Source organism: Lynx rufus, unplaced genomic scaffold (assembly GCF_022079265.1).
Source record: "Lynx rufus isolate CCGP_SWC_20201006 ecotype Redwood Valley unplaced genomic scaffold, mLynRuf1.p SCAF_10, whole genome shotgun sequence".
NCBI classification, from domain to species: domain Eukaryota; kingdom Metazoa; phylum Chordata; class Mammalia; order Carnivora; family Felidae; genus Lynx; species Lynx rufus.
Genome location: NW_025814824.1, coordinates 55117544 through 55261722, shown reverse-complemented (window position 1 = coordinate 55261722; position 144179 = coordinate 55117544). Strand labels below are relative to the sequence as shown.

At 40.2% G+C, this 144179-nt stretch overlaps 1 protein-coding gene, 1 long non-coding RNA gene and 1 pseudogene across 2 annotated transcripts; 2 read left to right on the top strand and 1 right to left on the bottom strand.

Annotated features, from left to right (window-relative positions):
- The first annotated feature begins 10189 nt into the window (after window positions 1-10189).
- On the top strand, window positions 10190-31629 carry LOC124525892 (uncharacterized). The gene is made up of 4 exons (XR_006965580.1): window positions 10190-10288; window positions 20852-21045; window positions 21609-21754; window positions 31596-31629. It is a non-coding gene; the product is annotated as an uncharacterized LOC124525892 (long non-coding RNA).
- A 23767-nt stretch (window positions 31630-55396) lies between these two features.
- LOC124524382 (microtubule-associated proteins 1A/1B light chain 3B-like) lies at window positions 55397-98695 on the top strand (annotated as a pseudogene).
- A 9117-nt stretch (window positions 98696-107812) lies between these two features.
- Window positions 107813-108520, bottom strand: TMEM215 (transmembrane protein 215). The gene has a single exon (XM_047100368.1). It carries the CDS (start codon window positions 108518-108520, stop codon window positions 107813-107815), a length of 708 nt encoding a protein of 235 aa, XP_046956324.1.
- Between the last annotated feature and the right edge of the window lie 35659 nt (window positions 108521-144179).

Genomic DNA, 144179 nt, shown 5'->3' with positions numbered 1-144179 from the left:
ATTTATAGATTGTTTTCTCTGAGATAGGTTTTCTTAGTACTGGTGTTTGTTTTTCCTTAAATGGAAGAATTCATCAGTGAAGCCAGCTGTATCTGGAGATTTTTCTGTGGAAAGATTTTTAAATGATTGATTTAGTGTCTTTAATAGCTACAGCTTTATTTGGATTTTATGTTTCTTCCTGCATCAGTTGTAGTCAGTCTTATTTTTTTAGGGATTCGTCCATTTCATCTAAACTTTCCAATTTATGGCACAGAGTTGTTCTAATATTCCATTGGTATCTCTTTGAGGTCTGTAGCTTCTGTGGTAAGGTCTCCATTTTAATTTTTGTTATTGGTATTCTGTGCCTTTTCTCATTTTTCTTGATTAGTTTTGCTAAATATAAAGTATCTTCAGTTTTATTAGTCTTGAAGGGAAATTCCTGAATTTTAGGCTTTCTTTCCTAGGCCTCCCCACTTAAGGGCCTTGGCTATTTAAGGCCTGATTTCTTCTGCAAGCCCTGACTCCTGTGTTTCCTCTCTATCTCCATGAGTACTGGCTTCTCTGCCTGTAGTATCTGTTCTTGGCCTGACTTCTCAGCTTTCCCACTCCCTGACCCACTATAACCCCTACCATGCTAAGAATCATCATTTGCTTGAGGGGGAAAGAGATAAATAGAATACTAGACTCACTTTATTAAGGGTTCCTTTTCTTTGGAACTTGGCCCTTTAAATGTTTACTTATTTTTGAGAGAAAGAGTGCACGTACACTGGAGGGGAGGTGGGGGGAGCCGAGAGAGTGGGGAGGGGAACAGAGAAAGGGGGGAGGGGACAGAGAATCTGAAGCTGAAAAGGGCTCCCACCTCACAGCAGAGAGTCTGATGTGGGCTCCAACTCACCACCCCTGAGCTGACCTGAGCTGAAGTGGGGCGTTCAACTGACTGAGTCACCCAGGTGCCCCTACTTTTTGTATCTATAGATTTGTTTATTCTAGACATTTCATATTAATGGAATCATAAAGTATATAGTCTTCTGTGACTGGCTTCTTTCACTTAGCATAATGTTTCAAGGTATATTCATGTTGTAGCATGTATCAGTATATTACGCCTGCAAATGGTCATAATCCTTTCCAAGTTTGAATCAACTTTCAATATTTTATTCTTTTTGTTTTCAATGTTGTGAAATATCTTTGAGAGTTCCTTTAACTTGAGGGTGTCTTTTGCTGATGTCACTTCCTCTGGTACCTCCTCATGCTTTTGTCACAGCCACTTTTATATGTGAGAGCATCTTAACTACCTGCCTTAACTAATCCTTGCAATCTGGGTCCAAATTTCACAGCAGCATCCTTATCTGTACTAGCCGCTTCATCAGATAGTTTAACATTAATCAATTTATGCCAACATCTGAAACAATGACAACAACCTTTACTGGCAGTAAAAGGTTCTTTTTCGGTCTCCCTGTAATTACATTTTTCTTTCAATCTGGCAGCTAACTTTAACACTTTGGCTTGAATGTGATCCGAACCGATCTGGATTATCTTTGATTGCAGCCTGCAATCCAAAGTAGACATGCTCCATTTCAACCGCGATTGGCTTTCTGCTTCTACTACCATTTAAACTGAAATGTGTTAGAGCAACTGTACGCTGTTTTTTATATTCATTGAATTTTGTCAACATAGTTTATATCATAGCTTCATGAAAGCCTAGATCTCATCTTATCTTTGCTTCTCTGTTGCCATTTTTTCAGATCTAATTGCATCCAACTTTCACTTCTAGCATTATCACTTTTTGTCTCTTTGTTGCCCTTTAATCCTTGTTATAAAATACTGTGTGAATTTATCACAGGGAGACAAGGAGGCACCACAACTGTACTCTTTACTGTCTGTGCAAGAAATGAATAACAAAGGTGTAGTGGTCAGTCACTGACAGACCTGGAAAGAAGTGATGTCATTGGTCACTGATCATGATACCCATCTGTTATATAGTGATTTGTGGGCTGAAGGTTAGTAGCAAAGTTTGCACTTTATGTGATTACTCACAATTAATATACGGTGTTAACTAAAATTTGAACTGTTTTGTTGAATTGTGTTCAACTGTTTTGTTGAATGGTTTAACTAAAGCATGGTAAATGAAATTTGTACATGTTGGAACAGTGCAAAGTGAGGGGTGCCTATAACATATTTCAATTAATCATGTATCTTTCAGCCTCATCTGCTTAATAAACTTGGGTCTCAAACTAACTCTGAATATTTTATTCTATTTGAGGCAGAATCTTGAGGCTCTACCATTCTCGCCTTTGAGTTTTAAAAATTATGGTAGCTGCGGGGTGCCTGGGTGGCTGTCAGTTAGTTAAGTGTCGTACTTCTGCTCGGGTCATGATCTTACAGTTCATGAGTTCAAGCCCCTCGTCAGGCTCTCTGCTGTCAGCACAGATCCTCTGTCCCCCTCTCTCTCTGCTCCTCTCTCTCTCTCTCAAAAGAAATAAACATTAAAAAAATTATGGCAGCTGCTCTGATCCCTGTGATTGTCTTCTCAAAATGTGGTCTCCTCTTTGCCTAATGAAGCCTTGAGCAGCTCTGCCTCTGGCACATGCCATTTCCTTTTGTGGACAAAACAGCAAAGCCTTCTCTGTCTCTGATGTCTCTTGTTCCCTGTCTGTTTCTCTACATTTTTGAGATTTAGAATTGCCCTCCAGAAATGCATGGCAGCCCTTACCTGGCTTTATAGCTCTTACCTTGCAGCCAGGATGAAAGTTTTGCCTTAGCACCCACAGTGTCAGCCAGCTCGACCCTGCCTCTCTAATGAATAACTCATAAACACTGAAAGCACTGTTTTCCCTGAAGAATGCCTCATGGTGGCTGTGACAACCTCTCTTTCAAACTTCAGGCCAACCTTTTATTTTCCCCTTTAAGAATCTACATTTCATGACATATCGGACAAAGGGCTAGTATCCAAAATCTATAAAGAGCTCACCAAACTCCACACCCAAAAAACAAATAATCCAGTGAAGAAGTGGGCAGAAAACATGAATAGACACTTCTCTAAAGAAGACATCCGATGGCCAACAGGCACGTGAAAAGATGCTCAACATCGCTCCTCATTAGGGAAATACAAATCAAAACCACACTCAGATACCACCTCACGCCAGTCAGAGTGGCCAAAATGAACAAATCAGGAGACTATAGATGCTAGAGAGGATGTGGAGAAACAGGAACCCTCTTGCACTGTTGGTGGGAATGCAAATTGGTGCAGCCACTCTGGATAACAGTGTGGAGGTTTCTCAAAAAATTAAAAATAGACCTACCCTATGACCCAGCAGTAGCACTGCTAGGAATTTACCCAAGGGATACAGGAGTACTGATGCATAGGGGCACTTGTACCCCAATGTTTATAGCAGCACTCTCAACAATAGCCAAATTGTGGAAACAGCCTAAATGTCCATCAACTGATGAATGGATAAAGAAATTGTGGTTTATATACACAATGGAGTACTACGTGACAATGAGAAAGAATGAAATATGGCCCTTTGTAGCAATGTGGATGGAACTGGAGAGTGTGATGCTAAGTGAAATAAGCCATACAGAGAAAGAAAGATCCCATATGTTTTCACTCTTATGTGGATCCTGAGAAACTTAACAGAAACCCATGGGGGAGGGGAAGGAAAAAAAAAGGGGGGCGGTTAGAGTGGGAGAGAGCCAAAGCATAAGAGACTCTTAAAAACTGAGAACAAACTGAGGGTCAATGGGGGTGGGAGGGAAGGGAGGGTAGGTGACAGGCATTGAAGAGGGCATCTTTTGGGATGAGCACTGGGTGTTGTATGGAAACCAATTTGACAATAAATTTCATATATTAAAAAAATAAAAATAAATGCAAAAAAAAAAAAGAATCTACATTTCAAAAACTCTTCTTTAGTAATTAACATGAGCTTCAAAGGCTCACAATGGAAAAAAAGTTTCCTGAAGAGGTTCTGTCTCTTTTTTCTCTTTGGAAACTTTGAGGCATTTTCAATGTGACAGAATAAGTTTTCAATGGAACCAGAGATTCCTTGTGGTTCTTTTGTGCCTCTGAGCACTTAGAACATGGCTAGGCACATAGAAAGCATCTAACAAATGTTTGTCACTTTATTTGTTGAAATGACAAGCTACAGGCATACTTTGATTTACATATGAATTTATTTCTGAAAATTAGTTTTTTGAGATTGGAAAGGGAGACATGATGCTGGATTGGCAGGAGGGGAAGAAAACTTGCTTTGAGATTGTTAAGGTGGATCTTCCTAGCAGTGACCAATTCAGACATCTTTCTGATCATGCTTTTGAAAATGAGTGGTTTGCAGGCAAAAATATCTTTTTTTTTAAGTCCATATTTTAAATGTTCGCTTAGATGTGATAGCTATCATTAGTGAAAAACTTTTGCAGTCAGAATAAAGGATTAATATTTAAAAAGGAAAGGCTATGAGACTTCGAAGAAGGTGTTATAACTTGTTCTCTCAAGGGGAAAAGCGTAAAGGCTAATGGAAATTTCTTCTGGAGATATACTTGTGGTCAGGCTGTCAAGTCCTGCTACTTATTGAAAGTTTGGGCGATTTTTCTTATCATTTTGTCTCATCTATGATAACTGTGAATCCAGTAGACACTTAAGTGTGTATGTAGTGAGGGTAGCCTTTTCACTTCTGCTATTATTTCTAAAACAGCCTAAAGGGCTGTTTGAAGGTACGGACCAAATCCACTGGGTAGTCTTGTCTTTGTTTCCAATAGCTCCTAGCAGAGAAGGCAACGTGGACACAGTGGGTATCTAGAAGTGTTCATGGGGACACTTGAGTGGCTCAGTTGGTTAAGCATCTGACTTTTGATTTTGACTCAGGTCATGCTCTCACCGTTCATGAAATCGAGGCCCAGGTGGGTGAAAACTTGATATATTGTGCCCCAAGCAAGACCCACAGCCAGTGACACAGTTACTGAGTCCCAGGGTCTCCTCCCTGACTAGTGCAACAGAGCTGCTTCTCTGAGGCCTGCTTTCCTGAGCTCACTCTCTCATTCACTGATACACGAAGTGTCTGTGAGGATATGAAGTAGACTTCTATCAACCCTTTGTGTGAGTCTTAGATGTACTCTGATCCCATCTTTATCTTGAATTTCACCAGACTGATCCTGCAAATTTATCAAGCAAAATGCACTATCTATGAACTAGATAGATGATTCCCCCAAAAGGCAATGGTAGTATTCCCAAGCCACTGCGGATCTTGGCATAGGTTAAAATGAGAATAGTGGCCTCTATACAAATTCTCTATAGCAGATCCTATCGCCAACAGGAGGACATTCTCTAAGCATCTGTACAAAAATTAGCCTGCCCCTTCACACAGTAATTCAGACAATGGGAATGTGTTCCAAGGGAGAAATGCAAAATAGGAAGAAAAGAAATATGTTCAAACATATCCATTGTCAAAGACATCCATGTCGTTTATAGTTCTTTATTTTTAAAGAATTTGAAATAACCTAATTGGGAATTGGGAAACTGATAAGTAAACTATTGTGTCAGCTCTATGCTATATTATATATCATTAAAATGATGTTTAAGAAAATTCTGTTGCACCATTGACAAAGGCTTATGATACAATATTAAGTTTATTTTTTTAAGGAGTATAGAAGGTTGTGTATATATTAAAATTACAACTTTTGGTGAAAAGTTCTTATGCCTGGAGTAAAAAAGTTGAAAGGAAAATCAGTCAAATGCTAGCAATTACCTTAGAATGATGAGACTATGGGTGATTTTTTTTCTTTTATCTCTTTTCAAATTTTCTTTTATTGTGATTATATTACTCTTATTATGAAATATATATAAAATTTAGACATCCAAACTACCTTAAAACTTATGAAACATATTAAACAGGTCTTTTTTTTCAATTTCATTTTTAATGTTTATTGATTTTTTGAGAGACAGAGAGACAGAGTGTGAGCAGAGGAGGGACACAGAGAGAGGGAGACACAGAATCTGAAGCAGGCTCCAGGCTCTGAGCTGTCAGCACAGCTGTGCTGTGACAGCTCAGAGCCCAACACAGGGTTCAAACTCACAAGCTGTGAGATCATGACCTGAGCCACCCAGGGGCCCCTAAACAGGTCTTTAAAATGTTATAAATAATAGACAATTAGATAGACAGTGATAGAGATCATGAGAAGCCTGTGTTCATGGAAGAATCTCTCCCTGGGAATCACTTGAAACAAAGAAGAGGGGTAAGAGACCAACGGCAGGGTAAGAAGTCCTGCAATAGTGGGTGGGGGCAAAAACAGATACATATGGAGCATTCTATTATTACAACCTTATTTCTCCTTGAACATTGTTAAGACCAAGGTATAGCAATGGACTGTGTTATTTAAAATCACTGCTTTTAGATTAGACAGTAGTCCAAATCTCTCTTCAAAGTAATTTCTCAACATAATCTCTCCTAAACCCCCAATGGTATCAAAGTGGCCCAGAAGTCCTTCCTGCCTCTCACCTCCCACCATAGACTTACTTCTGAGAACATTGAGAAATCTTAATATGTAAAATAAGAGATAATAGATCTTTTATCCTCTCTGACCATGCCTGATTCGATTCCTGATTTTTAAATGCCGTACCTACAACCCTAAAGTCCTGTCCATCTGTTGCGTTTCTGCCTGCCCCACTAAAGGCACCTATTTTACATATAGTCTTGAGACTTGACCCTATTCAGAGAAATTTAAATAGCTCTTGTATTCATTTTCTAGGGCTGTCATAACAAATACCACAGACTGGATGGCTTGAACAACAGAAATTTATTTCTTCACAGTTCTAGAAGCTAGAAGTTCAAGATCAACATGTCAGCTAGGTTAGTTTTATTCTGAAACCTCTCTCCTTGGCTTGCAGATGGCCATCTTTTTCTGGTGTTTTCACATGAAACTCCTCCATGCATGTTCATGTCCTAATCTCTTCTTATAAGAACATCAGTCATATTTGGATTAGGGCCCACCCATATGTCTTCATTTTTCCTTAAGTACATCTTTAAAAGGTCCTATATCCAAATACATTCACATTCTGAGGTGCTGGGGATTAGGATTTCAACATATGAATTAGGGGGTCACAGTTCAGCCTATAACTGCCCTGTAACCTGTTTTCTAGAAACTTTTCATCTGAAACATAAACTAACATAAATGAACAAAACCAAATTTAAAAAGCACTGAAATGTGATGCTTGGGGTGGAATTAGCACTGGTATTACTCGTTTTACCTTATACAGTCTGAATCATGTCATTAATCATGTTACAAAGGAGTTCGTAGAGTCATGACTTTGTGTTTCTGAATCTAGGCTCATGACGTGGTGCCATGAGCTCTCAGATCCTTTTTGTTGGGCCCTAAACTGATCTTGTAACTGACCTTTGATTCTCTCAGAGTGGATCTTGCAAACTGATAAAGAAAGCATGATTTAATTACTCTACACTTTAAGAAAAAATGTTTATTTATTTATTTTGAGAGAGAGAGATAGAGAAAGCACAAGAGCAGGGGAGGGGCAGAGAGAGAGATGGAGATAGAGAATCCCCAAGCAGGCTTCCCACTGTCAGCACAGAGTCCAACACGGGGTTCAGTCTCACTACTGTGAGATCATGACCTGAGCTGAAATCAAGAGTTAGACGCTTAACCCACTGAGCCACCCAGGCACTCTCTGGATAATCTTCTGATCATTGTTTGGCTTCTTTATTTTCTTAATAACCAGGATGGTGGCAGTGCATCATGTAACTAATTGGGTTTGCCTCTTTATTCCAGCAATGAGGAGGCTACTCAAGAAAGAACACAGGGACTCCTGCTCTACTCTGTGGGCTGACTTCACTCCCAATGCCATCTTGCTTTCTTAGTTTTATTTGCTCTTTGCCTTATGTTTTGTTTTGTTTAAAAATTTTTTTTTAATGTTTATTATTGAGAGACAGAGAGAGACAGAGCATGAGCATGGGAGGGGCAGAGAGAGGAGGAGACACAGAATTTGAAGCAGGCTCCAGGCTCTGAGCTGTTAGCACAGAGCCCGATGCAGGGCTCAAACTCACAAACCATGAGATCATGACCTGAGCCAAAGTTGGATGCTTAATCAGCTGAGCCACTCAGGCGCCCCTGCATTATGTTTTTATTTTGGATTTATCTTTTCTTGTAACATGTTTGCATATTTCTAAGCAGCTTAAAATTTGTTTCAGAATAAATCATGGTTTGAATGAAGAATGAGGGATTAGCTTTCTGGGTTTAGGAACTGGTCCAGTCCATTTAGTATTACCTTGTCACTGAGAGTTCACTCATCTTGGGTCCAGTATCTGCATTTGACGGATCCATAACTAGACAGTGGATCCTGATGATTCAGACTCAGTGCTATCCATGAGATCCTGTCATTAAAAAATCCAGCCCCTTCTCTACTTTGTGCCTTTTTACACTGGGAAGCACAGAGTTAGATCATATTTATTCAGGGGTTAAAAGCCCAGTTATGCTTCAGTATACTTATCCCATTTGTCTCTCCCATTTGTCTCTTCTGCCTCCTTATACATTTTACTTCTGTACTTTAAACCTATGGAAACTTTAGTTTTGATCTAAGCAGAAGACAAGATTTAGCTTTTAGCCTGGATTATTCAGCTAATTAATTATTACAATGTAATAGTTTAGAATTTTGGAACTGAGACCTTTTTTTTTTTTTAATTTTTTTTTTCAACGTTTTTATTTATTTTTGGGACAGAGAGAGACAGAGCATGAACGGGGGAGGGGCAGAGAGAGAGGGAGACACAGAATCGGAAACAGGCTCCAGGCTCCGAGCCATCAGCCCAGAGCCTGACGCGGGGCTCGAACTCACGGACCGCGAGATCGTGACCTGGCTGAAGTCGGACGCTTAACCGACTGCGCCACCCAGGCGCCCCGGAACTGAGCCCTTTTAACACTTAGTAACTCTTATATTGTTGACTTTCCCAGCATTAAAAAAAAAAAAAAAAATGAGTGTATCTCATCTTCCCTGAGGAAGTTCTTGTAGGTAGGAACCTCTTCATTTTTTTTTTTTTTTAATTTTTTTTTTTCAACGTTTATTTATTTTTGGGACAGAGAGAGAGACAGAGCATGAACGGGGGAGGGCCAGAGAGAGAGGGAGACACAGAATGGGAAACAGGCTCCAGGCTCTGAGCCATCAGCCCAGAGCCCGACGCGGGGCTCGAACTCACGGGCTGCGAGATCGTGACCTGGCTGAAGTCGGACGCTTAACCGACTGCGCCACCCAGGCGCCCCAACCTCTTCATTTTTGAAACCCTCACAAAACTGAAACTGAATCTTTGTACAAAGCAGGAGCTCAGCACATGTCTGCTGAATCAAATACTCTCACCTCCAAACAGGCTTGAGAAGTAAAGATGTCCAGGCACCCTACCCTAAGGAACAGAAAGCAATACTGCTAATAAATACATACATAAGATTGATAAACTTTACCAAAGACTCCACTCACTTACCAATGGCAAGGAAAGACCCACCCACTAGAGATGTCACACTCGGTTCAGGTGTAAATTCCATGTGCGATCAGAGGAGCTTTGTTAAATTTTAAGACTGAAAGGTATTTGTATGAAGAGTGTATGGATGGAGATTGTGCTTTCTTTTAATTTGGTAAATGTCATGTCTATTCAGCCTTTTGAAATTAAATTTCAGTTCTTTATATCAGTGAGAAACATCCAAAATATTGCACATATGGTGAGAATAAGAGCCAAGGCTTGTAGTCAAGGCAGACTAAGAGTTTTTGATTTGAGGTGAAAATATGATTTCTTTGGAAATCCCTTCTAATCCTCTGGTAGGCTTTCTTAATTTCCTCCAGTGACTCAAATATTTTGAGAGCATATGTAGGCCGAGCCATTGGAGCATTTAGAAATAATAACTGTACTTTGGGTATCCAGCTCATTACTGTGATATTCCTTGAGAACAAAGGACTCAGAAAAGGGATTAAAAAAAAAAAAGTGCATTTCATTCAGGTGCATTAGATCCTGACTAGGGAGCTAAAATAACCCATATTCAGGGCTCTTCAAAGTGATTATGCTCTGCATTTTCTGCAGAGTAGCTGTGATCAGGAGAACGGGGTTAAATAATCCCACCAATGATCATCTTTTTTCTCACTTGCTTTTTCTTGTACTTTCTTGTCATTATAATTGATGCTTTCTTGCCTGTATCTATTGTTAATAAAACAGCTTCTTTCTTTTGGTGAAGGGGAGAGGTTAGATATGTGGCCTCTGGATTCCTGATGATGGACAAATATTCACACATGCTGTCTACTGCTGGCAAAATAACCCAGTGAAACTGAACATCCAAGGTATGAGGCATCTGTGTTTGAACACACTGCACAGGACATGAAACTGTCAGCCACAGTCATATGGGAAATGAATTCTTTAATAAAATATAATGTTTTATACCTATGTGTAACCACTAATGGAGCAGTTGCTTTCATTAGAATGAAAAATAATTCTGAGGTAAGACTAGAGTATTAGCTGCACATGTGAAATCCATTCTCTGCTATTCATATTCAATTTTGTGTAGGAAAGAATTGAAGCCAGAAGGGTACAAAGTGCCACAGGAGGTCATTTAAGTGGTTAATTGATACAAACAAGGACTTCAATAGTAGAATCATCCCAAACTTTGTAAAAAGAAAGTACATGGCCATGAGAAAAGATGTTTTCTTGTCATCTTGTGACAAAAGAATGGTCCTTTTTAAAGATGTATAACACATTTTTGTTTTTCCATAATGATTCTAAATTCACTGGCCTTTTCTGTGACACTAGCAGCTATTTAAAATAAAGGTTTATCTCCTTCTTCAAGGCAAAGGTGATATTTTATCAACGAGAGAGAAAATATCTGCTTTTCAAAAGACCTCTTGCTATGGAGAAACATCTTGAAAATGGGTGTTTGGAAATGTTTCTATCATTATATGATTTTGTTGTTGAAAACAATGTGTCTCAACCACAAAAACCTTGACAGTTCTGTACTTCAAAAACCAGAATTTTCTAACTGGTATAAAAGTTTCCAGAAGAGAAAGTCAGTGGGTTTGATTAGTTTGTAAGAACTAATTGACATCAGAGATGCTGGGAATTTATGAGCCTAATTTCAACAAAAGCCTTTGCATAATTGGTGGTTGGGATTAAAAAAATCATAATTTTTTTTAAAAGTGAAAGCCAAACACTTATTTTTAAATGTTAATTAAATTATATTAAATGTTAATGTTTAATTTATTTTTGAAGGAGAGAGACACAGAGTGTGGGCGGGGGAGGGGCAGAGAGGGAAGGAGACACAGAATCTGAAGCAGGCTCCAGGCTCTGAGCTGTCAGCACAGAGCCCAACTCAGGGCTTGAACCCACAAACCACAAGATCATGACCTGACATGAAATCAGTTGCTTAACCGAGAGCCACCCAGGCACCCTGAAAAATCGTAATGTAGAAAGTGTCTTTTTATCCATTGGGATCTATTGTCATAAGAGTTAGGTTTTCAGCTATGCAGCCATTAAAACCAAGTATTATATGTGAACATAGGATCCAACATGAATTTTTGTGTCATAGAATTGAAGTTTCTTAAAACAATGAATAATAAATGAATATCATTCAAAAATTTTAAATATTTTATTAATAATTTTTAATAAAGAACAAAAAGGGGCACCTGGGTGGCTCAGTCGGTTAAGCGACCAACTTTGGCTCAGGTCATGATCTCACAGCTCTTGAGTTTGAGCCCCACATCAGGCTCAGTGCTGACACAGCTCAGAGCCTGGAGCCTGCTTTGGATTCTGTGTCTCCCTCTCTCTCTACCCCTCCCCTGTTCATGCTCTGTCTGTCTCTCAAATATAAGTAAACATGAAAAAAATTTTTTTAAATGAAAAGATTTTAAAATTAGTCATAAATTTAAAATATTAAAATATTTAAACTCATATAAAATGTTTGAAAGATTAAAATGTTACATTCATATAATTTATAAATATAATTGTGAATGTAATTTATAAATAAAAAATTATTTATGGAAAGTGTAGTTAAATATTTTTACTATTAGAGGTATGCAATCAAAAAAAGTTGAGAGATCACTGTTCTATACATATAACTGAGTCTCAATCCCAGATTCCCAGGAAAGAGATGATTGGTTTAGTTGGGTCAGATGTCCATCTCTGATCCAATCATCTGTGGCCCAGGGAGGAAGGTGGCATAATTACATACACATCCAGAATAGCTGGGTGGTCGGGAGTCCAGTCATAACAATTACAAGATTTTGTGGGGAAGCAACATTTATTATCACATGAAATATTGTCAAATTTGTCCCCTCTCATGTATCTATCTTGCTTAATACCAGTCTGACTCTTCTCACCTTACAACATATTTTCCCAGTCATTTTTACTGATGAATATTGTAAACTTTGACGGTGAAAATGCAAACTCAATGTAAATAGATTGTGAAGTGAAATTGTCACTTTTGCAACATTTAAGGATTTCATGAGGTTAAAGAAAATGATGTTGGAACATTGCTCAGATCACATACAAATGAAGTTTGGGAAAGTCAGATAAGTTAACAACTGAAGAGAAAACTAGTAAGGGTTATGACGTATGAGGTTATAGATGTTCAAAGCAAATGATATGAATAGCAAAGGTAGGTGTTGATATTGGTAAATTAATATGTCCTTAAGTATTCTGAGAAGTTATCCTCTTTATAATCTTACTACAAAAGTTGATCATGAAGTGAAGGAAATTATATAATGTTATTATACTCTTTTTGTTGGAAAAGTTATGTCTCCTAATATAAATATTTTAGTTGTTCAAACTCAAATATTTGAGTTCTTCAGACTTAGTATATAGTGTGCCAATTAGAACCTAATTAAAAAGTAAGATAAAACAAACTTATTTACTTAAATTTTAATTTTATTTATTGAAGATAAATCCCTAATCCAATGTTTCCCCCCGCTTATTTACTATGGGATTTTGAGGATCTGATGCTCAGTTTACCGGCTATAGGGCTGACCTCCTGAGAGCTGTGGGTGGGAAGTAGTGTTTTGTACCTACCCCTTTGCACCTTCTTTAGCTAATTGCTAATCATTTGCCAATTCATACCTAATCCATCTTGAACCCTAATCCTTCACGGTCTTTCTGGGTGTCTGATTTGTTGATGTGAAAAATTAATTTGAGCCAAGCTATTTATAAAAGACAACAACTCAAAAATTGCTCTTTTCTGAAAATAACTTTGTTCAAATAGTAGCCCTCAGTACCTAAAACCAAGAGGTGAAATAGGAGAGGTTTGGGGATTATAAACAGGGGGGCCTTTTCTGCCTCCTGTTGCCCTTTGCATAAAGACAGTTCCGCTGTCTCTTTATCTCTGCACTGTCAACTCCAATACCTTTGTGTGCCCCTGGGGTGGGATCTTTGCACACTCATGCCCACATTGACATTTTGGCCCTAACCATCCCAGAGACTAGGAATGGCAAATAGATTTCATCTCATGCGTCAGCTCCAATCCATCGAGAGTGACTCCTGGAGAGCTACAATGAAAAGTTTTCTGGGATCATGTCTGGTTCAGCAGGAAAGACTGTATCGATTAATTAATGATGTCTGCCCTGGTCACTGGAGGTGGGGTGGTAGCATACACACCCATTCTTCCTAACTTTGTCCTAGATTGTACCATGGCAGTGAATATTTCTGCACCATGTCACAGAGGTCATTTATTACCATTTAGTTCTTTAGTATTTACCAAGGCTCAGGGTTTACCATTAAGTTCTCATGACCCCCAGCAGGTCCTAGTGTGCATCTTGTGTATATGCCTATGACTGTGCATATAAGACTAGTAGCACCATCTTGATGTACACAGAATGGCCCATTATTTCTACTTATGCTAAATACAGTTGATTTCATTAAAGGGAGTCTTCCTTTCATTAGAGAGCACCAAGGTATGAAACTGTCAAGCATCATGCTCTAGATACAACGAATATTTCAGATTTGGTTCATCCTTTAAAACATACCCAGAGTAGACATTTCTGTGCAACTCAAGCTTATGGAAGATATTATCATTTTTTTACCCTTTCACTTCCAACATGATGAGCTTTTATACCTTCTGTACTGTCAGAGGAATTTGAGCAGCTTACAGAGTTAGAAGCTTCAGGAACAATTCTGTTAGGAAAAAAAAAAAAACAAACCTGGGGGGAAACAGTAAGGGCTATAGACCCTTATTTTAGCCAACACACACAAGAACATTAGGAAGTAAATTTTTGCTGTGGTTTTATTGGACTCTAGTTAGCTTCACCCCTGAGCCCCAAGGTCCCTATGGGAATGAGGTGTGCCTCATCAACATGTAATCTTTTTAAAGCCTGCACTCTCCTGGGACAGTCTCAGAACACTATTGTGGTTAAAATAATACAGTCCATCATTTAAAAATAATTTCCAAAGGTCTCAGCCCTTCTCTTGACTTTCTTGAACTCTGAAAGGGGAGATAAGGAGACCATAGTAATATATCTTTAACATCTCCTTTTCTCTTCCATCCATTTCCCTTATTCTGAAGCAGCTCCCCTATCTCCTTTACCTCACCCTCCCACCAACAGCCCTGCACCCACCCCACCAGTTCTTGCCCTTCTGCATCCTCACCAGCACCTTTCCTCTGCATTACAAGGTCCAAAAGAGCTTGCTTATTTATTTATGTATATATTTTTTTAACGTTTATTTATATTTGAGACAGACAAAGACAGAGCATGAATGGGGAAGAGTCAGAGAGAATCTGAAACAGACAATCTGAAACAGGCTCTGGGCCCTGAGCTGTCAGCACAGAGCCGGATGCAGGGCTCGACTCACGGACCGCGAGATCATGACCCGAGCTGAAGTTGGACGCTTAACCGACTGAGCCACCCGGGTGCCCCGAAAAGAGCTTATTTAGCCAAGCAGGACTGGGAGGTGAGGTGAGAAGGGTCAAGACAGAACTCTCTTAAGCATCAGAGGAAGAGAAAGGTTGAGAACCAACATACATGAACTATTTCCCTCTTATCATGTACTTAATGTACATTCCTTAGAAATTCACTGTCAGGTTGTCAAATCCTGGATGATGGGAAAGAAGGCTTGGATGACACCTTTCACACTGAGCACTCTATAGTCTTTCATACCTCTCACCCGGGTCTGCCTTTGGGATGCCATTGTTTCCTGCTATGTCTCTGAGGGTTAAGAGATACTGCTCTGCGTACCCACCAGTCTGCTCCTGAGATGATGGCCTGTTCCCCATTGGCATTGAGGGATGTCCCCTCTAGATGGCACCTTTTGAGACAGCTGTTCTTTCCTTTCTACTCCTCTATGTCCTCTTCCAAAGTGGGTCTTGAGTTGCACATTCATTTGGTAATTTAGCTCCAGAGTCTATTTTATTACAGTGTGAGGCAATTTGGGGGTACACAAGGGGGTAAATTACAGCTATAGAACCTTACTAAGTAGTCCATCACTTTTACAGTCTCTCCTTTGTGTCATTCCTAGAGCTGCCTTTAAGCCCAACTCTGACCTCACTTTACATGCAGCCTCTCAGGTGGATTTTAATGTTTTCTCTTCTACCTTCATTTCTACCTTCTTGACTGAGTCTTCCTTTTATTAGTCTTCCCAGGAGAATTTCCCTTTGCATGCTTTTCCTTGATCTCAAATCTTTTCTTTCTTTTTAAAAACAAAACATTTCCTCATTATATATGGAAGTCAAAGATGCATGCTCACCATGGAAATTAGGAAAATACAGAAAAGTGCAAAGATAAACCATCCACTGTCATAGAAATAACCATAAAGTTTGGTGAATTTACTTTGCTTTTATGTAATTGCAAATAAGCTGAATATTCAGATCTGTATTCTTTTTCCTTATCTTTTCTTCTGATTTAGTCTATAACAACCCCTAGCAAAGTCATGATGTTGTTACTGCTTTGTTATTTGTGTGTGCATGTTTGTGTATGTACATACATGCCCACATGCACACACACACACACACACACACACACACACACACCATAACTGGTGTCTTTGGGTCAGGTGCTGAACCCTGGGACACTCTACAACCTGACACACACAACATTATGTTTTGGCCTCCTTTTACTAGACAGTTATTTTGTTCTTACCTGTTCTGCCCCGCTTCTCAACCTTTATAGATATATGTGGATTCTGGTTGATTAAAGGAATTATTGGATGGTGTCCAAAGCCTAACTTAATATTGGCTAACAGATAATAAGAGGGTGGTCCACTTTTCAATAATTGTCTATTGATCCACTTCCTGTGATATTTGGAATTTCAGTTTCTACTCTCCTCAGTCTTAGCTCAATTGCTTATTCCTGAGTGCCTGCAGCCTCTATCAATTGCTAGGAAACAAGGTCTGAGCACCCAAGGAGAGTTTCCTGTTATTCTTTTGTAAAATGATGGCAAGGAGATTTGATAAAAGCTGAATGAATTTTTAGTCTAGGATGTTCTGTTCTTAAGCTATAATTGCTGTTTTCCATTTAACTCTCAAAGTGATTCTGTCAAACAAAAGAAACTTTAGTCTTCATGTGTGTATTATTATTATTTCCTAAAAAATTCTCCTTTAAATGTATGATTAAAAAAAGATCTCTGCATCATTAAAGGTGATTTTCTTTTGTCTTGGAACTGGTTTTATATGAATGTCAGGGGAAAGAGGCACTTTAAAAGTGAGCCATGTGGAATGTGCTTATTCCACAAAATGAGATACATTTGATTGCAATAAATATAAAAACCATGAAATAAACAATTAAAAAATAATTTTAGAATTTAAGAATGCTGAATCAAACTCTTGGTTATTAAGGTTTATTACCTAAATGCTGTCCATTTGATCTTCAAAATTTAAAATCACTGAGGTTAGCATAAGAGAGTAAGGATTAAATGGTATTTGGAGGGATTTAAGTTAGACATTAGAAGCTTTGCAGAATTCAGAGAAACCAGTATCCATGGTCACAGATGAGAGGAGCCTTATCTTGGGATCTGTTAATAAGTGAGTAGTCTGTCTCCTTGTTTTACCCTTAAGGAATCAACATTATAATTCAGGGACGTATCTTTCTAATCAATTATGTGCCCTGCAGGGGACTATGATTCTTGGTTTTGAGTACTTTAATCTGGTGAGAGATGTTATAAGATGAATGGAAAATAAATATGGTTTCATGAGTTACATTTTTCCTGCTGTCATATATACTCCAATGAGCTAAATTACCTCCACGTATTCAAGTGGAAAAATCAGGTTCAACATGTACTACACCGAATAGCCATAGGGTATTTATCGTCTATCATATTTTCTTCCTTTGCACAAGAGAAGCAACTTGAAGTTACTGATGGATATATGCTAGAGGTCCCCATAGATCATGGATATCCCAGGGCAACAATGCATGAACTGAAGTGAGAATCAGGTAGAAGGGTTGGAATGAAACTTGCTTCTACTCATTCCTTGCTTTATTGCTATTCAGTGGTGTTGGTCCGTGAGGGTATAGCTCTCTTTTTTGCCCATGTCAGAATTGGAAAGATGTAAGCTGCTCTCAAGCCTAAAAGTGTGCTGCTGAAAGTGGGTAAGGAAGCAGAATATCAGCAGGTCAGAAGGTGACTGAGTTCTGTGAGGATAGGGCCCAGGTAGGCCTTGTTCTTTGCTGTACCCCAAGTACCTAGCCTAGTTCTGTCACAGCACCGGCACTCCGTAAGTACAGTTGACCCCTTGAACAATGTGAGGGTTAGGGGCGCCAACCCTCCCCCCAGCTGAAAACCTGTGTATAACTTTTGACTTGCCCAAAACTTAACTACTAATAGCCTACTATTGACTGAAAGCCTTACCCATAACATGAAGAGTTTTAACATATTAACATATTTTAACACATATTTTATATATATAGTATATATATATAAAACACAAAATATATATAAAACACATTATATATAATTATGAAAAATTATATATAATTATATATAAATATATAAATATAAATATATATTTAAGTATAAATATATTATACTTAATATAATAAATTTATAGAAATAAATTATATTTAATAATAAATAAATATATAAATATATAAATATATAATTAGATATATATTTATATATATAAATTATATATATATAAATAATATATAATATAATTACATATAATGTGTTTTATATATATTATGTGTTTTATATATATATACACATTATATATATATATATGCTTATAGTAAAGAAAGCTAGAGAAGAAAAAGTTATTAAGAAAATCGTAAGGAGAATATACATTTACAATACTGTACTGTATGTATAAAAAAAAATCTGCATGTAAGTGGACCTGTGCCATTCAAACCTGTGTTGTTTCAAGGGTCAAGTTTACTATTGAATGACTAAAAGTGTTGATCACTCCATGACCAAACTTATCCCCTTCCTTGAGGGTCCTTGCTGAATCTCTGTGTAGAACCTTTAGAGATCTCTATATTAGAGCATTCAGTCTTTGCCTGGCCGACCAGAGGTGTGGCTCTACTGGCTGGCTTTGGGAATACAGACAGGGGACATCTGCAGATGGTTTTAGAGGAAGCCAGGGTCAAGAACCAATCTGATTTCACTACCAATCTGCAGGGCCTGGGTGAGAGGAAACTCAGGTTGGAGGCACAGAGATGGAGCAGTGGACTAAGATTGACTAGGAGACAACCCTGGACAGACTCTTGAAGTGGTAGATGGACAGGGGGCTTTCATGAGGCAAATTCATCCTCATCCAGGATACCCAAATTCTGAGGACATAGAGTATGTTTGGGTTGAAGCTTTTTACTCATGACTTCTTGATGTGCTCATCCCTGCCCCAATCCTCTCAGGAATTTGCTTTATTTCCTGCCTCAGGCAACAAGACCCAGGGAGTCCCCCAGGAATCCAAATAAAGTTCAGACTTTCCTTTCCCAAGCAGAGCAGCAAATTCTAGAATTGACTATGGCTTCAGCAGGTACCATCAAAATGTTGCTTCAGTAATTCTAGCTCCCCAGGACTCCCAGAAGGCTTGGGATTGAAGCCAACAGTCACAGGCTGAGCCCTCCAGGAAGCAGGTTTGTTGTTATTACTAACTCTTGGGATTCATAAGCTGATCCCCACAGCTTTTCCCCTTGGTGGCTTCTGAGGGCATGGGGGTAAAGACTTCATGCTAGATAGTCTTACCTTAGGCTCCGTGAAGGCAGCACTCACAGAACCTTTGAGCCTTTAAAGAATTGCCATTTTTGATGCCAAGTGTATCACTTGAATACAAGGAGTTTAACAGAATTAGCAGCAGTCTTCTTTGTCTGATGCAAGATGGTTTTTAACCTACAATATTTTTAGGATCCTGCCAGTGTATCCTCAGGCTCCTTGAGGCAATTAAACCAGGCCCATGGCAATATGCAGACTGCCTTGCCTACTTCACCAGAGTTTGAATTTTTTAAGAGCACTTTCTCATCCTGTCTGGAAGAGATGGGGTGCAGAGAGAGAAAGCTTCCAGTGGGGGTCCTTTTGAATTTTTAGTTACATACTATCTTTGGCTATAGGCCACGTTGGCAATGTTGTGACAGAGCCCAAGTACTCCCCAACAACTTCATTTTCATCCAAACCAGCAAGGTTCAACTCAGTGGGCAAATCCAGTAACTAGAAGAAACTACATAAACTGTTAAGCCATAAACTGTTAAGGGAGCAATCTTACTAAAAGGTACCTTGTTGACCCACATGGAGAAATTTTGGCAATGGAAGACTCAGGACCTTTTTAAGCTTTTCGTAGACCCTCCTAGAGACTTCATCACTTATGCCAAACATATTAAAATGTACCCACATCTCAATTAAATGTAAAAATTTCCATGAAGTATTGAAAGGATTTTTATAATTTTGCTTTTGAAATTATTTGCTTATGAATGACTTATTAAATTTACAGTTGACTATGTCTTATCACTCATTGTGCCTACTCAGAAATTCTTGTAAAACAAGAGAATCTAATCCACAATTTATTTGCATATGTAATGAAATTTTTTATGAATTATAAATTTAACAACAAAGTTGACATAATGTTACATTTTATAGGCAGTTAATTAAATGCTTATTAATTTCAGTTTGCTTTTCTGTAGCTTGGAGCCAATTCATTTTTTATTTTTTTTGCTATTTTGTTTTTATTTTTTACAGGCCCCTGGAAAGCTGTGGGCCTCAGGCACAGGACTTTTTGGTTCAACAGATAAAGTAGCCCTGAGGGAATGATTCTAATGTTTGGCTCAGAAATAAAGTTTTAAGGGTACCGGATTGTTGTTTCAAAGGTTAACTCTGTCACGTCAAAGAGGAATAAGACAAATTCTGTGGTACTCCATAGGATGGGAGTGAATAAATCTTCACAACAGCACATCAAAGAGGCTGTCCTAGGAGATATGGGACCTGGAAGTGTTCAGCATGAGCTGGAAGATCTTTTCATAGAGGCTGCGAGGATGGAGAGGGTCAAGGGGTTAGGGTCAGAGGATTTGACTTTAAGTCCCTGTGCCAGTCATTACCTGTGTGACTTTGAGCAAGTCACTTAATCTCTTTGTATTTTTGTTTCTTCATCTGTAAAAAGGAATAATATTTATTTCATCTGTTATTGTCCCTCACCTATTAAGTGGAGATGTATTCCTGCTTCACTTATCACAAAGGTTTGCTGAAGATCAAAATGAGATAATTTCAAACTTTTAGACAAGGTTATAAATTCTATACAAATGTTAAGCTTCATTCAAATGTTAGTTAGAATTATAAATCCAATTCTAGGATACAAATGGAACACCTAGTAGGATGGGAAGGAATCTTCAAAATGAGTCATTTAAAATTTGTTATTGCTACTGACAATAATCTTAGCATAAAAGTAGAAGAAGGGGTTCATGGATGGCTCAGTTGGTTAAACATCTGACTACTCTTGATTTCTGCTCAAGTAATGAAAATGCTAAAGAAAAATGCCAGGAACAGATTGCCAAGAGACGGAGGCTGTCTTCTCTGAGAATTTGTACCTGCAAGTCTGCATCCAGTGAAAGAATGAGATTTTTCTAAGAGTAACAAATAAGATCAGACATCAAAAAACAAAACAAAACTTAAAACACTTTGGAGAACCCAGTCCTACTTATATACGGTAAGTCAAAGCTCTATAAAGGTAACCTAATATGCACTTTGAGTTTTAGAAATGAAAAGATTAGAATTAACAGGATTAGAGCTAAAAGATACTGGACATTGAGACCCAAACTCTTATTTTATGCATAGAAAGATGATGTATAAAGTAATTGAGTGACTTGCAAAATGATTTCAACTTATTTAATACCCTGCCTGGTTTCATAAAGAATTTCAAGTGGATTATAAGAATAGGTACAATGAAATAGGAAAATCTAAAGTACAACCAATGCCGTGACCATGGAAAATAAGATGAAGTATAATGACCAAAGGAAAGGGAAAGTGGACTTATGGTGGTAATATATAACTTTCATAGAGTTATTAAAAATTAACAATAAGTTTGGCTGAGTTTGCTCGTTAGCCAAAGCAAAACTGGAAATCAAGCCAGTGATGGAACCAGCATCAGAACCCCACCTTAGACCGGTTTGTTTTTTGTTCCATTTAAAAATTGTTTTTTATTGAATTTATTTCTTTAGGTTTAAAAATATTTTTTGTTTGGCATTCTCTTTCTTCTCTCCATTGGTTCAGTTTGTGGGGATGGCCTTTGTGAGGAGAGTGAGAGCTGCTCCATGTGTCTAGCTGACTATGGGAAATGTCTACTTCCTGTAGATGACTGGGTGATGATTACCCTTCTAATCTGCTTGGTCTCTACTGCCTCTGCCTTGACCATTCTGGTAAGAATTAACCAACATCTCATGACAAGTTTTCCTTGGTTATTTGTTCTTTATGTCTATTATTCTCTGTCAGGATTTGATATCTATCTTCTCAGAGTTCCCTATTGTCAAGAGTCTTTGAAGTTATATAATCCATCCCCATTACTTAAAAATGAGGAAACTGAGATCCAAGTATGTGAAGTGTCTTGCCCAAGGCCACGTAGCAGCAACTAACCTTTACTGACTATCTACATATGTCTTATTTCTCACAGCAAACCCTGATAAGTAACTATGATCCTTTTTTACAGATGAAGAAAATGAAGCACAAAAGATGAAGTGCTTTGCCCAAGGTCACAAGAGTAATCAAGGGAGCTAGGATTTGAACCCAGTCTGTCTAGTTTCCAAGTTTATTTCTTTGTACAACCTCCCACCCAGGGTTGCCTCTTAAGATGATGACAGAGCTTGCATTGAATCCAGTTCTCTGAGTCTCATGCTCTTTCTGTCACATTTTAGAGAAGACAGTATTGGACCTTAAATTCCCCTTAGGCTGAAGAGGTGTGCAAGACTAGTCTTAGAATTTGGAAAGGTCTGCACTGAACTTGATTATCACTGAGCTTGATTATCACTGTCTGGCCCTGCTTTTTGGGGATTGTTTCTTTGGCCAATGGAATCAGTCTTTACAGAACTTTCTGTTTTTCAAATGGAGTCTTTGGTGGCCTAAAGCAAATGATTTATATGTATGGTTCTCAGCCATGCTATTAGGATGCACTGGTATGGGATAATGAATCATGAGGTGCCAGTAATTAATAATAGTTAAACTAATCTGAGACTGGTGCACCTAGGGATTGCAGAGTTGGCAGCTGGGGCTTCTTTGCCTCTCTCAGAGTCTCTGTGAAGGGACCAGGGCATGCAGTACATTCTGTATTGAGGGCATTGTAGCTAAATGGTCCCAATACTATATCTGCCTCAAGCAGTGAACTTTAATGAGTATATCTTTCCACATTGTGTAGAGCACTGTACTTTCCTATTCTTATTTTACAAAAGGCAGAATATGTCTAATGGGAGAGAGCAGAGCAAGTGATGTTAAAAGGACAACACATACACATATCTGTATCAATGATTGTCAGTTAATTGGTTCCTTGAATCTTTGTTGACACTTGATATTATGCAGATAAGGGGATAATCACCTCATGGTTCAGTCCAACATGGAATCCAGTTCAATGCATAACAGACCAGCAAATAATAATTACAAACAAATCAAAGCATTCTTGTTTTTCCTGAGAATGCAGGGCTTCTTAAAAATCCTATTTTTTCCATTTCAAAGTATCTCCCCAACACTGTAGCTGCTCCAAAGTTTCTTTTTTCTCCCAGTATAAGCTACTGCCCAGGTCTTTACCCAGCTGAACCTACATAAAGTTGCTTATCTCTTCATTCTCCCTTCTTTGTTCAGCTCTTCATTATATAGGTCAGTGTAGCTTTTTGGAAACTTTAATTTTCCTTCTCCCCCATTATCTTGGTTCTGTGCAATAAAGGTCTAGGAATGGATCAGGAAATTAAGGTAACTTCCTCCTTACATGGGAGTTGGGGGAGTGGTTTGGGGTTCTGGGGCTACTTCTGCATTTTTTTTGTCCCCTGACAAATCAACTTCACATGCATCCACTGTAGCAAATTTAACATCTCAAATTCTTACCAGCTCATGGTGAAATGCGTGGGCTCCTCCTGTCACTTGGTGTGTTATCTATAAAACTGACAACAAAACTATTATTAGGAAGTCTCAGTTACCCCCAAAACCTATATAGTATATTCTAAAAGTCAATGGTTTGGCATTTTCTATTGTTTTGGATTGTGGATGCTGATGTTTTCCTCCCTGGGATAGATAACAGAGCTTGTTGACCTGGAGGCAAAGTGTGTATGGGGGTGTGTGTGACAGGAATAGTTCTGTTATGCCCAGAATTCGTGATCCCCAAATACCGCCAGGGAGCCGAGTCTGATGTAAAAGCAAAAGAGCCTTTATTCGAGCTAGCTCGAGCTCAATCCCCTAACTGCACCGACGCAGCGGTGAGATACCAGGGAGAGAGCGAGTTTCAAAAGCACAAAGGTTTTACTGGGGCCTAGGGGCAGTTGGTGAGGTAATAGCTGTGGCCTCAGCCGATTGGCTGGGGAAGGGTCGTGGCCTCCGCCGATTTGCTGGGGAAGGGTTGGAGTCCTGTTACGCAGGTCGCTGGGCGTGTTTTGATCAGGAAGTTTGAACGGGTGAGCGGGAGGCTACTCAAGGGGAGGAGGCGTGGTCTAGGTGAAGGACACAGAACAGGATGGAGTCGGCCGGCGTAGTCCCGCCCTTTCAGTTCCTTGAAGCTTTAATAAGAGAATGGAAAGGAATTCACAAGATTGCTAAAGAACGATTATAGAGAAGTAGGGACAAATTAGGAGGAAGAATAGCAATAGCTTTTGAAGGGCTAGAAAACAGAATAGTTTATTTTGAAGCCGGAAAATACAATCTGTCAAAATGAAAGATTGTGATAAATCTGAAATAAAGTCATGTGATATTTAAAAATTATATTGAATTCTCAATTTTTTTGTTCTCATTTATATGGCTTTTTAATTTAAATCCTTCTTAAATCCATTGTGATTGACTATGCTAATGGATACTGATGAAGTTTTGGGGTGATGGGGGATTTGTGGGGTCTGGAGCTGACGACCAAGAAAGAATTCTTAAAGACGTCTTTGGTGCAAAAAGGTGATTTTATTAAAGCATGGGGACAGGACCCAATGGCAGGAAGAGCTGCACTGTAAGTGTGGGGGGTGACCGTTTTATGTCCGGGGAGATAAAGTCAAGAGGGAATTTGCCAAGAGGCTTTCACATGCTAAAGACTTACTGGAGGCCTAGCTGTTGTCAAGCTAAGGTTGTTTTTCCCTCTAGCAAGGCCTTAACATTGAGACAGCTGGGGAGTTCTTGGACTTGAGGCTATTGATGGGGTTGCCTTTTTCTGGTCAACTGGTGGAGACTCTTATCAGTTTAACCATTTGTTTTTTGTCCTTTCTTGTTTTTGGGTAGCCAGGAGTGTCCAAGGAATACCATACATGTCTCACCTGGGAGGGGGTGGGAGGGTGCTAGTTTGTATTTTGCCCTTGTACCATCATCTTATTGGTAGTCTTACTATTGCAAATGATGAATAATTAAGTATTGATTTTGTGCTGAATTTTACAGTTTTGATTAATTTTTACTGTAAAACATTTCAATCATATTTCAATTTTTTTTTTAGTTGTTTAGGTATCTTTTCTTTTGAAAAGTGGTTTCAAAAGATGTTTTTGGATAAAAGTTGGAGAGTAGATTTCACTCATATCACACAAAGTTTGTAAACAGCCAGAATCAGAGTTTTCCCCCCATGTCTCTCATAACTCATGTTCACAAATGTGGATCAAAATTGGCTGACATTAGAGTAGTTAGGATCTGACTGCCTAGGTTCATGCCATTTGGTTCTGATAGTCTGGTGCCTCTGGTTCTTAGGCCAAACTCACAGGGGTAACTGGAGATTACCATGATTTAGACAAAGAGGAGAGTTGGGCCAGTGAGTATTTAATTCACCTTCTGAGAAATGCTGACTGGTGGTTAAGATGAGCGAAAGATCACATTTATGTCACACTTCTAACTTTTGCAAGGACACTGTTGAAGGTTATAGATCTTGTTCTCTCTCTTTTTTAATAGTAACACACACAAAAAATAAAAAATAGAAAAAAAACCCCAGGAGAAATGGACAAAAGATAAAATCTCCCTTTGGAGGCTGATGAAAATTGTCAGATTAGATGGGCTCTTTGGGAATCATTACTTCTTATAATGCTCTGCAAATACCCAGAGAGCACAGGAAATCACATGTCAAGGTCACTCTGCTCAGCAGAAAATTTCCCTAATACCACATAATAATGAGCAAAACGAATGCAAATGAGGTTTTGACCACCAGCCCACCTCATTAGGACTATCTGTGCTCCAGCTCTACTTTTCCTACTTTTTCTGGGAGGTGTGTAGCCTTAGTTCAAAGGGCCCAGCACTTTTTTTTTTTTTTTTTTTTTTTTGGGCCCAGCACTTTTGACAATGATGGTTGGTGCTTTTCTGTTGAAATTCTGTTGGCTTAAGCAACCAGATTCAGGATTGGTGCCTCCAGGTTAGAGCTTCCCCTCTGTCCCTCGATCCACACCCCCACCCCAGTGGGTCTCCTCCCCCCGCCCTTCCCCAAAGGCAGATCAGATTTCCCCTTGGGATCATGGAAACCTGTTGTACCTAGAAAACCAAAACAGTGAGGGCTCTGACATTTCAGGCACAAATTCTGTCTTGATATTCAGAATGATCATGTCCCCAGTTATCTTTGGAAAGATAATCAGGCTCCTAGCTAAGGTGGAAGAAAAATACTATCCCAGATTCATATGCAAAACAGAGTGATTGGAGTGCCTCTAAAAGATAAACTAGTTGAGTTTTTACCAAGGAAAGTCATTAGTATTTCCAGGTTATTTTACCCTATATTCTTATGGACAAGAAAGGGAACTCATATTCAGTAGGTGACTACTTTGTACCAGGTGCTGTGCTAGATGCTTCATGTATGCATTTTAACCCATAGCACAATCCTATCAGAGGGTGTCATGGGGTATCATTGTCCCCTTTTAGAAAGAAGAAACTGAGGCTCAGAAGTTGTCACTTGCTCAGGAACTTACAGTTGGAGTTGTGGAGTTGAAATTCTAACCACCTCTGACCTTAAAGCCTTATTCTCTCTTAAGAGGTTCTTTCTGGAAAAAAATATAAATAAATAAATAAATAAATAAATAAATAAATAAATAAATAAATTTTAAAAAGTAAAAATTGTAAAATATACCATTGGTCACTTTGGTGCTGCCTGGTGTCCTTCCAGAGCTGTCTGTTTAGCTAGGAACTAACTCTTTAGGTAACAGTTGGAAACCTCACTGGAGTTATTGAAAGGGATGTTGGTTAATCAAATGTTTACTCTGTTGTAGAAGGTATTTGTGCATCTGATAAGGCAGTATGTGCCAGTAGTGGTTTGTGTATTGCCGATGAGAAATTAAAAACAAAAAAACAAAAAAACCCCACAAACTTTAACAGTTGTGTATTTATTTTAATACATATTAGAAAAACAATAGCCAGAAGGCAGCTTGTGATTTCATAGATATTGTTTAGACATGGTTAAAGAAAATAAATAAGCTATTTTACAGAAATACATGAAGTAGGTAATAGTGGCCCCAGATAAAAAATTGTGATGGTAGCATGTGTCTGATGATGTTTGGGAATCATCACAATTAGGAATGACCAAATAATGTTAATGTTTCTCCCAACACTGAGGGACAGTGAGCCTAAGTAGCCTGTGGTCACTGTGTAATTACCCAGAGATTATGTTCTACAGAATAGAATCCCTAACTAGCTTTGTCTGCTACCCAGCCCATTCTTGGGGCACCACATTCCACTGCCAGCTCATATGAAAGCAGGGAATTCAAATTAATTTGAGCCTTAGCCTATCCAAAATCTAATTATGCAGAAAAATGTAATACAACAAAAGTGAAAGAAAAGGATTTTTAGATGGCCCAACGTTTGGGATTCTGAGGATGATGGTTATTATAAATAACTGTATAAATGGCATCTGTTTGCCAAGAAACTGTACCTCTTTTTAATTCATTTTAGGCAGTGACAGAAAATTATTTGAACTCAGGTTCCAGTCCAGTCCCAGTTCCATCATCAACCAGGTGTGTGATCTTAGGGTGGGGGTGGGAGGCTTGTTTTTAAAGATACTTTCCCTCTCCAGAGATTTGTGAACAACAGGTCATACCTATGCTTCAGTGTGCTTTGATGACTTATTGGTTTTCAGAGAAGCCCTCTGATTTGAAAACAAATCAGGAACTCAGAGCTACATTTTGGGTAGCATCTGGGTAGGAGGCAGCTAAGAAATACTCAAGTTAGGATTGGGTTAGGCAGTAATGTTTAAATGATTTAGGAGACAGGAATATACGTTTACTGAACACTAAGTCTATTCAAGGCACTTTGTATCCTACCTCACTGAATCCTCAAAATCGTTTTTATGGATAAGGAGATTGAGACTAATACCAATATTGAACGATTACATTGTATACCTGAAACTAATATAATGTCATGTCAGTTATATCTCAATTAAAAAGAAGAAGAAAGAATGGGGGGTGGGAGGGAGGGGAGAGTGGGTGATGGGTATTGAGGAGTGCACCTGTTGGGAAAAAAAACATTAAAAAATTTTAAAATAAAAAAAAAAGAAAGAGAGAAAGAAAATTGAGACTCAGTTTAAGAAACTTGCATAAGGTCACCCATCTCCTAAATGGCAGACTTGAGACTGAATTCAAGTCTGATGGGTGGTAATCACTATGCTTTATTTCCTCTTAAGGTTTTAAATAGGCATGGGAGTGCAACCTGCAGATCTGGGTTCAGAATCCTGTAAGTTTAGTGCAGGGGACAAAAAGCAGTCAGCTGTGGAAGACCTTCTAAGCAGGCTGAACTCAACACTGGCAGAAAGGGGTGACTGATGAGGAAGAATAGATGGGTCATGTTTTTCCTGGTAGACTTGCTGGATTTAAGGGTCCATGGGCTCAGCACAGGCTTGGGGAACAAGTGCCTGTGCTCAGTCAAACTGGCACAGGTGGCAGCAGGAGAGCCTGGGGATCCAGGTATGATGTGACCAGACATCTGAGGTAAAGCCTAGATTGCAGATGGCAGAGTCTTGGGCCCAGAGGCCCCAGGGAGTCCACATCAGTCGAAGGCCTGCCCTGCTTGCTTCTTAGGAGAATTCTGCATGTGGGAGTGATTGGGATCTAGAGACCCTGGTTTGGTCTGAATGGCTTTCTAACTGATTGGCTATGGAAGGTGGCTTCATTCTTTCTCTATTTCTATCTCTTGGTTAAGAGCTCAGAATCCAAGTCACGTGGACCCAGAGTAAATTTTTCACTAGTTGTGTGATCTTAGGCAAGTTACTTACTTGCTATCAGCTTTAGTCTACTCAACAGTAAAATGAGGATAATAATGGTGTCTCTTTATAGGGTTGTTATGCAGATTAAATGAGATAATATAGGCAAAGCACAGTGACTGGCTCAATAAATGTAATTATTGTTCTTATTACATGATAATACTTATGTGGGATTAAGTCTTTCCACTACCCAGTGACTTGGACTATGTATAGCCAGATATTTCATTTTAATCAACAGTACCATACCATTATTTGAGTTTAATCATATGTCAGTTTGAGTCTAAGTTCATGTTCAGAATTCTTAAAGATTTGAGGAAATTATTATGATTATAAAATAGCCAAATCCCCCCCATTCTCCTAATCCACTTGTTCTCCTCCTCTGGACCATCTCACAGTTCAGAAATGGACAAGGCCTCCATTGCTCTGGGCTATGTCTCATCTCTTAGAGGACAAAGGCCTCCCCTTGTGTCTCCACATACAAATTGCCCTGCAGGCCCCTTCTTGTTGCCTGCCTGAATTTCCAGGGAGCATGGAGGGTTATTCATAGTGGCTCTGACCATGTGCCTGACGACATAGATATATTTTTAGTGTCTTCTCCCTAGAGTCTGGCTGAAAAGGTCATGCCTATCTTTTTATGCCTAATGTCAGCTTCTGAATAAACAGGGTGAACTCATTTCTGTTAAAAGGGCCCAAGCAATGTCAGGTTGTTGGTTCCCCCTAACCCATTTGGAATGTGATTTTGCTATTGACATGTAAGGAAAGTGCTTTGTAAACCCCAAAGCAGTTTATAGAAGTTCTTGTGAAGGAGGAGAGTGAGGGTGTCAAAGAGTGCCCTGGAGAGGAGGGGTTAGGTAAACTGAGGTAGCTACAGAGGGGCTGAACTAGGACCATTGAGAGATAAATATAGGGAGAGGTTTTGGGTACCATGTTTTCTACTTACCAGAGCTGTGTAGGTATGGAGCAGCACATTGACGGGGAGGGCGTCGCCCTTGCATGTATTCACTGAAGCAAAGACTGGAAGGCCTCAACCAGGATGTTGGTGGCTGGAGTCCTGTGAGAGCAGGTGATTGGATGAGATGGACTGAGGGCCCTTCCACTGCTGAGATTCAGTGATTCTGGAGCGCTGAGGGTGAGAGCTTTTCTGCATGTTGGGTCTGGACACTGAATAAAGTGGATACTAAAATAAATATATATATATATATAGTACAGCAGCCTTGAAAGTAAACCTATTTGTGGCCACATTTTCCTGACAGTGATTTTGTATTTCACTTTTCCCTTGTCTATTTGTTTTTTAATGGTTATTGGCTTATTTAGTTGTTTCTTTTTAAAGTTTATTTATTTATTTTGAGAGAGAGAGAGAGAGAGTGAGAATGCACATGTGCAAGTGTGGGAGGGACAGAGAGAGAGGGAGAGAGAATCCCAAGCAGCCTCCCCATCGCCAGCATACAGCCTGACATGGGACTTGATCTCACAAACTGTGAGATCATGACCTGGGTCGAAATCAAGGTTGGATGCTCAACTGACTGAGCCACCCAGGCACCCCTGGTTTATTTAGGTTTTAAAAAATTTCTTTCCTTAAGTCAATTTTGGTAAGTAATATTTTTATAAGAGTATCATTTAAAAATGTATTTGCATAAAGTTGTATATTTCTTATGATTTTTAGTATTTACTTCTTCTAGAGTTATGTCCTCTTTTTCATTTCTGGTATTTTTTTTTTTTACTTTTCTTCTATCTATCTATCTATTATCTACCTATCTATCTATATATCATATAATTGACATGTAACATTATATTATTTTTAGGTGTACAACATAGTAATTTGATATTTTTATATATTACAAAATGGTCACCACAAGTTTAACACCCATCACCTTGCATAGTTACAAACATTTTTTTCCTTATGATGAGACCTTTTAAAATCTACTCTCTTAGCAACTTTCAAATATGCAATATAGTATTATTAACTATAGACATCATGCTGTGTATTACGTCCCCGTAACTAATTTATTTTATAACTGGAAGTTTGTGTCTTTTGACCCCCTTCACTCCTATCCCCTATCCACTGTCTCTGGCAACCACAAATCTGATCTCTGTATCTATGAGCTTGTGTGTTTTTTGTTTTTAGATTCCACATATAAATGAAATCATACAGTATCTTTCTCTGACTTAATTTTACTTAGCCTAATGTCCTCGAGGTCCATCCACATTGTCGCAATGGCAAGATTTCCTTCTTTCTTATGGCCAAATAATAATCCAGTGTGTGTGTGGTGTGTGTGTGTGTACCAAATTTTCTTTATCCGTTCATCCATCAATGGACACTTAGGTTGTTTCCATATCTTGGATATTATAAATAATGCTACAAAGAACATGGAGGTGCCAATATCTTTTTGAGTTAGTGTTTTTCATTTTCTTTGGATAAATACTGAGAAGCGGAATTCCTGGATCATAGAGTAGTTCTATTTTTAAATTTTTGAGGAACATCCAACTGTTTTCCATAGTGGCCATACCAATTTACATTTGCACCAATTTATGTTCCCACCAACAGTGCTCAAGTGTTTTCTTTTCTCCACATCCTTGCCAACACTTATTTCTTGGCTTTTTGATACGAGCTGTTCTGACTGGTATGAGGTGGTATCTCACTGTGGTTTTGATTTGTATTTTCCTGATGATTAGTGATGTTGAACATCTTTTCATGTACCTTTTGGACCATATGTATGCCTTTGGAAAAATATCTGTTCATATCTTCTGCCCATTTTTTTAGTTGGATTGTTTGTGTGTTTTTGCTATTGAGTTGTATGAGTTCTATTTATATTTTGGATATGTAAGTCTTTTTTTTTTTTTAAATTTTTTTTTTCAACGTTTATTTATTTTTGGGACAGAGAGAGACAAAGCATGAACGGAGGAGGGGCAGAGAGAGAGGGAGACACAGAATCAGAAGCAGGCTCCAGGCTCTGAGCCATCAGCCCAGAGCCTGACGCGGGGCTCGAACTCACGGACCGCGAGATCGTGACCTGGCTGAAGTTGGACGCTTAACCGACTGCGCCACCCAGGCGCCCCATGGATATGTAAGTCTTATCAGATACATGATTTGCAAATATTTTTTCTCATTTAGTAGATTCCCTCTTCATTTTGTTGATGGTTTCCTTTGCTGTGTAGACCCATGTCTTATTTTAATCAGGAATTTCATTTGTCTGCTATAATGGTTAAGCAAAATAGGACTAGGGGTGCCTGGGTGGCTCAGTCGGTTAAGTATTCGACTTCAGCTCAGGTCATGATCTCACAGTTTGTGAGATTGAGCCCCACGTCTGGCTCTGTGCTGACAGCTCGGAGCCCGGAGCCTGCTTCAGATTCTGTGTCTCCCTCTCTCTCTGCCCCTCTCCTGCTCACACTCTGTTTCTGTCTCTCAAAAATAAATAAAGATAAAAAAAATTAAAAAAAAAAAAAGCAAAATAGGACTAAAATAAAATTATTTTCATTCTGCCCCCAATTTCAATAATAGATTCATTTCACTGGATCTTAACCTGTCAGATTCCTTTTGGCATATTAGAAAACTGAGGGGTAATTAAGTGACTTGCCTACATTTTATAGGGGATGAGCAGCAGGGCCCAGACCTAAACCTTCTGGCTCCTGATATATTGCTCTTTCTGGTAAACCAGATTGCTCCTGCTGTGGGCATTAAGAAAGCTATGAAAACCAGGGTACTGAGCTGAGCAGAAGTAACATACAGCCAAGAAGGCAGCCTTTAGGCATAAGCCCTTCCTCTCTGGTAAGTCGCTTGTATGTTGTAGATGCTCTGCAGATTTTTCTTGAATTAAACAAAGTAATCCTGTCAGTGCCTGGCACCAAGTTAGTACTCCATAAATGGTTATTGAATGAAAGCAACACAACCTTTAACGGCTTAATGGAATTAACCATCAAAGTTCAGGACACATGAAAATACCCATGGCTTATTTTCATATTTTCTACTCCTATAATTGTGGGTAGTTTCAGCCCTGGGATGGTAGCAAGGCTTCCTGCATGCTCTGAGGACTCTGGTCTTAACCTCCATTCTGGGCTTGAATGAAGATGAATTTTTCTTTTCTTTTTTTAAAAAAATGTTTATTTTGAGAGAGAAAGAGAGAGAGGGAGAGAGAGTGGGTAGGGGCAGAGAGAGAGGGAGAGAGACAATCTCAAGCAGGCTCCATGCTGTCCTCACAGAGCCTGATGCAGGGCTTGATCTAATGAACTGTGAGATCATGACCTGAGCCAAAATCAAGAGTGAGATGCTCAACTGACGGAGGCACCCAGGCGCCCTGAAGATGAATTTTTCTGAGGATGCTTCCTACAAACAAGGGTATTAAGCCCAATAAGAGCTCTGGTCATCCAGGTTGAGTCATTAGTAGACAACAAGCTGGCACTATCCCTGGCATGGGAGCCATGCAGTCTCCTTTTGTGATTAACCTACTGTAGCTTAGTGATGATCAGCAGAACTTCCAGTCCAGGGAGTGGCTAGACTCCAAACCCAGATCCTTGGAAGCTTCTAATTGGGCTCCACCTGTCAGGAGGTAATAGAGAGAGACTTACTGATATTTTTGAAGTGCAACTTTTTGATAAGGTAAATAGCATATCAGAGCTCTCTCATTTTGCAGCCCAGTCTACAGCAGGGTTATGAAAGGTATTTATAGCTTTCATAACTATGCTCTTACTCCTTCCTTATTACCAAATAATCCTCCTCTGATTTTGTCTGTGAATCACCCAGGACTTGGAGTCATTGTGATTGGCTATGAGAGGGGCTTCAGTCATCCTAAAGATTCCTGGATAGCTTGGGAGAAAATGATAGGATGTAAAAAAGCTGTTTTCTTCTACACACACACACACACACACACACACACACACACACACTTCTTGGTTTGGGGACTTGGTGAAAGAAGTGTTAGTAGATGGAATGATATTTAGATTTTTAGATTTTTATTTTGTGCCAGGAGTGCTAAGAAAAGATTACTGACGTCAAGTGAACAGTTCTAGGAGTAGAGTGAGTGGTCACAGCTAGAAGCTCTACCAGCCTTTGAAGATGCGGAGACATTTACATCCCTGTATCTCTCAGTGAGGGAGACAAGATGCCAGGCACAGAATAGTTTTGAGGAGCCCTGATTTTGCAGTTAGGCTAATTCAGTTCAAATTATGCCTCTGTTGCTCATTAAGTGGATGACATCAAAATCCCATAACTTTTGAGCTTTAGTTTTCACATTTGTTTTATAGGGCTGATGGTCTAAGTACTTCACTGGATTGTAGTATATTCTAAGTGTATAGATGGTGGCAACATTATTATGAATTCTAGTACTAACTAGCTGTGCAAACTTAAGCAAGTCTTAACTTGTTTGGGTCTCAGTTTCTATATTCAAAAGGCATTAGAGTAGATGATTCCTTATGTCAGTCAGTGTCCAGTCAGGAGATAGAAACCATGTCAGTTATTTTAACAGAGAAATTACTATAAGTAATTTTTAACCAGGTAGTAGAGAACTGGAAAAACAGTGAACACAGCAGTAGCAACTGCAGAAAGCAGCTATCACCCTTAAGTCTGGGGGAAGAGAGGGAAGAAGTTGAGACTGTTAAAACTTAGAAGGTTAGAGATAGAGACCATGCTTCTCAGTTCCAGTAGGTCCTGGTATTTCTGGGGAGGGGAGGGTGGTATAATGTGGCTGGTGCTGAGAAAATTGCAAACAGAATCTCTGTGCTATAGGAATAAGCTGCTGAGGACCTGCTGATCTAATGGGAAGCAGGCAGGAAGTCGTAGGCTAACCCTCCCTTTTTTAGGTCTTCCTCTAGCACACTGTTCCCCACAACCTCCGTTGGAAAAGCCTCACCGGAAGCAACTGGCAATAAAGAAGTGGGCGTGTGCAGGTCTCATCCCTAGCATCACAAAGCTGAATGTGAAAGGGTGGGCTTCGAGCTGAGAGGAATCAGCTTAATAACTGGTATAATCTTTTTTTTTTTAATTTTTAAAATGTTTTTATTTATTTTTGAGAGAGAGAGACAGAGTGAGTGGGAGAGGGGCAGAGAGAGAGAGGGAGACACAGAATCTGAAGCAGGCTCCAGGCACTGAGCCGTCAGCACAGAGCCCAACATAGGGCTTGAACTCACAAGCTGTGAGATCATGACCTGAGCCAAAGTCGGATGCTCAACCGACTGAGCTACCCAGGCATCCCACTGGTATAATCTTTAAGGTTTCTTCCAGGCTAGAGTCTGTGGGTCAGGTTCTGAAGCCCATGAAGAACTCTGTGGGTTCTTGGAGAGTCAACATGGTGTGGTAGAATGACAATGAGTTTTGTAGTTGTACAGATTTGGATTGGAAACCTATCTCTCTTACCAGCTATGGGATGTTGGGCAATTTACTTGGAATTTCTCTGAGCCTTGTTTCCTCCTCTGTAAAATGATGATATCAAAACCTATCTCACAGGGTTATTGTGATAACTAATAAGAATAAGCCTGTAAAGTGCCAGGTGGGGGTAGCTATTATTATTACTAAGGATACTTGTTTAATGAGTGTCGGCTGATTGGTTTGTTCCCTTTGTTGGTTGCACAAACTGATGTCACTGTTTCGTTTCTTCCACTCAGATGTGGCTTGCTGGGCCATGATGGGGAGCCTGGGCAGTGGGTCAGTGGGGCCAAGGAATCCTATGGTACCTGGGACCCCAGGGACAACATTTGTGTACTTGTAGGAAGCAGTACTTCACCCAGACTGGGATCTAGTAAGCTGGTTCCTGAGGGTGTGTTCAGTGTCAGGCAGGGACATGTACCCATTATTGTGCTAAGCTTGAGCTACAGCCGGTAGGCTCCTTGGATGCTATTCAAGTCAGTGGCAACAACTTGGTTTCCTAGGCAATAACTGCAGACTAGGAGAATCATTTACAATCTTTTCTTTCCAGTCATCATAGTTGATGTCCTCTTATTTTTTCTAGGTGAGCTCTTAGACTAGAAATACTAAAGAAATGTAGAATATTCATATTATTGATGCATTAATAACTAATATTTATTAAGGACCCACTTTGTGCCAACTATTGTGCAAGTCCCTTTATGTGCATTACCCCTAATCTTGAATCCTACAAGGTCATTTTTATTTCCCCAATGTTATCTGCAAGGAAGCTGAGGCACAGACTGGTAAATAAACTTGCCCATGGCTTTCAAAAAGTATAAAGTGGAGCCAAAATTAAAACCTAAGTTTCTTGGATTCTTTTTTTTAAGTTTTTATTTATTTTTTATTTTTTTTAATGTTTATTTCTTTATTTTGAGAAAGAGAGAGAGAGAGTATGTTCAGGGGGAGGGACAGAGAGGGAGAGAGTCCCAAGCAGGCTCCATGCTGAGCCCAATGCAGGGCTCCATCTCAACGAACCATGATATCATGACCTGAGCTGAAATCAAGAATCTGACACTTAACTGACTGAGCCACCCAAAACGCCCTGAAGTTTGTTGAATTCTAAGCACATTCCTTTACTATTAAGCCAGACATTTCCTAGTGCTGGTTAAAAGTAGCACAAATTTAACTTAGAAAATATCTGGATTTCTGGGCCACATAGTGGTAGATTACTCATTAGAGCCCCTAGTACACTTCCTTCCAACTTTCCATTGTAATAACAATTATAATGGTTTAATGGCATTTGATTAACAGCCCCTGATGCATCTTTACCTAGCTTCTCAAGAAAATACCTAAAAAACAAAAGGATGAATACTCAAAATGCAAATTCACAGTTTTGGTATGATTTAAATCTGCTATAGCGACTATTTTATTTGGTCACTGTTCTACCAATTATTGCAGGAGGAAGTCTATTTAAAAATATTCTCTTACCCCCATATAAGGCAGTCAGGCTTTTATAGTGAAACCACCTAAAAGGTACCTCTCTGACAAATTTTTCCCTTAAGATTTCTAAGTAATTTTGAGATTGTCTGCTACAAGCATCACAGGCATTATGATTAAGTAGTACCATTTCTCAGAAAGCCCAGCACTTATCATAACCATCCAACCCATTCTAACAGGTCTCAGATAAGTGTAGTTAGCATGGGGTTAGCTAGATTCTGCTTGATGTGAAAAAAGCTTCTGAAAATACAGATTTCCAAAAGTTGTAGGAACAGTAAAGGTGGAGTGAGAAAAACCATTCATGGACTACCTTTGTTTCACCTTACATAAAAGGGCAGAACTGCTTGCCTCAGAGAAGGGTGGAAGGTGCATTGTTCTCCCATTGCCTGGTCCCTGCCTCAGAGGCCTCAGGGCCATGCTAACAAAACAATTTTCAGTTACCTTTGGAAAAATCAACAGATAAGAATATCCAGGGACATTAAAAAAATAGTAGCAATGGGGAGCAATTTTTGCTCTTGGGGTCCTGGGTGGCTCAGTTGGTTGGGTGTCCAACTTTGGCTCAGTCATGATCTTGCAGTCGGTGAGTTCGAGCCCTGCAGCCTGGAGCCTGCTTCGGATTCTGTGTCTCCCTGTCTCTCTGCCCCTCCCCTGCTCATGCTCTCTCTCTCTCAAAAATAAATAAACATTAAAAATTAAAAAAAAAGAAAGCCAAAGATATTAAAACATGAACCTAGTGTGCTCCAGTGAAAATTGGGATAAAGATAAAATTTGAATTGGGATCACCAAATGAGTAGAGTATATCCCCCTATCAGTGACCCCAAATATTTTTAAATTATTCCACTGTATGGTGTGTAGAATATTTTAATACATGTCAATCTAATTGGATCTTCCCAGGAGGATCAAATGCATTAGATATTTTCATCTTTTTTTTTTTTTAATTTTTTTTTTCAACGTTTTTATTTATTTTTGGGACAGAGAGAGACAGAGCATGAACGGGGGAGGGGCAGAGAGAGAGGGAGACACAGAATCGGAAACAGGCTCCAGGCTCCGAGCCATCAGCCCAGAGCCTGACGCGGGGCTCGAACTCACGGACCGCGAGATCGTGACCTGGCTGAAGTCGGACGCTTAACCGACTGCGCCACCCAGGCGCCCCGATATTTTCATCTTTTAATGCAGACAAATCTATAAATATTTTCCTTTTGAGTTTATCCATTATTTTGGAGTTTATCCCAAGCTTATAAACTCCTTTCTAAAAATTTATGTCACTTTGAGTTTTTATGATGGATTATTTAAAGTATCTAGAATTAATTTAGTAAATAGAATGAGGTGAGGCTATAATTTAATTTTTCTCATACAACTAGTTTATTATTCCAGTGCAACTTACTGAATAATTCCATCTTCCTTTACTGGACTGTTATACAGTCGTTGTCTGCTGTTAACAGATGGCCCTTTCATCCTATGGAATGGATTAGAAGCTTCAGCCTTGGGGAGTGAACCACTGTTTTTGAACCTCTGGCTCTTGGGTTAACGTTTCTCCATAGCTGTGGTTTTCAGGGCTATGGTTTTGCAGAGCTATGGTCTTTGCAGAAAAGACCTCCAATGCAGAGTGGAGGTGCCTCTTCCATTGTCAGAAACTCTTAAATTGGCAAATCTTCCTTATCCTGAATGCCAGTGGATCTTCCTGAAACTTCTACTCACTGGGCCTTATGCTGAATCTAACCCATCCTCAGCTGCCATGTCACCCAGTGGGTGCTTTCTATGTGTCATTTTTTTTTTAAATTTTAATGTTTATTTGAGAGAGAGAGAGAGACAGAGACAGAGACAGAGACAGAACATGAGCAGGGGAGGGGCAGGCAGAGAGAGGGGACACAGAATCCAAAGCAGACTCTAGGCTCTGAGCGGTCAGTACAGAGACCGACATGGGGCTTGAACTCACAAACTGTGAGATTATGACCTGAGCTGAAGTTGGATGCTTAACTGACGGAGCCACCCATGCATTCCTCTATGTGTCGTTTCTACTCCTTATGTCCAACTACTTACCTCATTTGATGAATAGACATTATTACTCAAGTTTGCAGAGGACTGGGATTCAGAGAGGTTTATCAACTTCCTTGAGATCACAGAGCCAGTAAGTGGCTCAGTCAGAATTTATGCTCCTTTCCAACTAACTCAAAAGCCTATAATTTTACCACTACACCATGCTCCATGCTATTTTTTAAAAACATTTTTCTTTATGGTAGTAAAATATACACGGCATAAAATGTGCCATTTTAACCATTTGTAAGTGTAAAGCTCAGTGGTATTAAGTATATTCCAATTGTTGTGTAATCATCAGCTATTTTTTAAGCATTTAAAGACAGCAGGGGCATCCATGTCTATTCACAGTGGGCCACAAGATCATTAATTAAGGCAATGGCTTGGTGAATAGTTATTTGGATGTGACTCAAATGCTCATCCGCATTTTGGAACTTTATTTATATTTATTATCTTCTGTCAGGAATCATAGTTCCCAACTTCAGGAAATTAAACAAGAATATCTCACTATTATGTTGTTAATTACATTCAGCTTTAATTACAATTGCTAAGTGATCCCAGCCTACTAGTTTGACATCTGGGTGTAGCAGGCATACCACAGCAGTGGCAGACAGGTAAATGAACTCATGTGGGTTACCTAATTGGACAAATTAGTGGTGCTAAAGACCTCAGATGGTCCACTTTGGCCACTGCAGCATGCTGGATTTCTGTGAAGGATGGGTATCAGGATTCCTCTAAATTTTCTCTGACCAGGATGAACATCCTTGTTTTTACTTGTACAACACAGAGTCCAAAGCCTTTTCCTGAGTGTACCACTTTCCAGCCTGTTGACTAACATTTCTTTCCAAGTGTGGTTTCTGGAATGGAACCTATCACTTCTATCCTGATCCTGCCTGTGCAGAGCGGAACACACCTGCCTAACTCTGGACAACAGGTCTCCATCCATGCCACCTCCTCCCTGTTGGTGGCTTCATGTTGCTGGCTTATGTTAAGCTTATAGTTAGTTCAAATTCCAAACCTTCTTCGTATATATTATTGTGATACTAGACCTCCCTACCTATGTCCTTGTGAGTTGGCCTTTTGGACTCAAGGATAAGACTTTATTTTATCAAGGGTGGAAAATATGTGCAATGCCCGCCCATGCATGTGGACCTTGTTTACATCCAAGGATCTTTTTTTTTTTTTTTGACAGAGAGAGAGAAGGTGCATTCCACCCTGGGGGGGGGGGGAGAGGCAGAGGGAGGGGGAGAGAGAATCCTAAACAGGCTTTATGCCTAGCATAGAGCCTGATGTAGGGCTTAATCTCACCACTGTGAGTTCATGACCTGAGCCAAAATCAAGAATCAGATGTTTAACCAACTGAGCCACCTGAAGATCTTTTTATTAGCACTTTTTCCCCTGAACCTGATAGGCCTCAGAATTCAATTTATTTTTTCATGATTCTCAAAGGGTTTATTGGGGTTTCTTGGGTTAGGAAAAGGAGAAGGACTCTTTTTGCCCCAGATAAGGTGAGTTCTTCCTCAGGCATCCTCTATCTGGTCTCAGAATCCTTTGTGTTTAAAGACACCATTGTGTCTAAACCAAATGCTTCAGTTAGTAATTACTAATCATCTCTCAGTGTTGGTACACAGGTATGAACCTAATAGTCCTTCTTACTTTGTGTGGATTCATATTATGTTGTATTTCATATTTAACCCATCATGGCAGATGATAAATCAGGGAACATTTAGGAATACAAGACTAAGGTGATGACCAATGTAATAGAGCTTGATAGAATTAATATCACAAATGTGTGGAAGACTAGAACATTGATTGCAGCAAAACTATAATAGTATTTATTTATTTATTTATACATTTCTATCCAAGTTAGCATATAGTACAATAATGATTTCAGGAGTAGAATCCAGTGATCCATCCCCTATGTATAACACCCAGTGCTCATCCCAGCAAGTGTCCTCTTTTTTTAAAATATTTTTTCTTTTCTTTTAATTTTTTTTTTTTTATAATTTACATCCAAATTAGTTAGCATATAGTGTAACAATGATTTCAGGAGTAGATTCCTCAGTGCCCCTTACCCATTTAGCCCATCCCCCCTCCACAACCCCTCCAGTAACCCTCAGTTTGTTCTCCATATTTATGAGTCTCTTCTGTTTTGTTCCCCTTCCTGTTTTTATATTATTTTTGTTTCCCTTCCCTGATGTTCATCTGTTTTTTCTCTTAAAGTCCTCATATGAGTGAAGTCATATGATTTTTGTCTTTCTCTGACTGACTAATTTCACTTAGCATAATACCCTCCAGTTCCATCCACGTAGTTGCAAATGGCAAGATTTCATTCTGTTTGATTGCCGAGTAATACTCCATTACACACATCTTCTTTATCCATTCATCCATTGATGGACATTTGGGCTCTTTCCATACTTTGGCTATTGTTGATAGTGCTGCTATAAACATGGGGGTGCATGTGTCCCTTCGAAACAGCACACCTGCATCCCTTGTATAAATGCCTAGTAGTGCAATTGCTGGGTCGTAGGGTAATTCTATTTTTAGTTTTTGAGGAATCTCCATACTGTTTTCCAGAGTGGCTGCACCAGCTTGCATTCCCACAACAATGCAAAAGAGATCCTCTTTTTCCACATCCTCGCCAACATCTGTTGTTGCCTGAATTGTTAATGTTAGCCATCCTGACAGGTGTAAGGTGGTATCTCATTGTGGTTTTGATTTGTATTTCCCTGATGATGAGTGAAGTTGAGCATTTTTTCATGTGTCAGTTGACCATCTGGATGTCTTCTTTGGAGAAGTGTCTTTTCATGTCTTTTGCCCATTTCTTCACTAGATTATTTGTTTTTTGGGTGTTGAGTTTGAGAAGTTCTTTATAGATTCTGGATACTATCCCTTTATCTGATATGTCACTTGCAAATATCTTCTCCCATTCTGTCTGTTGCCTTTTAGTTTTGCTGAATGTTTCCTTTGCTGTGCAGAAACTTTTTATATTGATGAGGTCCCAATAGTTCATTTTTGCTTTTGATTCCCTTGCCTCCAGAGACGTGTTGAGTAAGAAGTTGCTGCGGCCAAGATCAAAGAGGTTTATGCCTGCTTTCTCCTCAAGGATTTTGATGGCTTCCTGTCTTACATTTAGGTTTTTCATCCATTTTGAGTTTATTTTTGTGAATGGTGTAAGAAAGTGGTCCAGGTTCATTGTTCTGCATGTCGCTGTCCAGTTTTCCCAGCACCACTTGCTGAAGAGACTGTCTTTATTCCATTGGATATTCTTTCCTGCTTTGTCAAAGATTAGTTGGACATATGTTTGTGGGTCCATTTCCGGGTTCTCTATTGTGTTCCATTGACCTGAGTGTCTGTTCTTGTGCCAGTACCATACTGTCTTGATGACTACAGCTTTGTAGTATAGCTTGAAGTCTGGGATTGTGATGCCTCCTGCTTTGGTTTTCTTTTTCAAGATTGCTTTGGCTATTCAGGGTCTTTTCTGGTTCCATAAGATTTTAGGATTATTTGTTCTAGCTCTGTGAAGAATCCTGGTGTTACTTTGATAGGGATTGCATTGAATATGTAGATTGCTTTGGGTAGTATTGACATTTTAACAATATCTGTTCTTCGTATCCAGGAGCATGGAATCTTTTTCCATTTTTTTGTATGTCTTCTTCAATTTCTTTCATAAGCTTTCTTTTTTTTTTTTTTTTTTTAATTTTTTTTTTCAACATTTATTTTATTTTTGGGACAGAGAGAGACAGAGCATGAATGGGGGAGGGGCAGAGAGAGAGGGAGACACAGAATCGGAAACAGGCTCCAGGCTCTGAGCCATCAGCCCAGAGCCCGACGCGGGGCTCGAACTCCCGGACCGCGAGATCGTGACCTGGCTGAAGTCGGACGCTTAACCGACTGCGCCACCCAGGCGCCCCTCTTTCATAAGCTTTCTATAGTTTTCAGTGTCAGTAGATTTTTCACCTCTTTGGTTAGATTTATTCCTAGGTATTTAATGGTTTTTGGTGCAACAGTAAATGGGATCGATTCCTTGATTTCTCTTTCTGTCGCTTCATTGTTCATGTATAGGAATGCAACCAATTTCTGTGCATTGATTTTATATCCTGCAACTTTTCTGAATTCATGAATCAGTTCTAGCAGTTTTTTGGTGGAATCTTTCGGGTTTTCCATATGTGTACGTTTGACCTCCTCCTGGCTGATTTGGATGCCTTTTATTTCTTTGTGTTGTCTGATTGCAGAGGCTAAAACTTCCAATGGTGAGAGTGGACATCCCTGTTTTGTTCATGACCTTAGGGGGAAAGCTGTCAGTTTTTCCCCATTGAGGATGATATTAGTGTTGGGTCATTCATATATGCCTTTTATGATCTCCAGGTATGCTCCTTCTATCCCTACTTCTTGAAGGTTTTTATCAAGAAAGGATGCTGTATTTTGTCAAATGCTTTCTCTGCATCTATTGAGAGGATCATATGGTTCTTGTCCTTTCTTTTATTGATGTGATGAATCACATTAATTGTTTTGCGGATATTGAACTAGCCCTGCATCCCAGGTATAAATCCCACTTGGTTGTGGTGAATAATTTTTTAATGTATTGTTGGATCCGGTTGGCTAATATCTTGTTGAGGATTCTTGCATCCACGTTCATCAGGGAAATTGGTCTATAGTTCTGCTTTTTAGTGGGGTCTCTGTCTGGTTTTGGAATCAAGGTAATGCTGGCTTCATAGAAAGAGTTTGGAAGTTTTCCTTCCATTTCTACTTTTTGGAACAGTTTCAAGAGAATAGGTGTTAACTCTTCCTTAAATGTTTGGTAGGATTCCCCTGAAAGCCATCTGGCCTTGAACTCTTGTTTCTTGGGAAATTTTTGATTACTAATTTGATTTCCTTACTGGTTATGGGTCTGTTCAAATTTTCTATTTCTTCCTGTTTCAGTTTTGGTAGTGTAGGTTTCTAGGAATTTGTCCATTTCTTCCATATTGCCCATTTTGTTGGCGTATAATTGCTCATAATATTCTCTTATTATTGTTTTTATTTCTGCTGTGTTGGTTGTGATCTCTCCTCTTTCATTCTTGATTTTATTTATTTGGGTCCTTTCCTTTTTTGTTGTGATCAAACTGGCTAGTGGTTTATCAATTTTGTTAATTCTTTCAAAGAACCAGCTTCTAGTTTCATTGATCTGTTCTACTGTTTTTTTTTTTTTTTTTTTTTGGTTTTGGTGGCATTAGTTTTTGCTCCAATCTTTATCATTTCCTGTCTTCTGCTGGTTTTGGTTTTTATTTGCTGTTCTTTTTCCAGCTCTTTAAGGCATAAGGTTAGGTTGTGTATCTGAGATCTTTCTTCCTTCTTTAGGAAGGCCTGGATTGCTATATACTTTCCTTTTATGACCGCCTTTGCTGCGTCCCAGAGGTTTTGGGTTGTGGTGTTATCATTGTCATTAACTTCCATATACTTTTTAATTTCTTCTTTAACTGCTTGGTTAGTCCATTCATTCTTTAGTAGGATGTTCTTTAGTCTCCAAGTATTTGTTACCTTTCCAAATTTTTTCTTGTGGTTGATTTCGAGTTTCATAGTGTTGTGGTTTGAAAATATGCACGGTATGATCTCGATCTTTTTGTACTTGCTGAGGGCTGATTTGTGTCCCAGTATATGGTCTATTCTGGAGAACGTTGCATGTGTACTGGAGAAGAATGTATATTCTGCTGCTTTAGGATGAAACGTTCTGAATATATCTGTTAAGTCCATCTGGTCTAGTGTGTCATTCAAAGCCATTGTTTCCTTGTTGATTTTTTGATTAGATGATCTGTCTGTTACTGTGAGTGGGTGTTGAAGTCTCCTACTATTATGGCATTACTATTGATGAGTTTATGTTTGTGATAATTGATTTATATATTTGGATGTTCCACATTTGGTGCATAAATGTTTACAATTGTTAGGTCTTCTTGGTGGACACACCCCTTGATTATGATATAATGTCCTTCTGCATCTCTTGATACAGTCTTTATTTTAGAGTCTAGATTGTCTGATATAAGTTTGGCTACTCTGGCTTTCTTTTGTTGACCATTAGCATGATAGATGGTTTTCCATCCCCTTACTTTCAATCTGAAGGTGTCTTTAGGTCTAAAGTGGGTCTCTTGTAAACAGCATATAGATGGATCTTGTTTTCTTATCCATTCTGTTACCCTATGTCTTTTAGTTGGAGCATTGAGTCCATTGACGTCTAGAGTGAGTACTGAAAGATGTGAATTTATTGCCATTATGATGCTTGTAGAGTTGGAGTTTCTGGTGGTGTTCTCTGGACCTTTCTAAATTTTTTTTTTAATGTTTATTTATTTTTGAGAGAGACAGAGACAGAATGCGAGTGGGTTAGGGGCAGAGAGAGAGGGAGACACAGAAGCAGAAGCAGAAGCAGGTTCCAGGCTCTGAGCTGTCAGCACAGAGCCCGATGCAGGGCTCGAACTCACAAGCCGTGAGATCATGACCTGAGTCGAAGTCAGACGCCCAGCCGACTGAGCCACCCAGGCGCCCCTCTCTGGTCCTTTCTAATCTTTGTTGCTTTTTGTATATATATATATATATGTATATATATATATATATATATTTTTTTTTTTTTTCATCTTTTCTCCCCTCAGAGAGTCCCCCTTAAAATTTCTTGCAGGGCTGGTTTAGTGGTCACAAACTCCTTTAATTTTTGTTTGTCGGGAAACTTTTGATCTCTCCTTCTATTTTGAATGACAGCCTTTCTGGACAAAGAATTCTTGGGTGCATATTTTTCTGATTTAGCACATTGAATATATCCTGCCACTCCTTTCTGGCCTGCCAAGTTTCTGTGGATAAGGCTGTTGCAAACCTGATCTATCTTCCCTTGTAGGTTAGGGACTTTTTTCCCCTTGATGCTTTCATGATCCTCTCCTTGCCTGAGAATTTGTGAATTTGACTATCATGTACCTTGATGGTCGGTTTTGTTGAACCTAATGGGGGTCCTCTGTGCTTCCTGGATTTTGATGTCTGCGTCTTTCCCCAGGTTAGGAAAGTTTTCCGCTATGATATACTCATATAACCCTTTAACTCCTATTTCTCTCTGTTCCTTTTCTGGGACCCCTATGACTCTGATGTTGTTCCTTTTTAATGAGTCACTGATTTCTCTAATTCTTAAGTCATGCTCTTTTGCCTTAATCTTTCTCTTTTTTTCTGCTTCATTATTCTCCATAAGTTTGTCCTCTATATCACTGATTCTCTGTTCTGCCTCATCCATCCTTGCCACCATGGAATCCATCCGTGATTGCAGCTCAGTTATAACATATTTTATTTCATCCTGACTAGTTTTACTTCTTTTATCTCCACAGAAAGGGATTCTAGTCTATTTTTGACTCCAACTAATATTCTTATTATTGTGATTCTAAATTCTGGTTCAGACATCTTGCTTGTATCTGTGTTGGTTAAATCCCTGGCTGTCATTTATTTGTGGTCTTTCTTTTGGGGTTAATTCCTTCATTTCATCATTTTGAAGGGAGAAAAGAAATTAATAATGTAGAAAAATTAAAATTAAAATATTAAAATTTAAAAAATATTAAAATTAAAAAATTAAAAACACACATAAAAAATCGAATAAATGATGCTAGATCCTAGGTGTGTTTTGGCCTGGGTAAACAAAAATTAAAGGAAAACATTTTTAATAAAAATTGAAAATAAAAATGAATTTTTTCTCTTTCTGTATTCAAGAAAAAAAAAGGAGTGAAAAAGAGAAAAAAAAATTGGATAGATGGACCTGTTGATAGATTGAAATACGACTGAAATTACCTCATTTTCCCCTAGAAGTCAGATTATGAAGTGCTTTATAGTCCATAAACTAAGCAGGTGGTGAGACTTGTGTTCTTGAAGAGTGAGGTTGGCCCAGTTGGGCGGGGCTTAGTGTAATGGCTCCATTCTCCACTAGATGGCGCTGCTAGCCTACTGGGGTGGATTGTTGTGGCGCTCATAGGTGCGTATGCTCATGCGCGGGAGCAGTGAACATGGCGTCACCCAGGTACCCAGTCTCTAGTATTGGAACTCTGCTTTTCCTGATCAGCAGTCATGCACCCATACTCTGTCTTCAGCTTTCGTCCAGTTCCCACTTTTTCACTGTCTGTGACCAAGCTCCAGGCAGCACCTCTCTCCTGAGTTTTGTCTCAGATGTGGCTGTTTTCCCCGGCTCCTTACTTCTGAAGGACTGCGACTTTACCCATTCTGCCCCTCTGCAGGAGGGTCTCACCGATCAATGGCCGAATGTCAGCTGCACCCAGGAACGCTTACTGGACCCTGCTGCTGCTGATGCCCTGAGCCTGTGGCCAGGTGCCAGCCCGCCCGAGAAAGTTTACGAGATAGTGTAGCAGCAGCGTTTCAGGGATTATTTGAAAATCACAACACACATCTGGCACCAGGCTTCACCCTTGATGACCTTGTTCCAGCACTAGCAAATGAGGCCGTTCTCTGGGGTCTGCTGGGCCTCAACAGTCTCTACCAAATGTTGTTCCAGCAGTGGAACCGCTTTTCTGTGTGTGGCCTAAGAACCTCCCAGACCCCACTGTGCTCCTGGGGATTCGCCCTTCCCACCAGAGCACCACCAGGTATTGAGCTGCAGAGTTGCAGACTCTGTGCTCCCCCTGTTTACAGTCTTAATGGAATTTAAACTCTCTCCTTTCTCCCTTTTTAGTTTAGTTCCTGCAGCTGTTTCCAATTTTCCCACTTTCTCTCCAGCTGCTTTTGGGGAGGGGTGCTTTTCCTGTATTCTCTCCACCGTCTCTGTCCTCTCTCCACCCGCAAAAGCGGCTCCCTGCCTGCTGCGGCTTCTCGCTTCCCAAGTTCACCTCTCTGTGCCATGTACCTGCTGAATTCTGTGGCTTAGGTTGTGCAGATTGTTGTGTTAATCCTCACATCAGTTTTCTAGGTGTGCAGGATGGTTTAGTGTTGGGCTGGCTGTATTTCATGGATGCGAGACACACAAAAAACTTCCATGCTGTTCTGTCATCTTGGCTCCCCCCCAAGTGTCCTCTTTAATGTCACCCATTAAGCCCATCCCTCCACCCCAAAACCCCTCCAGCACCCCTCAGTTCTCTGTATTTAAGAGTCTCTTATTTATTTATTTATTTATTTATTTATTTATTTATTTAATGTTTATTTAGTCTTAGAGAGAGAGACAGAGTATGAGCGGGGGAGGGACAGAGAGAGAGGGAGACACAGAATCTGAAGCAGGCTCCAGGCTCTGAGCTGTCAGCAAAGAGCTTGATGCGGGGCTCGAACTCATAGATCATGAGATCATGACCTGAGCCGAAGTTGGTCACTCAACCAACTGAGCCACCCAGGCGCCCCAAGAGTCTCTTCTCTTTTGTCCCCCTCTGTATTATTTTTGCTTCCCTCCCTTATGTACATCTGTTTTGTATCTTAAATTTCACATATGAGTGGAGTCATATGATATTTGTCTTTCTGTGACTAATTTCACTTAGCATAATACACTCTAGTTTCATCCACGTTGTTGCAAATGGGAAGAATTCATTCTTTTTAGTGCCGAGTAATACTCCATTGTGTATATATACCACATCTTCTTTATCCATTCATCCATTGATGGACATTTGGGCTCTTTCTAGACTTTGGCTATTGTTGATAGTGCTGCTATAAACATGGGGGTGCATGTGCCCCTTCAAAACAGCACACCTACATACTTTGGATAAATGCCTAGTAGTGCAATTGCTGGGTCATAGGGTAGTTCTATTTTTAGTTTTTTGAGGAACCTCCATACTGTTTTCCAGAGTGGCTGTACCGTGGCTGTACCAGTTTGCATTCCCACCAGCTAGTTCAAAAGGATTCTTCTTTCTCCACATCTTCACCAACATCTGTTGTTGCCTGAGTTGTTAATTTTAGGCACTCTGATCAGTGTGAGGTGGTATCTGAGTGTGGTTTTGATTTGTATTTCCCTGATGATGAGTGATGTTGAGCATTTTTTCATGTGTGTGTTGACCATCTGGATGTGTTCTTTGGAAAAGTGTCTTTTCATGTCTTCTGCCCATTTTTTCACTGCATTATTTGTTTTTTGGAATAGCTTTTATTATTTAAAAAGCCTTCATTATTTTTAACATATCTAAGGACTTATTTTATTTATTTAGTTTTTGAGAGTGAACGAGTGGGGAAGAGGGGCAGAGGGAGAGAGAGAAAAAGAATCTTAATCACACTCCATGCTCAGTGCAGAGCCTGACGTGGGGCTTGATCCCACAACCCTGGGATCACAAGCTGAGCTGAAATCAAGAGTCAGAAGGTTAACAGACTGAGCCACCCAGGTGTCTTTAAGGTCTTATCTTGTCAACAGGTTATGCCAGAAATTTAGTCAATTTGCAAAAGTCATGATTGCATTTCCCCTCAGTAATTTAGCTTCTTTTTAATCCCTGCCACTCCTCCCTACTCTGTATAGTTGACTTTAGATTCAGGAGAAGTTAGGGGAATAGGCACACTGCTTTTTCCACTTTTCTTACTCCCAAGACTAATGGGAAAATATGTTTGTCTTTGTTTCCCTCTTCAAATAAAGAAAAGTAGGGATCACATGGGGAGACACTGGGTTGGGATGACATTGGCAGTTTTGCAGAACAGTCCTGACAGTGAAACTCATCTTTTCCGTACAAAGTAGCCTGCACATCTGGCATTCACATACTGATCAAATCCTAATGTTTCACCTTTGCAAGGGGCTCTGTGGCTTGCCAGGTTCAACAAACCAAAGCATCACTGACTTCTTATATGTATATAAAAAGCAAATTGTGAATTATAAAGCAGTGCAAAAATGATCTTCTTTTAGTACACCATCGTTGTTTTAGTACACCGTCGTTCTTTAAAAATATCTCATCTTGCATCTTGCAGGAAACAGGGTTTCCTATGTGCCCTTGACTTGGGGCCATTCTTATGTTGATAGAGGATATTTTCAGAACCTGGTTTCTGAGAACTCTCAATTGTTAGATGTTCAGGTTGGTATTCACCTGTTCTTCTCTTTCTGATTCTGACTAATGGGGAACACACATAAGGAATGAGAGTCAGAGGGACAAGTACCACTTGTTTCATAGGTAGACAAGCTCCTGATATCCACAGTAAACTTTGGCAAAATCTGGATTGGAGAACCTGACTCTGGTGTGAAGTTGAAGTGCATGGTCTACCACTCAGCCCAAATCTCAGTCATTAGATTCACGTACTCAGCCACATGACAGAGTGAGTCAGTGAGCAAAGGCCTGCAGAGAAGATATAAAGTCACTTATCTAAGCATCTGCATAGCAGGATCAAAAGCCTGCCACATTCACCCCGTCAAGGGGTTGAACAAGATGAGTGGCAGACTTGACCCACCTACGAAGGACTGCCCAGAGGTGCTTGCCATGTGGAGCAGAAATGGAACAGTGGTCTTTGATACAGTAATGCTGCCCACCAGTAATTGCAGCACACACTGTGTAACCCGTCAGATAGTCCACTCAGTCAGTGGAAAGTGAATCAGGGGTGGGAAAGTCTAGAACATTCTATTCAATCCTCCTAAAAGAGGGGAAAGGGGATGGAAGTCCCTTCAGCTACCAGCTGATACAACAAGCCTAAATATTCCTCTCCTCAACAGTATCAGTTTTGAAAAGTAATGTTCTCGTGCTATCCCTTAGAAGATGTTTCATTTGTGATCTAATCCAAGGATTAATGATTGGGGAAACAAACTTTAAGCTGAAAAGATGGTGAAAATTTTGATTGGAGAAAAATGTTATGTTTGGAAAACTCCCCAGGGAACATCTGTATGTCAATCCTTGGTTTATGCAAAGCAGCATGTGTGCCTCTGTGCTGATGGTGCAAATGTAGTAATTAACCACACAGAAATGCCAGCCACAACTGGGATTTGGGGAGAACCTTCTTCCTCTCCAGGAGTGGGGGGTTGGGGACTCCAACTTAAAGAGAAACAAATGTATGAGAGACAGGTGTGGGAAGACTGAAAAGTCTGTGACTACCTGGCTTGAGAAAATTGCCTTTGTTTCCAAAGCAACGTTTTTGGTAAAAACAAAACTTTCCTCAATTTGAGAATTTTCTCTTTGTTTTTGTATTTTCTATTGGAATACACTATGGCAATGTTAAAAAACCATGAATGAATTTTGGAAATTGCAGAATCAGGCTTAGCATCTGGTCTCTTATCTATGGGGGGCCTTGGCCAATTTACTTAATTTCTCTGAGCCTCAGTTTCCTCCTTTAGAATGGAGATAATCATACCTAACAGTCAGGGTTGTTGTGCAGATTAGAGATATTAAAGGTACAGTACCTGGCCCAGAAAGAATTGTGATGATGATGGTATATATTTTTTATAAATACTTAATTTTGCATCGCAACAGGTGGATTTGCAAGCTTTATTTGTATACAACACCAAATCCAGGAGGATATTTGTTCTTTTATGTGCTCAGAAATACTAGATCAGATTTTAAAGTGGGAATTAGGAGACCATGTTCCAGATAAATCCTTTCTGGTTTGTGTTATTGATTTTCCCAGAGAATTAGATCATCCAAACGTTTGCAGATTCATTGAAGTCTGCATTACAGTGCCAGATATGGTTATTGTGACAAAATACTGCCCAAAGGGAAGGTTGGTGGATGTTCTGCTCAACAATGACATTCCTGTCAACTGGAGTTTCCAGTAAGAGCCAGGCATTTGAGTGGTAGGAAACATAAACTAGTGAAATTCTACAACAAACCCTATTTCCATCATTATTCCCAAGGATCTACTGTCATCTGAATGCATTATCTTGAAGGAGGATTTATGTTATGTCTTGGGGCATGGATGGGAATGGGTGGGTCATTATATCTAGACAGGGAGGGGTAGGAAGGATTTTGAACTAGGCGCATCCAATGGTGTTAGAAAAGATGTAGCTGGAGATGCTAGTAGCAAATCCTGTTTCGTATCTAAAGAGTACATCTACAAGCAAGAGCGAGGAGTCTTTCCAAGTAGTAGGCACATTCTAGGTCTAATTAATTTACCTAACAACTACTGTGCTGGACACTTAAGGCTACAAAAATAAATAAGAAATATTCCCTGCCTTCAAGAACATCTTGTTCTGGTGGGAAAGACAAATAAGCCGAGTTACAGAACAGTTGATAGAAGTCTTAAGAGTGTCATGTGCATGGGAGTAGCATCTAGTCCAGATTGGGTATGGGGAATGGGCCATGTGGAGATGAGCTGAGAAAGAGTACAAGTTTGCTAGGAAAAAGGGCCAACAGAGGTAATTGCAAAGAGAGGGAATAGTGTGTGTGTAAAATCTAAGAGAAGATGGTCCCATCTAGGATTGTTAATAGGTTAGTATGGCCAGAGCTCTGAGATGAGGGCAGAGGTGAGTGGTAGGAGTGGTGAGAAATGAGACAAGAAAGATAAGTAGGTAGTCCTGAAATGGGCCAAAGTAAATAAGATAATTTAGTATATGAAAAAAAAAATGGAGTTTCAAATAAGTGAAGAAAGGAGAGATTGTTGGAATAAAGGATTCAGGATTACTGTCTAACCATTTGGCAAAAATAATATTAGACCCCCAGTGCACACCTTTAACCAAAATTAATTTGGGGTTAGCTTTAATTTTCTGTATGAAAACTGAAACTTTAAAAGTACTAGAAGAAGGGGTGCCTGGATGGCTCAGTTGGTTAAGCGTCTGACTTTGGCCCAGGTCATGATCTCAGGTCATGATCTCTGCTGTCAGCACAGAGCCTGCTTTGGATCCCCTGTCCCCCTCTCTCTGCCCCTCCATGGCTTGTACTGTCCTTCTCTCTTTCTCTCAAAAAAAGAAAAAAGTACTAGAAGGAAGCACTTTTATGTGATTATATAATACCATAGTGAAAATTAACAGGCATATGAGTAATTGGGAAAAGTATTTCTAATATATCTCTTACTAAGTATAACTAACAAAAGGTTGATATCCATAGACTCGTGGATACCAGCAATGTAAATAGCATAACACATAACTTCTTGTCTGTTAATTATAGATAAGTCTATGAACATTTACATTTATTTTAAAACATGATATGTACATGTGAATCAGATTTATTTGGAAGAAATATTCACCATTTTCTGGATAATTATAGCATTCACAAATATGGGTATAGCTGACCTTATCTGAAATATTATCCCCACTGTCCCTGAAAACAGTAGCTCTGCAATCTGTGTGGATTTTTAATTTGCTCTAGATGAGGGATTTCACATCAAAATGACCTGTGTGTCTTTTTGCAGGTATGCCATCATTTTGATTGCCTCATGAAGTGACCCAAGCTTGGGTAAGATTCTACTGAACATATTTTCAAGTGAACAATCAGGGAATTTGCTTCTCTGTTGCTCAGCAATGAACAGTGTATCCTACCCTAGCAGAGAACAATGTTGTGTCTGATTTGCTCATATATATAAGAAAGAATAAGATGAATACTGTCTGTCTATCTATCTATCTATCTATCTATCTATGTATGTTTGAATAGCTTATGGTTTTGAAAAAGCACTGAACAAAAATTCCATACTGTAAAGTGTTCTGGATATTAGGGTGAGTTTCCCCATCCAAATCTAGGCATATTGAGTTGAAGGACAGCAGAACTAAAAATACTCTGGCTGCATCTGGAACACAGGGATCCTCCGGGATTTGTTTCATTTGACCATATTCCAATCATAATGATGTTGAGTGTGGATTTTGTTCTCCAGGATGTTGAGTCCTTAAATAAATTCTTCTCACCCTAGGATTTATTTATTTTAAAAAATTTCCCTCCAGGTTTATAAATTTCAATAGATCAAAAAAATTATACATATTTTCAGCAGAGATTAAAACTGTCATAAAGATACAGTCTATAAGAGAAATAGGAGATGAGTGAGGGTGGGGCATGGTTCCTTGAAATTATTTTTCATTTCACAATTTTAAATGTAAAACCCTTGGGAATTGTATATATTGACCAATAGTTTCATGTTATTCTGAATGCTGTTTAACAAATCAAAGGACAAGGGAATTTCAACCAAAATGATCGAACATTACTGACTGTTCTTGGTATGTTTAAATAAACGGAAAGAAGAGCAGAGGGAAAGATTATAGTATATAATGAGAAAATCTGCCTCAATTCTCAGATCAGAGGAATCATGAAATTTTGATGGTAATGGAGAATTTACTTTATACCAATAACTACACCGTTTGACTTCATACACTATTCCCATTTCCCCCAATTATCTCGTTACTACCCAGCTTTGATATATGTGTAAGTAAGCTAATTTTCAACAACAACCATGCAATTTAAGTGTAATCCTACAGAGACTAAAAACGAAACCAAACAACAAACTACTGTTCTTCATGGGAATTGGCTCATACTAGTCACTAGGTTCATAAATATCTAAAAGTGGACTCTCTTAGACAAGTGCAAATGAGCAAGGTCTTTTCTATAATGAGCACTTACCATATATGGAACTTGTCTATGCCAGGGGCTAGGCTGACGTCACTGTCCTCTGCAGAAGTGAGCCGAAGATGTGTGTGTGGGAGAGAGGGTGTGGGTTGTGCAGGGCAAAGGGGAATAAAGGGCCTAAGCAGCATTATTAGAGCCGGTCGCCCCATGTTGGGGAGCACTGGGAATGACTGGATGACTAGGATGGACTCTTTGGTGGAGAAAGTCACACTTGATCAGAAAGAAGCAGCTCTTATATGGTGGGAATGACATAATAGAATGAAGAGAGAGACAGGTATTGGTGGCAAAATTGAATTTTCTTTCCTTCATGATTAATTAGGGCAGTTAATAAGGGCTCAAGACTAGATCTTATAAGGAATGAATAACTCACCGTGTAATTCCAAATATTGTTTAACAGATGAATAGGTACACGAGTTAATTTGACCCTTTTTACTTGTCAGATGGAGGCCAAGGGATTGAATCAACCATCTCAATTTGTCCCAAACTGGAGCTATTAGGTGGAAGTCACCTTATAGATTATTTATTTGTGCCAATTCATTTTCAGAGGAGGCAACTGAGACCAGAGAGATTGATAAACCTGTTTAAGGCTCAAGCTTGCTCTCTTATTCCCATATAGTTCTCTGGTAGAAGGACACAGGTTCAGTCCTGGGCTCTCTGTTCCTCTCTCTTCAATCCTATTTCCATTAGAATTTGGGTGACCTTAGTATCCATTAGGAAGATGTGTCCTACCCTGTCAGTTCTTTGACCTTCATCTTCTCCCATGATCTTATATTCTTCACCTGCTTCAGCTGCCCATTTCTATATCATTACCTATAACTGGATCCCTTCCATAATCTCCATGTCAATATCTTACTCTTTGACCTCCACCCCCTATTTTTTTTAGTGAATTCCCTTTAGTTTCCCAACTCTACCAGTGTACTAGTTGGGACATCCAATCCACTGATCTCATGATCTCACTGTACTTCACTTTCTCTCATACCCCATTTCCTCCTCACCTGGCTTAGATTCCATGGTCCATCACTGATAAAGATTCATTTGCCTAGACTCTTCTGCTGTCTTATCACAAACTGACAAATTACATATATTTGGTGGATTGCTATCTTTTACCTCTGGATATATGTTCCTTGAGGGCAGAGTCTTTGTCTGCTCTGCTCCCTGCTATATTCCAAGTGCCTAGAACATGGTTGGTACATGGTAGGTACTCAGTAAATATTAGTTGAATGAATGAATAAATAAATCTGTGAAAGTGAGGGTAATTTTCAGAGGGTTAAGTTATATTTTCCTCTACAGAGTGTGGCATATGCTTCTGTTTTGATTATTTCTAATGCTAGGTTGTTTTTATTTTTCTTCAATTCTTTTCTCTCCTCCCACAGAAGGAAGAGGCTTCTTCTGTTAGGCATTCCAGTGTCTCTTGAGGAGCTAATTACAGGGAAGCTTGAGAATCGCTGTCTTTGCCCTTCAGAGTATGCAGAGGTAAGGGGTGAGGAGAGAAAGGGGACTTGATCATCATCTGAAGCCATCACATCAACTAAGCATGAGTCCATGTTATGTCTTGGAAAGAGATATATCAATGAGTAATCTATTGCATCACGTAACAACTTCTTGGCATTTTTCGGGCTTTTCCCAGTCTACTTCCAAATAGAGATGATACAGTGGGCAATTGGAATATGTGTTGGGAACTTGGAACAGATGCTTATATGGAGATGGAAATTTGGGGCCCACCACTATCTAAGGCTGTAATGTAGCTATAGATGGAGAGGAAACCTTATAGGGAGATGTGGGGAGAGAAGAGAGAGCAGAATTCTGAGATGGCAGCTCAATTGTATTTCTGTAGACTTCTGGTGCCATTAAAAACACTATGACAAAGTGATACATATGATGATGAAAACATGGCAAGCGTGTTCATATGCAGCATGCCCCATCCACAGGTACAGCTATGGAGCCACAATACCCATCACTTTGGGATTTAGACATGTATATGGGTTTATGATAATTTGTGTAAATAATTTACTAAAACAAAAAATGAGAATTGTGACTTTGAAAGTTTTCACAGGACAGTGGTGGAATGGAAATGTTCTGCCAGTGATGTTACAGAGTCCTTTGATCTAGCCCAAGCCACAGCGTTATTGAAACTCCAAGCCTCTGGCATCCTAGTATATCTGGGCTTTAGTTTCCTTATCTTTAAAAATAAAAATGTATCCACTACATCAGTGGATACAAGGGGGTAGACACAGGTTGCATATCAGAACTGGGATGGTTCCCCTGTAAGAACGAGTTTGGTATGTGATCTGAAAAAGTATATTGAATTTTATCATCAAAGTTCATATTTGTAAAATTTACAAAATTCACATGTATAAATTTAGTAGTTCATGCTACTGAATGTAAACCTCAATTAAATCTTCCTGGCTGCTAATCTTCCTAACATTAACAAAGATGGGTAAACCTGGGGATAGATGATTCTAAATTGTTCAATTCTGCAGTTCTCTTCAGAATATCAGTAAATCACTACATGACTGTTACTCTTGATCACTAGAGTTGATTAGGAGGTACAAGAAAACAACCCATCTCAAAGACCCACCTTTGAACAAGCTTTTAGACAAGATGAATTTCCTAACAAAGTCTGATAGAATTGACGATGTCTTTGGCAAGTTTGGGTCACTTCCCAGTCCTCGCTAATTGCACCTGTTTAGGTATCTATTTATCACAGCACCAAGGGCAGATCTCACTGGTGCACCCTTTCATAGCTGGTGTGGTTACTGGATCCTAAGGGGATGATAATTATAAGTGAAGAACCCCCTGTGGAAATCCCCCTGCCTTCTAGGTGCTTTCAAAGAGTCAGAGATTAATACACAGGGGGCAAAGTATTCCCATGAAATAACTTCTCTTTATGATGGATGCTTAAATGGAGAAGTACAGTGAATATGGAAGTACTTATGGCAGAAAGGATCCAAGACCTAATGCGTGATAAACAAAAAAATCACCACTTGCTCTATAGTAAGTAATGCCTAATTGAAATACAATGTCAGTAATAAAAGCTGATTTGATTAGCTCATGCATTTCTATTTAACTTGTTTCTCTTTCTTGAGAACTAATTGCTGAAGGCAAGGAAATCACACTTTTACATCTTTGATTTTGAATTCTGTGTTCTGCTTGCATTGCATGGATTTTTAAGGGTCAGTTTTCATTTGCACTAGGATTTTGGTAACTCTCAGTGTCTTTAACAGGAGTAAATGTGCATTGAAGGTGGAAGACAAATTTTTACCTGTAATACCAAGGAAAGGGTTAAATGTCCATACTGGATCTTGGGAAGCTGTGCATGAATCTTGCAAGGAAGTGTCCAGCCTAGGGGGAAGTGGAGTTGAGAGAGCAGTCCTCCTCAGAAGTTGCAAGGGAGGTACTCGGGCAGGTAGAGGATTCCAACTCCAGTAATGCAGTATGAGGTAGACGTGGTTCAGAGCTTCAGCTCTGGAGTGAGACAGAAGTGGATTAGTGTCCCAGCTCTGCATTTTTCAAGCTTCATGATCCTTGGGAAAGTCACTTTATGAGCTTCAGTTTCTTTGTCCCATGAAATAGGGTTTAAAAACTGTACCAACTGCACAGGAGTGTCATATTAAGTGAGTTAATGAATATAATGCTCTTAGCAAGTGCCTGGTACAATAAAGAGCTTGATAGATATAATGATGATGGTGATGATGATGTGAACAGACTAGGATCTTTATTTGAGGGATCTGCCAAACCAAAGAAGCAAATAACTGGCAGAGAGGGTGACCATTAATATCCCCTAGTTTAGGTACCTGGGCAAGGTCCACCATCATCCCAACATATTGTCCTCATTACCTCAAGGACCAAAGTTTTCTGTCCTCTACCCTACTGGTTGCCCAATATGTACCAAACATGGAGGTTCCCCACGTGGTTATCTGTGGAAAGCTCAGTTCCCTCTAGCACAGCCCTTCTCAATCGTGGCTGCATATTATAATCCTCTGGGGCTTTCATAATAAACTAATGCCTGGGCCCCACCTCTTGGACATTCTGCTATAATTATTCAGGAGGAAAACTCAGGCATTAGTATTTTAAAAGCTCACTGGTGGATTCTAATGTGCAGTGCTGCTTGGAAACTACTGACTTAGCAGTTTAAAAAGTAAACTAAGCATTGTTTTAATGCAATGGAATCAGTAAACACCTAGCAGCAAGATAATTGCCAAACCCATAATTCTTTAATAACTAATTGGAGTAATTGGTTCTTCCTCTGACCTCTTTCCAGCATTTACACCACCTACTCCTCCCTTCTTTCTGAAGCTCTTTCCTTACTGGATTTCCCTACTCCCTCTTTCCTCTTCACCTCCTACTGCCCACCCCGCTCCCTCTCAGTCTTTCAGCAGCATTGCAACCTTCACACACACATTGAATGTTTGTAGTTTCCTGGAGTCTATCCTTGGCGTGCTTTTCACTTGTTCTAAACCCTTTGTGATATAGCTCCCACTCCCAGCTGCCACCATACCTGTATGCCAATGATTCCTAGTCCCAGAGTTTTAACTCTCCATCTGTCTTGAGATCCAGGTGTGTAAGTTCTAGCCATTGACCTGGATGTCCTGGGCTACCTACATTACAGCTGTGTTGTAGTCTTTTTACTTATCCCTAACTGCCTTGAAGGCAATTCCTAACTTTTACTATTTTCTTTACATTCCTTCTTTTAAAAAAAAATTTTTTTTAACGTTTATTTATTTTTGAGACAGAGAGAGACAGAGCATGAACGGGGGAGGGTCTGAGAGAGAGGGAGACACAGAATCGGAAACAGGCTCCAGGCTCTGAGCTGTCAGCACAGAGCCGGACGCGGGGCTCGAACTCACGGGCCGTGAGATCATGACCTGAGCTGAAGTCGGATGCTTAACCGACTGAGCCACCCAGGTGCCCCACTTTACATTCCTTCTTAATTTCATCTGTCCTCCTTAATTTCATCTGTCCTCCTTAATTTCATCTGTCCTTTCATCCACCTGATCCAGGTGGATCACCTTGTTCTACTATCCCTCTTCCCCAGTTATAGGCTCTAAAGTGTGAAATTAACCAATGTCTCCCCATTTCCAACTATTACTAAACTTATCAATTAAAGGCCCATCTTTACCTTGTTTCTTCTTTTCTCAGAGGAAGGGCTGTGCTGTTTGTTTTTCCAAGGCCAACCTCTTCATTTGGGTTCTGGATCCCATTTTGCTGACTCTTTTCATTTAGACATTGAATCAATACTTATTATTTACTATGTGCTAGGCATTGTACTAGGTAGGTAATACAGCAGTGCGTAAGATGGAGTCTCTGCTTGTGTGGAGCTCATAGTCTAGTGGAGGAAGGTAGAAAATGTACAAAGTAACAAATGTTATATGATGTATCAGGTGGTGATAAATGCTAGAAGAAAAATAAAGCCAGGTGGGGAATGAGAGACTGAAGGGGACTGCAGTTTTCTGTGGTGTAGTCAGAACCTTGAATGAAGTGATGGGCATCTGGGGATAGAGGAAACAGGAGGCACATAGGCAGGCACGTGTTTGGAGTCGGAGGGACAGCATGGGGATCAGTAGAGTGGGACAGTGAGGCAGAAAAGTAAAAGATAAAATAGAAAGTAAAAATAGGGGCAGGCTTATGGCCAGACGCACAATACAAACAGTACCTTATTCTAGCAGGATTACATGTTACTTATGTGTGGGGATGGAATTTTGTTCATCTTTGGGTCCCCAGTACCTAGCCCAGTGCCTGGGTCATGGGAGGTACTCTGTATTGATTGCCTGACTGCATGTTGTATTCCTCAATTAACAAGGAATACAAGAAATAATAATATAGCCAGGTCATGCTGCATTTATAAGTATTTACCATATTACCAGGGTAGATTGTGAATATGTATCAAAAATGGATGATTGAGACAGAATTCCTGAGGGAAATACAAAAATATCACCCTATTTCTTTCACTGAAAAAATACAGATTTGATTCCACCACTATTATTAGCCTCCAATAAATATTCATCCTTTATCCCTCCGGGGGGGTCCCAAGCTTTCTGCAAGTGAAATGAGCACTAAATTTGCCTAGTAAATCACTCAATTATTTCTACCCTGTAGCCAGAATGGATATCTTAGTTGGTTGTTTCTTCCAACAGCTTAAAGATTCAAGTAATGTTAGATTTTTTAATCTCCCAAACCTGGAGGAGTCAGGGTAAATTGTCCATGTGACACCAAACTCCTTGTGACGAAGGTAATAGCCTGATCTTCCTGAACACCCCCATCCCCCAATCCCACCCAAAGTTCAAAGTCCTAGAGCTCTCTAACAATACTCACTGCTTGTACCAGCTAAATTGCAAATACCTGCAAGGTAGCAGCTGGGCCTGCTTAACTCACCTTGACAGGTCCAGGATCCCATAAGAGTGTCTCTCGTTAGGGGAGGCATCGATCTCAATGACCAATTGAGTAAAGCTGAGTGTGAATGAGATCACAGGCAGAACTTCGATTCCTCCAATTAACTCTCCTGGTTTCTCTGTCACTCACAGCACCCATGACCTCATCTCCACACTGGTACCAGGGACCCCAGGAGCTCCAAGGGCTCCAGGTTAGGGAATGTGCCTGGCTTGGTGAAAATCCTTCAAAGCCAGCCAAACAATGCAAACAATACCCTCCTCTGTATATGGAGCACAGAACAACAGAGAGTGTGAGTGGTGACAAAGGAAGGTCCAGACAGGAAGATTGGGCTCTGGTGTCCTTTCCTTTGAGGATAATTAACTGTTCTAATTCATAGCTGAAAACAGGCACATTACCAGAACAAGTTGCTGATGACCTAAGACAAAGCCAACCTTGCCAGACTCAGAGTAACCCGGGTGTGTCCATCTTTTTCAGGTAAATTAGCATACCTGGAGTTAGGATTTCAACTCAAAAGGCAGAAAGATGGAGCAATGTACAGTATTACACAAGTTGTGCATGACTTTTAGTAGGTGGAGAGCAATTCATATCCGCAAAAGAAGAAAATGCAGGTGTTTGAGTAAAGTGGCAGTGAGCTTAGCACTTAGGCATGCTGTTAATACGGTATGTTGCTGTGATTTGGTTAAGTCCCTCCACCCCCACCACTTTTCTTTTTTTAACTTAAATCAGTTTCTTAGAACTAAAAGGCATCCAGTTTAGCAAAAACAGCAGGAAATTGCTTTAGAAAGATATACTTCTTCATCTTAGGGAATGTGTTTTAAAATCTGAAGTAAATAGGCCATATATATATAAGTTCTTCTCTTCCATATTGAAGGATACAGTGGCCACATCAGCAATGAGGCAGAACTGAGGTCATCTTGCCTGGGGTCAAGCTTTGAAAGTATAATGAAAAACCCTTAAGTCAAAGTTGTAAATTTTAAGGTTGAAACATTCTAAACATTTTGCACAAGAGCAGTTTGGTGCAGGCAGTCAAAGCAGTCAGTCCCTAACTCGTGGCCAAGGGATCCTCTGTGTTTTACAGATGGAGAAAGTGAGCAGAGATTTCAGAAAGGCTTAGAGTCATGCCCTGTCACTACTGAAGATGCCCTTCTGGGGTGGGGAGTGGGAGGCAGAGGCAGAAAGCCTCTTTCTAGCAAAGAATCTGGTATAAACTCAAAGTAATTTATCTGAAGAAATGAAAACACCCCTGACATCCAAGAAATGAAAGATCTAGAATGCATGTAGGAATGAGGATAACTGGCAAGCAAATTAACCTCAGCCTGGGACTTCTCTAAATGAGTTTTGCACAGCCTTCTCAATCCTTGTAAATCTCTTGTTATGTAAACCCACTCACTTGATCAACAGAAACAGGGAGAGTCCAGATGTTAGGGGATGGTGTTCCAATCAAACAAGCTGCCCTAGCTTTGAATATACCAACACAGTCTGAAGCAACGCCAAGCAACACAAAAAACAAAAGCAAAAGTCTCCCCTAAACCAAACCAAAACAAAAAACCAACCAGACATATCAAAAGCAACTAAGAATATTTTCTAAAGCAATTAACTGGCCCATCACTATCCAGTCTCCCTGGCTTAGAATTCTGAGAGCTTCACAAAATTGTGCTGAATAAGGAGGTACCATTGCTTAATCAGGTCTTGCCAATTATTTTGCCTGATTTAACTTTTTTCTACCTCACTGCCCCTGTCTGTGGCATTGTGGGCTTCACTCAGCTTTCTAGCACCAGCCCTCAGTATAAGGGAGTGGACAGGCTGCACTGGACAAGTGGATACACTTGTTCCTGAACAAGCTGCACACTACCTTTGATACAATTATAGATCATTATGATGTCTACAAAATAGGGACAATCAGAGTTGTGTGTGAGTAGCTGTTGATGAATGGGCAGTCCCTTAGACATAGAACGATATTAAATTGCAGTGGAACAAAGCGAGGAATTAATGGAAGTGAATAGTTTATATAAAAATTCTAACTTTCCTGAGTCATAATCTCCTAGGAAGCAAATCTTAGTAGCCTCCATTGTGCCTTTGACTTTTTCATAGTGGACACCTAGAAAATGTCTATTGATTTGGTTCAAGAACCATTTTTATTCAATAATAATGGAAACAAACTGGTTTTATACTTTTATTTTTGGGGTCAGACTCTCAGGCACCTAGCTCATTGACCTCTAATCCCCCATTTGTTCACACTGGTATTTCCCCTTTCCCCTTAGCTAGTGAGGGAAGGAGGAGAATCTTTAAAGGGGGTATCAAACATAGAATAGCAATTAGATACAGTGATATCAATAATCATTACAATTTCAAATTTCAGTTTTAATTGTACAAATTGAAACAAGAACAATGAAATATTTCATTAGCCATCAGACAAACTGAAAATAAATTTTAAAATATTTCTCATTAAAAAATATGTACAATTCATCTATTCAGTTCATAATTGTTGAGAATCCAGTATGTGCCAGACTCCATGTTAGACTGCAGTTCTGGAGGTTATAAGGCTGAACATGAAGACAGACTTCTACCGTCAGGGAACTTATAGTCTAGTGATAAATAGAAAGACTGAGATCAGTAACCACACTGCAGAAAGAGTGATGCTTCTCCCATTTTACCTTCATTACTAGGCCTACAGCTCATGTAGTTCACTGCATGCTTCACTGTGACTCACACATGCCTTTTATTTCCACTCATTACTGAAAAATACTGCATTATGAAGTTAATATTGATGAAACTATTATGCTTGTACAATTGTTTTTTTTTTCATTACTGTAAAACACTGCATTATGGAATTAAAGCTGTTTTCATACAAGTCTATGCCATTAACTCACATTTGCTTTGCATTTAATTTTATCTCTGGTTGGGCTTCTCTTCCCTGTGCCTCTAATTCAGAATCAATGAGCAAGTGTTTAGACCCAAACATACTCCCAGTAAATGATGAGGATATTTAACAGATCTGTTTATGGGTAAATATGGGGCACTAGATACTTAGTAAGCAGGGATGCTGATTTTCACTAATCCCTATATTTAAAGGATTTTCCTTCATTCACCAAGGGTAAGCTCATTATACAGAAATGTGAGTGAGGTCATAATACTATCTCTGATGGCCCTACTCAAGAAAAAAAAGAGAAAGTGGAAATAATCTTTAGGCTGAATTTGAAGTCGATTTTGCTTGGAGTTGATAAAAAAAAATGGATTAAGTATTTAGGAATCTAGGTTCTGCTCTGTTCTGCTTTAGAGAGGTGCTGATTCATTTGTGTGTTGATCAAGGTCTGATGTGATGCTGAATCTTCATACTATGATATTTTCTATTTGGTTATGTGTCAGCATGAACTTGTATGCTTATCGCATGTATTATCCCAGCACCGGACAGCAGTGAATGCCACACAGTAGAATACAGAATATACATCTACATAACGGTAGCTTAAAAGTATTAGATTCTCTCATATATTTATTAATAAGGATTGACAAATTATTCACCTCTGAGTTTGGCCAGTGGAATTATTTGGAATGGTGGTCTTGGGGCTAATAAATTCTGCATTATCTCACAACATGTTAGAGCTGGAATACTAACAGTAAAACCACCACGTATCTAATGCTTAACCATATGCCAGGCATTATGCTAAGGGCTTCACATGGATTATTTTATTTTATTTTATTATTTTTAAAATTTTAATTATTTTTTAAATGTTTATTATTTTTGAGAGAGAGAGAGAGAGAGAGAAAGAGTTCGAGCAGGGGAGGGGCAGAGAGAGAGAGAGAGAGAGGAAGACACAGAATCGAAAGCAGGCTCCACACTCTGAGCTGTCAGCACAGAGCCCCATGTGGGGCTCGAACTCAGGAACCGCGAGATCATGACCTGAGCCAGAGTCGGACACTTAACTGACTGAGCCACCCAGGTGCCCCCACATGGATTATTTTATTACAGTAAATATCCTCACAACATCCCTATGACCTATATATTATAATCCCCATTTCCCAGATGAGAATGCTGAGGCTCAGTTACGTGCCCAAGGTCACATAGCTAGCAAAAGCCAGGACCCAAATCTGTTTGATTCTAGAGCTCATGCTGCTGGCCATTCAGAAGAAGCTGCTATGCTTCTTCTCGTGGCTGGCAGAGAATTTAGTGGTTTACTCCAACTGAAGAACTGGAGGCCTAGGACAATTGACTTTAGCCAAGGTCCTCTTGTTAGTGGCACATTTAGGGCCATGACCTGGATCTCTTCATGCCGTTTTTGCTCATGATGAAATAGAAGCATTGGGCTGTAGGGGCCTTTTCTTTTATCAATGTGCTAAACTCTGAAGTTACCCTGTATTTTTCCTGACTTTTTTTCTCTTATATCCAGTTGGCCAGCAAATACTGTTAATCCTTTTAACATAATGTCTTACATGAGGTAGAGCTCGTTTGATAGAATGGTTATGAGTCAGGCTCTGCAGTCAGATTTGAGCTGGTTTTAAATCTCAGCTCTGCCACTTGCTGGCTGGGTGACTGGGGGCAAATTAATTAATCTCTCTGTGCATCGGTTTTTTCAACTGTAAAATGGAAATAATATTGTGTCTACCTTTTAAGATGGTTTTAGGATTAAAAACATGTGGAAAGTAGTCAGGCCCTGCCTCAGGGAGCGCAAGAAGCTTGACTCTTGTTCTTAAATCTTTCCCATTGAAAACAAAACATCTTTGTGTGTTCATCAAAGGAATTTTCAGTAGTCGATTGGTATTGTTTTGTTCTGAAGCCCAGGGTATTCTTTCAACCTGTAAACCCCTTGTTTCATGCCCTTCTAATTCTAGATGTTTGGGTATTGTATGTTTTAAAGTGTCTGTGACCAAATGAAAATAAAGCAGGGACCATGAACATTAAGAGAAAAAATGGGGACGCTTGTGTGGCTCAGTCCATTAAGCGTCCATCTCTTGATTTCAGCTCGGGTCATGATCTCATTGTTGTGAGATCAAGCCCTGTGTTGGGTTCCACGCTGGGCATAGAACCTGCTTAAGATTCTCTTTCTCCCTTTCCCCCTGCCCCTCCACCACTTGCTCTCTCTTTCTCAACACACACACACACACACACACACACACACACATGAAAAAATTGTGTATGAAGTATTCATGATGCCTGGTGCAGCATATGCTCTCAATAAGTGTTATTATTCCATTTCCCTTTCTTAGCCTCAGCCCTGGTCCAGACCTTCATCTTCCTACATCTGAACAAGAAAGAGTCCCCTCACTAGTCTCTTTGCCTCTGTCTTTTGCACTACTGTGAGATGAAACTATACTTTGCTTATCATGTTCTCTTGTTCAAGAACTTAATTGCCTACAGCATTGTGTCAAAACTGCAAGCTTGCAGGCAATGCTGCACATAACTAAATTCTTCAGCCTTTGCCCTGAGTTTCACCAACTGTACAGCTTGAGGGCATAATTCCCACAAGACTGTTGTTACTTCAGATATCAGGTACAAGTTTGGTGGTCCCAGGACCACCTGCACTTCAGACTAGCTTGCTATATATCTGAGGGTCCCCATAACTACCCTCAGTTTTGATAATTTGCTGGGATGACTACAAAACTCAGGAATGTTATACTTACTGTTATAGCCTTATTCCAGCAAAAAGATACAAATTAAGATCAGCCAAGGAAGAGACACATAGAGCAGAGTCCACAAGGGGTTCAATGGCAGAACTTCCTGCATTCTCTCCCCATTGACTCATGGACGGCAGCACCTCCTCCCATAACCATATGTGATAATACACACAAAGTACTGCTAGCCAGGGAAGCTTACTTCAACCTTTGGTGTCCAGAGTTTTTATTGGGGCTCCATCACATACTGCTTGTGTGGCTTTCAGTCTCCAAGTACTCCTAGAGGTTGGCTAATATCTTTAGTCTCATTTCCAATGGAGGTCATGACATACTGCATGCCCCGGGGGCTCCATCACAAATCTTATTAGACTGTCAGTGGCCAAAGCTCCCAAACAACAAAGACTCACCTATTAGGCAAGACATTCCAGAGGCCTAGAGATCAACTCCTAGTAGCTGAGGGCAAAGGCCAGACCTCTCTTTGGGTAAGGTTAATTCTTCACTACACAGCCTTATTTCCCATTGCTCTTCTGTGGCACATGGTTGGCCAAACAATGTAACACCCAAACCATCCCACACTTTCCTGCAGGTTTTTTTTTTACTTCCCTTTACTTCCTTTACTGTACTAGTTCTTTACTTCCAGTGTGCTTAAATGTTATGCTTTTTATGAGGCTCAGCTCAAGTCTTACTTGCCCCCTGAAACTGTTTGCCCCAAACTTTCCTAATCACCCATTTGTCTAACTAGTTGGTTGTTTGTCTTGTGTGGCCCTGTAGGCTGGCTTATATTTATAGACTTCCCTGAGCCCAACTGTCCACCATAAAGTAATTGCTTATTAATAATAATGATTTTACTGGTATCTAAGGCATTCAATGAAATCAGGCACCATTATTAGCTGTTTCTCATTATTTCTGATTACTTGGGCTCCAATTTAGATATGTTGCTACCTAAGTGAATCATTAGATCCTAAGATAATCAAATTCAAATTGAGCTTCAGAATGTTTGCAAGTGAAAAAACAAGTGGTAGGTTGACACTTGTGGACCTTAATGTTTTCCCCAAAACAAAATGACCAAAAATGTTTCCTGGAAACCAGAACTTTGTGCTAGTCTGGTTCAGTGGTTATTTTTACTGTAGCTTAGTCCTTATGACCCCTGGTGGGTAAGGACCTAGAAGAGGCAGACAAGCCCCATTCAGAGAGCCCTTTTGAAAAATAATTGATGCCTTAAATGCCAATGCTTTAATTTAAATTAAATTAATTCTTAATTTATTAATTAATTAATCACAAGATCCCAGGAGTAGCACTTAGTTAGGCAGGACCACTGTCTTCTGGGTAGACAGATGGAGGGGTTTTTTTTTGTTGATGTTGTTGTTGTTGTTGTTGTTGTTGTTGTTGCTGTGTGGACAAATTCCCTCACTCCCATCAAAACAAAAAGGCTTTACCAAAATGTCTGAATTACTGGCTTCATCCAGATATGGTCTCGATGTGTTTTTCTTTAGACCATGCCTCGATTGTCATGACAACCATGTGTGTGTGTGTATATGTGTGTCTACTGAATGGTATCTGGAAGCAGCACCTCAACATCCAGGCAGAAATAAAGTGGGTGTGCTGAGCAGAGAGTGTCTCCTTACCTATTCAAACAATAATGTTAGAAAAGGTTAAAAACATCGTTTAGCATCACCTCTTAAATTAAAATTCTAAACAATCAGCTATTCTCTCCAGCAGAGCAGAACAATCATACATTAAATGTCAATGTCTAAGTTCTCATTCTTTATTATATCAATGCCTATTAATGATTCCACCATGTTCTGATCCTACTGACCCTTCTTTATCAACCTTCTCTCCTCCAACTTCTCCATCCTCATCTCTTGGAGGAATCTCTAATTCCCCCAGAACGGAGATCCACTTATAGATTATACTGTTTGGAGCTTCTGAGATTTGGTCACATTTCTCTAAAGAGGGTCAGCTTTTTCAAGAGAGGTCATTCATCTTTGATCCAGGAAATCTACTTTATTCACGTTGAGCCTAGGACTTGATCTTTATGAGTTTTCTATATCTTTGGAAGCTCCACTGACTCTTCCAAGCTACTGGGCTGCTATTCCATAAGTACCCTTCTGATGGTATAAATGGTCTTGTGGAAGTCTAAGAATTAATGTTTGATACATCATTTCATTATTTCTCATGACCCTCAGTAGCTTTTTCCCTGAGTTCCTGTTCTTGGTGTGAAAGGTAGATATAAACAATTAACTCAACTATGGCTGGTTGACCCAAACTATTTCTCTTGTTTGTTGTGAAACTGAGTATGAGAGGACAAGGCTATTTCAGAGAGACAGAGAAAACCAATGCTACTTGAATATAAGAAGCATTGACCAACAGTTGCCAAGAGGCAATCTATTCACATTGTGGACCAGAAATATTTTTTGGATCAGTTCATGTCCAGTCCACACAAGCTTGGTGACTTTTGCTCTTAAAGACCCATTTCTGGGAGTTTTTCTGGACCCTGTGCCCTACATGAACTTTCCAAGCTACAAGGAAGGTCCACATAAAGGTTTGAGATGGCAAGCCTCTATTAGTAGCCTTAAAAACTCAGTATGCTTTAGTTAACTCAAGTTTGTCATTATTTCATGTGTTTTCAGAGAGGGTAGTATCTGAGGTGCCCATGCCCACTGGGATCCTCCACACTGGGGAAGTAGTAAGCACAGCCCTAGACCAGGTTGTTGTGTGTAAAACCTTTGAAATTCCACACAAACCCAATGTCCAGCTAAAAATGTGTGATGGGATCCACTCAGGTTAGGAAGATAGGATGTCGAAGAGCTTACCCTGTACTTCCTCCCATACCCCATTATGTATCAGTTTTCAGGGGAGACAATGACCCATCTATTCAGGAAAAAATAATAATATTTAAACTCCATGATTGCAATGTTTACATTCTGCCAAACATTTCCCTTGGAAATAAAAGCAAGGGAAGTAGATGAGAAACATTTATTAAGCACCATTTATTATGTGCTAGGTATAATGCCAGCAGCCATACATTTATATAACCTCATTTGACTCAAGGTTGAAAAATTATTATTATTTGCTTTTTACTTAAAAAAAGTTTATTTGTTTACTTTGAGAGAGAGAGAGTGAGCAGGGGAGGGGCAGAGAGAGAGAGATAGAGAGAGAGAATCCCAAGCAGGCTCCACACTGTCAGCACAGAGCCATCGTGGGGCTTGATCTCACAAACCGTGAGACCATGCCTGAGCTGAAATCAAGAGTCAGACGCTTAACCAACTGAGCCACTCAAGCATCCCACTTTTTCCTTTTTTTTTTTATTGAGGTAAACATACATATAGCAACATGTGCTAATGTTAATTACATAGTTTGATGAATTTTTATTTATGCATACATTCATGGAACCAGCTCCCAGATGAAGACAGAGAACAGTTGCAGCATCCTAAGACTCGATCATATCTTTCCCCCACCTCTGCCTCCTTATATCTGTCAATACCACTGACCTCTGCTAGAGGTAACCACTTATCTGACTTTTATCTCCCGAGATTAGTTTTGGCTGTATTTGAATTTATATATACTTTTGTTCCAAATGCATGTGTTTCCATCCCCTATGTGTTATTGCCTGTAGCTGTAAAAGATTATTTTTTTAAAGAAAATCAAACATCCTTCAGGCTACAGTGAAGCATTCTACATCATGATAGTGATTTGATTGATCTTGTCTGCTGGGGAAATCAACTAGATGTACTGCTTAGAGAAAGCCAAATAGTTCTTGTATATTTATATATATAGTACATTAGAAGATAGTACATAAAAATACAATTGAGTATTGCACGTGGAGAGAAGCTATATAAGTCTTGGTCATTCAAACTGTAATGATATTCATTTATTCTGGGTTCCAGTTACTTAAAGAAGTGATTGTTCCCAAACCCTAATTTGAAAATGGGAATACATGCATTTAGGACAAAATTTAAAGGATACTAAGGTTTGTCTGCAAGTGTTAACAACATGGTTATTTATAATAGCTCTGAACTAGAAACAACCCAAATATCCATCAACTGGTGAATGGATAAATAAATTGTGTTATATCTATACTATGAATTATTACTCAGCAATAAAAAGGAATAAAATATTAATTCATGCAATAACATGGGTGAATTAAACAGATACTAAACATAAAGGTCAAATGCTAATTACTATATGGTTTTATTTGTATGACATTCTAGAAAACACAAAACAATCGTGACAGAGAGCAGATGAGTGGTTGCCTGGGGCCCTGGTAGAAGGTGGGGTTGACTGGGAAGGAGCAAAAGGAAATTTGTAGGGTGTTAGAACTGTTGTATATCTTGGTTTAGTAGTTACATGATTACATTATTATATACATTACCCCAATTCATTAAACTATGTACCCAAAAATGGGAGAATTTCAGTGTATATAAAGCATACCTCAATAAATCTGTAAAAATTTACAACCATGCAAAATGGTATAAACAATGAAAAGTAATTCTCCCTCCACAGCTGTCTTTTAACTCCTTTGTCCCTTAGTCTATGTATCCCCACCTACCCAACCCTGTTTACCTTTTGTAGTGGTTCTTTAGATTTACATAATGGGTTCCTGGGTAATTTGAAAATTAGGCTAAGAATATCAGAATTCAGATGTCAAATTTTGATTACTGACATCATAAAGAGGTTCCCAATATTATTTGACCATATGCTGAGAAGGCCAGTCTGTTTCTTGGTGCCCCTTACTGAATGCTTGCTATGGAAAAGCCATTTTTTGCAAGGCTTCTCATTCCATTGTCACCACAACCCTCTGAAATGTGTATTAATATCCTTGTTTGATAAATGAGGAAACTGCAGCCTAGACACATATAAGTAAAAATGTTACCAGCTAGTGAATATACAAGGTTACCCAGCCAGTAAGGGGCAGAGCTGGGGTTCAAATCCAGATCTGTCACAGGCAAACACAAAGTTCTCAATCCATAACACACTGAGCAATGCTGCTGTCTTGATTTGGAAGGGTGAGATGGAAGGAGGATCCACTGGGTCAACAGAGTAGTCTGTGTGATCTCCTTTCTAAATCCTATAGTTGTTTCAGCTGAAACCCAGAACAACTTGACCTCTTCTATCTTTACTCCACTCCCCTTCAGATTCTTTGATTAGTACTAGTTCTCAAAACAGGAATATTTTAATTTAGTCTTATTATATGAAATTCCTTGGGGCGTCAGCTGTTTTCATCTTTGTTTCTTATTCAATGAAAATTAATTCTACTGCAAAAAATAAAGGTCTTACTTATGTGTGAAATGTCTTTTTCAGTCTACATTAAAACTATATCAAATTTATTTTCCCCACTCTCTGCAGCAGGAATAGGGGAAAGTTCAATAATGAAAAAGCTCTTCTGTTCCAAGGAGCACCTTCTCCTTAAAATAGTACCCTCAAGGGACACAGGCAGGCAGACACGCTTACATTGGCCAAAAGATCAGCTGCAAGAGTTTTAGCAAAACAAATAAATCTTCTGAGCCCTATGGGTCATACCTGTTCTTTTGCTTTAATCTCTCTTCAGTTGAATCTGGCAAAGACAAGGTCAGATATTGGCACAATATTGGAAATGACTTCAACTTGTAAAGAAAAAGGAAGGAATGCAGTGAGACTGCCATTGCCAAAAACATTCCAATGCTCTTTTAAATTCTCTGGTATTATGCTATTCTCCCCTGCCCTCTTCAGTCAGTGGTCTGGCCTCACTCCTAAAGCAGTGCACTACAATACAATGTCAACTCCAGGAAATTCATGTCAAAATTTCTATAGCTAGTTGAGCATCCGTTCTGAATGTGCTTTTGTTCATCAGTGGGTGTGTGGGACGAGCAGACAGCTGGAATATTTTCTAAATGCAAAGTTAAATCTGTACTGTCAAAAAGTGCCAGCAGCCTCATATTGTTGAGATTGAGGGTCCGCCAGCCTTCCAGCTTCCATGCTCCATGAGCAGGGACAATGTCACAGTTGCTATTGTATCCCTGGTGCCTTAGCTCTCTGTCCTGCACATAGAAGGTGCCCCCAAATAAAGCCATCTAACCCAACTTGGTGCCAGAGGGGAAGTGTCCTCCTGTATGGGCTGGGCAGGAAAGGAAAGAGGCCAGCTGAGACTTGGACAGCCTGGGGAGTGTTTGCCCCTTTTCAATGTGGCAGCAACCACTTAGGTCATCTGATGGATGCCACGTGGTCCTGGCACTTCTACATTTCAAGTTTTTGAGAGAATTCAGGAGTCTAAATTTTTATGTGAAATTTCTTGAATTATGTTATGCTATTCAGGCAAAATATTTGTCTACCAGCTGAATTGGACTTAAAGGCTGCCAGCTTGGACTCCTTTCTAAGTATTTAAAGGATCTAAAGATTTATTTTGGTCAAAAACCAAAAGCTTGTTTCATAGAATAACTTAAAATAAGTTTTAATCACATTTCCCCCAAGTGGTGGTGCTTTCACTAGAAATGGGGCTTGGTACTAGGAGCTCACAAACTGGTATGGCCCCATTTGTTGAACTTACGCATTTTCCTTAGTGCCCACACCCCTTTCCTTCTCTTCCCTTTCCTCCTCGCTGGGATGGTGAACTCTGGCGTGCTCTGAGACCCTTAGGGTTTAGTTCCTACCCCAGAGGTGACTGGAAGCCTGTGGTCCATTTCAGGCATAGCCTGACCCACATTATATCTTTTTCCTGCTCCCTTGGCCTCCTCTCTCTGATGGCTTTTCCCTACCAGCCTTTAAACATGCTTATGTCTCTCTAAACTTAAAACAAAGTAAAACAGCCCTCCATCAAACCCCACATTCCTATCCAGCTATGGTCCAAGCTCTTTGCACCCTTCATCATCAATCTTCTTGAAGGACTGTCTACACTTGCTACCTACACATCCTTCCTCTATTGACCCCTGAAATTTGGCATTCATCCCTATCACACCTCTGATAGGAATTTTGCCAAGGTCATCAGGGATTGCCAAAGATATTTCCCAGGCCTTCTTGTCTTGATCTTTCAGTATCATTGACTTTGTTGATTAATTCTTCCTTCTTCATTTACCTAGTTTTCCTTTGACTTGTCTGATTGCTCATTCTCAGGCTCCTTTGGTGTTTCTTCTTCTGGGGGCTTAATACTGATGACTCTCAGAGTTCTAAGCCTCCTTCTCTTCTAACTCTACACACCTCCATGGATGATCTCAACTTACTCCCCTGGCTTATGCTGTGACCTATATGCTAGAGGCTCTGATGGTTTAATCACTAGCTCAGATTTCTCTCCTGAACTCCAGGGGGATTATCCCACTCCCTCAGGCACCTGCACCTCAACATGTCCAATACTGAACCCCATACTTTTCCTCTTCCAGAACTGCTCTTCTTCCGCTGGTTTTCAGAGAATGGCACCCCTATCTACCTGGTGGCTGAACTCAGAGACCTGAAAATCATTCTCGACTCCTTCTCCTTCACATCCCTCTCCTATCAGTCACCAGGTTCTGTGACTCTATCTCCCAACCATCTTTCAGATCTCTCCCCCTTTCCCCATCCTGATAAGACTCTGGGGAAGGTCACCATCATCTCTTGCCCAGATTATAGCAATAGCCTCCAAGTAGGATCCTCTTCCTCTAGTTCGTCCACCCCTCCTCACCACTCCTTTATCAATACTGTAACTAGGTTGACCTTTACCTTTATTTTCTTCATATATATATATATATATATATATATATATATATTTATATAAATTTGTATCAGAGAAACTGTAACAAAAATCAAATCCAACCATCTCGCTCTTTTCCTTAAAGCTCTGTGCTGTCTCTCCTAACATGGTTTACAAGGCCCAGGATAGCCTGGTCGGGGGTTAGCCTCTCCAGCCGGTCTCCATCCTCTATGCCAGGCCCACCCATACTAACCTCCTCGTAATTTCTGCTTTCTTAGACCTCTAGGCCATTGTGCCTCTTCCTCCATTCAACACTTTCCTGGCTCTCACTTTACCTGGCTGGCTTCTGCTTATCCTATTGACTAGGAGAAATCTCTGATGTGAGGTGTCCTCCCTGGCCTTCCTTGTCATACTGCTCTCCCCACATGGCTCCTCCCTTACAGTGTTGTAATGGCTGTTTAACTGTCCATTCCCCTCCTAGATTATAAGCTTCAAGGAAGGAAGAGCCATGTCTCTGTTCATTTTTTTTTTTAATTTTTAAAAAAAAATTTTTTTTTTTAATTTTTTTTTCAACGTTTACTTATTTTTGGGACAGAGAGAGACAGAGCATGAACGGGGGAGGGGCAGAGAGAGAGGGAGACACAGAATCGGAAACAGGCTCCAGGCTCCGAGCCATCAGCCCAGAGCCCGACGCGGGGCTCGAACTCACGGACTGCGAGATCGTGACCTGGCTGAAGTCGGACGCTTAACCGACTGCGCCACCCAGGCGCCCCTTTAATTTTTTTTTTTTAACGTTTTATTCATTTTTGAGACAGAGAGAGACAGAGCATGAACGGGGGAGGGGCAGAGAGAGAGGGAGACACAGAATTGGAAGCAGGCTCCAGGCTCTGAGCCATCAGCCCAGAGCCCGACGCGGGGCTCGAACTCACGGACCGCGAGATCGTGACCTGAGCCGAAGTCGGCCGCCCAACCGACTGAGCCACCCAGGCGCCCCTCTGTTCATTTTTTAAAATCCCCTTTCTACAGTAGATGCTTGGCCCATAATAGAGTAGACTAGGTTTTTTTTTTTTTTTTTAAGTTTATTTATTTTGAGAGAGAGAGAGAGAGAGAGAGAGACAGAGCACACAAGTTGGGGGGGGCAGAGAGAGGAAGAGAGAATCCTAAGCAGGGTCTGTACTACCAATGCAGACACTGATGTGGGCTTGAACCCATGAACTATGAGATCATGACCTGAGCTGAAGTCAAGAGGCAGACTCAACTGACTGAACCACCTAGGCGCCCCTAGATTAGGTGTTTGATGTGTGTGTGTGTGTGTGTGTGTGTGTGTGTGTGTGTGTGTGTATGTATTAACAAATGAATTCCCAAGAACTCTTGAGTGACATTCTCGGATAAATGTCCAGTGGTGTATTGATTCCTGAAAGCCAAATGTGCTTTTGGTGATGTCACATTGGTAGCTTGAAGTTAATCATGGTGGATGTATTTATACCATGAAAATTGGTAACCATTATAAATCAGGGCTCTACTCTCCTCCTCACCCTGTCCCTAATGGGTTTACTGGCGTACTGCTATATATATGGCTTTAGAGAGATATATATATATTGCTTTAGAACCCCTTAGCAATGGCTTGGAAGTGATTCATTGTCCCAAACATACAATTTGACAATTTAGTAATAATAATAATAATAATAATAATAACAACAAATACCATTTATTTTTTATTTTTTTATTTTAAAATTTTATTTATTTTGCGAGAGAGAGACACAGAGAGAGTATTTGTGTGTGTGTGCATGTGTGCACACCAAGGAGGGGCAGAGAGAGAATCCTAAGCAGGCTCTGAGCTGTCAGCACAAGCCCAACTCGGGGCTGGATCTTATGAACCATGAGTTCGTGACCTGAGCCGAAATCAAGCGTTGGACACACCTAAGTGACTGAGCCACCCAGGTGTTCCTAACAACTACCATTTAATGACCATTTAATGAATTGTATGGTACTGTGTACCAAACCCTGTGCTTAGTACTTTACATACTCAATCTTGTTCAGTCTTTGTAACAAAGCAGGCAAAGTGGATATTATTAGCCTACTCTACAAAAGAGGACACTGAGAGTGAGATTTATCCACTCAGCTGGCAAGTCGAGATGGAGTTGGATGCCAGAGCTGACCACTGAGCCAGTGATCTTAACTCCCCTCTGCTCAGCGTTTCACAGCTGGTGCCTGGAACTTCAGTTCATATTTCTCACCCTCATTTCTCCAAAGCTGTCCCTGGGTTTTTGGCTGAATCTCACAGCTAACCCTCTAGTTGATTGGAAAAATCAACTACCACCCATGAATAATAATCTTGCATTAGGCTAACCAAGATCTTGACAGGCATTTCATCCAAGATTGAGAAATAACGAGGGTTGTAAGAACTGGGTGTCAGCAACAGTGATATTTTGAATTGAGACAGTGATTTTAGTTTCTTGATGACATAATGGTGGAAATTGTTCTTAAATAGAACTTTTCCACCTGCTGGGATAATATGGTTAGTAAGTGTATTCAGGGTTTAAGTGCTGTAGGGAAGGTGCCAGCCAACCATCAAACGTATGACCTGAAGCCATCTCCCCAGCATCCCTTCACAATAATGCTCTAATACTTGGTGGTTGTAGAGTGGTGGCTTCTAATGTGGAATCTAGATAATGTCCATACACAAAAGCCTGTCTATTTGCAAGGTTCCCTGAAGAGGGCAATGGGCACACTGGATGCTGCCAATGCTGCTTTATAATCACAGCCCAGACCTTGTCATTGCTTGAAACTGCTTCTTTTATGAAATCCCATTAGCGTCCACATACTACAACCCTCCTCTCTCCCCTTACTAAATCTCTTTGTTCTTCAGCTGCATGAAGGCTCCAGTGTAACTGTTCCAGTCTAACCAGCTTTCCTGGCTTACTTTCTTTCTTTCTTTCTTTTTTTTTTTTTACTTTTCATCTATTTTTATTGCTTTTTTTTTCAATATATGAAATTTATTGTCAAATTGGTTTCCCTACAACACCCAGTGCTCATCCCAAATGGTGCCCTCCTGAATACCCATCACCCACCCTCCCCTTCCTCCCACCCCCCATCAACCCTCAGTTTGTTCTCAGTTTTTAAGAGTCTCTTATGCTTTGGCTTTCTCCCACTCTAACCTCTTTTTTTTTTTTACTTCCCCTCCCCCATGGGTTTCTGTTAAGTTTCTCAGGATCCACATAAGAGTGAAAATATATGGTATCTGTCTTTCTCTGTATGGCTTATTTCACTTAGCATAACACTCTCCAGTTCCATCCATGTTGCTACAAAGGGCCATATTTCATTCTTTCTCATTGCCTGGCTTACTTTCTGATACAGCCTTAGATCCATGGTCAATCTCTAAGATGGTTTCTTACCAACAATTCTCAACTGCCTGGTTTTTCTTCTGTACTTGCTGTACAGTTCACATCTCTCTGTTAGTCTAACAATTTCCACTCTCTTCTGCACAGTGGAGACTCTTATATAACCTTGCCCAATGACCATGGCTCCATGGAAAGAGCTGGTTTCCAGCATCTTCTAAGTTTCTCAGTGCTACCCTTGAGGTCTTTTTTCCCAGATACCTTCCTTTCCAAATTCCCATTGTTGGCTGTTTACTGACTTCTCATCTCTTCTTTGAGCCCCATCCCCATGCCCTTCAGTCACTGCAGGGAGGACTAGATCTTTCCTTTTTCAGAGGCAATAGAAGTCCTTAGATGTGAACTCTCCCTTTCACCTTTAAACTTGTCTATAAAAGTATTTCTTTCCTTCCTTCCTGTTTTAAAAAAAGAGCTGCCCTCTCATCCCTATAAAGCTGATTCCTTCCCCTGTCCCATTTAGTTTTCTTAATTGTTTAAAAATGTAAATGTGATGATGTCATTTCTCTGTCTGACTAGACATTCTGATTTCTTGGTCAACAGTATTTTTTAAAAACCACCCAGGTGAAACACACTGTACACACTGTATGTTAGCCAATTTGACAATAAATTATATTTTTAAAAAAACCACCCAGGTGATTTGCTGTGTCTTTTATGGCACTTCATTCTGTTCTCCTCCTTGCTCTGCACCTTCACTTCTACTCTCCAATCTTCAGAAGTCTACCTCTTTTCCAAACTTCAGGTTTCAGTTCAAATGTCACTGTCTATTGGAGGTTGTTTTCTGCCCCAGCACCCCATTTGCTTCATTCATGATACATACTACGGTTTATGTTGTTGGACTGTTTCCTTGTTTTTTCTACCTGTCTTCCTACTGCTAGGCTGGAAGCTTCCTGGGGTGAGAGCACCATCTCTGTAGTTCACCACTGAATCCCTAAAGCCAAACAGAGTCTGACATATTTGCATTCACTAAGGATGTGAGGAATTAATAATAGGTAAGGAATTGCTTCTGATCCTGCCTTCTTATGGGGGCTTGTACCATTGATTTTCTTTTCTTTCTAGGATCTTTAGGTTTTCTCCACTGATCCATTTTCTCAGTATAAAAACATACTCAAAGCCTTTCCATCCAAAATCAAACATATATAGGAAATTTGTCTTGGCACCCCTCTTTACTTAACTTTAGTCTTTTCTTTTTTCTTCTACGAAGAGAGGAAATTTAGCCTGAGGACTGGAAAGTTGGGGTCTGAAATCAGATTGCCTGGATTCAAATCCTGATGTTACCTACTAGATTTGAGGTCCTGAGCAAGTTCCTTCACTTCCTTGTGCCTCATTTTCCTTATCCATCAAATAGAGATAGTAATAGTACTTTTCCCAAGGAGTTGCTATCAGGATTAAGTGAGGTACTGTATACCTCACTTGGGTTCTAGTAAGCACTCTGTAAATATTAGCCATTATTATTACAACTCTGGATTCCTTAGAGTCATCATCTCCATTGACTGTTTCTACCATCTCCAACTTTCTGGAACCCCTCAAACCATTTATATTATTCTTTGTCCTGCAGCATTATCTAATTCTCACTTCACTTGATCTGGTTGAGGCAGGGGACTCTATTGAGCATTGCCACCATCTTTCCCCTTTTTCTGCTTACAACTTGCTTTTCCTTACTCCCACCTTTCTGAATGCCCCTTCCCCAGGTTTCTTCACTCATTTCTTCTTGTCTCTTGACTCCAGAGCTTTGTCCTCAATCTTCTTGTCTTTTCACTTTTTGCATTGTCCTTGGGCAGTTTTGTCCACTTCCATGGTTTACAAACAAGTCTTTGCTGATGAAAACTTTTAAATCACTACCTTTACCCCAACCTTTCTCCTGAGCTACAGACCAGTAGTGACAAGTGTCCCTGAGGCACCTCCATTTGGAGGTCCTACATGGATGTCAGATTCTCCATATCTAAACCAAACACCTTAACTTGTCAGCACAGTCTCCTTCAATTTCTATCTCAATACTTCCTGTAAGATGTTTGCTCTCTGAACCATAAAGCAAATCCTCTGAATGCTAAACAAATGGCTGCATTTCTTTTAGGAACAAAGGAACAAGAGTTGAAGGTTATTAATTACCTCCCCCCCCAATTAAGTATAGTATTGTACAGTGGAAAGAGAACAGACTTTGGAATTAAATAGACACTAGTTTTAGTCTTAGCTCTAACCTTTACAAGCTGTGCGATTTAAAATGGGGATGATAGTGCTTACCTCTCAAGGTTGTTAGGATGAGCAAATAAAATGAGAGTGCAAAGCACTTGATACATAATAGATATACATCAAGTGGTAGCTTCATGTTTTCTTACTTTAGACTTACAACCTGCTTCATATGCTTATGTATTTTGAGTTCATAAATTTTCTCTGACCAGGGCCAGTGGTTGATGGAGTTGTTGGCACCAAAATGTCTAATTATTGTCTATTTGGAGACAACTGTGAACACAGCCTCTTGAATGGAGTTAACCAGCCAAGGTGAGATACCCCCATTGGCACATTTTCTAAGGGATTAATTAGTGTGTTTTCTTACACATCAAGTTACATGGTAATTCCTTTGCCTGCTGCCTTGTAAAACAACTCTTTGAAACTCTTTCCTTTTAACTTTCCATGTTAAATCTAAATGGGTCTAGTTCAGTACATTGATGTCACAACTGTTCAAATGATAATCAGTGTAGCTCAATGGGGCGGAGTGGGACTTAGGGGGTAGAGAATGTTCACTGGGGTGTACAGAAGCCAATGCAAGTTGGATGGAAATTTTGTGAAATGTAAGGTTGTTGTTTTAGTGAGCTGATTGTGATCTGTATGTTTTTCATGGTCTTAGAGATAGTAGGGTCCCAAACATTTCCAGGTATGTTGTATTTAAGTTCAGTGCAGAGGGTGTTTGCATATCAAACCAAGTGATCCTCCAATGAGTAGAAAGTCCTGGTGATGGTGTTGGGGTGGGGTGGATGTCTGGCCAAAGCTGAATGTGGTGCTTTTTCCTATGTTGGGATGCTTTCATTACAGTCTCTGCAACAGCTGGTCACAAGGAAGTGGAAGACAAGGGTGTATAATGTATAGTACCTGTAATAACCACCAAGCACTCACTTCTAGCTCCTCATCTTATAAGAGAAACTGCAGTCGCTGGGTCACTGCAAGCGCAAAGCCATTGCCAATGTAGAAAGGATGGGTTAGCATAGGTTATTGTGAATCAAAAATGTCAAAGAAAATTGCACCAGATGGAGTTAGACAGACAAGGAAGACTTTATTCAAAATGACTGTAGAGTAGAGAGAGAGAGAACTCAACTCTGCTGAAACAAAAGGGGGAGAGTTTTTAGTTCTGGGATGAGCTAATGTAGGAGTACTGAGGGTGTTCGAAGGGAAGTTGGTTCAATGTGATGGTGTTTGCTAGTTGGTGCTCAAGGAAGTTAGACTCTGACTCTCCCACAAAGACTGGGAGATAGGGGCATTATCTTTCTGGATGATTACATTTCAAAGGAATGGCTCCCAGGTCCATGATAAAGACTTCCCTGGGTTGTATAAGTGGCAAGAGGCTGTGAGAAGATGTACATCTTCTCAGAGAAAGAATTTATAATTACAAGTTTTCTAAAGTAAATCCTTTAAGAAAAGGGAGGTCAGGTAGAAGCCTATCTAAAGTTTAATCAAGATGAGGGGAAGTTTTTTTTTTTTTTTAATTTTTTTTTAACGTTTATTTTTGAGACAGAGAGAGACAGAGCATGAACGGGGGAGGGTCAGAGAGAGGGAGACACAGAATCTGAAACAGGCTCCAGGCTCTGAGCTGTCAGCACAGAGCCCGACGCGGGGCTCGAACTCACGGAGCGCGAGATCGTGACCTGAGCCGAAGTCGGCCACTTAACCGACTGAGCCACCCAGGCGCCCCAAGGGGAAGTTTATTTAAGGCCAACTTGGTAAAAAGACAAACACCAATTGGAAATTTTCCAGTTGGAATGTTACAATGCATTACCACCCAGGTTATTCCAGTTTCTAAAAAAAAAAAAAAAAAAGAAAGAAAGAAAGAAAAGAAAAGAAAAGAAAAGAAAAAAGAAAAAAGAAAAAAGAAGAAGAAAGATACTCAAGGGCCTGTGTTCTTTTCCAAACCACTTTCCTTTATTCATGGAGGCTCTTTTTTTTTTTTTTTTTTTCAACGTTTTTTATTTATTTTTGGGATAGAGAGAGACAGAGCATGAACGGGGGAGGGGCAGAGAGAGAGGGAGACACAGCATCGGAAACAGGCTCCAGGCTCCGAGCCATCAGCCCAGAGCCTGACGCGGGGCTCGAACTCACAGAGCGCGAGATCGTGACCTGGCTGAAGTCGGACGCTTAACCGACTGCGCCACCCAGGCGCCCCTCATGGAGGCTCTTTAAAAGACTCTGTAGCAAAAGATTAGAATTCTACTAAAAACCTTCTTTCCAATCTTCTACTGGGTTAGTAAAAGCTCAAAATAAAGCCTTCCTTTTAGGAAAATGTATTCTCTACTCTATGCAGACTGTAGCATTTCAACGACTTCATTTTCTACTTCCCATGACTTGTCTTTATGGGGGGAGGTAATTTAGGATTTAGGATAATATTATTGAAGTGTTTAATGCATTAGCTTTTGGATCCTGGCTTTGAAATTTATAAACTGTGTTCTCTTGGGCATGCTTTTAACATCCTTAGCCTCAGTTATCCAATCTATAAAATGGGGGAAAGTCTATTTACCTCTTAGAGATGCTATTAAAATCTTGGCACAAATGCCAACAAATGATAATAATTATTAATATTTTGCACAGTTATGGGGCTTCAAAAGGGAGTTTTAATGTAAAAATAAAAAACAATAAGTGCTGTTTCAAGTTTATTATCTGCTTTATGGAAAGTTTTCATTATTTTTATTTATTCATGATTGGGTTGCACAATTAACACAATTATTCAGGGACCAATTATTCTGGTTGGCATTATCTAAATTTTGCTTCTCTTCCAGCTTAATGAAACTTAATCAGGTGGGCAGGGTAATAAAAACACAAGTTGGGGCCACTCAGTATTATAACTCATTATCAGAGTTTAGGGTTGACTGAGTCAGAGGAAAACAATGATGTCTAGATCCTACTGACTGAGGAGAACCACTTCTGAGCCAGGAGGACTCCTTTGTCCCATAGCTCAAGGCTTAGATGAGGTAAAGGCATAGTGAGGCCTCCTTGGATCCTTTCCCCCAGTACAGGATTCTAAGACTGTAGGTAAGAGAAGATCCCAAAAGACCACAAATGGGAACAGAATCCTTTTTTGTAAAGCCTCGATCAGTCTGGCCTCCGTGTCCTCTCCATGACTTCTCTAGGTTCTCCCTGTTTTTTTGTTTGTTTATGAAGACCAAGGGTAAATGTGGATCCTGATAAATGGGAGGCAGCCTCTGGCCTATATGACCACTTGGTACAGTGGGAGAGAAGAGAGGGAGCAGAAACAATCTGTGAGAGATCTAGAAAAGGGGTCACTTCATATCTAGATGTAACCCCTTTGGTTTAACCATCTAAAGTTCCAGCCTCTATTGACTGCTGTGGCCCAGTTTGGAGCACTTGAATCAGAGCTCCTTCTTGGTGATATGTGTGTAGAAGGTGGTGTGTGTGTGGTTATGTGTGTGTGTGTGTAGAGGTATGGGGGAGGTCCATGGGCTTTCCTTATAGCCCCTCATCTCCACCTGTAGGGTCATTCTACTAGGTGATCTTAGGTGGTCAAAGGACAAGGATTTAAATATAGTTAAATCACATCATGAGAAAGTTATCATGAGAGAGTTTCAGTTTTTCTCACAGACATTCTGATTAAGTCAAGGAGAAAGAGGATTCATTTTTGTACTGGGATGCTTTTAACTCTATAAACCCTTGCGCCTCTTCATTAAAACAATTAAGTGAATCCATTCAAAGAAAAATGTTAACTCAATAATAGTATAGGTTGTGACCAAAAAAAAAAAAATCATGATTTGGAATGCACCTGATAAGGTAAATTCCTACCATTTTGGATGTAAGGAATCGTTAGATGAGAGGGTTTTCAGGGAATTTTATATCTTTATTCTTGATGAGCACCCACCTCAGGTAGTCAAAAGCTGGCTGCTAGAAGGAGGTATGATGAGATAAAGGGCAGATATTCCTGGATAACTGTCCAAAAAGAGTAGACATCAACTTTCGTCTAGAATAGGCAAGGTTTTCCCAGGTCAGCAGCCCCTGCCACATAACTACTGTGGGAAAAGCTAGTCAGGTGTAAGATACTATGTGAAGCACTTCAGGATGTTTGCTGGGATGTGCCCTGAGGCACCTCTTTGGTGGGTGATTCTTGGAGTTGAATTTCCTTAGTCAAGCTTTAGAGTTGCTTGATTTTTCAGGGCAAAGCAAAAGCAGGGATGTTGACTGGGTTAATGTAACTGTGTTACTTCCTCTTCTGTCCTTTACCTCTGAAAATCCACTGTAGTTCAGGTGCATACCAACCCCTGGAACAAACTGGAGATGATATGCTGGTGTGCTGTGGGAATTTTCAAGTCAAGGTAGCTATCAGCTACTTGTATCTATAGAGGCATATGGGTAAGGGGAGCACGACAAGGAAACTAGACATTAAAACCCTGTCAGTCACTACTGTCAGTAAACTCATTGGTAGAATTTGCAACATTGCACATGCTGTCCCTGCCATATGGGGAAAAGTCGCAAACAAACTTGGAAATCCTTTGACTTTTGATCAAGATACTAGGTTTTTGGATTGTGCATCTACTTAAGGGCCACATATGTTTCTTTTGGCTCATACAGTAGATGTTTTCTTCATTCCTGACCCATTATGAGCTGATCAGACCTTTCTTGGGACACTCCTTTGGGGTTAAATTGGAGAGAGTGAGATATCTTTGCCAAAATTGTGAAACAGCCAAACTATGTCTGGTTTTTCACACATTTCCTTTCCAGGTCCTTTCCCCTGATTTCAGCATCCTTCTCGGTCCCTGCCACTAGACTCAGTCCTCTTCTATTGCCTGGGGTTCCTCTTTATAATAGAAGTCCATTCATGAACTTATTCCCACTGAGATACTCCCAGGATACTTCCCTTCTAAGCAATGTTATATTTTAAAAAAGAATTTATTCCTAGAAAAGGCAATGAAATTAATTGTATTAAAGTCATTGAAATTAGTTTAGCTATGGTTATACCTGGGGCAGAAGGTGGGGCTAGCTTAAGGGGGAGAAAGATTTTCAGTCCCCAAATCCTTGACTCCATCCATGGGGGAGATGAGCCTGGGGAAGGGATACTTCACCAGAGCCAGATTTGTTATCTGTTCACATCAGCTGTGGTGTGACCTGAGACACTTTACTCTCCTCCAGCATCCCCAGATGGAGAGTCACAAGAATAATGATTGTGTGACTTAGAAAATCACAAAATTTAACCTGCTATACAATAATGTGAGATGTATGTGCATTATTTGTGGGTGGTTTCCTCCAGACATTGTCCAAATAGTTTCTGTGGTAGTTTTGTATATTTAACTATGAATATATTCAGAAGGAATGCCATGGTAACCCACATGGAAAAGCCCAAGGAAAAGCAACTCATTCCTGTGGCTTATCTCTGAAATTAATTTTGCACAGAGTATTGCCTACATGAGTGTTTCTCTATTGAAGTGAATCACGATTAGTTCAGTTGGATTTGATCAGCAAATATAGGCAGATAACATTTCTTTTGCAGAGTCTATAAATGTGAATCTTGAATGAAAGCTTCTGAAGACCAGTTTTCATGTAAATGAGAGGCTGGGGCTCTGACCCCTGGGTTGGGAAGGTATAATTGATCTGCAGTTGATGGAAGGACACTAGTTTTTCACATGGGGATACTGTCTGCTTAGTGACCGTCTAAAAAGAAGATGACAGTCCTCAGAGTTACTGGGTTATCATCTTCTTTTAGCTATGCTGGAAGGGCCAAGTAGCTGCAGAGCTCAAGTTGTCTCTCTCCTCCTTGGTTGGCAGCACACATGGGATTTGTTAGCCGTAGCAGCCTCAGTGAGTTTGTGCGGGTGACCGTGACTCATTAGTCAGCCAGCGTGTCATGGTGCCCAAGAAGCAGTTGTCTCTGCCCTGAATGCAGGGAGTGCTCTCTGCAGCAATGTGGGGAGCCAATTAAAGAACAGTCTCTTGGGGATGCCAGTCCCCAGGGACTCCAGGGTTCCCTGGCCTGGCTGAAAATGTGCTCTGTCATGTCCAATGAGTTGGTTAGTCTATCACTGGATGGCTTCTTTCCATCTGAGCTGGCTATTTCTTCCCTAATGAAACGTTTGTGTTTTTCCTCCCCAGGGGAAAGGGGGAATGGTCACCTACTGGCTGGAAGGAAAGACATTTGCTGCAGTCCCCAAAGACGTCTGTGGCACTTCTGTCCCCATTTAAGGACCAGAGTGAAACTCTTTTAATTTAATTCCTGGAATCATTAACAACAAATATCTCTATAACTCAGCTTAAAGTAATTTCTCTGTTATACATGTGGTTTTTGACTCTTTCTAGCCATGTAGCCCATCACAGTCTTTTCATGAAACATAGAGGGGCTTAGAGTTTTAGAATTTTAGTGGCATCTTGGGCCAAAGGGAAGGGAGACATCTACACACTTCAGATCATCTGAAACCACAGAGAATTAAAATTGAAAATGGTTTATTTCTCTCTGTTTCTTTTTCTCTTTCCTTTTTTTGGGGGGTGGGGAATGAGTGAAGAGAGGGTAGGGGTGTACATGCAGGCAGAAGGAGAGAGCACCAAGTCTGGTGGCAGTGAGGATCAAGGTTATACTGTTTGGGTGGTAGATGTTGGTTTCATTAAGCATGGTCAGGGCTGATCTTCAAGATTTTGAGATTGGCAAATTTATTCCCTAAGCCCCTTTACTCCTTTTCTATATCTGCTTCGTTTTTTAATGTGGTCCCTACCCCACTCCTTCCCCACCATGTACTTTTCCTTGCCTCCCACTCATGGCCACTCTCTCATGCAGAGTTCTAGATCATATCCCCCTCCACGCTCCCAGTCAAACCCAACTATTCTGTGGAAACTCATTAGTGACTGGCTTATTGTTAATTGAATGAATTATTCTTGTTGAGATATTAAATTTGGATAGGAAAAGTGATCTCTTTTGCATTTTAATAGGGATCACCATTGTTTTATCTCTTAGAAGTAACCTAAGTGAGAACCTAAGTAACCTATAGTGAGAACCTAGGTTTGGGGGCAAGCCCCATAGAAGGGGATTTTTAGCAATCAATCTTCAATGACTTCCAAAGAGGAAAGTGTTTGTCTGTCCTTATTAAGAATTGTACATCCTTTTGGGGCTCCTGGGTGGCTCAGTTGGTTAAGCATCCGACTTCGGCTCAGGTCATGATCTCGCGGTCCGTGAGTTTGAGCCCCGCGTCAGGCTCTGTGCTGACAGACAGCTCAGAGCCTGGAGCCTGTTTCAGATTCTGTGTCTCCCTCTTTCTCTGACCCTCCCCCGTTCATGCTGTCTCTCCCTGTCTCAAAAATAAATAAATATTAAAAAAAAAAAAAAAAGAATTGTACGTCCTTTTAAACAAGATCGTTGGTGGGGCGCCTGGGTGGCGCAGTCGGTTAAGCGTCCGACTTCAGCCAGGTCATGATCTCACGGTCCGTGAGTTCGAGCCCCGCGTCAGGCTCTGGGCTGATGGCTCAGAGCCTGGAGCCTGTTTCCGATTCTGTGTCTCCCTCTCTCTCTGCCCCTTCCCCGTTCATGCTCTGTCTCTCTCTGTCCCAAAAATAAATAAACGTTGAAAAAAAAAATAAACAAGATCGTTGGTTTCCTTTCAGTCTGAGTCTTAGTTCAGGATACAGAAGGAAAACTAGAAGCTTTTAGAGGTCAGTTTTCCTTTTGATATATTGAGAGTTGCTTTCTAGCTTTTGGTTCAGGCTGGTAGAGTTTCTTGCCATAGGTATTAAATCCTTTTCAACTTCCTCTACATTTTAATTAGGCAATTTGAATAAGGAGGAGGAATCAGAAGGAATGCACCTATTCACATGCTCTGGGACCCCCTCAAAACCACCACATTTATCTTCAGGGATAGAGGTCCCTCTTTCACAGCCCAGAGCCCTGGGCTTACACTGTGTTTACCTCCCACACCCACTTCTCCACCTCCACTTTGTTCCATCCCTTATAGCTTGCCAGACTTACAATCTGGTTCTAATCTTGTCACTTCTGACCTCAGAGAAGCTCCCCTAGCTCTTTGTCCTAATTAAATACAGACACTTTACTCTGGCATCTTAGACCCTCCATGGTAATAAAGTGCTGCATTTGCTATGTGCCATGCATTGTTCTAAGCAGTTTACACATATTAATTGATTTCATTCTCACAACCCTCTGAAGCAGGCCACTATTATTCTCCCTATTTTACAGCTTAAGAAACTGAGGTACAGAGAATTTATCCTTAAAGTCACAAACCTAATAAGAAGCAGAGTGGGGACTTGAACCCATGCAGTATGGCCCTGGGAGTGCATACCCTTTAGTACCATAGTATGGTGGACCCTACATTCCTCTCCATGTACCTTTCTCACTGCTTGCTCACTGTACATCCGATGGAACAAAATGGCTCATTGTTTCCAGAACACCTGCCCTTGCTTCCTGGGAGTCACACCTTTGCCTTTGCTCTTCCCTTCAGTCACTATACTCTCCTTAGCTCTGTTGGTTCAATTTCTTAAAACACCAGCCCCTCCATGAAACCTGAACCCAACACCACCTTTCTTTGAACCCAACACCACTATCAGAGTTACTTCTTACTAAATACTCAGTTTTGGTCACCTTGCCAGATAGTCAACAGCAGGCACTGACCTTGAACAACAGTAGGCGCTGAAGCCCCAACACAGTAAAAAATTTGAGCATAACTTTTGACTCTCCCCAAAATTAACTATTAATAGCCTACTGTTGACTGGAAGCTTTACCTATAACATAAATAGTTGATTAATACATATTTTGTGTGTGTGGGGGGGGCGCCTGGATGGCTCAGTCGATTAAGCCGCTGGCTTCAGCTCAGGTCATGATCTCACAGTTTGTGAGTTTGAGCCCTGCATGAGGCTCTGTGCTGACATTTTCTTTTCTCTGGCTTACTTAATATAAGAATACAGGATATAATATGTATACCATACAAAATAAGTATTAAAAGGTTTTTTTTTTAATGTTTATTTATTTTTGAGAGAGACAGAGTGTGAACGGGGTGGGGGGGGGTAGTCAGAGAGAGAGAGGGAGACACAGAATCCGAAGCAGGCTCCAGGCTCTGAGCTGTCAGCACAGAGCCTGATGCAGGGCTCAAACTCACTAACGGTGAGATCAAGACCTGAGCCAAAGTCGGCCGCTTAACCGGCTGAGCCACCCAGGCACCCCTGAAATATTTTTTTTTTCTGAAAAAATATTTTTCCCTGTAAAACTGTACTAAGTGTGCTTAATTTGTTCCCTAATCTTTCATTAATCAAATAGTATGTAACTGCCAACCTGAGGCTCTGATCAGCAGGAACAAATGCCACTACCTCATGGAGCTGGGTTAACTCCAACAAAGGCATAAGCACTTTAGTTAGCCAATGTGGGTTTATTGAGAAGAGTGTACCTTTTGTCATCAAGTTTTAATATAGAATGAAATAGTTCTAACCCCTCACTTATATACAGACCACTGGTCAAGTTGGGTAGAGGGCTTGTCAATGTTTTGGAAGCCTGACCCAAGTCAAAATCAAATGGACTTCTGGGCCGTATCCTGTCTTCACCAAGGTTTATGCCTTGTCTGTCTAAATGTGCCAGTATTGGAGGGTTGTTAACTGGCAGATGTTCTGGGGCCCATTCAGACCCCCTGCCATATATTAATATGAAGCCAGCATCTAAGGAAACTCATGAGGGGTTCTACCTAGAATTCTGCACATCTCTTTTTCTAATCATCTTATCTCTGGTGGTCCTAATAATTTACAATTTTTGTATAGGGAGCTTCACCATCCATCTCTTTTGAGAAGGGAGATAATGTTTATCTCATAGAATTGTGTTAGAGTTCCCATACCTCACTGAAGTACACATGAATCAATTAGTATTTTATTTCTGAGTAAAAGAGGAATATCATTATTATCAGGGCAAGTGATAAGTGTAAACTAATGGGGTTGGCAAATGTCAGCATTATTGGGCCATGCAAGGGCTAGGAGAAAGGAATAACCAGATGTAAGAATTGTTGTTGTGGGAAAATGGAGAGGATTTGAGGATTGGTCGGATGAGGAAGCATGAAGAGAATGGAGACATTAAAGGTAACAAGAGAACTGAAGTTTCCACAAATGCTGGAAGTGTTGACCCAGGGCTGTGGGGTTAGGAGGTCTGGTGACACATGTTGGGAAGAAAGTGGATGCCCATTCCAAGGCAGAGAGTAGGAGAGAACTGTGATTTTCCCTCAGAATTTTCTTTAATCCATATTTACTTTGTAGCAGGAAGAGGAAGCCATGCAAGTTTATTGAGATATGTGGGTTAAAAAATAGTTTTCAGGGGTGCCTGGTGGCTCAGTCACTTAAGCATCTGACTTTGGCTCAGGTCATGATCTTGTGGTTTGTGATTTTGAGCCCTGCGTCGGGCTCTGTGCAGACAGCTCAGAGCCTGGAGCCGGCTTTGGATTCTGTGTTTCCCTCTCTCTGCCCCTGCCCCACTCATGATCTCTCTCTCTCTCTCTCTCTCTCTCTCTCTCTCTCTCTCCCTCCCTCCCTCCCTCCCCCCAAAATAAAGAAATGTTACAAAAAATAGTTTTCAGTTAGACATCAGATGGGAAGGTCAAGCAGTTTAAGGAGAGACAGTGATAGCTGTAACAATATTGATAATTATGAAGATATGCTATACATTTTTCTCTGCTTCCTTATTTCTCCTGGGGGAACAATATCTAACTGGCTATATAAGATACTGTGAAGATGCTACTCCTGAGTGTCATAATATGTTTCTTCTGCTGGGGATGTTTCTAGATTGACAGTACCTGTGAAGGGATATGAGCTGATTTTCTGTTGGGGATAATCAGCCGACTTTTGAGTATGGCAGGCAACCTACAGATTGGCATCTTGTGTGAGGCTGGTGAAGGACCTAGTGACTGCACTATTTGCCATCTATATCAGCCACTGGAGAAAGGATGAAGGTGTCAGAAGCATGTACTCAGAGCTGACTGTCATAGGTTGAGATCCTTAAGATTTTGGGAAGGGGATAGTAATTAAACATTAAGTGACTAAGCATGAAAGTTTTGGAATTTTTTTCCAGAGGAAAAGATGCATGTATATGAACACACACACACACACACACACACACACACACACACACTTTTATGGAGTTTGGTCGTGGATTCCAACTTGAGAACTCATTATGTATGATACACTTTCTAGAGTTGTATGGATTCTTATTAGCTTTCGGAGGAGAGAAATGCTTTGTAATAATCTCCATTTAGCTAAAAAAGGTAATTTCCTTTTCCTTTTAAATAGACTTTGTTTTTTAAACATTTTATTTATTTTTTTTTGAACTTTATTTTTTAGAGCAGTTTTAGGTTCCCAGCAAAATTGAGCAGAAGGTACACAGATTTCCCATATACCTCCGCCCCTACACATACATAACCTCCTGCATTATCAGCATCCCCCACCAAAGTGGTACACTTGTTACAGTTGATGAACCTATACTGACACATTATTATATAACCCAGAGTCTGTAGTTTACCTTAGGGTCTACTTTTGCTGTCGTACCTTCTATGGGTTTGGACAAATGTATAATGACATGTATCTTTCATTAAAGCATCATGCAGAGTAGTTTCACTGCCCTAAAAATCCTCTATGTTTCATCTATTTATCCTTCTTTCCTCCTAACCCCTAGCAAAGACTGATCCTTTTACTGTCTATATCTATAGTTTTGCCTTCTCCAGAATATTGTATAGTTGGAATCAGACAGTATGTAGTCTTTTCAGAATGACTTCTTTCACTTAGTGATGTGCATTTAAGATTCTTCCATGTATTTTCATGGTTTGATAGCTCATTTCTTTTTAGCACTGAGTAATATGCCATAGTCTAGATGTACCACAGTTTATTTTTCCATTCACCCACTGAAGTATATCCTGATTGCTTCTGAGTTTTGGCAATTATGAATAAAGTTGTTACAAATATCTGCGCATAGGTTTTTGGGTCATACATTTCAACTTTTTCAAGTAAATACCAAGGAGTGCAATATAGTAAGAGTATGTTAGTTTTGTAGGAAATCCACAAACTATTTTCCAAAGTGCTGTACCATTTTGAATTTCTATCAACAACGAATGAGAGTTTCTATTGCTCCACAACCTTCTGAGCATTTGGTGTGGTCAGTGTTTTAGATTTCTTTTTTTTAATTTTAATTTTTTTTTTTTTTTTTTTTTTTTTTTTACTTTAGAGAAAGAGAGAAGCACAAGTGGAGGAAAGGGGGAGGGGCAGAGGGAGAGAGTTTTCATGTTCAGTGTGAAGCCAGACTAGGGGCTCGACCCCACGACCCTGGGATCATGAGCTGAGGCAAAACCAAGAGTAAGACGCTCAATCCACTGTATCACCCAGGTGCCTCTCTGTATCTTTTAATATGATCACCTGATTTTTCTTCTTTAGCTTGTTGATATGAAGGATTACATTAATTGCTTTTTGAATGTTGAAGCAACTATGCCTACCTGGGGTAAATACCACTTGGTTGTGTTGTGCGATTCTTTTTATATGTTGTTGGATTAGATTTGCTAATATTTTGTCAAAGATTTTTGCATCTATGTTCGTGAGAGATATTGGTCTATAGTTTTCTTTCCTTTTGAAGTCTTTGTCTGGTTTTGGTATTATGGTAATTCTGAGTCATAGAATGATTTAGGAAACATTCCCTCCCATCAGAAAGAGATTGTAGAGAATTGGTTTAATTCCTTTCCTAAATGTTGGTAAGAACTTATCAGTGAACCCATGTGGATCTGGTGCTTTCAATTTTGGAAGGTTATTAATCATTGATTCAATTTATTTAATAGATATTGGCCTATTCAGATTGTCTATTTCTTCTTATGTGAGTTTTGGCAAATTGTGTCTTTCAAGGAATTGGTCCTTTTCATTCCAATTATCAAATTTGTGATAGAGTTGTTCACAGTATTCATTTACTATCCTTTTAATGCTCATGGGATCTGTAGTGATAACCCCTTTTTCACATCTGATATATTCTGCCTGCTGGATGTGCCTCTTTTTGATAGAAGGGTATTCATGTCTCCAACTATTTCTCCTTGCAGTTCTGTTGGTTTTTAACTCATGTATTTTGCACTATGTTGTTAGTTGCATCCACATCAAAGGTTGCTGTATCTCCTTGGTGAATTGATCCCTTTATCATTATGTAATGTCTCTCTGTCTTAGTATGGGCTGCCATAATGAAATACCATTGACCAGTTGGCTTAAACAACAGACACTCATTTTCTCAGTTTTTATATCAGGCTGGGAGTCTGAGATAAGGGTGCCCGCATGGTTAGTTTCTGGTAGGGCCTCTCTTTCTGGCTTGTAGGTGGCTGCCATCTTACTGGGTGCTCACTTGCTCTCTTCTTTGAGCACATTTGGAGAAAGAGAGAACAAGCTCTCTGTGTCTCTTCTTAGGACACTAATCCTACTATATCAGTGACCCACTATTAGGACCTCATTTAGCTTTACTTCCCTCCTTATAAGCCTTATTCCCAAATGTAGTCAAATTGGGGCATAGGGAGTCAACATACAAATTTGGGAGGACACAATTCAGTTCATAGAACCCTCTTTATCCCTGAAAATTTTCTTTGCTCTGAAGTCTGCTCTGTCTGAAATTAATATAGTTACTCCAGCTGTCTTTTTAGAAAAAAAATTTTTTAATCTTTATTTTTGAGAGAGAGAGAGAAAAAGTGTGAGTGGGGGAGAGACAGAGAGAGGGAGACACAGAATCTGAAGCAGGCTCCAGGTTCTGAGCTGTCAGCACAGAGCCTGACGCGGGGCCTGAACTCACAAACTTCGAGATCATGACGTGAGCTGAAGTCAGATGCTCAACTGACTGAGCTACCCAGGTGCCCCTCCAGTTTTCTTTTGATTAGTGTTAGCATGGTATATTTTTCTCTATTCCTCTACTTTTAATCTACTTTGTATTTATAGTGGATTTTTTATACACAACATATAGTTGAATCTTATTTTCTGATCCACTTTGCCTATCTTTGTCTTTTAATTGGTGTGTTTAGACCATTGTTTAAAGTGGTTATTGATATAGTTGGATTAATATCTACCATATTTGTTACTGTTTTCTATTTGTTGCTCTCATTCTTTATTCCTAATTCTGTCTTCCACTCTTTTTCTGCCATTTGTGGTTTTATTTTTATTTTTTTTATTTTTTAAAGTTTATTTATTTTGAGAGGGGGGAGGGGCAGAGACAGAGGGAGAGAGAATCCCAGGCTGGCTCTGTGCCATTAGCACGGAGCCTGATGCGGGGTTCAAACTCACGAACCATGAGATCATGACCTGAGCTGAAATCAAGAGTTGGACACTCAACCAACTGAGCCAGTCAGGCACTCCTGCCATTTGTAGTTTTAACTGAGCATTTTCATTTTTCTCCTTTCTCTTAGCATATTGGTTATACTTTAAAAAACAACAACAACAACATTTTTAGTGGTTGGCCTAGAGTTTGCCACACACATTTATGACTTACCCAAGCCTACTTTCTAATAACACTACACCACTTCACTCGCAGTGCAAGTACCTTATAACAAAATATTCCTAATTTCTCTCTCTTGTCCTTTGTGTCATTGTTGTCATTCATTTTTCTTAACTATGGGTTGTAATAATCAAGTACATTATTGATATTGTTATTTTGAATAAATTGTTATTTGTTAGAGCAATTAAGAGTAAGAATAAGAAAGTTTTTTATTTGATCTTCACTTATTCCTTCTCTAATGTTCTTCCTTTCTTTATTAGATCTAAGTTCCTTTATGTACATCCAAGTTCCTAACCAAGATCCTAATCATTTTCCTTCTCTCTGAAGAATTTCTTTTACATTTCTTGCAAGATAAGATGCTTTTTAGGATCATGTCCCAAATCAACTATTTGTACTCAAATACTTGGCTCTGGTCTGCTTCTAGGGGAACTCAGCTGAAGACAGTTAATTGAAAAAAAAAATCCTGTTGGATAGAAAGAGTTATAAATTGCCTTTAATCCTCTATAGAATGTAGTGAAGTATAAATGAATAAAAAATAAGTAAATGGTAGTGTTGACTTTTATGTAACTCAGTTTTTATAACTTTTAGTTTTGAAATAATTTCAAGCATACTAAAAAGTTGCAAGAGCAGCACAAAAAATACAAACATACTTTCACCCACTTTCCCATGTACCCTTCAAACAGGTTGCCACATCTGCCTTATTAGTCTTCTGAACCTTTTGGGAGTAATGTGCAGGTATGATACTTCTTTCCCTCTAGCACTTCAGTGTCTAAATCCCTAAGAATGAAACGTTCTTTTGAATGACCATAATACAATTATCAAAATCAGAAAATTAACATGGATATAATACTATTATCTCCAAACTTTATTAAAATTTTTCTAAGTTTCCCGATAATATTTAACAGCTGTTTTTTTCCCTCTGATCTAGTACCCTATCCAGGATCACACATTGCATTTGGTATCATGTCTCTAGTCTTTAATCCAAGACCATTTCTTAGTCTTTCATGAACTTGACATTTTTGAAGAGTACTGGCCAGTTCTTTTGTAGAATGTCCGTTGGTAGATTTTTCTGATGTCTCCTTATGATCAGATTGGGGTTATTCATTTTTTGGCAGAAATACCATCAAAGTAATGATTTGTCCTTCTCACTGCAGAGTATCAGGAGGCACCATTGCTGGTGATAGGAACTTTGGTCACTAGTTAAGATTATGTCTACCAGGCTTATCTACTGTATAATTACTGTTTCTCTTTTTGTAATTAATAAGTGTTTTATGGAAACATCATGAGATAGGAAGTAGTGTTTGAAATAGGATGGAGATATGCCACAGGGACAGGAGCAAGCTTCAGGGAATTTCCCCCTGGCCAAATCTGGGACAATTTGAACTTTAAACAATGATAGTAACAGATTATAATCCATACATGAAATAATCCATGACAATTTGATAATTAAAAATTGATAGAAACAGATTAGAACTCATTGCATAAAGTAATAATCCATGAGTCCATATTTATTTATAAATAAGTAAGTGAACAAATAAATGGAGAAGGAAAAGTTCTTTCTGAGAGTAGAATTCCAACTGATAAAAGTATAATGAATGAAGAAAAGTGAATATTTAACAGCCATTATGGTAATAGTCAATTAGGCAGGAATCCTCAGTGGATGTTAGAACTTTCGTCATTGGATTATAATCAGGTTATAATTATATGCTATTATTATATATATTAATAAATGTGTAGTGAATGCCAAACAGAAGGTTTATGTCCTCCCTGGACTTTAAATAACCTGAGATCTTGTAGAGAAGGTGTACACAAATTATTACAACACAGAGAAGAAATTGATGGTATATCCCATAAAATGAAGAGGAATATGAAACTATCTAAGAAAGAATACTAGACAGAATGCACAATGTGTCTGACCCACTGTGGTAATTTCTTTTGTATTGCCCCCCACATGCAAGCCATTCCCCAACATCAGATGTTTTCAATGAGCAAGAAAACAAGCTGCTAGTCCTTTGGACTGATGAGTGAGGAGGGAGAGAGATGTTTTTGCAGACAGCTGCTTCTTCGGTTTCCAAGGGAAACAGTGGTAGAAGCTGCATCAGAAAAGGAGTGGGAAGGCTGTGGTTTAGCACAGATGGGCCATTTTATCAGGTATTTATACATAAGTGGTTACCTGGACTTCCTCAGTGACACAGGATTGTGGAGAATATTAAAATGTTTGAATAGTGATGAACAACAGATTTTAATTTTTATTTATGAATTTCTTAGAAAAACCTTTTTTCTTGGAATTCACTTTTCCCATAATCTATCAAAGCCCAAGTATATTGCTCTTTCAAGGGCATAGTATATTTTTCTCTTCTACACAGTTCACGTATCTCAGTCACAGGTAGGGAAGAATAAAATTAGCCATTGGGGTCTGTGCACTTACAGCATGGCTAAAATAGTACAAAAGAAAATAATAAAGTAAACCACTGTTTATTCTAGCTGATTGGGCAGGCTTTCAAGATCTCTTGTGAAGTCTCTATTTCAAAGTCATCATTGGAACCTGGTTCAGATACCTGTCCCATGTCCCAACACAGCTGTGAAGTATCCTGCTGGGGAGCTCAGGAGTGGCCTGGCAGGGAGAGGAATCAACCAGGAATGGTTGGAACAAACTAGATCATGATGGAATTGGCTTTTACCAGGCAGGCCAGGAGTCTAAAGAGGGCCTGTCCCTCTTGGGCTCCATCATATCCCTTGTCACTAGTCAAAAGGTCTGGCTTTGGGGCACATGGTCTCTGTAGGACTTGGAGGCAGGCAGAAAGGGTCATGAGCCCAGTTGAGCAAATTGGGCTCCAGTTTCATCAAGGAAGGGGGGGAACACTTTCTAAAAGTAGATCTTAGGGATTAGACAAATAATTATTTATTAATTCAAATTATTTACTGAGTGCCTATTATACACCAGTCATTAGATCCAAATGCTACTGCATGATTGGACCCATGGGTCTATACTAAACTTATGGCTATAAAACCAATTGAAAGCTCAAGTAGTGGTGAGGAAGCAACCAGGAACCATCACCATTGGCATCATCTGAGAATTTCACAGTAATGTAAATTCCACTGAATCAGAGACTCTGGGGGTGAGTTCCAGCAATCTGTATTTTAACAGGTCCTATAGGTGATTCTGATGTATCTTAGAGTTTGGTAACCACTGGACTACCTTGATGATATTTTCTCAGGTCTTGAATGAGGCTGAGAATGCTAGTCTTATGGGGATGGGACTAGGGAAGGCAGGGATTCCAATTTCCCATGGGTTGCTGGTGCCATAACTTACTTCTTCTGTATCATAAAGCTTCTTAGAACTCTTATAAACACTCCTCACCAATTTCTGGTATCTAGGACTAATTTAATTTCTGAGTTGAAGGCAGGACCTGGCAACCTTTTTTGAGCAAAACTTGGATACCTAGGAAATTAGCGTCTGGAGGCAAAATATGTCTGGCAGATATATCTTTGCTCTGATCACCCAAATTCTCCCTGCTAAGGGAAGAGTAGTTTGTTAGAGGACTGTTCTTGGGTAAATGGCAAGGGCCATGAACATGAGGGTAATTCTGGAGATTATGTAACTTCCTTCTCTTTCCTTTGACTCTTTATTTTGATTTCTGGAAATTTGTCTTCTTTTTCATGATTAGTGCTTCTAGATTTAGACATTAGGGCAAGATTTCACAATGCTAGTCCTGAGGACAGCCCTACAGAATGCTGCAAACTCAGTTCCCTTCTTGTATATCACAAAGCATGTGAATAAATAAATGGCTTTATGGAATTCTACATTTATTAATTCAACAAGTACTTATTTAGTGCATACTCTGTACTAGGTCCTGTTCTGGATGTTGGGGATACATACTGTTAAAAAAAAATATGTTTATCTTGGTTTAGCCCAGTAATTCCCAAACTTATTTGAGTGTTAAAATTTTTTATTGTGTAACATATATTCACATATAAAGGAACTAACATAGCACGGGACACTCTTTGAAAATGATAGATGTATCTGTGCAGGAATAGATATATCTGTACAAGAGACATGAGTTCCAGGCAGCTGAAGTAAGGGAGAAATTAGGGACATTTTGAAACACAGAAAATGTTGACCACAGAGATATATATCCAGTTAATTTCACAATCATTGTTGGCTACTCCATGATGGAAAAAAGTTTTCCCTTATATCAAGCTGTCTGTAATAATTATAAGTATCACAGTAATGGTGATTTTAGCTGTTTATATCAAATATTTTCACTTAATATCTCTTAATATCACTTAAGAGCTCTAAATTATTTTATTTCATTATTTATTTTTTTAATGTTATTTATTTATTTATTTTTGAGAGAGACAGAGAGCAAGTGTGGGAGCAGAGAGAGAGGGCAGGGGAGGGAGACACAGAATTGGAAGCAGGCTCTGGGCTCTGAGCTGTCAGCACAGAGCCCAATGTGGGGCTCCAACCCACAAACAGTGAGATCATGACCTGAGCCAAGGTCGGATGCTTAACTGACTGAACCAGCCAGGTGCTTCACAAGCTCTAAATTATTTTAGACACAGTCGGAGCCTCCACCACTCCCACAGCTGCCTGGAACAGACGGGACCTTGCCTCTCTGCCTCACCTTCCTCTCCATGCCTTCGGAGAAGATCTTCAAGCAGCACCACACCTTCCAACAAAGAATAGAAGATGTCCGACTTATCCGAGAGCCCCCGCATCCTATGAAAATCCCAGTGATAATAGAACAGTACAAGGGTGAGAGCTACTTCCTGTCCTGGACAAAACCAAGTTTCTTGTACCTGATCACGTCAACATGAGTGAGCTCATCAAGATCTTTAGGAGGCACAGCATTCTTCCTGTTAGTGAATGGACACAGTGTGGTGAGTGTGTCCATGCACATTTCTGAAGTATATGAAAGTGAGGAGGATGAAGATAGATTCCTGTATATGGTATACACTCAGGAGACATTTGGAATCAAAGTGTCTGTGAAAGACTAGAAAAGTACATCTGTTCTAGAATTTTTTTCAGCCCTTACTAAGGAAAAAAGGGATTTTACCAACTGAGATTGATCCGTTCATCCAACCACAGATCGTCAAGACAGTAGTGTTCCTGCCTAGGAGTTGTAGGAAGTTGTTTTGTACTGCAGGCAGGAAAACGGAGCTCCAAATGAGCACATTCAGCTTTGGAAAACTATTATTTAACCGAGGCTGTTTTTTTTTTCAAATTTAGAAGTTTGGAGATAAAATACTTTGCATTCTAAGTTGCCAATAATAATAAAAAAAAGAGCTCCAAATTATTTTAGTGCATCTAAGAGCAAAACAATTGTTTGAAAGGTGGACTGCTTAATTTGATTAGTTATTTGTCTCCAAGTGGAAAGGAACCTTGCCCCTGAAATGCGACCAAATCAAACAGTTGCTTGTTGAATCAATTCTTCTTAAAGTAGAATTCTGTTAAACCTGTGAACTCTAGTCAAGATGAGTCTAATCTTCCTTCCTTATGGTTGTGCTGCAGACAAGCAGGCTGGCCAGGCCTTCTTCCTCTGTATAATAAGAGGCCAATGGGATTATTTCTAAGCTTCCTTCCATCTCTGACAGTCTGGTACAGGGTCTCTTGGCCTAGCAAAGCCTAAATGTGATGGGGGGAGAGGCTCAGGGCATGGCTTGGCCCTTCTCTACCTGGCCCCCTCTCCAGCCATCTAATGATGTTGTGCATTTCTCCAAATAAATATGTGTTGTGCTTTCTCTTCTTTCTTTGCCTTCATAAACAGTGTTTTCTTGGCTTGGAACACTTTCTTCCCTCTTTAGTCAGCTACTTCCTACGCATTCTTCAGGTCTCATATCAGACATTTTCTCCCATGACACTGTGATATTGTGATTCATATTAAGGAATGTGTATTTGGTCTTTGTCCAGTTTCTGGCATAAAGCTCCTAAAACTGTAGAAATTTCCTAGGTGGTGACCACCATGAAGGTGTCTTTTGTTATGTCAGTGAGGTGACTTTTGGAAAACCCCTGGGTCACCAGATGGGGGCTGGTTGCCAGGGGAATCAACCTCTTGATTAGAGGGTTGGAAATTTCAGTCCCACCCACTGATCTCTGGGGAGGGGAGTGGGGCTGGAGATTGAGTCAGTCACCAATGGCCAATGATTTGATCAATTATGCCTATATGATGAGGCCTCTCTATAAAAACCCAAGAGGTTGGACCAGGAGACTTTTCAGGTTGATGAACAGGCTGAGATTCAGTGAGAGTGGTGTGATCTGAGAGGGTATGGAAGCTCTGTCCCTTTTTTTTTTTTTTTTTTAATTTTTAAACGTTTATTTTTGAGAGAGAGGGAGAGAGAGATAAAGTGCGAGCAGGGGAAGGGCAGAGAGAAAGGGGGACAGAGGACCCAAAGCTGACTCTGAGTTGACAGCAGAGAGCCCCATGTGGGGCTGGAACTCACAAACTGTGAGACCATGCTGAAGTTGGACACTTAACCAACTGAGCCACCCTGGCGCATTGTTTTACTCAGCAGCCTCCCCCTGCTAGGCTGTGAGCTCCATAAAAACAGGAGCTTTGTCTATTCATTGTGGTATCTCAGACCAGCACAACACCCAGCACTGCTTAACCAGGACTTGTTGAGTGAAGGAATGCATGCTAGGCTGCTTGTGGAAAGAGGGGATACAGAGGACAGAGACCAGGCAAGGCTGACAAAAGTGTAATCAGTGACTCTTCTCCTGTGTTAGGACCTCCATGAGGCCATGATTGCACATTGCCCTTCATTGTGTTTGCTGCTGGCCTCTATTCTAACACAGGAGGGTGAGCGGTGAGCTTTGGAGGGACTTTAGGCTTGTGGGGGAGCAACAATTCTGGGCTCCATGTTTTTCCTACCTGAAGGGTGAGAGCCTTTTGGGGGCTGGGAATCTCCAGGGAGGAGAACTCAGCCTAGCCCTGTTCCTTGTCTGTCCTTGCCTCTGCCAGGCACACACTGATGGGCTCTCGGTCCTGGTCTTGGTATTACTGCTCATATCTTACACCCTGTTCTTTCAGTGGGACATTTTTGTTGAATTTATGCATTTAAATGATTTAACTTTGAATACTTCTCCTAATAGTATTTACTTATACTCCTTTAACTTTCTAGTTTTTATTGTGCTTTTTAGTCTTTTGAGTAATTTTTTTTTTTTTAAAGTAGGCTCAAGCCCAACTTGGGGCTTGAACTCACCACCTGATCAGGACCTAAGCTGAGATCAAGAGTAGGATGCATAAGCCACTGAACCACCTAGGCACCCCTCTACTGAATAATTTTTAAGCCAGTTTGATCTTATTTAGTGGATGCTATTTTACATTCCTTTTGACTCTGTCCAGTCAGTAAGATATTTTTAGCTAAATTTTGCCCTTATTGGAAGATACTCTTAAATTGTTTATATTTCTTTTCTTAGCCATTTAAAAAAATGTATCAAAATTCTCTAGTATTTTCCTTTTATTCTTTTCAGTTTTAAAACATTTTTCTGTTTGGTTTATCCTCTCAGTCCATTTTCTAGCATTTGGTGCTAAGTTTGAGATGCTAAGGTGGTGATGTCAGGGGAGTATGTCACAACAGTGACTGGCTTAATGAGGGATTGTTGGCTCTTCTCCCTGTGCTGACAGTTCCATACAGACACATTCTTCTTTTGCTATACCCTTCCCTACTCATACTCAAATGAGATCCTTTTTGCTATTGCTGAAGGATAATCGCCATGGTCAAGAAAAAGACTTACTCAAATTAAATGCCACTTTTACCCAGTCAGATAGTTTGGGAAATTCACAGGGTAAGTTATATGAGTTGGAAGTTTATTAAGAATGGCCTCACTACTACTCAGGGGAATTGCTGAGCAGTGCCATCATCTTGTTCCAGAACAAACCAGAGCCTTCTCTAAACAACAAACCAGTCTCTGAGCATCTCACAGTCTTTGTGGAGAAGAAAAGCTTCACTGAGGGTGGGGAGTGAGGGTCTGCAACTCAACCCCCTGAGAGTGTCCTGAAAGAATACCCAGGTGGCCTAGAAAGTCCTGTTAAGGATTATTGGATGGAGGCATAATAGAAGGACAATAGCCAGGCTGGGGAATTATATTTTGTTGACCTACTTACAGAATTAACCCGAGTACATTGATTCACCTTCTTTCTGGTCAGGAATTCAAAAGCTTGGTTGTCAGGTGCTTCTAGAACCACTAGTTCTTGTTGCATGTGTAGTATGGTCACTGACTCATGGAGGGAGACAGGGAGTGGGAGTTAGGTCAGGCATGGAGGGAGGAGAAAATATTCTGGAATGGTTTATTTCTTTTTTCTCTTTGTTATGTAAGATGTGGTTTTCCCAAAGAAACAATATGCTAAATAAAAGTTAGGGTCCCAACCCACAGAAGCCTATTTTAACCCATGTTTTTGCTGACTATACTAAATTTAATTTAGTTCAAATCAAGAAGGTAGATTTTTTTCCCCCTGCGAGAATGGGGAAGAAGGAAGGCTGTGAGAGTGACCCAAGTGGTGCAATTTAGAGTTTTCATTGAGCAGGGCAAAGTGTGTGTGGGGAGGGTGGAGTGGAAAGATGAATGAAATGTGACCCCTGCCCTCAAAGAACTCACACTGTAGTTGGAGAGACAAACACACACTCAGCTAATATGTGCAATGATAATGGTGGAGGTAATGTCACACCAGAGAACAGTAGAATTATTAGTTCTAGGTGGGAACATCTAAAAGATTGTGGAAGATGTGGCCGCTGCCCTTTGAAGGATGTTAGGGTGTTAAACAGCAGAAGGGTGAGGAAAGGGTGGACGTTTGAGGCAGAGGAAAGGACTGGGCAAAGGCTCAGGATGGTCAGCTGCAGGGCAAAATCAGGGCATAGCCAAGAAGCTGCCACAGAGTATCAGAAGTGGGAGGGAAGAGCATAGGGGCAGGTGGGCCTTTTTGAGTTGGTCCGAAGGTGTGTTCACACTTTTCATGTTGAATTACAGGCAGGTGATGTTCAAAAGTCTATTTTTTCTAAACAGATGTGGTCTGGCCTCAGCCTGAAGGGTTGTCTCGTATATAATAATTTATTACCACAGAGAGTAAGAAAGTGATTAATTGCAAAAACATTTGTTGCATTTAACTTTCTTGGGATAGATTTTTCAAAGAGCAGCACAAGAGATGTTTTAATAGCCTTATGTCCTGTTTTGTAACTGGTCCATTCTGTAACACTGTACTTTGTGATGGATAAAGCATGTAAAGCCTTGCACTATCGTTGAGGATACCAAGTCTGCAGGTTCTAACATGCAGTCAGGAGGAGAAGTAGAGGGAAAAATAAAGAAAGGGTCTCTAAGAAGGGTCAGGCTCAGGAATAATTTGCAAAAGATTGTGGAGATCTTATTTCAATGTCCACCTGTTTGTGAGTATCTGGACAGCATCATGTATAAACATTTTTCTTTTGGGTGTTCATGGAGTAAGGAACCTGTGGTAGGTGGTGAGAAATCAAAGTCTGACTTAGTGGTGTTTCCATGATTTCATATTACCTAGACAAGAGGCTGAATGGAATTTAGTCCTTTATTGAGGTACCTGCTTGAGCCAAACACTTGTCCATATCTCCGTCTTCAGTTCAATTTTTCCATTGAGGAATTGAAACAGAAAACTCATGAGTAGTCTATTGAATTCCTGAAATTCCAGTTCACTTGCAAGTCACTAATAGGTAGCAATATATATATATATATATATATATATATATATATATATATTCACACATGTTAAATATATTATAAAATATATGGTAAGATACTTTAAAGATATGCTGTTGAAATATTACAAACTAATTATTGTATATATTTAGTTTTTATTTTACCTGTTCAACATTATGCTCTTGAAGATGGACACCATTGTAATCTGATTTTGAGATATGCACTAGCAGCATCTTAACTGGGAAAATGTCCCATCTTACCCTTAACAATATGGGCTCCATCTCATCTCATTCTTTTTTTTTTTTTTCTAATTTTTTTTAACGTGTATTTATTTTTGAGAAGAGACAGAGAGCAAAAGAGAGAGACAGAGAGAAAGAGGGAGACACAGAATCTGAAACAGGCTCCAGGCTCTGAGCTGTCAGCACAGAGCTGGATGTGGGGCTTTAACTCATGGACCGCAAGATCATGACCTGAGCTGAAGTTGGATGCTCAACTGACTGAGCCACCCAGGTGCCCCATCTCATCTCATTCTTAAAAATACTGACTCTGGTCCCAATGGGGGGACCTTTTTATAGAAGCATTATTTTGTCTCTTGCCCTATGTCTTGCCCATGAGTCAAGAGAAAACCAACAATGTCAAGTGTTTGATCCTTGTACACATTTCTGTCCCCTCACTCTCATCTATAAGGAGGCAGCTTTTCGACTGTAGACTTCTTTGGGAAAAGTACAAATAATGTAGTTGTGTTACCAAAAATAGGAAAAAAAAAACCATACAAAACCATCCATAAAGCATGCTATCTGGCTAGCAATAAGAAATGGCATGTTAAATTATGGTACCTCTCAAAAATGGCATAATATGCAATTGTTAAATGGTAATCAGGAACACTGCATAGAAACATGAAAACATACTTAGGATATAAATCAAATAGAAAAGAAAAACACAATTATAATACATAAGGTGCATATAGGGGGTCCTAGAAGATAATATGTTAAAATGGAAATACAGTAGTTCTATTAGGATAGTGGAGCTGTGGATTAAGAACATTTATTTTTCCTCTAACGTTATAAAGTAATAGTAACAGTGAATTCACCAAGTAAATGGTGCTATAGGTCCAGAGGGGAGATATTAATAAATAAATAGAGGTTGGATATTACAAAAGGGCAAAACATTTAAAAGAATGAATCTTCCTTCCCTACATGTGCCAGCTCAGTGGGTTATAAGACCCACTGAGTATTGGAAACATTTTCAAAGAAGCTGGTTAGTAGGGTTTGGAAGAGAGTCTGAGCTTCACCATATCTGGATTTTGTTTGCTGTGATTGTAATAGAAACTAAATCTTGAAATGGTTGTCTAAACGTGCTCCAGCTTGGGTATCTTGGCTGAATTCACACTTAAATTCAAGAAACATTTTGGGAAAAGAACCCATGTGCATAATAGATAAGAGTGTCGAACAAGAAAAAGTCAATAGAAAACATTTCAAAAATAAAATGCCTATTTAAATCAAGTTGAAATGACTATTTGGATTAACAACGAGTGAAAAAAATAACTGGTGCATACTTACATTTATGTCTTTCTGAAAGCTCTTGAAGGGAACAGGGAACAATCCTCATGTCTATTGAGTTAATATTAACAGTTTGCTGAAACAGTTGACTGGAATGAGCTGCTGTGTTTCCTCTAACAAGCTCAGACACTTCTCTCACCTTGCTTTCCTTTTCTTCCAAATCTTTTCAATAGAATGGCTGTTTTTCCTGAATACTACTTAACAGGTATTGGTTTGGGGCACTAGGCTACCTTGCTGTATATTAGGAGGGGGTTGCTTAATAGAAGATGTTAAAAATAAATCATACACACAATCACACATTTTATTCTCTCTGGTCAAAGTTCAGTCACCCAGTTAACATTTGCAAACCATTGTTTTAGCATTGCAGAAAATGCCCTCAAATGCATATTTAGATACCTTCTGTGTCCTAAGTAGGTGGACAGAAGATGAAGACTGAAGGAAGTTTCTTCTGAAAAAGAACTTGAAAATGTGATAAAATATCTTAGATTTCTAAACTAGTAATTGACTTTGGATGTGGACATTGGAATGTGTATGTGATATCAAGGAGTTTGTGCTGATTCCAAGAAATCAAAAAGTAACTTTTCCACTCCTTAAGCCATACCTAACACTATAAGCATCTCTTTTCAGACCCTGTGTAGGATTTGCTGAGTGTCTGTGAACATCTCTCTCCAATGTCTTGCTATCTCTTTATCTCTAAAGATGTCCACAAAAAACAAGCAAATTAGAAGTTTTTATTCCTAAGACAGTTATCCAATAATTTTCACCTTCACTGAAACATGATTTCCATCTTTCAAAATGCACTAGAATTATTAAGATGTATTGTGATTTTAGGAAACTCTTTTCCCTCCATGCCAAATCCAAAGTAAATTACATTTAGTGCAAAGGTATGCATTACATTATTTGGGGCTATACCAATATTGAAAAAATTTTACCCTTAATTAACATCTTCATTTTGTTTCCAGAAATGTATTTGTTGAATAAATAATATTTGGTAATAAAACAAATCTGCTTTCATACATCTACAAAATTCTTTTAAGTAGTAGCAAGAATTCAATCCATGTCATACAATTTTTATCATGAATTGCATAACTTTGGCATGAATTTTGCTGTAACTCATTTCCTGGCATTATATAAAGTGTCATTGACATAATGCCACAGAATATTCAAACTGGGAAGGAGTGACAGACATACTCTAGTGTAAGTCGGTCCCACTCCTCCTTGATTTCTGAGGAGCAAGAACTGAAGTACAAGAACACAAAATTTGCCCAGGATCACACATCTCATTTTCTGACATTTAAGCCCTACTTAAAAAAAAAAAAATTATATACTTTTGATGCTGCACTTGATTTGGAAATTGTGATTTTTAAAGCCATGATTCTTAAGACTGAATAATTGCTACACTTAAAGACTTGCAGAATTGGACCTGAAACACACAAAAGAGTTTTGTCCAGAATTTTTGTCCTCAATTTCCCTTTTAGGAGAAAGTCGCTTAAACTATCTGATCATTAAAAGTAAATCATCATTCTTTGAAAGATGCAAAATATTCTGATATTCAAGATGAAATATACCACGATTTCTCTACATAATTTCAACAGGGACTAAATAGTATTCTGGCTGATTGCCCTCTTGTCTATTACAATTATGCAAGTGAAATAGAAAATACATGTTAGGATCCTATTGTGATTTTTTTTTCCTCAGTAGCAAAAAATTAAGTGTAAAATAAAACAGACCTTTGTCATGCAATGTTCACTGATTAGATGAACTTCATAAAAACTGAGCTTTAGTTAAATCTAGTATATTAACTCTTGTTTCATTGGCATTTATAGTCTTTGTGAATGTTGAATAAATGTACAAATAATGACACTTCCAGAAGTTTAACCATGGCATTTTATGTAAATTCTGCGTAAAGTTCAAGACTAATGTATTGACTTCATAGTTTCCAGGTTTTAAAAGGCATATAGGAATAGTAATTACCAGTACATATCTCCCAGAAAGGTTAAAGACACTTGTATACATATGTAAAGCCCATTTTGACTTGATGAACACAATTCTAATCTATGAAAATATTATGTCAAGTCATTTTGCACCTGATGAGGAAATTATACATGAATGATAGTAAATGTTAAAAAACACTTAAGATAAAGACCCAGTAAATCAATTTAAATGAAGAGTTTGAGAACTAACATAGCCATCTAAAATTGTTAGTTTTTTTACTTAGCTGTTCACACTTATTTTACTTTATTTGAAATCTGATCTTGTCAGAGGATAATGCCATAAAACTCAATTACATAATTCAACTGTTTTTAACTTCCCTTTCTCCAAAATCCATCCCACCTAAAGAGGGATGTAGCTTTTCTATCTTGACTTTTTTTCCTTCAGCAAATAAATATTAAGTGTGAAGAGCTTTCACCAGAGAAAAATCATTTCATATAATGAAGCACTAAATTGTTTTGTCTTTCAATTTATTCAGACTGAAAGCAGCTCAGTTTCCCTATGGCAAGCCCATGTATCGTTTCATGGCTGATATCTGCAGCCCACTCTAGATTTTTCTTCCTTTTAGCAGGTGCTGGGTAGCACTTTCTGGGTTACCAGAAACATCCACTTTCTGGATGTTTACAAAACATCCAGCATGATTTAGTTGTTAAAAAGCAACTGGAATTGCTTCCTCTCCTACCAGATGCCTCTTCCAGTGTCCTTAACCCTTATCACCCTTCCCTAAAATATGTCCCCAACATGCCTATTTACATGGCTCTCAGGAACCCCAGGTTTGCATATCCATCACATACCAAGTCAATTTCTAACAGTGTGAAGGCTGTTGGAACAGGGCAGTTTCCTTCCCCTGGAAGCTGAGTGTAGCCACGTTTCTATCAACAAAGCGACTCTTGTATGCAAAGCTCAGACTATTGTCTCGTGGTCCCACCTGCCTTGACTCTGATTGATGTAACAACAGTATCTGTCATAGGGACTGTTCTGCTTGTAGGAGCAAACGATGATACTGTCCTGGGGCACAAAGAAGATGCTGTCCTCAGGCTCAGGGCACTCAGATCTGTCCCAGGCTGAGCATTTGGCATCCAAGGCACTGTAGGCTAAGGAACTGCCTGAGGGACAGTAGCCGTCCAGGTATCTGGATGTCTCCTCCTGATGCCCACTGTGGACCAGGCTCTGGCATTCTCCTTCTTCCGTGGGTGCGGGGGTGGTGATGGAACTGGCCACAGGCACCTCGGTCTGCCCCTGGCGGGGAGGCTTTCCTCTGAGGCCCACCTTCTTAGCCAGCTCATCTGAGCTTCCCTTGCCTGACTCCAGGTCTGAAGGGGTCCTCAGCAATTCCACCACCTCCTTGTCCCTGGGTTTCCGGAAGCAGGGCAACTTGCGGGCCCACAGCAGCTCATTTTCCGGCCACTTAGTGCATCCCTCAGTCTTCCTGGCCAGGGCAATGGCTGCAATGCCTGGCAGGCAGATGGCTGGCCCGATGGCCAGGAGGGGTATGTTTCCCAGAGTCTCTCCTTTCATCCCAGAGACGGTGAACATGAAGCCAAAGACCAGAAAGACACTGACCAGGGCTACCACTAGCCCAGTCCTCGGGTTAATGTCATCAGGCCGCATCTTTCACTCCATCCAGGTTGGGGGCTGCTTGCTGGCTAGGGAGCAGCGGTCCTCCCTTCTGTCAGAGGCAAAACCACAGTGGGTTAAAAAAAAACAAAACAAAACAAAAAACCAAAAACAGAAAAGAAAACCGTCAATTTCCCACCCACCAACTCTCTATCTCTCTTACTCTTTGTCTCTCTCCACTTGTCTGTCAATCGCAGTCTCTGGGTCTCTATTTCTTCCTCTGTTTCTGTTGCATGCTCTCTTGCTCTCTCTCGTTCTCTCAGTCTATCTGTCTCTTATTATTGCAGCTTCTGTCCCTTTCATATAAACATCCACCCACTGGGGTCACTGAGATACCTGAGGTTTCCTGCCGTCTCCCAGGAGCAGGGAAAGAAGCCAGTCTGAGTCTCCTTAGAAACCTCCACAACAGCTGTCCCCTCGGCTCTCTCCCTTGTTTCTGGAAGGAAAGCCTAGCTTTCCCCACTGACTCTGCATCCAGGAGGTGGGACGTGAGAGTGCGTCTCTCCCAACAGTGCCCGTCGGTCTCCAGAGCTCTGGGAATGGAGTGACAGCACAGCCCAGCGCCCAGCTCTGCGCGCAGAGCATCGGGTGCTGGAGGGAGGAAGGACTTAGTCTGCGAAAAGAGGGAAAACGGCGCGCGAGTCTGGCCTCGTTACATCACTTTCAGAGCAAGCTCAGAAACAAAGAAGGACGCGCGGGGGCGCGAGGGGTTCAGACCCCAGGGAGAGCCACCCGGGCAGACGAGGTTGCCCAGAGCCCAGTCGGGGCGCTTGGAGCAGCTGGAGTCCGTTCCGCCGCTGCCCAGGAGGGCTGAGCCGGACGGCTGCAAAGGCCTCCGTGCTTGGGGAAGGCCGGGGGGTGCGAGGCTGTCGCGGGGCCGGAGAACAGAACTCCAGTCGGTTTGCCCACAGGGCAGCCTGGTCTCCGAGTTCACCGTCCGAGGGCCAGAGATGCTAGCTGGAGATATCCCTCGGGGACCTGGACCTTTATCGAGTTACAAATCTAGGTGATCCAACCCGACTGACAGCAACTCCCAAGAGGTTCTCCGACTGCCCGTCTCTCAACCTCGAGGCTGAGGCTCTCGGGGCTCAGAGGGCTGCACTCCTCCAAGGGTCCCGCCGCCCGCGGGCTGCTCTGGGTCCGGGCGCTGGGCGGCAGCGGCGTGCAAAGGCGCTCCAGCAGCAGCGCGGGCTGCGCCGCCGGAGCCCACAGGACGGGCTCCCAGGCTGCCACAGTGGTGAGGAGTGGGTGTCAGGTCTTGCTCGAGACTTCTGGGGAGTCAGCAGAGCCTTTCCCCCTGGTCTTCCAGCTCTGGACCCTGGTGGGAGTGGTTTTGGAGCTGGGATCCTACTCCAACACTGCGGTGGTGCCAGCCAGGCTGTCTGGGCTGAGGAAGAAGGGCTCTCTGACCCCGGATCCCTATCCCCGCGAGTGGCACCTGACACCTAGCTAGCGAGGAGAAGTAGGGACCTTGACTGGGTAGGTCAGGCCGAACAGTCCGTCCTGCAGCTCCAGCTTTGGGGGATTCTCTCCTCCCTTGCTGAAGCTGCCTGTCTGTTCCCACTGCAGTGGGGGGGGATGGATTCTTCTGGCCCCAGGGGCAAGACTGGTTTGGCTGTGGTTCTTCAACAAGGATGTTCATTTAAGCTAGATGGGGAATAGTAAGTAAGGAAGAGAAAAGAGAAGGGTGTATACTCTTTTATGTCAAGGCACTGCGGTGGAAAGAACTTTGAAAGAGCTGTGACATCCAGGCCTTCCCCTGCTTAAACAAGCTGTGTGTTCTTGGGAAAGTGACTTAACCTTCCTGAGAGTCAGTGGACTCATCTGCAAAATGAGAATAGTACTACCAAATATGTGGGGAAGCATCATGAGGACTAAGAAAATGTAAAACTCTTAGCACATGCTTGGTAAGTGGTCCTTATTCACAACGTGGTTGAAATATATATTTATATATTATGTCATAATCAATGTAAGGCATGAGCCAAATCATAAAGGGCCTAACTGTGGGGCTAAGGACCTTCAGTTTTATCCAGTAGGCGATGAGAACCATGGAAATATGTTCAGCAAGGATCAACACAAAAGTATTCCATTTTTGACATGGTGACAGCAGATTAGAGGGCAGGTTGCAAGGGGTAAGGGTAGAAGCAGGGAGACCTTCCAGGAGGACAGTGCAGTCAGCCAGGCAAGGCATGATAGGGGGCTGAACAATGTGGGACTAGAGGAGGTTAGAAGAAAGTGAATTTGAAGCATAGTTAAGGGGAGAGTCAAGTGTCTTGGATCCGAGGAAGTAAGATGGTAGTAGGAGTCAGGGTTGACTCCCATGTTTCTCACTCATTCAGCTGAGTAGATCAGGAATCAGACTCCTAATTTTCCATGTCATCTATTGTGTGTGTCTTTTGTACTCGTGTTCATTCGATAGCTGCTGTATCTGTGGATATAGAATCATTATTTTGGGAAAGAAAGGGGAAAAGGCAAAGGGTTAGAGTGAGATGCCAACTGTTTGACCATTTGTATCACTTTTTCTTGACAGCCTTACCAAGTAGATAGACATCTGCTTATATCCCTTGGCCAGAGGGATGTCATATGGGCCACCTCTAGATGCAAAAGAGCTTGGGAGATCACAGTTTAATTTTTAACCAGGTTCACTGCCACTCTGAAAAACAATAAGGATTTTGTTAGCAAGGAAAAAGAGGAGAATGAATATTAATTAAGGAGCATCTTGCAGGGTGTGCCACAGTTATTGAACACTTACCTTCTTGAAACCCTTTCTTGTCTTGCCTTTACTGACACCATTCTATCCCAATTTCCCTTCTATCCTCTTGGCCACTCATTCGTCAGCTACTTGGTAATGTCATCTTTATTTTATTTATTTTTATTTTTAACAGAGTCCTGGGATGCTGATCTTCTGCTGGCTATGTCCCTGTTGCTTCCTTCCTGACTTCTTTTCCCACTTTATAATAGTTTTAAACACCAAGTGGATAGGATGACAACCCCTAAATTTATCTCATTAACTTTGTCCTTTTTCTTAAGTTTCAGATTTGTAATACCTAGCTGTCTGCTTGATATATGTCTGTATGGTACACAGACACCTCAAACTCAACATGACCCCAGTTGAGCTCATCGAATTTCCTTGAAACTTGCTTGTTCTCATTTGACCCCAGCTGAGATGTTTGCACCTGTCCTCTCTTCCTTCCTCTCCCTAACAACCTGCACCCTGTAAGTCACCCAAGTCATCATAGTCTTACCTCCTAAATCCCTTGATCTTCTCCTCTTCTACCTGTGGCCTGACGCAAATCACTTTACCTCCCTGGGTTTTAATTTCCTGTGAAACAAAGGCTTTGGATGAGGGGCTAGCTGAGTTTCGTTTCAGCTCTACCAATCCATGCTTCTCTGAGAGTCACTTCTGCAGGGTCGGACTGATGTCTTTGTTGTGTAGGTGCTCTGACAATAGTGCTGGAAGCCAGTTGGATTTTACTTTTTTTATTTTTTATTTTAACATTTATTTATTTTTGAGAGACATAGCATGAGCAGGGGAGGGGCAGAGAGAGAAGGAGACACAGAATCCCAAGCAGGCTTCGAGCTCTGAGCTGTCAGCACAGAACCTGACGTGGGTCTCGAACCCATAAGCCGTGAGATCATGACCTGAGCCGAAAGTCAGATGCTCAACTAACTGAACCACCCAGGTGCCCCCCCCCAGTTGGATTTTAAATAAGCAATGTTGCTGAACAGAGACCTCTATTCACTTGTACAATCATCTAATTCCATTCTGACTTTTAAGCCATGCAGTTTATCTACTTAAGCATTAGATAAGAGCCATGCATAAAACCACAGGAAACTTCAATTACTGTTTAATTATAAGCCTGATTCTTGAAGCAGTTCCTTCTTAGAGGTAATTTCAGATGGTCTTTGAACAGCAGGTATACTTGCCCAAGCCCAGCAGCAAAAGTGAGTGTGTGTGTGTGTGTGTGTGTGTGTGTGTGTGTGTGTGTGACATCACTCAGGGTCACAATATTCAGAGCCAGAAACAGCATTCCTAGTATTTAATTCCTTGCCTGTACAGGCTGATTGGACTAGGATTTTAAAGCCTTAAGCAGTTCTTGTAATGCTGTAACCATATACAGCTATGTACAAAAGCTTTTCATCAGAAAAGAAAGGAAATTCAGGTTAGAATGAGGCTTTGGCATGTGGGTATTTGAGAAGGAAATACAGAACCTTTTATTTCTGAAATTATAGAAATCATGGGATGCTTGAATTTGAAGATACTTTGTAAAATATCTACTCTAACCCCCTTTATCGTACAGGTGAAATCCAGAAAGGTTGTGTCTATGCAGTATTACTTGAGTATTTATTATGTGCTTGGCACTGTGCTGTGGATACAAATCAAACAGGATATGGTCTGCCTTTATAGAACTCACATTCACAGAGTTGAGATGGGTGTATCAGCAGGACAGGATAGATTGTGCCGTGGCAACGAAAGACTTCCAGACCTCAAGGGCTGTATTCTCATACTGCATGTTTATGATGGGTCAGCTGCAGCCTTGCTGCATGTTGTCTTCACTCTGGGATCCAGGCTGATAAGGTAGCCTCTATTTAGGACATTCCCCATTCATTGAATCCACGCAACTCAGCTAGAGGCCCTGCACTGGGCCTTCACTGTAGTGGATACTCCCTTGGCTCCTTTAGCTATGCCCTTCTTTATAGACCAAAGTGATGTGCCATACCCGCACACCTTCCTGCCCTTTCTAGACCATGTGATAGGTACCTGGAAACCTAGAATCCTCTGCCCAGTCTATACCTGCTTCCAGAGCTTGTGCATAGTTCTTTGCTAAGTCCATCCTCCCAAGTGTTGTGAAGGTGTGCACATCCCTAGGCCTGTGGGATAGCTAAGGGACCACTGTGTTTTGAGTATGGATAAAGCTCTGGTATGCAAGATGGGATGTCTAGACTCTGCCTGTCAGCCCTTTCATGGTTTAGAATAGAACCAGGGATGAGAAGAGAAAGGCAGCATTCACTTTATTTTTGCCTAGAAACTCACACATGTTAGAAACAGGCCTGGTTGGAGGTTTTGGGGAAAGGAAGGAGAAGTCCCAACTGTTTGACCGGCTCCTAGCTATGCATAGAAAATAGACTTAAGGCAGTTCAAGAGCAGGGAGACCAGTTGGGATACTTTACAACTGTCCAGGTGAGAGATGATAGTGACTCAGACCAGGGTCATAGCACGTGGCAAGAAGTGGGTCAGATTCTGGATGTATCTTAACCTAAGCTGACAGTATTTACTGATAGATTTGGGATGTGAGGGAAACTGAGCAATCAAGGATGATTCCAATACTTGAGATTTGAAGTGGGAAATCAAGAACTTGGATTTGGACATGTTAACCTGATATGTCGAACTTGACAATGTTGATAGAGTTGGTGTGCAAGTCTGGATTTTGGGAGAGAAATCTGAGCTGGAGATAATAATTTCTGGAACTGCTGGGATATGGCTAGCATCTAAAGCCCTGGAGCTAATGAGATAACTTAGGGATCAAACACTGATAGGTTTGAGAAGTCCATATACTAATTACTAAGGAACATCAACTTTTTGAGGGTGGGGAGATAAGGAGGAACTAGCAAACTAGCAAGAGACTATGAAGAATTGACCAGTGAGGAGAGAAAATGAAGAGATGTCCAAGAAACAAAAAAGAAGAAAGCATTTCAAGGAAGGGGCAATGATTGCATCAACTCTGTTGCTACGTCAGATATGAAAAGGGCTAAAAAGTAACCACTGGACTTAGCAACATGAAGGTCATTGGTGACCTTTATAAGAACAGTTCTGGTGGAGTGGATGGGGGTGAAAGTTTGATTGAAATGAGCCCAAGAGAGAATTGGAGAAGAAGATCGGAGAAGGAGAGGAGAGATAACTCAAATGAGTTTTGTTGTTAAGGAGAATAGAGAAATGAGATGAGACCCAGAGGTGGTCATGTGGGGTCAAGAGATAAACTTTTTATTTTATTTTTTAAATGTTTATTTATTTTTTGAGAAAGAGAGAGCAAGCAGGGGGCGGGGGCAGAGAGAGAGGGAGACGAGAGACAGAATCCCAAGCAGGCTACGCACTGTCAGGGTGGAGCTCCACGTGGGCCTCGAACTCACAGCGAGATCATGCCCTGAGTTGAAATCAGGAGTCAGATGCTTAACCAGCTGAGCCACCCACAGCCTGCGTTAAGAGAAAACTTTTTAAGAGATGGGAGGTCTCTTAGCATTTTCCCTGTAAAGATGTAAGATGTAAATTTAAATGACCTTTTTTATCCATTAATTTTGTAAATATAAAAAATAATACCAATACTAGGGGACGGCGTGCTAAGATGAGCACTTGTATATGTTGATGGTGGGAATGTATTGGTAATAATTCTTTTTTTTTTTTTAAGTTGATTTATTTATTTGAGAGACACAGAGACAGTGCAAGTTGGGGAGAGGTAGAGAGAGAAAGTGAGAAAGAAGAAATCCCAAGCAAGCTCCGTGCTATCAGTGCAGAGCCTGATGTAGGGCTCGAACTCACGAAACTGTGAGGTCATGACCTGAGCTGAAACCATGAATCCCACGCTTAACCAAATGAGCCACCCAGGCGCCCTGGTAATTCTGGAGTGGAAGAAACGTGTCCAGATATGGCAAGAGCCTTAAAAAAGTTCATTCCTTTTACATGATCATTATATTAAAAAATGTCAATAATTGGTGTGTATTGATGGGGAGAACAGACCCAGGCACTATCTAAATAAATTAATTGGTATTTAGTTATCTCAAGGTGTATAAGGAGGTCCCCACAGCTTCACTAGGGGGCACACAGGTGGGGATGGTAGTGTCTGAGTAAGGGAGGGTCACATCTGACTCTCTAGAAGCAAAAGAGTTTCTCTCTAGGTTTACCGTATATACATAAGGCTTATTTTCATGAATCAGATCCAGGCATGCTCATAACCTGGCCTCAAGTCTGCTGAGACCACCTGATATGACAGCAGAGTACAGTTCATGAAGCATGAACGAAATCATTATTATCCTTGTACTCTACTCACCCACACAACTGGTGAGTACTTTCTTGAACTCCATACTATGGAAACAGAATAGAGGCTACTTTGTGGAAATCTCTGAAAGTCAAACAAATTACGACTTTAGACCAGCTCATTGTCCAATACCATAGCCATTAGCCACAGGAAGTTATTTAATTTTAAATTAATTAAAATGAAATGAAATTAAAAATCCAGTTTCTCAGTTGTGCTAACCACATTTTAGGTGCTCAGTAGTCATGTGTGGTGATTGGCTACCATACCAGACAGTGCAAATATATAAAGCATTTCATCATCACAGAACATTCTATTGGATAGTGCTTGTAGGGCTTCTCATGATCTGTTTGGCTCAGGCATTATGATTCTAGCAGTCTTTCCTGTGGGAATAATCAGTGGTATAAAAACTATTTATGTACATTAGTAGTAAAACACTGGAAAGCATTGAAGTGTCCAATAACAGAGGAAAGGTTATGTATAGTACAGTGCATCCAGAGGAAATATTGCGTATTCAGTTGAGGGAATATTATTCATCCATAAAATTATATTTTAAAGATTTTTTTAGTGACCCATGAAAATGATCTCAATATAAGGCTAATGAAAAAAACTACTAGTAAAAAAATTCTGTTGAAATAACTTGAAAAAATTCTATATTTAATAGGATCCTGATTGCTAAAGAAATCAGAATAGAAAAAAAACAAAAGGAAATATTCTCAAAATATGAACAGTGGCTATTTCTAGGTGGTGGAATGTTTAATAATTGTTATTATATTCTTTCTTTATGTATGAATTTTTCAAAATTTCTACTCTTATTAATAAGAAAAAGTAATTTTAAGAATAAAAGAATAGTCTCCTACAGATATTAAGCACTGAATAAATGGTTGTTGATTCATGAAGACTTGAAAGACTAAGTGAACAAATTCAAATTTTCTTTTTTTTTTTCAACGTTTATTTATTCTTGGGACAGAGAGAGACAGAGCATGAACGGGGGAGGGGCAGAGAGAGAGGGAGACACAGAATGGGAAACAGGCTCCAGGCTCTGAGCCATCAGCCCAGAGCCCGACGCGGGGCTCGAACTCACGGACCGCGAGATCGTGACCTGGCTGAAGTCGGACGCTTAACCGACTGCGCCACCCAGGCGCCCCACAAATTCAAATTTTCTTAACTCTAAGTTGTCCCTAAATTCATCCTGCCCCTTCCTCATTCTAGTACTTCCTCACAGGAGGGAAAGGATATGGAGTAAATTGGGAAAAGATGAAACTGAGAGAAAGCAAATAGATTTTCATGTTGAATTGGGGTTGAACTTTGAAGTTTCTTTCAAATTTATACTAATCACTTTTAAGATTTCTTATAACCCTGTTTTTGGCCTAGAAAATAAAAAAATATACTATTTATCCCCCTTTTGACTTACACATGCTTGTTTTGATCCACCTGGTTAGAGGCCTGATTCCCTGCATCTCCTACTTCTTGGCTATAATTCTGACTCATTTATCTAACAAATATTTATTGAGAACTTCTGACTTATCTGGTTGTGTTCACATTTCCTCCTTAACTCCTCCCATCTTTTCTACCTCTTGGGAAGTAACTAAGATCTTTATTAAAGGCTACATTTATTTATTTATTTATTTATTTATTTATTTATTTATTTATTATTTTCTAATTTTTTTATTTTCAATATATGAAGTTTATTGTCAAATTGGTTTCCATACAACACCCAGTGCTCATCCCAAAAGGTGCCCTTCTCAATACTCATCACCCACCCTCCCCTCCCTCCCACCCCCCATCAACCCTCAGTTCTCAGTTTTTAAGAGTCTCTTGTGCTTTGGCTCTCTCCCACTCTAACCTCTTTTTTTTTTTTTTTTTCCTTCACCTCCCCCATGGGTTTCTGTTAAGTTTCTCAGGATCCACATAAGAGTGAAAACATATGGGATCTGTCTTTCTCTGTATGGCTTATTTCACTTAGCATTACACTCTCCAGTTCCATCCACGTTGCTACAAAGGGCCATATTTCATTCTTTCTCATTGCCACATAGTACTCCATTGTGTATATAAACCATAATTTCTTTATCCATTCATCAGTTGATGGACATTTAGGCTCTTTCCACAATTTGGCTATTGTTGAGAGTGCTGCTATAAACATTGGGGTACAAGTGCCCCTATGCATCAGTACTCCTGTATCCCTTGGGTAAATTCCTAGCAGTGCTACTGCTGGGTCATAGGATAGGTCTATTTTTAATTTTTTGAGGAACTTCCACACTGTTTTCCAGAGTGGCTGCACCAATTTGCATTCCCACCAACAGTGCAAGAGGGTTCCCGTTTCTCCACATCCTCTCCAGCATCTATAGTCTCCTGATTTGTTCATTTTGGCCACTCTGACTGGCGTGAGGTGATATCTGAGTGTGGTTTTGATTTGTATTTTCCTGATGAGGAGCGACGTTGAGCATCTTTTCATGTATGTACCTGTTGGCCATCCGGATGTCTTCTTTAGAGAAGTGTCTATTCATGTTAAAGGCTACATTTATACCTCTAACTTTCTTTATTTCACTTGGGACTTTCAAAGATGTAAAGTAGCTTCAGTTGTTTTTCCATTGCTAAATTAACAGAGTTTTAAAAACTCTGGCAGCTCATTAAAGTTCATTAGATTGTGCAGAACACAGTTCAAAGTACAAAGAGAGCCTAGAATTTACACAAATCTTTTCTTAAGTTAAAAAATAAAGCTGGTGCAAATGAAAGTGTTAGATTAATGGTTCCAAAGATGAAAACCTTTTAGGTATTTGAGTGGTTCCAGCCAAACATCCATTTGCTCTCCAGGACAGAGCTTATTCAACAGCTTAGATCTTTCTCCATGTTGTCCTTCTTTTGATTCTGTTCAGAGTCTTTGGTAAGGGAATAAAGAAAGGATTAGAAAATTAATTGTTAGCAATCATGAAGAGCTGAGAGTAGAGAATTCTGATGTGGTTTGATCCCCAAACTAAAGATTGGTCTGATTTTCTTATTCTCGTGTCCTCAGATTAAACATAATGCACTGACACGTTTAAACTTTTGATAATATGTGTATTTCTAAAAACCCAGAGATCACCAACTCATTTTGTTATTTTATTCAACATACATTAAACTGGTTTCTTTAGAAGTGATTAGAGTCATATGCCAAGATTTATATATATGGATGTGGACTACAATGTTAATTTTAATATGGGAAAATATTAAATGGTTATATAAATAATGTTACATCAACACACTGGGATGTTATACAGTCATGATAAATTAAGTTGCAAATTGGATCAAGTTGGCACATATACCTCTTGTTCCTCAGGCCTCCAAAGTCTAGAAATGAGTTTCGAAATTTGTGTGAATTAATTTGAGATTAATTCTACCACAGTCCTGGAAAATAAGAAGAAAGCCAGGCAAGACAGAAAGACAGAAAAATGGTGAAATCTAACTGATGAAGAAATGCATATAGTCTACCTAGACTTGCCAAAAATCCCTGATAATGCTGCACCTCAATATGCTGCAAGAGATAAACAGGCCTGAGAGTGATGGTTCTCCAACACTTCAGAAATAAGATTACCCTTTAAGTGTTAAAGAATTCATACCCAATGAAAAAGTATTCAGCTCTGAGATAATACTAAGAGCTTGTCTGAATATTTGTGACTGAAGAGTTTTGAAAACACTAAAATTCATAATTAGGGCAGTTTAGGGGTGCCTGGGTGGCTCAGTCAGTTGAGTGTCCTATTCTTGTTTTCGGATCAGGTCATGTTCTTGTGGTTCATGCGTTTGAGCCCAGCACTGGGCTCTGCACTGGGGGTGTGGAGCCTGTTTGGGATTCTTTCTCTCCTTCTCTCTCTTTGCCTCTACATCTCTCTAAATAAACAAACAAACAAATAAATAAATAAATAAAATAATTTGGGCAGTTTGGATATATTTTTAGAGAAAAAATACTAGCAGCTCCCATCATATTTCCTTGTTACACAGAGAGTAACTAGAGAGCGATATTCACCATCAACCAAAGAAAAGAGAGAACCAACAGGTCAGACATTTGCTATGTTTATCCAGCACTATTCAGAGGAAAGCTGGGGGCTACAGGGAAGGGGTGGTTTATCAGGTTTCACAGGATCTCTTGCATCTAAAATTTTCTCAAGACCTCCACCTTTCTCTCCCATAGCAACATTCTGATGATTTTGGCTCCTCTGACATTCTGGTACTGTGAAGGCTAGACCATCATGGCTGACAAAAATCTTTCCTTCTTTCCTTTCTCTCTCCCTCTCTCCCTCCCTCTTTCCCTCTCTCCTTTCCTTCCTTCCTTCCTTCCTTCCTTCCTTCCTTCCTTCCTTATTTAAAAATAGCTTTATTGAGATATAATTCATACTCCATATAGTTTGCCCATTTAAAGCATACAATTCAAAGAAATTTTAGTATATTTACAGAGTTGTACAGTCTTCACCACAATCTGATTTTAGAACATTCCCATCATCCTAAAAAGAAACCTGATGCTCATTTACAGTCACTCCTTATTCCCACCCCCGCTTCTAGGCAACCACTAACCTACTTTCTGTCTCTATAGATTCTGAATATTTTGTACAGATGGAATCATACCATATGTGTTCTTTTGTGTCTGGCTTCTTCCACCGAGCATAATGTTTTTGAGGTTCATCCATGTTTTAGTAAGTATTAGTACTTTGTTCCTTTTTATTGCCAAGTAGTATTCCACTGTATGGTTATACCACATTTTATCTATTTGTCAGTTCACGGACATTTGAGTTATTTCAACTTTTTGGTCATTACGAACAATGCTGCTATGAATATTTATGTATGTATTTTTATGTGCACATATACTTTCATTTCTAGGGGGTAAATACTTAGGAGTAGATTTACCGAGTCATATGGTAACTCTAACTTTATGAGAAGCTGCCAAGCTATTTTCCAAAATGGTTGCCTCCTTTAATTTTTATACTTTACTTTTCATCCTGAATTATTTTAAAGTAAATTATAAGTCTTAAGATGTATCACTTTGCCAACCTAAAAATTGTCAATAATTCCTTATTATCACTAATTCAAGTTTCCACTATGATCTTTCTATAGACATGAATATTTGAGTGAGTGGAAAGTAACATCTCCATTTGTAAGTCAGCAAAGTGGCTTTCTGGTTATAGATAGCCTTCCATGAGTCTTGTTGGTATGAGTGGGCTTTCCTAATTTAGTTGCTGAATATGTTGACCAACTACTGGCTTGAATCTTGGGCAGCCTGGCTTTACAAGATGAGTCAAGGGGCAGCCAGGTGGCTCAGTCAGTTAAGCATCAGACTCTTGATTTTGGCTCAGGTCATGGCCTCATGGTCCATGGGTTTGAGCCCTACATTGGGCTCTATGCTGACAGTGCAGAGCCTGCTTGGGATTCTCTCTCTCTCCCTCTCTCTCTCTGCTCCTCCCCTACTTGCTCTCTCTTTCTCTCAAAAATAAATAAATAAACTTAAAAAAAAATGATGAGTCAAGCCAGGCCAGAGGAGGAGGAGGGGTGGGGGTGAACAGGTGCCCAAGGCAATTTGGATAGGGAAGAAAGAGTCATAAGATGAGACCTTTGGTAAAACCACCCCACCCCCCACCCCAGGAAGAACTGAGTCCACATTGAGGGGGACAAGGAGAGAGTAGAGGGGGTTTGATAACTCTTATAAAGCTTGAGTTAGGGGCCACAGGAGTAGGGCAAACTCAAAACAGGAACTGAGACCAGGTACATGGAGATGATAAGGACAAAAGAGAGGAGTGGACTTAAGATCAACTCAGGAGAAGAGAAAAGAGAAAATTCAAAAAAAAAAAAATCAGTGGGCTGAGCCATTCTGATCTTCTTTAAGTTTGGAAGGGGGATACTGAGAGAGTAAGTGTGTCAGTTTTGGGGAACTGAATAGTGAACTTAAGGAGTGAGGCCACCATGTCAGGCTGTGAGGAAGAAACTAAGAAGAGGAGCCAGGGGAACATGAAGGGACTGAAACAGATGCCCTGAGAGAAGTTGAGATGAAATAACACCATACCTTGAGAGAAAGGAATAACCTCAGCCTGATGGTTTTCCATTTCCCAATCACAGAGTTAGAGAGGAAGGGTTTTCCCCCTACTCCTGGTTTCCATAGTGAGGTATTTTTCCTAATATAATCTTGGCCTCGCACCACATCCAAGAGGTGAGTTCCTTATCTACATGGTAAGTTTGGGAAGAATAACTGAGCATGCTTGGCTTGTTCTTCTTCTTGGAAGCAAGCTGCCCATAGGAATAAGGATTCAGCTCTGGCCCTTCTCACAGGAAGCATGTTCTGCTGGTTTGGCAAGTTTGGAATGAAGTGGTACCACAGACTGAATGTTTATGTCCCCATCTCTCTCCCCAAGTTCAAATGTTGAAACTTAAGCCCCAATGTGATTGTATTAGGAGGTGGGGCCTTTGGGAGGTGATTAAAATATTTTACCAAAAATTTTAGGCTTTCTTCTTAAGAAAAGTCCCTTCCCATTCCTGTGGTGGATTATGTTTTCCCTTTCTCATGGTTAATAAAATGCGCTGTTTCCATTCTACCAGGACATTGGGTAATTACGGTGTACTGGGCTTTCTGATACGTGTGAAGTCTTATCTCCTAGAGACCATTGGGTGGAGTGAAAGAAATTCTGGCCTTGGAGTCAGAAAATGTGAATTCTTGTCCTGGTTCTGCTGTTCACAGGCCAGATTACCTTGGCTCAGTCACTTAGTTGGTTTTTGTTTTTGTTTTTTTTTAATCCTATTTTATGTCAGTGCCTTATTTGAGTGGTTGGCTCTAATGATGGAGAGGGACATTTGTCCTCCAGACACAGGTCTTCTGTGCTTTTGTTTATCTTTTTAATTTTTTTTTAACATTTATTTGTATTTGAGAGAGAAAGAGACAGAGCACAAGCTGGAGAGGGGCAGAAAGACAGAGACAGAATCTGAAGCAGGCTGCAGGCTTTGAGTTGCAAGCTGTCAGCATAGAGCCCAACACGGAGCTCCAACTCACAAGCAGTGAGATCATGACCTGAACCAAAGTCAGACGCTTAACTGACTGAGCCACCCAGGTGCCCCTGTGCTTTTAATACTTTATTTCTAAAAATCAGTTTTTTTGGAATGCAAGCTGGTGCAGCCACTCTGGAAAACAGTATGGAGGTTCCTCAAAAAACTAAAAATAGAACTACCCTACGACCCAGCAATTGCACTACTAGGCATTTATCCATGGGATACAGGTGTGCTGTTTCGAAGGGACACATGCATCCCCATGTTTATAGCAGCACTATCAACAATAGCCAAAGTATGGAAAGAGCCCAAATGTCCATCGCTGGATGAATGGATAAAGAAGATGTGGTATATATATACAATGGAATATTATTCGGCAATCAAAAAGAATGAAATCTTGCCATTTGCAACTATGTGGATGGAACTGGAGGGTGTTATGCTAAGTGAAATTAGTCAGTCAGAGAAAGACAAAAATCATATGACTTCGCTCATATGAGGACTTTAAGAGACAAAACAGATGAATATAAGGGAAGGGAAACAAAAATAGTGTAAAAACAAGGAGGGGGACAAAACAGAAGAGACTCATAAATATGGAGAACAAACTGAGGGTTACTAGAGGGGTTGTGGGAGGGGCGATGGGCTACATGGGTAAGGGTCCCTAAGCAATCTACTCCTGAAATCATTGTTGCATTATATGCTAACTAATTTGGGTGTAAATTTTAAAAAATAAGAAATAAAACAAGTTAATAAAAAAATCAATTTTTATTATAAGCTCCTATGTGCCAGGAGCAAATACTTATAGTTCTGGCATAGCACTTACCATAGTGTATGTTAATTTGTCTTTTTACATATCTGTACATTTATTTGCGAGCTCCAACACCTGGCATGCTGTCTGGCCCAGAGTAATCAAGCAGTCAGAACATGTTTGGTGAAAAGAATAAATGGGTCTCACTGGTAAATGGGATCATAGCAAACACTGCTAGTGCCTTGGCCAATGTTCTGGGCATCCATCTCCCCCCTTAGGCTGCTTTCTGAAGATACCTGTGATCCTGAGGTCTTCTTCTGGCGTTAGGAGAATACCAGCCTCAAAGGCAGGGAAAGCTGGAAGTGCCAGAGAGTTAATGCTCTAGAATTGCCCTCAGTCAAGGCTGCATGGCGGAGTTGGGTAAGCCCCAGCTTCTTCAGCCCCTGGTTGGATAATTGAGGTCTCTATACTGTCTTCCAAGGGACAGAGCTCCAGTTTTCCACAGTAGTAACTGGCTTGATTCCACAGCTTTTATTGGCTACCTTACCCTCCCTTTCTCACTTCTCCACTCTCTTCCTGTGCTTCTAGGATCATCTCTTAAATAAACCACATGCACTTAATTCCCTGCCTCAGTATTTGCTTCTGGGAGAACCCAAACTTTGCCCAACTTGAAATATTTTTGTGGTAATCAAATGAAAAACACATGTAAAAGGCTTTGTGGTCTCAAAATATATGTGATGTCACTATTGGAATGAGTTGTGCTTACAAGGAATGTGATAGGTTGAATAATGGCCTCCAAAGATATCCAGGTCCTAGTTCCTGAACCTGTGAATGTTACCTTATATAGCAGAAGGGCTTTGCAAATGTGATTAATTCTGGATTGTGAGATGAGGAAATTATCATGGATTATTCTGATAGGCTCCAAATGTAATCACAAAAGTTATAAGAAGGAGGCAGAAGGAGCCTGTGACAGAATAGGGCAATGTAACCACCAGGGCAGATATTTTATGCTGGCTTTGAAGATGGAGGAAGTGTCCAGGAACCAAGATGCACAAGGAATGCAGCTTTAGAAGCTAGAAAAGGCAAGAAAGTAGATTCTTCCCTAAGAGTGCTGCCTTGCTAACACCTAGATTTTAGACCAGTGATTTTTTTTTTTACTTCTGACCTCCATAATTGTAACAAAGAATAAATGTGTGCTGTGTGTGTGTGTGTGTGTATATACATACATATATATATATACATATATATATATATATATATGTATATATATACTCTTTTAAGTCACCAAATTCATGGCAATCTGTCCCAGCAGCCATAAGAAACTACTTTAAGGAAGGTTCTTCTTGTTGCCCCTAACACATTCCAGCAGGTGGCAGTGTGGGGTGAAGGAGTAGCAGTGATTCCCACTGGTCTCCAAAGAATCCTGTTCCCTCTTCAACCTCCAGCCTTCAGATAAAATAAGACTAGTTTGTGCTGTCTTCACCCTCTTGGAGGCTGGTCCTTACCCACGGACTTGTGAGGAATTTCTACTGTGTTTCAAGGACAACAGAAAGAAAGAGTCAGGGTTTTAGGGGCTAATGGAAGTAAATCAACAAGCACTAAAATTAAATCATAAATATGCATTGAGAAAGCTGAGTAGAGAAACTCTGAAGGCTAGCCCGTTTCCTGCTGTTATTAAAATTAACTTTAATAATCAACTGTGTTCTTTCTCATGGCAGGACTCATATCCCAAAACCAGCAATAAGATCGTTATTGTAGTTGTGGCTGGGTGTTTTCCTCTCATTTTCAGCCCAAACCATGTAGAGAGTTCCTATGAAATGTACTGGTATGACTACCCTTTTCTTTTAGTTTTGGTACACAATATGTAGAGAAGCACTGCTTCATCCTTCTCAGTCAGTATCCAAAGCCGGACATTTTTAAGAATTAAAATGACATTTTTGAGATAATGGGGAAATGTGAATATGGATTGATTCCAAAGAATTGTTGTTAAACTTGTTAGGTGTGATGGGCATTAAGGCTATGTAAGAAAATATCCATCTTTTTTAGAACTATATAAAGGATGAAATGATATAATAGAAAGGGATAAAGGAAAAAGAGAGAGAAGGAAAAAGGGAGGGGGAGAGAAAAGAAGAGAAGAAGAAAGGAAAGATGGAAATAAGGAAGAAGCAAATGAATCAAGTATGGCAAAATCTTGATTATTATTAAATTTAGGTGATAATTTTATGAATGTTCATTGTATTATTGTATGTGTTTGAGAACATTTTGTAAGATTTTCTGGACAAAATTAAATGGCTAAAAAGTCTTTAAAAGTGTTTCAGTGTGGTAGGGGGGTGCCTGGGTGGCACAGTTGGTTAAGTGTCCAACTCTTGATTTTGGCTCAGGTCATGATTTCATGGTTCAGGAGTTTGAGCCCCACATCAGGGTCTGTGCTGATGTTGTGAAGCATGCTTGGGATTCTGTCTCTTCTTCTCTCTGCTCTTCCCCTGCTTGTGTGCACTCTTTCTCTCAAAAATAAATAAATAAACTTTAAAAAATTTATTTAAAAAAGTGTTTCAGTGGGAAGCAGCTTCAGAAAAATGATTATGAGCACAGACTCTGGAGTCAACTGGATTCCAGTCTTTCTAGCTGTGTGAACTTGGGCATGTTATTTAACCTCTCCATTTTGAATTTCCTTAATGGTAAATTGGATATAATAATAGTATCTACCTCAAAGGATTGTTGAAAATAATTAACATGATAATACTCCTGAAGCACTGGGAATGGCATCTGGCACAGAGTAGTATACATAAACATAATATATATGTTTATTATTATTTTTGGTATTGTCTATTACATGAGTGCAACAGTTCTCAACTGGGGTAAATTTTGACTCCCAGGAGATTTATGGAAATCTCAAGAGGCATTTTTGGTTTTCATGACCAGGGGGTGCTATTGGCATCTAGTGGGTAGAGGCCAGGGAAGCTACAAAATGTCCCGTGCCTTGTAGGATAGCCCTCGATAACAAAGAACTATCTGGCCTAAATGTCAAGGGTGCCAAAGGTGAGAAACTGGTGCTAATATTATGAGGACATTGTAAAAATATTAGAAAATATAGATAAGGAAAATAAAGAATAATAATATCTCATAATTTTGCCATGCAGAAATGATCAGTATCCCAAACTGAAAATTTATAAAAAGAAAATGACATCTTTATCAAAATTAAGATGCATAATAAAGAAAAAGCTCCTTGGGGCACCTGGGTGGCTCAGATGGTTGAGTGTCTGACTCTTGATTTTGGCTCAGGTCATGATCCCAGGATCTTGGGATTGAACTCTGTGTTGGGCTCTGTGCTGAACATGGAGCCTGCTTAAGATTCTCCCTCTCTCTCTCTCCCTTTGCCCCTCTCCCTCGCTCGTGCACGCTCTCAAATAAAAAAAAGGAAAAAGCCCCTTTATCTCAATGCTTCTAGGGATGACCTCTCCTCATTTCTTCAAAACTATCACCATTTACAGAAAGTTGTCCAACCTTTTCAGACTTCTGGTAAATGTACTGTTTGGCATTTGACTTGGCTATTAGCTTCTATTGGAATGCAGCTGAATGAAAAGCAAGAAAACTATCTGAAATTATTAATGATTACCTCAGAAATCTTGTGGGAACCTATTCTGACATCACTTTTTTGGGAAAAAAATTGGCAGATTATATAAAAAATCTTTTAAAAGTCCATATTCTTTGACTTGGCAATTACATTTATAAAAATTTGGCCTAAAGAAATAATCAGGCAAGTGTGCAAAGGTGTTTGTATAATTGGTCACTGCTCTATTGTTTTTAATTGTGAAAAATTAGAAGGGCCTAAATCAGAAACAACAAAGAAAGGTTGGCTGATTACATCCTGGTGTACCTCTGCAGGAAAATACCATGCAGTCATTAGAAAAGATAATGTTTATCTCTGTATACTTACAGGGAAAGATAGTCTTTATGTATTTGGTGAAAAATAACCACAGGGAAGGTCTAGAAAGGTTAATGTGTTAATGGGTATCACATGAAGGATGCGGGTGAATGCCAGCAGAAATTGCTGGAAGGGCTGGGGCTCTCCAGAAGCAGGGTCAGAAGACACAGTGGTCTCTCAGTCTTCTGGCATCCTATGGAGAAGTGTATTTTGGCCAAGGTGCAGCTAGACGCCCTTGTGGACTGTGCTATAGCAGAGGGACCTCACCTCACCCCCCTCTTGCTCTCCTTTTTAATGGACCAAAGGGAGTGGCTTTGTCATTGGGTGACAAATACTTTGTATTCGAGTGCAGAGTAGTCTGTCATTTGGGGCGGCTCTTTAAAGACATCTCTGTGAAGCACCTGGAGTCTTTGAGGCCCCTGGCCCTGGGGGAAGTTGGTTTGGGCACAGCTCCCCCCTGCTGCAGGGAGTATCAGTCAAAGGTCCCGGAAGGCTCATCACCAGCAGCAGGAAAGAGTCCTGAGAATCAGCAGGTCTGCTTTCCGTTCTCATCCATCTAAGTGGCTGGTTTTTTCAGTTGTACAGTGTGGTAATGTGCCAGATGATCTCTAAGGACCCTTTGAGCTCTGAGTGTTTTAAGTTCCTAGTATTTTAATCACTGTCAATGGTAATTTCTGTTGTTACAAATGACTTGTAATTTTTCCTGGGGTTTCACTGGCTATGCTGGTGAGGTTTACTTGCTATAATATTATCAGTCCACTAGGGAGGCTCATCTCAGTATCAGGCAACACTTTGCCATTCTTCTCCCAATTCTTTTTCTTCCTAGGTTTTCTCTCTGCCTCTCAGGAGGTTTATATGGCTTAATTAATTCAGATCAGCCAAGTGCTTTTGAGACTATGTCTCGCTATGAGTAATAGCCCAATGGGAACTCAAATCACTCGCAGGATTATTAGCAGAAGATGTTAGTCTTGCTGCTCATGAAACCTGCAGCCTATTAATTCTATTGTGCAGTGTCTGCTCCTTGGGGGAAAAGGCAGCCCAGGAGAACCCCCCTGAACTCCTGAGTCTTTTGCATAAATACTCCAGGGATTTGAGGATGTGCTTGAGGCTGGGTGAGGGCACTGGGGGAAATGACCTTCCTTACAGGTATAAAATGAAGTTTTTGGAGGATTCATGTTTTAGTTGGAGTGATTTGGGGGGGGCAGATTTTCTGTGAGCCTTGGGGAAAATGCCTTTCTCCAATTTCTGTTTCCTCTCTTTCACCAGATGGTGCGGTAGGTCACTCAGGACCCTTAGGGTGAGGCAATTTAACCATCATCAGCTCCAACCATCCCCAAAGCACACCCACCAAGAAGAGGGGCTTGAGGGAGCTTAAAGTCATAGGTTTGGGGACAATCTGCTCTGATCTCCAGGAACTCTGTGGCTTTGGGCAGGCTGCAGACTTCAGACTGTTTTCCCCCCATCTGTAAATGGGGATAATAATATCTAATTCGCAGGTGTCATGAGGATTAGGTGTGGTATTAAATAGTCAATGTATGTGAAGCTCTTAAGAGAGTGCTGGCCCATAGCAGCATCTGCTATGGCACGTGTGAATGCCTCGTGCAGATGGCAATGGAGATGGCTGTTGTTCACTGAGTGCTTTTGATGAGCTAGGCTCTGTGCTTAAGCACTTTACATATATTATTTCATTTAATCCTCATAACAACCCTGTGAGGTAGCACTATTATGTCCCCATTTTAGAGATGAGGAAACTGAGGCATGGGAGAGATGAAGGAACTTGTACAAGGTCACACAGTGAAAACGTTTGATACCAGAGCCCAAGCTCTTAATCTATTAGGTTATACAGCAGTTTGCCTTTCTCTCCCCCTCTATAACTTCCCATGGGTCTTAGAATTAACTTCCTCCAATTATGAATCAGAAGAGAAGGAACATTTGTAGATGACCTGAAGAAAAAGTCCACACTGCCAAATTCTTAGTATCTTGTGATTCAAAGTAGAGAGGCTGCAAGACACCTCAATTCATCACTCTCTGTCTCCTCTGCCCCTTTCCCTCTCTGACTGACAGTTCCCATTTGAGCACCAAAATCGAGGGCTTGGCAATACTATTCATGTCTGAGAACTAATTCAAGTGGTTCTGATTTAATTTTTATCAGAGTCTATTCTGAAAAGCCTGGGATACCGTGTGCTCCAGAAATTAACTTCTGGTAGCTATGATGAAAAGAACAGGAATGATAAAGTGAAGCCAGTCAAGGAAAGTGCAGGGATTACTAGAATTCCTCATTTTGTGGGAGGTGTCATTCTTATTTTTACTCCCATAAAGTTTGAATGATTTCATAAGCATTGAAAAATATAATAAGAAAATGTACATTGATCATGGTTCTGCTACTATGCTGAGAAGCCACTGAGGCATGGAGATTTATTTATTTCCAGGTCTTCAACAGCTGTGATATACAGTTGGGATATTTATAATAAACATATATATTTCCCAGTTTTTTATTTAATAATATAACATGAACATTGCATTGTAAATTATTTGCAAGTATGCAAATGTAAATTTTTAAAAAATGTTTTATTATCCAGTTTTTAGAGAGAGGGAGACACAGAATTCGAAGCAGGCTCCAGGCTCTGAGCTGTCAGCACAGAGCTGGATGTGGGTCATAACCCACAAACCACGAGGTCATGACCTGAGCCCAAGATGGCTGCTTAAACAACTGAGCCATCCAGATGTGGGGTACTTAATTATAATGTCAGCAAATCTGTCAGTATTTTATTTTATGGTTCGTGCTTAAAAAATTTTTTTTTAATTTTGATAGAGAGAGTGAGAGAGAGAGAGCAGGGGAGAGGGGCAGAGGAAGAGAGAGACAATCTTAGACAGGATCTATGCTCAGTGCAGAGCCTGCAGCAGGGCTCAATCCCACAACCTTGGGATCATGACCTGAGCCAAAATCAAGAGTCCAATGCTCAACCAACTGAGCCCCCCAGGCACCCTATGGTTAGTGCTTTTTATTAAGAAGTTGTTTTCTAGTCCAAAGTCATGAGATAGTCCTATATTTTCTTTTCAAATTATTCTTTTAAGTGACTTTGACATTTATGGTCTTAATATACCAGGAATTTATTTTTGTATATAGTAAGAGATAGGAATTCAATTTCATGTTTTTCCCCATGGATACTAAGTTATCCCAGCACCACTTACTGTAAAACTTATTGTTTCTCCATCATAATACTACTTTTATCATATATCAGATATCCATGTAGAAGTAGGTCTGCTTCTAGGTGCTTTGTTAATTCCCTGGTGACATTGTCTCTTCTTGCTTAATATCTTGATATCTCTGGTGGAGCAAATTCTTTCACCTTGATCTTCAAGAATGTTTTGGCTATTTTTTGCATTTTTTAAAAAAAAATTTTTTTTTCAACGTTTATTTATTTTTGGGACAGAGAGAGACAGAGCATGAACGGGGGAGGGGCAGAGAGAGAGGGAGACACAGAATCGGAAACAGGCTCCAGGCTCTGAGCCATCAGCCCAGAGCCCGACGCGGGGCTCGAACTCCCGGACCGCGAGATCGTGACCTGGCTGAAGTCGGACGCTTAACCGACTGCGCCACCCAGGCGCCCCTATTTTTTGCATTTTTACATGAATTTGAGCAACAGCTTGTCAAGTCCTACCAAATACATATAGAATTTTTAATCAGAATTTGCATTAAATCTATTGATCAATTTGAGGAATTTACATATTTACAATATACAGTCTTTCAATCCATGAATCTTCTCTATCTCTCCATTTATTTAGATACTCTTAATGTATTTTTTTTTTTTTAAAATTTTTTTTTTTTTCAACGTTTATTTATTTTTGGGACAGAGAGAGACAGAGCATGAATGGGGGAGGGGCAGAGAGAGAGGGAGACACAGGACCGGAAACAGTCTCCAGGCTCTGAGCCATCAGCCCAGAGCCCGACGCGGGGCTCGAACTCACGGACCGCAAGATCGTGACCTGGCTGAAGTCGGACGCTTAACCGACTGCGCCACCCAGGCGCCCCTCTTAATGTATTTTAATTAAGTTTGTGTAGTTGTCTCTGTTAAAGTCTCACACATTTTTGCGAGGGACTTAAAATCCCATTGTAAATTATATTTAATTTTTTTCTGTTTCTTTGAATGTATCAAAACATCATTGATTTCTATGAATTGATTTTGTGTCTGATGTTTCCTAACATCTGTATTAGTTAAAAAGATTTATAGAATTGTTTGAATTTCTAAGACACAATTACATTATCTGTGAATAATGACAGTTTTGTTTTTCTTGCCCAATACTTGTTATTTTGATTTCCCTGCTTTTCCACACTGGCTAGAACCTTCCACACTGGTATAATGTTGAACAGATGCTGTAGTTGCCGGCATCCTTGTCTTCTTGTTCCCATTTCAAAAGGAATGCATTCAATAGTTCACATGTAGAAAAATATTTACTGTAGTTTTTTTTTTCAAATAAACTTTTCAGATCAATAGAGTATCCTTTTATTTTTATTTTGCAAACAGTTTTTTTTTTTTGGTCATAAAATGACATTGAATTTTGTCAAATGCTTTTTTGTGCAACTATTGAAATGATCATTGTGAATTTTTTCCACTTTATTAAAGTGATGTTATTTTAATTGATTTTCTAATGACAAATCAATTTCATATTCCTGGATTAAATATAACCTGCTGGATTTATTTTGCTAATATTTCATTTAAAAAGTTTGCATACATGTCCATGAATGATATTAACCAGAAAGTTTTTTTTCTCTCATTATTCTTCTCAGGTTTCAGAATCATGGTTATATAAGTCTTATTATATATTCTGAAAAATTTGGGGCATGATGATATTATTGACTTTACCAAAAGTTCAGTAAAACTTGCCAGTAAAGTTAATAGATCTGGGATTTGAGAAAGAGAGATTTTTGACTTCTGATTTAATTTCTTAAAGGTTATAGGACGTGTTCTAGCTTTTCTTTTTTTAATGTATATTTTTTAAATGTTTTTTTTTTATATACTTTATTGTCAACTTGGCTAACATACGGTGTATACAGTGTGCTCTTGGTTTTGGGGGTAGATTCCTGTGATTCATTGCTTACATACAACACCCAGTGTTCATTACAACAAGTGCCCTCCTCAATGTGCATCACCCATTTTCCCCTCTCCCCTGCCTCCCCATCAACCCTCAGTTTGTTCTCTGTATTTAAGAGTCTCTTATGGTTTGCCTCCCTTCCTCTCTGTTTGTAACTATTTATTTTTGAGAGAAAGAGACAGAACGCAAGTGAGGAAGGGACAGAGAGAGAGGGAGACTCAGAATCTGAAGCAGGCTCTAGGCTCTGAGCTGTCAGCACAGAGCCTGACGTAGGGCTTGAACCCACAAACTGTGAGATCATGACCTGAGCCTAAGTAGGATGCTGCACCAAAGGAGCTACCCAGGCACCCCTAGCTCTTCTTGAGTTAGTTTGGTAAGTTATATTTTTCAAGGAGTTGTCTATTTCATGTAAGTTTTCAAATTTGCTGGCATGATATAGTTAAAAATATACTCCTATTACCTTTTCAAGGTCCACAACATCATAATTATGTCCCACTTCTCATTACTCATATTGCTTGTTTGTGCTTTCTCATTTTTCATCTTAATCATCTTATCAAAGCTTATCAATATTATTAATCTTTTCTAAGAACCACTGTTTTTCTTGGCTCATCTTCTCCAGTACATTTTTTCCCACTGTTATCTTTCTGTTTTCTTTTTTTCTATCTTCTTAATTTTAGGTGGGCATCTGGGTTCTAACTACTTAGATTCTGCAGTGCCTCAAAGAAAGCAGTTATGAACTTTCCCCTTCAGATTCTTTTTCAGGTTTGGGCTTGATTCTTCCCTCTGTTTATTTTATTTTATTTTATTTTATTAAAAAAATTTTTTTAAATGTTTTATTTATTTTTGAGACAGAGAGAGACAGAGCATGAGCAGGGGAGGGGCAGAGAGAGAGGGAGACACAGAATCCGAAGCAGGCTCCAGGCTCCGAGCTGTCAGCACAGAGCCCGACGCGAGGCTTGAACTCACGAACCGTGAGATCATGAGCTGAGCTGAAGTTGGACGCTTAACCGACTGAGCCACCCAGGTGCCCCTCTTCCCTCTGTTTAGAAGGGCATAGAGCTTGTGCCCCTCTGCACCTAGATGGGAAAATAATTTATGTCTGGAGTTTCTTTCTGTATTTTCTGGCCACTGGCTAATATTCTGATGCTGTATGTAACAGTCTATCCCTCCATCTTCTGTGCACACAACTATCTCATTTTCGGCTTGTCCTTTGCATTTTGGCAATTGATCATAGTATACTTTGATCAGAGTATTGCTAATTTGACCACTATAACCATGACTCCAGTGCCTGGTAGACTAGAGAAGAAGGCTTTGTGTGGGCATATTAGCTGTGATCTACAAAAGGAAAGATTGAGCAGCTCTCCCTTCACTTCTGGGCAACACCCATCCATAAGGAGCTCGTGAACCACCTACATCAAACATTTTCCCTCCATCATCTCACAGAACCACCGAATAATTATGGAGTCTTTCTTACCTTTATATGACACTTCCTGCCATGTGACCAAATATTAATCTTAGGAATTTAAAGCATTTTGAAATATTATTCTTAAGAATATATGTGTGGGGCTTGTGCTCCCAGCTTATGGCTGGGGTCTGGGTTACAGGAGGGCACTGACTCATTTCTCTCAGCTGAAGTTCTGGGCCAGAAACCAGGGAGAAATCATTGTACCGGAAATCTGCATCCCATTTAAAAACTTCCTCAACCTGAATGTGTGGAAAAGGGTTTAGGAAAAGAAGGCCGGGGTGAATTCATCAGTCGGTGTGAATAGACCTGTGATGGGCAGAGCTCTGTCCACAGAATCCCATTGTTCCTCAACCTCTTGGAGCTTCTTCTGGAGCACTGGATCTTGTGGGAACCGTGTTTGGAGCAGGCCTTCCTGTTCCAGAATCTGAGACAACTTGGCACAAAGACTTTCTCACATGTGCTATCCCCAGTCCCTCCAATGTTCTGTGACTCTGGAAATGAGAGAGGGTAATTTAATAGGAGACACTTTGAAATAAGAAAAAAAAAAGTTGCCCTGCAAAAACTTTCAGAAAATTCAGATCATTTCCATGAGGTTAGAGACTTAATCACTTGTGTTAAAATTATAAAAGCTTCAGTCAAGAGGTTTGACATATTTCTTCACTGGCCTCAGCTTCACAAACACATGAATAGTGTGATTTTCTCCATTCATCTCATGTAGTGCTCTGGGAATGGAGCTGTGTTCCAGGACCCACGGGTCCCAGGAACACCCAGCAGCATCAGCAGATGCCACCTATACCAGCCATATGGCACTTGTTTTTCAAAACCATTGCCTCAAATTGAAACTCAACAAATATTTCTTAGGGATGTACATTGTGCTTGGTTTTGTCACTGTGGAAGTGAGCAGGACATGGTACCTGCCTATAGGGAAACCACAGTATGGGAGGGAGATAGAAATGTCAACAGATAATTACCACTGAATATGAAAGTGCTAGAAAGAGGGTAAGTGCAGAGTCCTGTGAGAGGTCAGGAAAGAGTAACTGAGTGGGGGGGTCTCTCCTATGTGCTTCTACAGGTCCACTTTTGTGCTCTTCTTTATGCTTTGCCCTGGGATACTGACCTGCATGAGCCATATCAATAGATTCCCTTGTCTTCCAGCCTCTGGTTGCATTGGTCTATTACAGGCAGCAGTAGATGACAGGGTTAGAGAAGGAGAACGAGTCGGGTATTTATTCCCCTGGCTTCCTCCCTGCACTGTGGCTTTGGGCTGGCTGCATCCCTCCAACAAGACTTACAGCTCCACTCAAGGCTGCCCTCTCCTTAGGACTCTCTCACACCATTTGCAACAACCACTCCTCCCTTAGCCTGTCACACCTCTGGTGGTAACAGTCCTGCTCTTAATACCCTGTGTGCTGCAGTAGCCCTTGTATTTTCCCTATAAATTGCTCATCCCTGAGTAAATAATCCTCTGTTAAGTCTTTGTCAAATCATCTTTATTTGACTGTGTCAGTATTTCTTTCTATGTCCATGGCTGATATATCTAATCTTGTTGGGATGGGGCAGTATGTGGGACCCAGCCAGGAGACTTGATAAAGGAGGTAATATTGAAGTTAGGATTTAAAAGCTAAATAGAATTTTATCTAATGGTAAGTTAGCTTTAATATTTTACAATCAAAAGGCAGTAGTTAATACATCCCCAGGCACAATCTCTCCATACTATAAGTTTTACTTCTCATCAGAGATTCTCTATTTGTTAGGAAGGACTCTTATAAACAAACAAACAAAATTCCCCAAGAATAATGATAGCTGTTCTTTTGGTTTTTGTTATTTGAAACAGTTTTATATTTTATAATGCAGAACACTTACCTTTAAAATGAATTGGCATTTAATTAATCCCAGTAGCACCTATGTAAAGTTAAAAATAGTACAGATATGTGTGAAATGCTTTTATTCAGTCAACAGATGATGCTTGGCTCATGTATGGATTTAAGAATCACTTGAAAAAATTCTGTGCCTTCTCTCTGAGGGGTCCATGGTCAAGCTCAAGAACCATAGGTCTAGGCAGAGTCTCCATATCCCTCCTTTTTGGTACCGCACTCCTTCCTGTGCACAGGGATCCAAATCACTGAATGTTAGAGCTGGAAGAAGAATATACAATTTACTGAATCCAATCACTATTTTACAGGCAAGAAAATGAGGGTGAAATTACAATCTCAAGATTTCAAATAGCTAGTTAGTGGCTGAGTCAACAGTAAAACTTGGGTCCCTTGTCTCCCAGTCTAGAGCTTTTTCTGTTACTAAAAATTAAAAATTGTCATTCTCCTAAGGTAACATTTTGTGCCAAAATTTTGATCTCTCAGTGTCCTCCAGATTGAGCAGATGGGAAACATTTCCTTTCTCTCCTCACCCTCCCACTCCCTGCTCATTCTAAGGCAGTAAGTCCTGAAATGGCACGGACCAAGTCCTACACCATGGGAACAGTGGGCATGACTAGGCTTAGCCCACTTCAGATTAAGGGCAAAAGTGGCCATCTACTCCCTACCCCTAACCCCAAAGACCACAGGGATTTAAGTCAGCTATGGCCATAACAGGTTAGTGTGGGGTCTAAAAATGGAGAGAACTCCTGGGTATGAGGTCAGTTGGCTAACCTATAAAGCTCTAGAAAAGACCACAGGTAGACTTCTATTAACAGCCATCCTATGTCTGCATGGCATTTCACAACTCAAGTGTGCATTCTCATCCCATGATCCTACCTGTGTTCTCTGAAGTGTAAGTACTTCTCGAGAAGTAACCTGGCCAGTGGCATCTGGCCAGAGCTCAGAGCTGCTATCTCCTTGTCATTCACAGGCTGCCACTGCACCAGCATCCATGAGACACCTCAGGGGCTTGAAGATGGAACTTTGCCCACCAGATAAAAGAACACTTGCTTTTACATTTTCATTCCTAAGACCAGAAAACTGAGATTTGATCAGTCAGTGGTTAGCATCCTAGACCAGGAGGGTTCTAGACAGATAGTGAGCAAGTTTAGAGAACAGAGGAGTCCTCACCAGTGAAAAGATCCAGACTTTTCTCTGCAATCAGAAGCATCTATATTTGAAAAATGTCATAGCCCATTGAAAAATAAATAGCACTAGAATTCTAGGAAATGTCCCCATCTTAGAATGTTCTAAGTGTGAAAGGAACTTGGTCCTATGGAAGTAGTAGTGGATGTTTGTTTTATATGCCAAGAGTTACTTCAGACATACAATTTGAATGAGATATGCTGCATTCTTATAGTTCTCAGTCTTCTGGTCACTGCTCGATGGCCAGAGCTAGACATTTGATCCAAGTGGAGCCAATCATACTACCTGTCCCACTGCCATACCCACTGATTTTTCTGGGAATGGACTCTTGACCCAAGATGGATCAATTAGAACCCTTTCCTGGGATTGTTTTTTGGTCATGTGTGGTGACAAAGTTGGTTGGGTGCTGCTAATAGTCATGTTTCCAGTGACTTGGAGAAGACTAAGAGAAGAATGCTGGCATACTGAGAGAGGCTGAGCTGAGAACTCAAGGGGATGTCCTAGTAGCAGTTTCTTCCTGGTTTTAGTTGACTTTCAGCCAGGAATGTCAACGATTCAGTCCTATAAATTAAAAAAAAATTCCATTTGTCACTTGCAACTAAAAGAATTATGAGTAATTCTGTTGTGGCATAAAAATGGTTAATTTCTTGAAAATAAGCTTCACATATTATTCATTTTAAACTCTCCAGTGTCTAGTGTCACTCAGTGATTTTCTTTGAGTAATCCCAGAGGAATATATTTTAAAATATAGATTTAGTCTCTATGATTCCAGGCCCCAAATGTATGTTGAATGTCTATATCCAGATCTATAAGGGAAAAACTACATAGTGAAATATCCTAGAGAATTTAGTATAATTCCAGGAAACATTTTATATTTAAGAAATGCCTTCAGAATTCTAGATCTGGAATTACTATTGAGCATGCAGGGTAAACCCTGAATAGGATCAGAGCCAAGCTAAGAGAACAGTTGAGAGCTAGACCTAGAAAACTAGGAGCCTGACATTCTTCTAGACCAAGGAGGCAAGGAGATCATGGCATTTATAAGGGAACCAAATCCTAGGATGAGAACTCACCTAGGTCTGAAGGATTTTTAGCAGAGAGGAGGTTGGGGATGGAGGGGGAGTAGGAGCCACTGTCCAAGTAACCGGCTCCTGAGTTTCACTTTCTTCTTGGTCTCTTCGCACATTCATTTGTTTCCTTCCTTCATTCAGATGCTCTTCAAGTAACTATTATGTGCCAGGTGCTATTCCAGTGCTGCCACGATAGCTTCCTGGCTCCTCTTTTTATTCCTGATTGAGGGATGAGATTCTTTGAGGTTCCAGTGAGATGGTCTGAATGAGACAAGGGGTTGAGGAAGGGCAGGCAGTCATTTTGTGGTGGGGGAGGTGGAGCTGAGTGGGGAAGAGGTGAATCTGTCCAATGCAGCAGGACCCCGGCTACTAGCTGAGCCCTACACTAGGCCAGGGGTCCTTGGAAGGCAGAGTGCTCAGAGCAAGGCAAGGGTATGAGACATTATAGCATTTTGAAACTTTTAAGGACCTAAGGGGGAAAAAATGTGTTCTCCTCTTAGCCTTGTTCTCCAGAGTGCATTTTTCTCCAGGACACAGTCTATGGAAATGTTCTGCTTGTTTTCAGTTTGCCTTTTGTGTGAATCTGCTGATCTTCAGTGGACTCACAACCTCATAACTTAATCTTATTTGGTGATTTCCAAGCAAGTAAAGAAGATGAGGAGAGACTTGTGTGCAGTGATGTTTTCTACAACAAATCTCTAAAGAGCCTATCCAAAAGAAATCCAATGAGTTTAAAGTGGATACACAGTAATAATGCAAAGGATTTATTATCTTAAGCTATGAAAATAAAGCATAGTTCACTTATCAAGAGAAAACAACCTTTACCTGATTCACAAAGGAAACATAGATGCATAATGGACTACCACCACAATAGTCCTGTATTGGATATTATTATGTCCGACAGCCCTGCAGAAAAACCTGTCTTGGGGCACCTGGGTAGCTCAGTGGTTTAAACATCTGACTCTTGGTTTCAGCTCAGGTTATGATCTCACTGTTTGTGGGTTCAAGCCCTGCATCGGGCTCTGCACTGCCATTGCAGAACCTGTTTGGGATTCTCTCTCTGTCTCTCTGCCTCTCCTTTACATGTGTGCACTCTCTCTCTCAAAATAAATAAATAAACTTAAAAAAGAAAAAAGACAAACCTCAGTCTTATGGGTAGGTTTCTCTAAATTTAGACTGCAATTCTAGAAATGAGCTTCATTCAAGTGCTAAAGAGGTCTATGGCATTATTATGATGGTGTTATTTAATGGTAGAAAAAGAAAATTATAATAGAAAAATATTTATTGGTTTGAAATCAAGTATTTAGGTATAGAGAGCCATTTTCTTGGACAAGACCTATGTTAAATTAGGTATTTAATAAATTAGATATCCAATATAGGTAATTAATAAGTTTACTTAATACAAAGAGATTTATATTTAATACCAGTTAAGTATTTGTGGATACTCTATAGCAGTGGTCCTTAACTCTTAGGGTCATGTGTCCCTTTGGAGATATCTACACACATTGATGCAATTTTACATACAATTTCAGGACTTCACGAGTTTGTAGAACTCCTGTCATCCTCTAAGTCAAGAACCTTTGCTCTACAGGATCCTACAGTTTAAAACAGTTGTGAAATGTACTATAAAAGACTTAGTTTGGGATTCTGGTAATAGTAGACTAGTGTATTGCCAACCAAATTTCCCTTTGAAAAAAAAATTATTTCCTTTGAACAAAAAAAGAGCATTTGAAGGCTTTGGAGTGGTATGAAGATAGCCAGGGCTGGACGAAATTCTGGATAGAAGGGAAACTCACTGAGATGAGCCTGATATTCTAAACTGCTTTTCTCTTCAAGGCATTTCTTCTTGATTCTGGAGCAGCAAGGACAGAGAGCTTGAGAAACCAAGCATCAAGGCACTTGTAAGGGGCAGAGAATTTGAGCAGAACTTTCATGAGTTTCTCATGGTGGTGGTGGGGTGGGGGATGAAAATGGGAGTTTAGGGCTACAGAGACCACAGTAAATCAAGAGGCCGAAATCCTGCAGGGAAGTGAGACCATCTGAACCACTTCTCCCCTTGAGGTATTCACTGATTGGAAAGTGGTAAAGTTCCTCAGTAGAGCTTTCTCACAGTGTTGGGGAGATGCAAATTGGATTTCAGGGTCTTCCAAGGAGAAGAGACCCTGATAAACAGTCCAAGATGCTAGCTGGGATCTTCAAGTACCATATCCATGGAGTAAGAACAAACCAGAAATGGATCAGGCTCTACAAAACTGCAGCGCAGGCCCGAGTTAAAGTGATCTACCCTAGTCTGTCTGCCAGAAGTGAAAGCCTTATCCAGAGGCTCTACAACTGTTTTTTACAGACAATATTTGGAATTAAAATTTAAAAGTACTGGACATACCCCTGACTAACTTTAGGGCTTGCTGCTTCGTCACTTTATGTTCAAGACCGTGAACCAAGAGTCTGGAAGTTCCTAACCTGCTTCCTGCTGTTACCCTGGTTACCTCTAGGGAACCTAACAAGCTTGCCTCTGTAGTGACTGGCCTTGTAACTGAAGCATAATGTAACCAATTCTCTAATTCTGAACTGTTTGAAATTTGATTCCACCAAAATGACATCATTTTGACATCAAAAATGACATCAATGAAACTGGGGCATTATGAAGGATTCCTGACAAAAAGAAAAATAGTTTTGATGGAAGACTCCTTGGTTATCAACTCATGCTTGAATCACATCCAAGCTTATACCCTCTCACTGCAGCATTATTATGGATTTTAGAACTCGGGACAAGTGCCGAAAACCTGTGGACATCCTGGTCCTAAACTCTTCTCCCTAAACTCTGGGGCCATGGCATCCTGTACTGCTTCTTGCTCTTTCTTTGCCTTCTATCTCGTCAAATGCACAAGTTATGTTATGATGATGTGATTAGTGACACAGATATTATACACATTGACTCTTCTGTGAGAAAGCCAAGTGGGTGTCTCAAGTCATCCTGCGCAGGGTCTCCTTCACAGATATTGTATTTCTGCTAGGACATTTGAGAAGTACAGAAACCTTCCTTTTGCTGACTTGCAAACAGCATACCCTTTGGCAAAACAGAGTGTCCACAGGTCCTTGACAAGGAGCTTTCAACAGCCTGGAGGTTTGAGCGATTCCATTGTAGTTGGCAGGGGGCCCAGATCATGAAATCTCTACCCAAATGGCAAGACTCTCACACTCAAGGAAGCTTCAGGGAAAATGTATATACACTTGATCTTAGCCAAAAAGCCGAGAAGAGATTCAGGGAAAATCTATATAACACGGCATTTCTTGGGGCACCTGGGTGGTTCAGTCTGTTGAGCGTCTGACATCGGCTCAGGTCACGATCTCACAGCTTGTGGGTTTGAGCCCCACATCGAGCTCAGTGCTGACAGCTGCTGAAGCCTGCTTCAGATTCTGTGTCTCCCTCTCTCTCTGCCCCTCCCCCACTCATGTTCTGTCTGTCTCTCTCAAAAATAAATATACATTAAAACATTAAAAAAAATTTTAATGTTTTCATTTATTTTTGAGACAGGGAGAGACAGAGCATGAACAGGGGAGGAGCAGAGAGAGAGGGAGACACAGAATCTGAAGCAGGTTCCAGGCTCTGAGCTTCCAGCACAGAGCCCCGCATGGGGCTCGAATTCATGGAGTGTGAGATCATGACCTGAGCTGAAGTCGGATGCTCAACTGACTGAGCCACCCAGGAGCCCCAAAAATTTTTTAAAAAAAGATTGTATCAAAACAAATTGAATACAAAAGCAGGTATGAGAATACACCTGTGTTCTTTTAAAGTAGATATTGAAGAGATTACAAACAAAATGTATATCAATACCACCCTGGTGCCCACAACTTGGTTTCAAATACCATTTTCTAGGGGCACCTGGGTAGCTCAGTCAGTTGAGCGTCCAGCTTTGGCCCAGGTCATGATCTCGCGGCTCGTGAATTCAAAGCCCCACATCAGGCTCTGCACTGATGGCTGAGAGCCTGGAACCTGCTTCACATTCTCTGTCTCCCTCTCTCTCTGCTCCTTACCATTCTCTCTCTCTCTCTCTCTCTCTCAAAATTAAATATTTAAAAAATCAAAACAAAACAGAAGAAAACAAACAAAAAACCCAGCATTTCTTTTGCAGCCCCTAAAAGCAAGAGGAAAACCACCAACATTAATGGAGTTCTGGTTGGGTAAATTCCTGGCACTAGGAAGACTTAGCCCATCATTTGACATCATAGACTTTTCTACACACAGAACATCACTCCAGTTACCTAGGTAGACTACTACACCCAAATTTTGTGTGCCTTGTCTAGTGGAAAGACAATATTTTATGGGTATATGTATGGGTATTTAAAAGAAGAATTACAGCATTTGAAGTACCCAAATGAAGTACAGATCCTCACCCTGCTACGTGCACTTGTGCACGCACGCGCACACACACAGTTTGAACTCTCTGGGGATTCTGTTTCTCTCTCTGTTCTGTAGAAGAATAACTAGCTGTGTATGACAGGACAAGTATAGACTCCACAGCCAGACGAACCGGCACTGTGATTCAGTTACTTCCCTCAACTTGGCAAGTGACTTAACCTCTCCAAGCCTCCATTTCCTCATTGGTAAAATGGGGATAATTAGACCTACCTCACAAGATTGTTCCAAAGTTTAAATGTACAAAAGTAAATGGAACTGCTCCTGGTGCACAGTGGGAGTTGAGTCAACGTAGCTGTTATGACTGTTGTTAGGTGGGCTGGCATACTCTTTGTCTCTCCATACTTTTGCCTTGGCCTGCAGAGTAGGCATTTTGCTGACAGACATCATGGGGAAAAGGCCCCTGCCTGTCTCTTCCCCCTCACTTTCCTCTTCTGGCAAGGGTGACTTACCGGATTGAAGAGACTCACAGAGGAAAAGTTTCTGCTGATCTTGACCCAATCTGTGAGGACTGCCTACCCAAGACCATGCACATTCTCTTTTTCTGCTTCAACTTTCCTTTTTGTAAACACACCTGGGTTAAGGGCTAGCCCCAGAGCACTGTTTCTCAGCCTCACTTGCACACTAGGATTACCTGGGAGCTTTTAAGTATGTATTAGTGCCTGGTCTGACCTCAAGATTCCAAGGCAATCGGTATTGCCTAGGCCTCAGAGGTTTTAAAAGCTCACATAATTCTAACCTGCAGCCTGGTTGGATATCACTGTTTTAGAGGCAGCCTAGAGACTTTTTCTCTCTGTGATTCTTTCCTGCAATCTGTGGGTGTTAGATGCTCTGTGACACTCCACACTGTAGGTTGGGGAAGTACCTATTCTGCAGACCCAGCTGTCTCACATCAGAACCCCACAAACAGACCTGGAAGTATGTAGTGGGAGGCATCTTCTTTAAACAGCTTTACTTTTAAATCCAGCTTGACCTGTATTAAAGCTGACACTATTCTTAAAAAAAATTTTTTTTAATGTTTATTTATTTATGAGAGAGAGATAGAGACAGAGTGCAAGCGGGGGTGGGGGGGGGGGTGGCGGGGAGACAGAAAGAGAGGGAGACACAGAATCCAAAGCAGGCTCCAGGCTCTGAGCTGTCAGCACAGAACCCTATGTGGGGTTTGAACCCATGAGCCGTGAGATCATGGCCTGAGCCGAAGTGGGATGCTTAACCCATTGAGCCACCCAGGCTCCGCAAAGCTGACACTCTTCTTGCCTTGCCTCTGTTCTCAATACCAGTGGGCCAGAGTATGATTAAATCATCTCCCTGATTTTCCACACTGCTTTTAATGATGGTAATATTAACCTATGCCCTTGGCACACGCATGTCTGTTTCAGTCTGTGGATTTGCTTTCTGCTCCATCCTTTCAAAGTTTTATACCATAGCCTCTGGCATTTTCACCTGGTTCTTCATACCTCAAGATACCACTTGAAGGAAGAATTCCCTGGCTTATGGGTAGACTGGTTATGGATATCTAGATAACAGAGATTTTTACTTAAATTTGTCTGCAAGCCATTTTCCAGCAGAGCAAATTCAGAATCTCTGATGACATGATGAAAATACCTTTAACAAGCCAAGCAGGTTATGATGTGTCATTGTGGGTGTACCTTTGATGTCCAACTGAAATAAAAGACTGGGCCTTTTATCAGTCCTGAAAACATGAATCCCTGTTTGGACACCTTTAGTGTCAGCTTAGCATCTTGTCCCTATTTATCAGGAAGAGAGATGGCAGAGGACTAGTCCTAGGATTTCCAAAGGACTGAACACAGGGGCATTTAAATGCCATATGTCAATATCATCCTTGATTCCTGG

Bases quoted from the DNA above. Each gene is read 5' to 3' on its own strand.
- TMEM215 (XM_047100368.1), bottom strand. From the start codon at position 108,520: ATGCGGCCTGATGACATTAACCCGAGGACTGGGCTAGTGGTAGCCCTG.